This window comes from Mobula birostris, chromosome 23, assembly GCF_030028105.1.
Source record: "Mobula birostris isolate sMobBir1 chromosome 23, sMobBir1.hap1, whole genome shotgun sequence".
Classification (NCBI taxonomy): domain Eukaryota; kingdom Metazoa; phylum Chordata; class Chondrichthyes; order Myliobatiformes; family Myliobatidae; genus Mobula; species Mobula birostris.
In genome coordinates this window covers 8,503,056-8,631,086 of record NC_092392.1, presented here as the reverse complement: position 1 = coordinate 8,631,086, position 128,031 = coordinate 8,503,056, and the positions used below count along the sequence as shown (strand labels likewise).

The following is a 128,031-nucleotide window of genomic DNA, read 5'->3' as shown; positions in this document are numbered from 1 at the left end:
GGTGCCCATCATAACGTTGTCCCAAACAACACACACAAAAATGCTGGAAGAACTCAGCAGGCTAGGCAGCATCTGTGGAAAAGAGTAAACAGTCGGCATTTACTGATTGTTAAACAGTATCCATTTTCCATAGATACTGCCTAACCTGCTGTGTTCCTCCAGCATTTTGTCTGTGTTGCTTTGGATCTCCAGCACCTGCAGACTTTCTCGTGTTTGTAACCTTTTCCCATTTCGCTCATAACCCTCAAAACCTTTCCTAACTTATTCAAATATAAGCATCCGTTAGTCTCGTGAGACCATGGATTTGCACCTTGGAAGGTTTCCAGGGCGCAGGCCTGGGCAAGGTTGTATGGAAGACCAGCAGTTGCCCAATGCTGCAAGTCTCCCCTCTCCATGCCACCAATGTTGTCCAAGGGAAGGGCATTAGGACCCATACAGCTTGGCACCGGTGTCGTCGCAGAGCAATGTGTGGTTAAGTACCTTGCTCAAGGGTACACACGCTGCCTCAGCCAAGGCTCAAACTAGCAACCTTCAGATCAGTATACCGACGCCTCAACCACTTGGCCACGCGCCTTATTCAGATATCTTTCAGAAAACAAACAATAGTTTGACATTGCTAAAGAATGTGGAGTGGTTGATCTAAGGATAAGTCCTTAAGTAGTTTATCTGGTTGTAGCTCCATGGAAGATTGTATGGCCTGACAGACTGGCATTTGTTAGAGGTAAAAAGGAAAAGAAAATATAAAACTGATTTGGTAAGTGCATTTAACTGTAATGTGATGGAAAAGTATAGTGAATATACTCAGGTTTATACGGATGGTGCTAAGGAACCTGAAACAGGAGTGACAGGGTTTGGGGTGGCTATACCAGCAAAAGGAATTGGAATCAGCAGAAGAACATCTAATAAGTTAGGGGTGTATACAGTGGAGATGCTGGCGGTGTTGGTTGCGTTGCCATGGGTGGACAAAGCTAGACAAGTCAAAGTGTTAATATGCTCAGATTCATCCTAGTTCTAGCAAATTTAAGATCTTTTCACTCAAACAGTCGGCAAGATGTACTTTATGAAGTCCTTCAGTCAGTCACAAGAATTGCAAATCAGGGAGGTCAGGTAAAATTTCTATGGGTTCCAGCACATGTAGGGGTGAAGGGGAATGAGAGGGTGGATGAGTTGGCAAAGAGGGAGTTAAAGGAAGAAAATATAGAAATGCACATTAGTATCAGTAAAGCAGAGGTTAAGTGTGTAATCTGGGAAAAAATCAACCAAATGTGGCAAGAAAGATGGGACGGAGGGGAAAGGGAGGCATTTATATCAAATGCAAAAGAGTGTTGCAGGTACTAGGGTAGGTAGTGGATACAGAAGAGAGGAAACTGTGTGGACTAGGTTAAGGCTAGGGCACTGTGCATGAAACAAAACATTGGAAATGATAGGGAAACACCAGACAGGATTGTGTGAGGAATGTCAGGAAGAGGAGTCAGTAGAACATGTAGTTCTGAGTTGCAGGAAGTATGGGATACAGAGAGAGATAATGAGAATTAATCTAATGGGGGTGCAGGAATTCACATTAAAAGCGTTGCTGGGCATGGGTGAGAGAGCATAGGTCAGGGTATTTTTAGCTTTCTTAAGGGATACAGGGTTTTTTTTATGGATATGGTGGATAAGCAGGAGTAGGGTACTAGGATGGCCAAAGATGGGAGGATAAAGTGTAGGTTGGGGGGTGTGTGTGTGTGTGTGTGTGAGAGAGATTGAGATTGAGATTGAGATTGATTGGGTGAAGGGATTTAGAACGTAAGTCTAAGGCACACTCCAGAGCAGAAGGTGGCGATAATGCACCATTAAGCTGGGTGCCAACCGCTGTAAAACAAGAAGAAGAAGAACAATAGTTTGTATTGATCATATTCATAGATACAATTGTGGGGCTTAAAGACCAATTAATGTTATATTAGGGCTTCAGATATTCACTTTCTTTGAAGAGGAGTGTAGTGGCAAAAACTAATCCAAAATCAAACAAAACAATTGTTGCAAATCTGCGTCCACTATGGGGTTGTAATACTTTGATGGCCCCCCCCCCAGCTCTAATGAAATTATTATTCCATAAAGCTCAATTGCTCATTTCGATCCTTTATTAGCAATTAGCAAACATACAAACTTGAAGCGATACTAAGTGGTCAGTGAAGATATAACCTCTGCTGGTCCCAAGACACAACTGCCATGAAGTAAGCATGCAACTTAATGTGGGGGAGTGGGGGAGATTCAAACAAGAGGACATGAGTTGAGAGTTAAAGGGCAAAAGTTTAGGGGTAACATGAGGGGGAATTTCTTTACTCAGAGAGTGGTAGCTGTGTGGAACAAGCTTCCAGCAGAAGTGGTTGAGGCAGGTTCGATGTTGTCATTTATATACTTTATACTTTATTGTCGCCAAACAATTGATACTAGAACGTACAGTCATCACAGCGATATTTGATTCTGCGCTTCCCGTTCCCTGGATTACAAATCGATAGTAAATATTAAAAATTTAAATTATAAATCATAAATAGAAAATAGAAAAATGGAAAGTAATGTAGTGCAAAAAAACTGAGAGGCAGGCCCGGATATTTGGAGGGTACGGCCCAGATCCGAGTCAGGATCCAGTCAGCAGTCTTATCACAGATGGAAAGAAGCTGTCCCCAAATCTGGCCGTATGAGTCTTCAAGCTCCTGGGCCTTCTCCCGGAGGGAAGAGGGATGAAAAGTGTGTTGGCTGGGTGGGCCACGTCCTTGATTATCCTGGCAGCCCTGCTCCGACAGCGTGCGGTGTAAAGTGAGTCCAAGGACGGAAGATTGGTTTCTGTGATGTGCTGCGCCGTGTTCACGATCTTCTGCAGCTTCTTTCAGTCTTGGACAGGACAACTTCCATACCAGGATGTGATGCACCCTAGAAGAATGCTTTCTACAGTGCATCTATAAAAATTAGTGAGGGTTTTAGGGGACAGGCCAAATTTCTTTAGTTTTCTCAGGAAGTAAAGGCGCTGGTGGGCCTTCTTGGCAGTGGACTCTGCTTGGTTGGACCAATTCAGGTCATTTGTGATATTGACCCTGAGGAACTTAAAGCTTTTGATCTGTTCCACTTGTGCACCACCGATGTAAATTGGGTCGTGCGGTCCGCTACTCCTTCTGAAGTCAACAACCAATTCCTTTGTCTTGCTGACGTTGAGGGATAGGTTATTGTCCCCCTCATACCCCATCCGTTATATATTTACATGCACACATTCTTTTTCTCTCTCTCCTTTTTCTCCCTCTGTCCCTCTGACCATACCGCTTGCCCATCCTCTGGGTCCCCCCCCCCCCCCTTTTCTTTCTCCCTGGGCCTCCTGTCCCATGATCCTCTCATATCCCTTTTGCCAATCACCTGTCCAGCTCTTGGCTCCATCCCTCACCCTCCTATCATTTTGGATCTCCCCCTCCCCCTCCCACTTTCAAATCTCTTACTAGCTCTTCCTTCAGTTAGTCCTGACGAAGGGTCTCGGCCCGAAACGTCGACTGTACCTCTTCCTAGAGATGCTGCCTGGCCTGCTGCGTTCACCAGCAACTTTGATGTGTGTTGCAAATATTAGTGTCTGTTGGTTATTTAATTCTTTATTTAGAGAGCATCAAGTCCACACCCTGCTCAAAGACATCAAACGTTCAGTATTTGCATATTCATTGTCTACAGAGGCTTACTCAGTGACTACGTACAGCTGTTGTGAATGCTGGAATTATGCAAAGTAGGTTTTCACAAAGGTACCACTTTGAAGCTTGCAGACACGCAAGCCTTGCCCTATCTATAATCTATTTGCAAATATCATTGACAATGGACTAACACTGACAGGACTGCTTTGAATCGGTAGACTAGACCATACTCAGAGATTTCAAAGCTCAAAGTAAATTTATTATCAAAGTCACTGTATACAACCCTGAGATTCATTTTCTTGCAGGCATACTCAATAATCACAAATATCGCTGTGATGATTGTACGTTCTAGTATCAATTGTTTGGCGACAATGAAGTATAAGGTATAGATCCGTAATAGAATCAATGAACAACTGCACCAAGCAACACACATAAAAATTGCTGGTGAACGCAGCAGGCCAGGCAGTATTTATAGGAAGAGGTACATACGACGTTTCGGGTCGAGACCCTTTGTCAGGACGTCCTGACGAGGTTTCTTCGTGTTACGACTGCACCAACTTGGTTGTAGACCGGTGTGCAAAATACAACAAGCTGTGTAAATACAAAAAGAAAGAAAGAATAATAAATAAATAAATAGAAATCTACAGCACATTACAGGCCCTTTGGCCCACAACGTTGTGCCGAGCATGTAACCTACTGTAGAATCTGCGTAGAATTTCCCTACCGCATAGCCCTCTATTTTTCTAGGCTGCGGGTACCTATCTAAGAGTCTCTTAAAAGACCATATTGTATCCCCCTCTACCGCTGTCATTCCATGCACCCACCACTCTCTGGATAAAAAACTTACCTCTTCCATGCACCTTAAAACTATGCCCCTTCGTGTTAACCATTTCAGCCCTGGGAAAAAGCCTCTGGCTGTCCACACAATCAATACCTCTCATCATCTTATATACCTCTGTCTGGTCACCTCCCGTCTTCCGTCACTCCAAGGAGAAAAGGTCAGGTTCACTCAACCTAATTTCATAAGGCATGCTGTCCAATCCAGGAAACATCCTTGTAAATCTCCTCTGCACTCTCTCTATAGCATCCACATCCTTCCTGTAGTGAGGTGACCAGAACTGAACACAGTACTCCAAGTGGGGTCTGACCAAGGTCTTGTATAGCTGTAACATTACCTCTTAGCTCTTGAATTCAATCCCATGGTTGATGAAGGCCAACACACCATACACCTTCTTAACTACACCGTCAACCTGCGCAGCAGCTTTGAGTGTCTCACTGATCTTCCACACTGCCAAGAGTCTTATTAATATTATATTCTGTCTTCAAATTTAACCCACCAAAATGAACCACTTAACTGGGTTGAAGTCCATCTGCCACTTCTCAACCCAGTTCTGCATCCTATTGATGTCACACTATAATGTCTGACAACCCTCCAGACTATCCACAGCACCCCCTACTTTTTTATCATCAGCAGACTTACTAACTCCCCCTGTACTTCCTCATCCAGGTCATTTATGAAAATCACAAAGAGGAGGGGTCCAAGAACAGATCCCTGTGGAACACCACTGGTTACCATCCTCCATGCAGAATACGAACCATCTATGACCTTTGCCTTCTGTGGGCAAGCTAATTCTGGATCCACAAAGCAAGGTCTCCTTGGATCCCATGCCTTATTACTTTCTGAATGAGCCTTGCATGGGGAACCTTATCAAATGCCTTATTGAAATCCATATACACTACGTTCACTAATCGATAAATATTGAGAACGTAAGATGAAGAGTCCTTGAAAGTGAGTCCATCAGTTGTGGAAACATTTCAATGATGGGGCAAGTTAAGATGAGTGAAGTTAACACGAGGAATTCTGCAGATGCTGGAAATTCAAGCAACACACATCAAAGTTGCTGGTGAATGCAGCAGGCCAGGCAGCATCTGTAGGAAGGGGTACAGTCGATGTTTCGGGCCGGTCCTGACGAAAGGTCTCGGCCCGAAACGTCAACTGTACCCCTTCCTAGAGATGCTGTCTGGCCTGCTGCGTTCACCAGCAAATTTGATGAGTGAAGTTATCTACTTTGGTTGAAGAGCCTTATGGTTGAGGGGTAATAGCTGTTCCTGAACCTGGTGATGTGAGTCCTGAGGCTCCTGTGCCTTCCTGATGGCAGCAACTAGAAGAGAGCATGGCTTGGGTGGTGGGGGTCCCTGATGATGGATGCTGTTTTCCTGTGACAATACATCGTAGTGGGGAGGGCTTTATCCATGATGGACTGGGCCGTATGTATCCTACTCTTTTTGTAGCATTTCATCTTTGGATCTGAATGAATATATCTTGGCAGTCACTAACTTCATGATGACCCACATGGATAAGTGACTGACTTTGGGAACATACTGAGTCTTTGCAAACTAGAAGCCCCGAATGAACCAGGAGATCCACATTCTGCTGGGCGCTAGATCTGTAGCATTCAGGACTGGTGACACAGAGCCCTACGAGAATTCTGGGTACAGCCTGCAGAAATACAAGAGATTCTGCAGATGCTGGCTATCCAGAGGAATTCAGCAGGTCCGGCAACTTCTATGGAAATCAATAAACTGTCGACGTTTCAGGCTGAGACCCTTCTTCAGAACCGAAAAGGAAGGGAGAAGCCACCAGAATAAACAGGTCGGGGTAAGGAGAAGGATGTTTAGTTAGAAGGTGACAGGTGAAGCCAGGTGAGTCGGAAAGGTAAAGGGCTGGAGAGGAAGGAATCTGAGTGTGGACTATAGGGGAAAGGGACCAGGAGGAAATGATAGGCAGGTGAGGAGAAAAGGTAAGATACCAGAGTGGAGAATAGAAGAAGTGAGAAGGGGAAAGGGAAAATTGACCAGAAAGAGAAATCAATATTCATGCAGTCAGGTTTGCTTGCAGAAGGCCATCGTGAGAGTGAAGAGGCAATTCCGTGAGAAACCAGACACATCAGATGCATGACAGCTGTGGCAGAATTTGCATGCAGTTACTTCCTATAAAGCAAAACCTAACGTTATCAATGGCTGTGATGCTTTGTAAAGGAGAATAACACCATGCCTTTGCAAATCCCTGCAACATCTGGCAACCCTGTGATCTCTGACTTGAAGGCTGATGTCAGGACATCCTTCATGAGGGTAAATCTTTGCAAGGTGTGAGGCGTGTGGATCAGTAATGATGTCTCCTCTTCGCTGACAGACATCACATGTACACCTCAAGGATGCATGCTTAGCCCACTGTTCTACTCTCTCTATATTCATGAATGAGTGACTAGGCACAGCTCAAACACAATCTATAAATTCACCCAAAACACCACAGTTTTTGACAATACCTCAGACAGTGTTGAGCAGCGTACATGAGTAAGGTAAGTCAGCTGGTTGAGTGGTGTCGAAAGTACACACATCGGTGTTCACTGAGGAATCAGTAGTGGAACAGGTGACCAGCTTCAAGTTCTTGGCCATCAACATCTCAGAGGATCTGTCTTGAGCCCAGCACACTGATGGAATCAGAAGAAAGGTACGCCAGCAGCTCTACTTCATTAGGACTTCGAGGAGGTTTGGTATGCCATCAAAGGCTTGCTAATTTCTACAGATGTACAGTGGAGAGCACGCTAACTGTTTGCATCACAGCCTTGTATTGAGCTTCCAATGCAGAGTATTGCAAGGGACTGCAGAGCGTTGTGGACTCAGTCAGCTCCATCATGGGCACAACTGTCTCTGCCATTAAGGGCATCCTCCAAACGCCGTATCTCAAGAAAGTGACCTCCATCATTAAAGATGCTCACCATCCAGGAGGTGCCCTCTTTGTGTTACTAGCTTCAATGAGGAGATACAGATTTCTTAATGGTACTTGATCCCATGAACATAACCTCATTTATTTGTCGTTTACACTTAGTTTATTTTTTGTGTCACTTATAGTAATTTTTAGGTCTTGCCCTGTACCGCTATCACAAAGCAACATGTTTCACAACTTACGGCAATGGTAATAAACTTGATTCTGAGGTTGAAGCCAAGTGCCTGAACCACAGAACTGGTCATAAGGAACATATTTAGTGAAGTTCTACATATAACCTAGACTTGTACAACAGTCGCCTCCAATTATACCAAAGTAAAGAAATTGTTTATAGAACTGGTCATAAGGAACATATTTAGTGAAGTTCTACATATAACCTAGACTTGTACAACAGTCGCCTCCAATTATACCAAAGTAAAGAAATTGTTTATAAGAAAAAAAAAATGATTGTGTCACAAACACATAGGAAAAGGAAGATGGTTAATTTGTTGTGGTGACTGAAAGACCAAGAGAGCTGGAACATGCTGAGGAAGATGTGGTATGTCAGTTATGCAGAATCTTGGTCCTACTCCTCAGCAATGCATATTGATCACTTAACCTCATAAATGATAATACTGGTATTTAATAGCAATAAAACAATGATTAAATGGAATAATAGAGAGGTTAAAAGGTTAAATCATGATCACTTGTATTTCTTCCTGTTAAACAGTTTAGGAGATGACCTGATACAAGCCATTCAGCCCAATTGACCTAGGCTGAAATTTATGCTCTACAAGCAATTTACACTTTCTTTCATTCTTTTTGTTAACTACATTTAAAAGTGTTGAAATTCTGATTTCTATTTCCAAAACATTTACTCGTTTATCTTTCAAATTCATTATTGTGCATACATAATGATATGCATACATAAGTGGGCACATGGCCAAGTGGTTAAGGCATTCGACTTGTGATCTGAAGGTCGTGAGTTCGAGCCCCAGCCGAGGGAACGTGTTGTGTCCTTGAGCAAGGCACTTAATCACACATTGCTCTGCGACGACACTGGTGCCAAGCTGCATGGGTCCTAATGCCCTTCCCTTGGACAACATTGGTGTCGTGGAGAGGGGAGAGTTGCAGCATGGGCAATTGCCGGTCTTCCATACAACCTTGCCCAGGCCCAGGAGTGAAGACTTTCCAGGCGCAGATCCATGGTCTCGCAAGACTAACGGATGCCTTAAATACATAATGATTCTCCTATTTCTTTCCTAGCTTCGTATATGCATAAAAGCAATCCTTTTGGAACTAGTTGTTTGATAATTTACTCAATCATCAACCCCTCCCTGTCAAAGTGACATTATCAGATTTAATTTTTTTTACTATCATAGCCTCTCTGTTGATCTGTGTGGTGAATACAGATGTAAATAAACTACCCATTCTTCTAGCCTCTTACACTTCCGGGCATCATTAACAGCTGTGCCTTCAACAGTCTAATCTCCTTCTTAAACCTCTCTGCTGCTCTGTCTCTTTCTCTCATATCCTCTAAGAGGCTCCTCAAGACTGACTTTTTGACAAAGCTTTATGAATGTAAATGATTCTGTGAAGAACCCTGGAATGTTTTGCAATGATAACGGTGCTAAATAAATGGTTATTTTGACCATTTTGCTGTCACTACCTGTGACCTTTTTGTTTTGCGTCACATCATGATTTATCCATATCCCCTTACTAATTCAGCTGCTTATCTGTCGTTAGGATACTTCGCTATTTCTTTTAATATTTTACAATATTTTTCATCATTCTCTGAATTCCAAATTGTTCATTTTATTTTTCTACCCTCTTCACATTCTCTATATCATCCAATCTTTTTCTTTTTGTGCATTTTCCCTTCATTTCAAATTTCCTCTTAGATTTTAATTGATCTCTGATACGTTATAGGCTAAGTCTACAGAGAAGTGCATTTCTCCTAAACTACTGAACAACAGTGTAGCAGTCACCTAAGTTAATAATTACTTTACAAAATGGTGAAACAGGATTCAGATTGACGAAGGACCTATATCTCTAACACTAGGCTGCAGACCATATGCTTACAAGGAGCAGTGGAGTTCTCCCCATTGTTAGGTAAGTATTTATACTCTCAACCAACATTAAAAACAGGATTTAATATGAGCTTTTATTACAACACTGTTTAGGTATAAAAACAGAGAGATCTCACTCCAATTATTGAGACTGTTGATAATATTATGCACAGATCTGATCTCACAACCATAAGAAAGTTATAGTTACAATTGAGAGAATGCATTTGATGGTGTCACAACATGCACCCAACCGTCACAGCCTCCAGGGTTTAGGTGCTCTAACTCTCTGGAATATGGATAGCTGGCAGGGCCCATTTATAGTCTCAGGCCCATCCCGCTAATTGGCAGCCATGTTTTGGCACCATAGTTTTACTATTTAAAGAGTACCTGAACTAAGGTTCGATGCTCAATCATTAGCTCTGAACCGTATAGCCTACATTATAATAAGGGACTACTTTATGTTTTATTAACACATCGTTGCATGTGCTATTAGGAACATATTGATCTGTATGTGTGTGTCAAGTTCGGACTCTACCAGTATAGAACCATGAAACTTAGTTCCCGTCTCCAGCGTTTTTATTAATAACATAGTTGTGTAAATAGGCCACATACACCGGGGTCCCCAACCTTTTTTGTACTGCGGACCGGTTTAATATTGACAATATTCTTGCGGACTGTCTGACCCGGGGGGGAGGGGGGGGAGAGTTGCCAACAGACAAGAGTAGCAGTCAAATACGTTGAGTTTACCCCGAGAAAGACTACAATGACCATGAAGCCATGCACAGGCACCAGTGTGCATGCATGTACCTGTGGATTTTTTTCCCTTGCAAATGGTTTTTGGCGATTCTGTTCGGGGTGTTAATCATGACCTGAATATAGGTGATAAGTGGCTAATACACTCAATTTTGTTTCTAAAAGGGTTTATTTAACAAATTTAATATTAAACACGCAGCGTATATTTTCCTCGCATGAATATAGTGATGTCAATTATCAGGGGACGACAGGGGAGCTTGAAGTAAGTGTTGAACGAACTTCCAGTAGAAGTGGTAGAGGCAGGTTCGATATTATCATTTAAAGAAAAATTGGATAGGTATATGGACAGGAAAGGAATGGAGGGTTATGGGCTGAGTGCAGGTCGGTGGGACTAGGTGAGAGTAGCGTTTGGCACGGACTAGAAGGGCTGAGATGGCCTGTTTCTGTGCTGTAATTGTTATATGGTTATATAAGTCACATAATTCAATAGCATCATAACATTTTAAGTAATGTTTGCATATTAAATACACAGTACATATTTTCCCTGTATGAATATATAAAATCATTGCAACACACCAATATCGCTGAATCAGTGGGAGCCCTGGGCTTGTTCCCTGCAACAAGACGGTCCTATCAAGGGGTGATGGGAGACAGCGATACTCGAAATGGGTTCCTTATATCCAGTCTATTCCGCAATTTAGTTTTCGTTGCATTGATTGCAGAGATACGTTGGAAATGGAAGCAACCTTTTCAGTGCTTTCGTGGCTATCTCAGGATATTCAGCCCTGACTTTGATCCAGAGTGCTGACAGAGATGTTATGTCAAACATACTTTTCAGTTCACCGTCATTTGCAAGCTCGAGGAGTTGAACAACTTCCCGCGCTGACATGGATGATGCACGGGTAATGACCTCGTGTGCATTCAAGCTCAACAGTGCGTGACAGGGAATGAGGGAAGGTGCAGCTGACTCATATCGCCAAATCATATAGTTTCTTCACGGCCCGGTAGCACATGCTTTGCGGCCCGGCACCAGTCCGCAGCCCGGTGGTTGGGGACTGCTGACATACACAACAAATTGGCAACGAGAATTATGAACCTATATCTTATCGGAAGGCTATGTTTTAGTTGATAACGACACTCAGAGGAGAAGGGAGATGAAAAGGAGCAACACATGCATCTAGATGGAGTGTACTCCTTGCGCTAGCAAAAAGGACACGTGAGTCAAGTGGAACATGCAGTGGCTGCAAGGAGCTAGCTAAAAAGAAAACAAGGAAAAACGGGACTAAATTAACATAACAAAGATGGCGATGATTGGAACCATTACAGCATTTGATAGTGGGGCACTGAAAACGGGGTAATTTACATTGAAAGAGTGGAGTTATATTGTGATGTTAATGATATTAATGGTGAAAAGAAAGCCAGCGTCTTACTCAGTGTATGGGAGCAAGAACATATGGAGCTTGTTAACCCCTGAAAAGCCAGCTGACAAAACGTTCAAGCAAATAATAGACACTCTCCAACAGCATTTAAACCCCAAACCACTGGTCATTGCCGAAAGATTTATATTTCACAAACAGAATCAAGCAAAAATGAAAGCATTTCTGAATACTGTGCTGAATTGCACAAATTATCAGAACATTGTCAATTTGGAGCTGGTCTATCGGATGCATTGAGGGACAGGTTAGTGTGTGGCATGTACTGTGAAACCACACAGAAAAAGCTCCTGTGTGAAAAAGACCTTACATTAGAGAAGGCACTGAACATTGCAATATCAATGGAAACAGTAGCACAGGGTGCTTCAGAGATACAACAAAAATCTCTGGAATATGCTACAAATAAAATGTCACTGAGCAGAAATGAAGGAAAGAAATGTTACCGTTGTGGGAACATGTCACAAGACCCTGAGGACTGTTGGTTTAAAGACAAAGAATGCAGAAACTGTGGCAAACAGGGCCACATTGGCAGAGTATGCAAAGCTAGTAAACAGCAGAAAAAGGACAAAATACAAAGAAACAAGAAACCCCAGAAAGGAAAGTACAACATTGTAGACAAAATGAAAGAAAGTGGTTCTGATGAAAATGAATCAGATGAAAGTGAATTTTCTTGTCTGCAACTTCACAGTATGAAAGAGACAGATTATCGAAGAGTAATAGGGATCACTCCACGAGTGGCAGGCCTGAGACTGAAAATGGAGTTGGACACAGGCTCAGCTTTAACAGTGATCTCTGTACACGACTACAAACGACTGTTTTCTCACATACCTCTGAAACAAACTAAACTACTGCTAAAGACTTACACAGGACAGAGAGTGCGCCCCAAAGGTGAAATTAAAGTGACAGTGACCTAGAGAGACAAAACACAGCAGCTGAACCTCTATGTACTGAAAAATAGAGGACCATCATTGCTGGGACGTAAATGGCTCAGGAAGATCAAGTTGAATTGGCACACCATCAAGGCACTAGATGTGTCAGCAAAGGAGGGCAGCAAGGCTACATCTGAGAGACTGTCACAAATACTTACTGACTCTGAGGAAGTGTTCATGAAAGGAATAGGAACACTTCAGGGCATGAAGGCAAAGATTGAGATTGAGGAAAATACATGTCCAAAATTTCACAAAGCCAGACCAGTGCCATATGCAATCCATCCTACAGTAGAGGCAGAGCTGAAAAAACTGGAGCAGACTGGGATCCTGTCAAAGGTGGATTGGAGTGAATGGGCCACGCCTGTTTTTCCAGTGATGAAGTAAACCTCCAGCACAAAACCAGGAAAACCAAGCAAGGTGCATATATGCGGAGACTTTAAAGTGACTGTTAACCCAGTTCTCCGTACAGTACAGTATCCTCTACCTTGTATTAAGGACATCCTTGCTTCCCTGTCGGGAGGGGAAAATGTCACAAAAATCGATTTGGCCCAGGCTTATCTCCAAATGGAAGTCGATGAAGCATCCAAGAAATACCTGACAATAAATACACACAAAGGACTTTACCAGTACAACAGGTTGGTGTTTGGGATAGCATCAGCTCCTGCAATCTGGCAAAGGGCAATGGACCAGGTCCTGCAGGGGATTCCAGGGACTCAGTGTTACCTGGATGACATCATTGTCACCGGCAAAGATGACAACGAACATCTTTCTAACGTTGAACAAGTGTTCACCAGGTTATGAGAATATGGGCTCAGAGCTAATCGACAGAAATGTGAGTTTTTCGAAAAGGAAATCTCATACTGTGGGCATGTGATCAACAAGGATGGCTTACACATGTCTCAAGACAAGATAGAAGCGGTGCTTAAGACACCACCACCTGAAAATGTGTCTCAGCTGAGAGCGTATCTTGGACTAGTGAACTACTATCACTAGTTCTTGCCTAACCTATCCACAATCCTACACCGACTAAATGCATTATTACAGACAGGGACGCAATGGAGGTGGACTGAGAGCTGTGAGAAAGTGTTTCAAGAAACTAAAAGACTCATAACTTTGGAAGGGGTGCTTGTGCACTTTGACCCCTCCTTACCAATCTGACTGGCTTGTGATGCCTCACCCCATGGGATAGGAGCTATGTCATCCCACAAGTTTCCAGATGGCTCCGAAAGACCAATAGCCTTTGCCTCAAGAATGCTAACTTCAGCTGAACGCAACAACATACAGATTGACAGAGAGGCCCCAAGCCTCGTGTGGGGAGTCAAGAAATTCAGTCACTACCTGTATGGTCAAAAGTTTACCCTGTTGACTAACCATCAGCCTCTCATGTCAACCTTCAACCCAAGGAAAAGCGTTCCAGTGATGACAGCATGAAGGCTGCAGTGATGGTCTCTTTTCTTAGGAGGTCACAGGTATGACATTGAACACAAGGGGACCAAGCAACATGGCAACGCAGATGGGTTGTCACGTTTACCACTGCTGACTTCAGAGCCAACTACACAAATGGATTCAGCAGAGGTCTTTCACACAACAATAATTAAACAATTACCAGTAATGAACAGCCTCTTTGAAAGGAAAACACTCAATGACTCTATGTTGTCAAAAGTGTATGACATCATGGTAAAGGGATGGCCAGCGCAGGGTAACACACTGTTTCCAGCCTTCTCAGCGAGGAAGGAGCAGTTGTCGGTGTGTCTGGGAACTCTAATGTGTGGTTCACGAGTTGTGATTCCTCCCAAGCTATGCATCAGAGTGCTGGAGGAACTGCACAAGGGGCACTCGGGTGCCATGAAGATGAAAAGTCTTGCCCGTGCCTATGTGTGATGGCCAGGAATCGATAAACAGATTGAGGACTTGACCAAGAACTGCTTTGGATGCCAAAAGATCCGGAACACACCACCACAAGCCCCCCTCCATCCATGGGAGTGGCCCTCATCACCATGGCAACGAGTGCACATCAACTTTGCTGGACCATTCATGGACTCTATCTTTTTAATCGCTGTCGAGGCATATTCCAAATGGCCAGCGGTCATCAAAATGAAGATAACCACACTGGAAAAGACCATTACTGTTCTGAGGGCCATGTTTGCCAGGAATGGCATACCAGAACAAATCTGCACAGACAATGGACAACAATTTGTTACTGAAGAATTCCAGGTCTCTCGTCACAGAAGGTCCACTAAATTACTTTCTAGGCTAATGTTAGAATGGGAGATGAGTTAATTGAAATATACACAGTTATTGTGAACTTGAAAGTATAGATGTGGGGATGATATCTCTTTGCCTCAATTGTCTAGAACACTGTCAAAATAAAGGGTGGCCATTCAGAAGACAAACGAGAAGATGTTTTTTCACTAGAGGACAATGTATTAGGAAATGTAGAGGAGGCTTGACACAAATGCAGAGCAGTGGAGATGATTTAGCGGTGAGCAATAACTTTAATAATAAACCGCAAAATAACAAGACACGAGGGCCCACAAAACAAGACAGAATAGATACTTAACGTGACAAGGCAACAAGGGAGCTGAAGACTAGGAACAACTGGTTGATGCTGCTGGTTTTGATAGGTGCACTAGGACTGCGGATGAGAGCTGGGTTTAAATAGGCTGCAGGTGACGAGTGGGAAACGATTGGCAGGAGACTCCTGTTAGCCAGGTGGAGACAGGGAGGTGCCTGCCTGGGCAGCCCTGACACAATCAGAATGTGTCTACTCAATAGATCTGTAGAAGCCCAGCTCCTGAGTACATTCGAGAAAGAGATTAATCATATTTTGGATATTAAGTAATCACAGAATCTGAGGTTAATGCAGGAAGATGGCACTGAGGTAAGAAATCATCTTTAGTTTTATTGAGTGATGGAGTGCCAATGAGGGGTTGAACAATCAATTCCTGTTGATCTATTTCTTATGTTCTTACTGAGCATGAACAATGTTTGCTTTCTGTGCTGAATAACCTGAGAATATCCAAGCTAATTGGGGCAGCAAAAGTAAAATTACACAGAAAAGAAACTTTATGAAATAAAGTTATATCAGGGAGCATTATAATTTTCATTTAACCTATAAGATGGATGAAAAAACAGGGCTCGTCCGGGATTTGAACCCGGGACCTCTCGCATTTTCAGGCTTAATAGATCCCTAAGCGAGAATCATGCCCCTAGACCAACGAGCCCTTCACCAGATGTTGAGCTACATTTTTCTCATTAAAAACATACACATGTCTGTGGTTTCTATTGAAGGAGCAGCTTTAAAGGGGTAAGTTCAATTTACAGAACACAGAACCAGCAAGGATGGTACTCTCACCAAGAAAGGTAATCCCCTCAACTCCTCTCACAGAATAATCCAGACACTTTCCTACATAATGTTCAGGGTGGCACTATAATTTGTGTTGCTCTGAATTTTCAGCATCTGCAAAATCCCTTGTGGCTGTAACTGTAAATGGCTGTGTTTCTGTGTGTTTATATAGTTAAGTTAGCTGTGTTATTCTTTGTGTTCTAGAGTGCAGGATAGCTCTTTATTTCTGTGTATGAATATAGTGAAGAGAAGATATGTGCCTCCTGACTCTGGCCTCTTACCTCTTCTCACCTACCTATCACCTCCCCCTGAGTCTCCTCCTCCTCCTCCCCTTTCTCCCGTGGTCCGCTCTCCTCTCCTATTTGATTCTTTCCTCTCCAGCCCGTGAGCTTTCCTACCCACCATGCTTCACCTATCACCTTCTAGCTTGTCCTCCTTCCCCTCCCCCCCACCATTTTATTCTGGTATCTTCCCTTTCCTCTCCAGTCCTGGGGAAGGGTCTCAGCCTGAAACGTCGACTGTTTATTCATTTCCATAGACGGTGCCTGACTTGTTGAGTTGCTCCAACATTTTGCGTGTGTCACTCTGGATTTCTAGTTTCTGCAGATTGTCCCATGTTTATGATGTACTGCCCTGCTAGGAGAGCTAACAGCACTCGGGAACAATAGTCATTGTTGATTTATATGGTTGGGACACATTTTAAGAACCTAACTATCAACTGGTTTTAATCACCAACCTATTTTAACTAAAGTTTGTTCTTTCCTGGTTTCCCTCTAATATATCTTGCCTCGCTAATGAGAAACATATGTCTGCTTCTGAGAGGGATGCCTGTGTAATTTGAGCCTCATCGTCACCATAAAGCAGAAGAGACGTGGCAGTTCTGAAAGTTATATTAAAAATCCACTGATATTTGGTGGTAGTTGGCTTGCTGGCTTAGAGGTATGACTTTCACCTAGAGGGAAATACGTGATCCTGTTTTTTAGGAAGTCTGAAGTTCAAATCCCTGTTCAGGCATTTGCTTTTAGTTTGCTGAAAGATACATTAATATTTTAAATTATTTCATACTAACATTTATCAGAACAGTATCAGGTTTAATATCACTGGCATATGTTATGAATTTTTTAAACTTTGTGGCAGAAGTACAATGCAATACATTATAATAGAGGAAAAAACTATATAAAATAGTTCAAAGCAGTGCAAAAACAGAAGGAAAAAAGTAGTGAGGTAGTGTTCACGGGTTTAATGTCCATTTAGAAATTGGATGGCAGAGGGAAAAAAGCTGTTCCTGAATCATTGAGTGTGTGCCTTTAGGCTTCTGTACCTCTTTCCTGGTGGTAAGAATGTATGTCCTGGGTGGTGGGGGTCCTTAATCATGGACACCACCTTTATGAGGCATCACTCCTTGGATGTCTATGGAGGCTAGTACCCATGAGAAAGGTGACTAATTTTACAACTTTCAGCAGCTGACTTCAATCCTGTGCAGTACTACCCCCCCCACACACACACACATATACACACACACATCACCACCAGCACCAAACTGTGATGCAGCCAGTTAGAATTCTCTCTGTGACACATCTGTAGAAATTTGCAAGTGTTTCTGGTGACATACCAAATCTTCTCAAACTCTTAATGAAATATTGCCTCTGTGTTGCCTTCTATATGGCTGCATTGATGTGTTGGGTGCAGGTTAGGTTTTCAGAGATGCTAACACCCAGGAAGCTGAAATTGCTCACTCTCTCCACTTATGATCACTCAATAAGGATTGGTTTATGTTCCCTTTCTGAAGTCCATAATCAGTTCTTTGGTCTTACTGACATTGAGTGCAAGGCTGTGGCTGGGACACCACTCAACTAGCTGGTATGTCTCGCTCTTGTACGCCCTCATGTCACCATCTGAGATTTTACCGGCAATGGATGTATCATCAGCAAATTTACAGTTAGCATTTGACCTGTGCCTAGAAGAGCTGGACAGTTAGTCCTGACGAAGGGTCTCGGCCTGAAACGTCGACTGCACCTCTTCCTAGAGATGACCTGTCCAACTCTTGGCTCCATCCCTCCCCCTCCTGTCTTCTCCTATCATTTTGGATCTCCCCCTCCCCCTCCAACTTTCAAATCCCTTTCTCACTCTTCCTTCAGTTAGTCCTGACGAAGGGTCTCGGCCTGAAACGTCGACTGCACCTCTTCCTAGAGATGCTGCCTGGCCTGCTGCGTTCTCCAGCAACTTTGATGTGTGTTGCTTGAATTTCCAGCATCTGCAGAATTCCTGTTGTTTACACTGTGGTGATAGGGGATTCGTTGGTTCGGGGAATGGACAGGAGGTTCTGTGGGAAAGAACTAGATTTCCAAATGGTATGTTGCCTCCCGGGTGCCAGGGTCTGGGATATCTCAGATCGAGTCCTCAGCATTCGTAAGTGGGAAGGTCAACAGCCATGTAGGTACTAATGACATGGGTAGGGTAAGTGGCAAGGCTCTGCATACGGAGTTCAGGGATTTAGGTGATAAGATAAATGCAAGGACCTCCAGGGTTATGATCTCAGGATTGTTATCCGTGCCACGTGCTAGTGAGGCCAGAACTAGGAAGATTATATGGTTTAATATGTGGCTAAGATGTTGGTGTAGGAGGGAGGGCATAAGATATTTTCTCTTCCAGGGAAGGTGGTACCTGCACAGAAGGGATTGTATGCACCTGAACTGGAGAGAGACTAATATTCTTGTGGGAAGGTTTGTTAATGCTGAACAGTGGAATTTAATCTAGAGTTGCAGGAGGATGGAAACCAAAACGCCAGAACAGTTAGATGTTCTAGGAGAGGGAATTTCTAGAGTGCCTTCGAGATGGTTTTTTTGAGAGCAGCTCATGGTTGAGCCCACTGGAGGATCAGCCATTCTGGATTGGGTCTTGTGCAATGAACCAGAATTGATTAGGGAGCTTAAGGTAAAAGAACCCTGAAGGCCAAGTGGTTATAATTTGAAAAGGAGAAGCTGAAGTCAGGTGTATCAGAATCACAGTGGAATAAAGGAAATTACAGTGGTATGAAAGAGGAGTTGACCAGAATTGATTGGAAAAGAACACTGGCAGGGATGACAGCACAGCAGCAATGGCTGGAATTTCTGGAAGTGATTCCGAAGGCACAGAATATTTACATTCCAAAGCAGAAGTACTGCTAATGGCACGATGACACAACAAGAGAAGTCAAAGTCAACATAAAAGCCAAAGGGAAAGCATATAATAGAGAAAATAATCAGTGGGAAGTTAGAAGATTGGGAAGCTTTTAAAAACCAACAGAAGGCAACTAAAATGTCATTAAGAAGGTAAGGATGGAATATGAAAGTAAGCTAGCCAATAATAATAATGAAGGTACGTAAAGGGTACAAGAGAGGTGAGACGGGATATTGGACCACTGGAAAATAATGCTGCAGAGGAAGTACTGGGAGACGAGCAGATGATGGATGACCTGAATAAGTATTTTGCATCAGTCTTCACGTTGGAAGACATTAGCAGGATGGTGGAAGTTCCAGGTGTCAGAGGGCATGAAGTGTGCGAAGTTTCCTTTACTGGAGAGAAGGTTCTTGGAAAACTGAAAGGTCTGAAGGTAGACAAGTCACCTGGACCAGATTGTTTATGCTCCAGGGTTCTGAAAGGGGTGGCTGAAGAGATCGTGGAGGTATTAGTAATGATCTTTACGGAATCACTAGATTCTGGAAAGGTTCGGATAGACAGGAAAATTGCAAATGTCACTCCACTCTTCAAGAAAGGACAGAGGCAGAAGGAAGGAAACTGTAGGCCGGTTAGTCTGACCTCAGTGGTTGGGAAGATGTTGGAGTCAATTATTAAGGATGAGGTCTCAGGGTACTTGGAGGCACATGATAAAATAGGCCATAGTCAGCATGGTTTCCTCCAGGGAAAATCTTACCTGACAAATCTGTTGGAATTCTTGAAGAAATAACAAGCAGGATAAACAAAGGAGAATCAGTGGATGTTGTGTTCTTGGATTTTCAGAAGGCCTTTGACAAGATGCCACGCATGAGGCTGCTTAACAAGATACGAGCCCATGGTATTACAGTAAAGATTCTATCATGGATAAAGCAGTAGTTGATTGGTAGGAGGGAAAGAATGGGAATAAAGTGAGCCTATTCTGGTTGGCTGTCAGTGACTAGTGGTGTTCCATGGGGGTCTGTGTTGGGACCAATTCTGTTTACATTATACGTCAATGATTTGGATGATGGAACTGATGGCTTTGTTGCAAAGTTTGCAGATAAGTTGAAGATAGGTGGAGGGGCAGGTCGTTTTGAGGAAGTAGAGAGGCTACATAAATACTCAAGACAGATTAGGAGAAGGGGCAAAGAAGTGACAGATGAAATATGGGTCAGGAAGTGTATGGTTATGCACCTTGATAGAAGAACTAAAGAGGTTAACTACTTTCTAAATGGAGAGAAAATACAAAAAACTGAGGTGCGATGGGAGTCCTTGTGCGGGATTCCCTAAGGATTAATTTGCAGGTTAAGTCAGTGGTGAGGAAGGCAAATACAATGTTAGTATTATTTTCAAGAAGACTAGAGTATAAAAGCAAGGATAGAATGTTGAAACTTCATAAAGCACTGGTGAGGCCTCACTGAAAATATTGTAAGCAGGTTTGGACCCATTATCTTAGAAGGGATGTGCTGAAGCTGGAGAGGGTTCAAAGGAGGTTCATGAAAATGATTCCAGGATTGAATAGCTTGTCATTGGAGGAGTGTCTGATGGCTCTGGGTCTGTGTTCACTGGAATTCAGAAGAATGAGGGGTGACCTCATTGAAACTTCGTCTGGTGGAAGGGCTTGATAACGTGGATGAGGAAAGGACATTTCCTATGTTGGGAGAGTCTAGGGCCAGAGGATATAGCCTCAGAATAGAGGGGTGTATGTTTAGAACAGATATGAGGAGGAATTTCTTTAGCCGGAGAGTGGTGAATCTGTGGAATTATTTGCCACAGGCAGCTGTGGAGGCCAAGTCTTTATGCATACTTACCGCAGAGGTTGATAGATTCTTTATTGATCAGGGCATGAAGGGATATAGGGTGAAGACAGATTGGGGCTGAGAGGAAAGTTGAATCAGCCGTGATGAAATGGCAGAGCAGATTTCATAGGCCAAATAGCCTAATTCTGTTCTTATGTCTTATGTCTTACAGTCTTACGGTCTAATTTGACCAGGTATTCCCGACGAGGTGAGAGTTTACAGAACATGGTCCTGCAAACAGCTGCAGGATAATGGTCATCTTATTCACAGTGGACTTTACAGGGCTTATGCTATGAAGTATTTTCCCATGATATGGAAGCCTTCTGCTAAATGCTGTAGTTTGATGAGGAGGAATTTAGACAGATGAGGAGCAGTTCCTGCTCTCAGAAATTTGTGTTTCTATATCTGAGAGTGCTGTTAGTACTGAGTTAATAACTACATCCAAAACTGAGATAAGTTCATTTTTGAATTACAGGGAATTTTTTCCGGGATTGGGCTGGAAAACGGAGCTGATAACAAGATCAGATCAGCCATGATGTTATTGAATGGTGGAGCAAACTCAAAGAACTGTTTGACCTGCTCCTTCTTTTTTACATTCTTCTGCTCCATATCTTGATCCTAAACAGCAGAGATACCTCTGCTACTCTAAGAATAGTACATGGAATCTTTGAGAAGATAGAAGATACCTTCAGTTTAATATTTAATCAAGAACACCCACAGAACCATACCTTAAAGGTAACGTGCCAGATTGGTCATTTTCCTAGAGGCCCCATGGCCACAAAAATTACTAGTTAACGAGATCTTTTTCCCAAAATTTGTTCCTCAACATACTGATTTATCAAACCATCTTACATGAATTTCACAAATTCATCTTCCACCTTTTTGTAATAAATTTGATTTTCCTGCCTTTATGTAGTTTGAAGTGTCCCTGAATTTCTGTATTGCTCATGTGATGTGGAGTTCTAACTTCCTGATCTATGACATGTGGATCTATGTAAAACTGGGACGTATGTATCAGCCCCACTTGCTGTGACCTATGAATAACTCCTACCAGACCTTTACTGTTTCTTAGCTTGATCCAAATTGAATCTAATTTTACTTTATCTGCACAGCTAAAATCATTTTACACTACTGTTGTGACACCCTTTCTGACCAATAAATCAACACCACCCCCTTTTCTGTTTTACATGTCTTTCCAAAAGGATGAAAATACTGGAATTTTGGATCCCACTTCGCTCACCCTGCAGTCGCATTTCCATAACAGCAATATTATGCTTCTTTCTAGTTGTTCCATTAACTGATTCATTGTGTCACATACAGAACCTTTAATTTTGTATTAACTTTTCTCTGTACCTTGACTCCTTGACCTTATTTATTTTATGCACTGTTTTCTAACATCAAATTTTATTTCTCTCCTTCCCAACTTCCTTTAAGATCAATAGTCAAGTTTATTGTTATTTAACTATGTACATGTATATAATGTATATAGCCATGTAATGTACATAGAAACGAGACGACGTTTCTTCGAACTAAGGTGTGAAGCTAACGCACATAACACACAATAATTTATGAAGGTAAGGATATAATCTACAGATGAATCACACATAAATAACAAACGAAAGTGCATTAATATTAAGTATTGTACTGGATTAACCCTTCGAATATGATGCAGCAGAGAGTTCAGAAGCCTAATGGCCTAAGGGAAGAAACTGTTTCTCATCCTGACCATTCTAGCTTTTATGCATCGTAGTCTCCTGCCTGATGGTAGGAAGTTAAAGAAGATGCTAGATGAACGGGTGGGATCCTTAATAATACTGAGGTCCCTGTGTACACGGCTCTCCTGATAAATGTCCCTGATGGATGGTAGGGAGACCCTTATGATCCTCTCAGCTGTTCTCACAATACTTTGTTGGAACTTCTGGTCTGATACTTGACTGCTCCCATACCAGATGGAGGTGCAACTTGTCAGGATGCTCTCAATGGTGCTCTAGTAAAATGTAGTTAAGATAGAGGATGGGAGCCTTGCTTGCCTCAATCTCCTCAGGAAGTAGAGGCGGTGCTGTGCCTTCATGTTCAGGGAGATGATATTGAAGGACCAGGTGAGGTCATCCGTGATGTGAACTCCGAGGAACTTGGAGCACTTAGCTCTCTATGGAGGAGCCACGTATTTGCAGAGGTGCCCATCCCCTGTAAAACTGCCTTTTCTATCCCCAGTACCACTAGTAAGGACATTCGTTCCATCCTCCCCAAGGTATATTCCTCTGATTTGTACAGGCTCTACTTGCCTTAGGAACAGTTCAAATAACACAGAATTAAAAAACCCCTCCTGTATTCGTTCTCCAGCTGCAGGTACAGTACATTGTCTCTATTTTTCAATCTATCATTGCTGTCAAGCCAAGAGAGTAATGCTGATTCAGAGTGGTGTTGAAGGGCATTTCTGAAAGTGAAGAAGTGTAGAGTGGTAGAGCTACGGCAGAGCATTCTCTATGTGCCATAGGACAGAAGCAGCATATTTATGGACAGGTCTAAGCAATCTCATAACTAATAATTCAGATGAAAGCTCTGCCGTCCTAACATATCCAGCAGTAGTAAATAATAGAACAACTAATAGGAAGACACCCTCGTCACAAACAATAGCAGGCCCCTGCCTATGAGTGTTAAAGCAAAGGCTGAAGTAATAAAATCCAGGTTCATCCAGGAGGTCTGAATGCATGATGCAACTTCTCTTCCTCCTGAGATCTCCACCATTACAGAAGTAACTCTCTGGCCACTGTGGTTCCCCCAAATGATAAGACCATAAGACATAGGAGCAGAATTAGGCCATTTGGCCCATTGAGTCTGCTCTGCCATTCAATCATGGCTGATCTTTTTTCCTCCTTCTCAGCCCACTCCCCGGCCTTCTCCCTGTAACCCTGATGCCATGTCCAATCAAGAATCTATCAATCTCTGCCTTAAATACCCCCAATGACCTGGCCTCCACAGCTGCCAATGGTAATAAATTCCACAAATTTACCACCCTCTAGTTAAAGAAATTTCTCCACATCTGTTTTAAATGGATGCCCCTCTATCCTGAGGCTATGCCCTTTTGTCCTAGACTCCCTCACCATGGGAAACATCCTTTCCACATCTACTCGGTCTAGGCCTTTCAACATTCAGAAGGCTTCATTGAGATCACCCCCATCCTTCTAAATTCCAGTGAGCAGAGACCCAGAGCTATTAAATGTTCCTCACATGATAACCCTTTCAGTCCCAGAATCGTCCTTGTGAACCTCCTCAGGATCTTCTCCAATGCTAGCATGTCTTTTCTTAGATAAGGAACACATAACTGTTCACAATACTCAAGGTGAGGCCTCACCAATGCCTTATAAAGCCTCAGCATCACATCCCTGCTGTTATATTCTAGACCTCTTGAAATGAATGCTAACATTGCATTTGCCTTCCTCACCACTGACTCAACCAGCAAGTTAAGAGCTTTGCCATTCAATCATGGCTGATCTTTTTTTTCTCTCCTCCTCAACCCCAGTTCCCGGCCCTCTCCCTGTAACCTTTGATGCCATATCCAATCAAGAACCTATCAATCTCTGCCTAAAATACACCCAACGACTTGCCCTCCACAACTGCATGTGGTAACAAATTCCACAAATTTACCACCCTCTGGCTAAAAAAGTTTCTTGGCATCTTTGTTTTGAAAAGGTGCCCCTCTATCCTGAGGCTGTGCCCTTTTGTCCTAGACTCCCTCACCATGAGAAACATCCTTTCCACATCTACTGTCTAGGCCTTTCAACATTCAAAAGGCTTCATTGAGATCGCCCCCATCCTTCTAAATTCCAGCAAGCACAGACCCAGAGCTATTAAACATTCCTCACATGATAACTCTTTCAGTCCCAGCATCATCCTTGTGAACCTCAAGACCCTCTCCAATGCCAGCACGTCTTAGATAGGAGCTCAAAACTGTTCACAATACTCAAGGTGAGGCCTCACCAGTGCCTTATAAAGCCTTAGTATTTACCTCCTTGCTCTTTTATTCTAGAGCTATTGAAATGAATGCCAACATGGCATTTGCCTTTCAGCTTTTTGAGCACCTTCTCTCTTGTAACAGTAACTGCACCCATTTCTCTTCCTTCACACACTACATCAGGCATACTGCTAGTGTCTTCCACAGTGAAGACTGAGGCAAAATACTCATTGAGTTCATCAGCCATCTCCTTGTCCCCGGTTATTATTTCTCCAGCCTCATTTTCTAGCAGTCCTATATCCACTCTCATTTCTCTTTTATTTTTAACATACTTGAGAAAACTTTTACTATCCACTGTCATAATATTTGCCAGCTTGCTTTCATATTTCATCTCTTTCCTTCTAATAATTTTTTTAGTTACTCTGTAGGCTTTTAAAAACTTCCCAATCTTCTATCTTCCCACTAATTTTTGCTTTGTTGTATGCCCTTTCTTTTGCTTTTACAATAGCTTCGACTTCCCTTGCAAGCCATGGTTGTACTATTTTACCATTTGAGTATTTCTTCAATTTTGGAATACACATGTCCTGCATCTTCCTCCTTTTTCCCAGAAACACACACCATTGCTGCTCTGCTGACATCCCTGCCAGCAGCTCCTTCCAATTTACTTTGGCCAACTACTCTCCCATACCACTGCAATTTCCCTTACTCCACTGAACTACTGCTACATCAGACTTTACTTTCTCCCTGTCAGATTTCAAGTTGAACAATCATATTGTGATGACTGGTTCTTTTATTTTAAGCTCCCTAATTGCCTCTGGTTCATGGGAAATAGCTTCTTCCCCCAGGCCATGAGACCACTTAACTCCCTGCCACCACCTAGATCTCATCATCTATGAAGCACCAGTAGTGTTATACTGTTCACTTTTAAATCTTGTATCATATATACAGTACATGTTATGGTCATTGACAATCTTCTGAAATGTTTTATTTAGACCACAAGACAAAGGAGCAGAGGTCAGCCATTCGGCCCATCAAGTCTGCTCCGCTTGTTAATTTATTTGTGGTAATATTACTTTGGTGCGTGTGAAGTTATATGTACTGCGTTATGCAGCTTGGTCCAGAAGAACTTTGTTTCATTTGATGGTATACAGAAATACAGCTGAATGACTATATATATATATAAAAAAACAATTTGTTAACTGGTAGCCAAGTGCATAGGGAAAAAAAATGTGGTAATAAAGACCAATAATATACTAATTGCAGCTGTAAGTGATTTGCCATAACTTCCAAATCTACAAAGTTACCAGCAGCAAAAATTAAGACAAACTTAAAAGTCAACAAGTCTTATTTAAAATTTTTTTATTGAAGATCAGAATTCAACTTGAAGCAAACATCTTACATTGAAATGTACTCATGTTCATATTGTAAATTCAAGAACAAAAACAACTCAGGTCAAGGGTCACAGGGCATAAATTTTAAGTGGATTGGTGAAATGTACTAGACATGCTGAATATCCCACTGATATACTGCATCCTTCTCCTACCAGAAGGTTATTCTTGTCACATGATTCTAGTAGTCTAATTTACAAAAAAAAAATGCATTATTTCCTATTAAGAACTGATGGGCAAATTATGCACTCTGTACACTTAATACATTTCAGATTGTTTAGAACCAAAGCAATTTTCTAGTGATGTGATTCTTCAGGTAATTGCTTATTGCCATACCTTGTCCATGTAACGCTGAGGTATTAGTTTTTGCTTACTTCTCAATAAAATAGCATCAAATCACTTATTTTAATAAATGGGCCATTGTTTTTCCCCATGTAGATCCCTTATTCAAAATACAGTGGGTTAATAACGGAATATGGGACACTCAGAATCTTGAGGCAAAATATTTTCCAAGAATTCCCAGCTCATTTTGACATATGACTTATTACATTTTCACAAAAATGTCAGCACCAATCACACATTGTTAGTACATCTTATATCTACTGAAACACTGAATAAGTGAACTCTAATACTAGAAAACAGAAAACTTGGTTTGTCTAAATTTTGCACAAAATTTTCTTTATAAATGTACGCATCCTGCTTAAAGATAAAGCCAGTATTAACAAACCTACCACAAACTGAAATGGTTTCATCCAAGTGCTTTACACTGCAGTTGCAAACAGCTGGCCTTTTCAATGTATGCACAACTCATGTTCCCAGAATGTGATTCACTTTTGTCACTCGTGAGGATATCTGCTTTGGGTTGTGACAAGGTTAATGGAATGTACCCAATTCTTAACCGTCATCTTAATGCCTTACCAAGCCCGTCAGTTCAATCGTTAATTTAGAAATAAAGAAATTCCCCACAATCCCTAAAAAGAATAAAATTCAAACACATTGGACAATTCAATACAGCATTAGCTTAAAATTTCTGGCAGTGTTAAGCAAGGAATGGTCACATTGGGAAGGACTGACAACACTGATTAGATTAAGCAGCATTTCCTCTACAAGTCTTAAGAGACGTCTGGATAGGTACATGGAGCTTAGAAAAATAGAGGGCTATGGGTAACCCCAGTAATTTCTAAGATAGGGACATGTTTGGCACAACTTTGTGGGCCGAAGGCCCTGTATTGTGCTGTAGGTTTTCTATATTTCTGTGTTTCTAAAACCAAGTGTTGGTAATGAACCCAAAGTCCAATTAATAATGAGGCAATAATCTGTTCTTTCAACTTTGCTAACAAGCACAAATCTAAATTTAAACTTAATATTTAAATGGAAATATTATAAATAACCAAATTCACTTCCAACAAGGCTAGCTAAGTGACTGGAATCAGGATCCTGGGGAGGAAGGGCAATAGGGCAAAAGGAGTTAGTAAAAACCTTCAGTCTCAGGCCAACTGGGCAGCATCGGTAACCACAATTCCAAACATTCACATCATCTGCCTGCAACCCTCTCGAAACTATTTTTGAAGAATCCAATCAACACACACACAAAATGCTGGAGGAACTCAGCAGGCCAGGCAACATCTATGGAAAAGAGTACACTGTCAACGTTTCAGGATGAAACCCTTTGGCAGGACTGGAGAAAAAAGGCTGAGGATTTAAATCTACTCCTCAGCTTTTTACTCCAGTCTTGCTAAAGGGTTTCAGCCTGAAACGTTGACTGTTCACTCTTTTCCATAGATGCTGTCTGACCTGCTGAGTTCCTCCAGCATTTTGTGTGTGTTGCTCGGATTTCCAACATCTGCAAAAACATCAAACACTCTGCAAAGACCATTATCCCATTTTCACTGTTTTGAACTGGATGTGTTATTTGAGGGATAGCAATCAAAAGGAAGCCGAAATAGAGGGTACGGCAAAATGCTGCCCAACTGTAAATTTTTGTAAGACTCTTCTACAATTTCGCAACCCACGCGACTCAATTGAGATAAATAATGACCCATATGGTGATATCATCTTGCTTTACTAAGATGCCATCATTATTCTGATTCAAGAATTGAGCAGAACATGGAAGAAAGGCCAAGCCTTAAATACTAAATGAAGAAATACTTCTATTAAATGTAACCTGCACAGGCTTTTAAAGCAAAGTGCAAGGAATCAAGCAAAATTAAATACAGAAATGTAAGCTTACAATTCAATGAGAAAGTTGTTAATGTTTAGGCAGGAAGAATATTGATAAAGATGTTAAAGCTTCTTTCAAATACTGGTTGGAGTATCGCTGGTGGCTTAGGGACAAGGAGAGAAAAATCATAATCATGGATATTGAGCTTGCTTGGATAACAGAGTGAGAGTCAGGCTACATTTTGCATTTTTAACTGTAATAACACTACTGCATCCGAGAATAACATTGTACTTACACTGCATGACTGGTGCAAATTAGACTTCGTTCATCACAAAATAAAAACACACTATTCAACACTGAGGTCATCACATTTCCTTCCCACTTCACTTGTGAAATTTATTATAATGATTCTTCACATCCAAACTATTCATGGCAATGAAGCCCATATTACTGCACATCAGAATAGTCAAATGCAAAGAATACATATCATACTGTCACTGAAAAAATAACTATCTAGTTAGTTGTCTTTTGTTTTCCAGTTCCATGAAGATGATCAAAAATTGATTGTTCCACCAAAGCAGATAGTGATGCTAATCCTAGAAATCTGTTTTTGATTCAAGTGGACCTAACAAGATGTACAGTCCATTTATACACACAATGTAATAATACCTATAGAAACAACTACATACACTTCATTGTATGTACAAATATAAAACTGAATTTACTTAGTGAATGACTGCAAGGATCTTATTGAAGTATATTATTTATACATTTTGGCAGTAAATAAGGAATAATGCAGTTGCACATTACCTGTTTGAACAAATTTAAATTGAGCGATATGCCTTCAAAGCTTGTGATCAGCAGAACAGGGCACCCATCCTTAGAGATAAAACTTTTAATTCTAGACTTGTACTTTTAAACTACATTGACCACACAGGGCCACTGAAAAGCTCAAGGATAAATAAAGTGATTGCTATTGTGTGATCAGTACTATATAGATTTATATCTACTTTGAGGGATAAGATGTCACATCATTGAAAACAGCCGGTCCTAGAGATTTTAGGACTCACCATATCTGGAGGTCCTGGAGAAAACTTTGCCAAAGTACTTCTCCCCTTCCCTCATTCAATCAGCACATTTAGTGAATCAGCTGGTCTTCTTCCCATTCATTTCACATAATGCAATATTTTAGCAGTACGTATTACAAGAACCCACTCTGAAAGGCAACAAAGGTAGCTTACAGAGTATGCATTTTGTTCTCCATTGTGTGCATTCCAGCAATATTGCCTTAAGCAACAACAAAATGGCAATGGTACTCTCTTCAGGCAAGAAAAAAAAACAATCTGAAAACACACTTCATTGTTTTTGACTGCAAAGCCAGGTGGGTTTCCTGGAAGTTACACGAATTTTGCTTTAGAAGTTCTACAATATTTGATCAAATGAGGGGAAAGTACATCATACAAAGTTTCTTTTTTCAGACACATATCAAGTAAACATCTAATTACATGTTAACCTCTAGGTTTAGGATGGCTGTTTCATTGGAACCACCTCCCTTCCTCCCCATCCCTAACCGTTCTTTCTTCCCACCCCTCCCTTCCCGCCAACTTTCTCTGCTTCCAAGTCAAACTCTATGGCAGCTAGAGAATGTAATGAGTGAAAACTGCACATTGTAAAAAATAAATTATCCTTTATGGAATGGATTCTTGTTCTCTCTGAAGTGGTTATCTGTGTACTTAGAACTCGTCGTGCCTTACTAAGGCCTCCCCGAAGTCTGTAGCCTGGCTTCCCACAAATAGATCGTATTTTTTCACTATTTCTTCTTTTGTGAGTTTTCCATCCTGCAGAAGATTTTGGGGTGGGGGCGATGGAAGAAATGGTACAAGGAAACCAAGTAACTCAATAGCACAATGTCAGTAAACCTACAATCCCGTCCCTAATAGAAGCCCATCCATTATGTCCAAGTCTTCTATCCCTGCAAATCTATTTTTTTCAACTGAAACTGTCTATTTTATACATTTTATTCCATGACCTTTTTCCATTGAGGAAGATTGCAACCTATCACTCAAGTTTTGTGACTTCACTATTTTTGAATTAACCTCTGTTGGTCCTGAACACTTGAACAAAAGGTGGTCATTGCTTGTTAATCACATCCAATCTATCTGGATGAATGCAAACAGAGGTGGATGGCAAAGCCTACTTTTTTTCTCCCTACATTTCCAGAACAGCCAGATGCACATCATAGTAGTTTCAAGAAATCTGAAATAAAAAAAAATGTTGGCAATAGCCAACAGATCAGACAGAATCTGTGGAAAGAGAAAAACTGAATTACTGTTACTGGTAGATGACTTTGCAATAGAATTGACCTATTTTGACACCAACAGGAAAGACTGCCAAGTAGAAGATTGGTTATTTTTGTGCAGATTTCAAAAAGTCTACTCGGATTACATTTGGCTTCCTCAATAGTGAGACCTCCCCACTGAATGAACCAAATACAATGCAATATTGGAAAAAGTACAAGTGCTAGTCTTTGGATGGTGAGAGGAATATGGTAGGAATGGAGTAATATTAGAGAAAGCAAACCCAGATGGGGAAACCGTTTTGAAAAAAATGTCTATTCTGTCCACAAGGATGGCCAAGCTTCCAATGTGCATCACTTCAGTTCTCAATCTTGGCCTGCTACCATCAAAACCTAAGTTCAAGGAACAGCACCTCATTCACCTCAGCTGCTTTTGATCCACAAATGCTGCCTTATCTACCAAGTTTTACCAACTATCTAATTGATTTCAGATTTCCAACACCGTTGTATTGGCCATCTCATTTCTTGCATTCTTTTTCTTTACAACACACACAAAATGCTGGCGGAACTCAGCAGGCCAAGCAGCATCTATGGAAAAGAGTAAACAGTCGATGTTTTGGGCTGAAACACATCATCAGGACCCAAGAAAAGGTTGGAGGAAGGGAGGAAGTAGTACAAGGTAGTAGGTGAAAGGTGAAACTGGGAGTGGGGAGGGGTGAAGTAAAGAGCTGGGAAGTTGACTGGAGAAGCGGGAATCTGATAGAACAGGATAAAAGACCATGGAAGAAAGGGAAGGGGGGGGGAAGCACCAGAGGGAGGTGATGGACAGGTAAGGAGATAAGGTGAGAAGGGGAAAGGAAATGGTGAAGGGGTGAGGGCAATTACCAGAAATCGATGTTCATGCCATCAGACCTCATTTACTGCCCTATTCATCCACCCCTCCCCCTCAAATCACACTATTCCCGGCAGTTGAGTTATGGTTAACAAGAATTCACAAACTTCTTAGATGCTGCCAAATGCAAGCGTTAGCTAGACAATCTTGGACTCTACCCTAACTAAAATCATGCTCTCCACCTCCCAACTACTCCAACTTAAAAAAACACACACCATTCAACTTTACCAGTTCTGAAAAGGTCCTTGATTTGAAACAGCAACTATTTCTTTTCAAAGATACTGCGTGACTTACTAAGAATTTCCAGCTTTGCTAATTTTTGAAAATGCTTTTCTCAAGACACTTCTTAAAAATACCTCCACAAGGCACACATTTGCTCACCTGTCAGACTACTTGTTTTCAATATCCAATTTTGTCAGAATTTATTATACACCATAATCTTATCTAAACGCTGATACTTTTTTTTTTAATAATTAAGCCACAAAAGGAGCTCCACAGGATATTTTTCAGACGACAGTATGAGCAGCCTGCATATATAAAGCCATTGGTATATTAAGGAGAGACTCAAATGGTTATTCTCAATGGTGTAGAAAGTACATGGCCCCTGACAACTGCAGTCTTCAGAGCTGTGATGAAAGTAGTAAGTTAATTATCAGACTGCATTCACAGCTCACCTTGTTTTCATCAGATTCGTAGACAAGATGGCGAGCTTCAGCCTCAGCGTGGTCGTAGTCAGCTGGCAGGATCCAGTCTTTGGTTTCGTCCTTGTCCATTTTGCCATCTTTGTTACGGTCTCTGAACTCTGTGAACTGCTCGCGTTCGGTTTTCACCCAGTCAGGCTCATGGCCATCACTGTCTGCAGTGTACATATCACCTGAAATCAGCAAAAGAGATCATGAACATTTTTTGACTTGCAAGTCCATTCGTGCTTAGCAAAAGTGTTTTGGTTCTATGCACACCTATCAGTTAAACTTACAAAAGCCATAAGGATCTATTTCTAATGTTTTATCTATTCAAAATCCACATGTTTCCCTGGCTCTAAAAATGCATGACAAAAAAAAACAGAAAATGTTGAAAGAACTTATTGCGCGAGGAGGTATTAGTGGTGAGAGGAGAAGGTAAAGAAAAAGGAGGTCACATCAAGGACCCTTCATCTGAATGGGAAACAAGAAAGATTGTGTTATAAATTGCAAAATGGGAGGAGTGGAGAGTACAGAGCAAATGCCCATGATAAGATGCAGGAAGGCCAAAGCGGACATGGTAACAAATACTACAGCAGTTAAAGACAAGAAACCAAAATAGAAAGATATAGCCATACTTGTGGAGAGGAAAATAAAAACTATTTACCCAAAATTGTTAAATTCAATATTACGCTTCTAAGCCTGCAAGGTTAAAACAGAACAAAGGTGAGGAATACAAAAATCAGAGAACAGAACGGGTGTGGAAAGGAGGATTAAGGTGACAGGCAAGTGGAAACTCAAGGTTATCCTTAAATACCTTATATCAAGTTCAAGTTTAACTGTCATTCAGCCATGCACGAATACCGCCAAATGACACAGCATTCCTTGAGACCAAAGTGCAAAACACATCACAAGGCATAGAGAGCACATACAAAATGGCAGTAAACAGTCACACAAAGAAAATAGTCCAAGTCCCCCAGTCCATGGATGTTGGTGACAAGAACAAGCCTGCAGCAGTCTGCAGATAAATACCATCCAATAAGTGGCTGCAACAGGCAACACCATGGCATGAGGCCTAATCCACAAAGATCCCCTGCTGATGGTCCCACCAATAAACCAATGAACTGTACTTGCAGTATTCCACATTACCAATACCCAACAGGATCTTGCAATTGCAAGAAAAACCAACCAAGACGATCACCGCTGTTGGACCCCACAATGCCTTTGTGCACAGACTCCAACGACCCTTTGTAGCAGGCAGCAACATGGTCCACACCAAGTTCAGCTCCTCCACCAATGAGCAATTTGCTGATGAGGTAGACCCACAGTACTTGAAGTTCTTAGTGTCCGGCAGTGTCTTACGATATAAAAAAGACAACATCTGTGGTTGGCCCCATACAAGGTGCTGCATCCCAGCTTGCCGCTATCTTACCAGAGTTCTACTATGGAGTTCATAGACAATAGGTGCAGGAGTAGGCCATTCAGCCCTTCAAACCAGCACCACCATTCACTGTGATCATGGCTGATCATCCACAATCAGTATCCAGTGTTCAGTGTTGAATACTTAGTGTCAAATTGTGCAAAGCTTCATGTAAGTTTAATTCAAACCCCATGGTACTTCTGGCACTATTGCATCATCCTATTTCAACAATGAATGGATTGGCCATCTGAGGAAATTCAATCAGCACCACAACTAAATGATTTTCATTAACATTCTTACATAATTTAGCTTTCAATAATTGTTACTTCATCTGACCTAACAAGTCAAAATCCTTTGCTCAAGCATGATTTCGGCTCCAGGTAAATATCTCAATTTACATCAACACGAGGAATTCTGCAATTTACATCAACTTGCCTTTTTGATCATTATGTTGTTGAGAAGCTAGGCTTCCCCCCCAAAAAAAAACAAACACCATACAAGGTGACATTGGTGACAAACTTCACCATTAACTTTATTTCTGCAGTGGATCATTCCTCCTATAATTGGGATCTACTTACCAATATATTCCTCCAAGTCAATGAAGCCATCTCCATTTTTATCAATATCTTCCATGGTTTCCTGTCAGAATAAAGGTTATTTGTAAATCTAGTTGAAAAGAGATGGAAATAACTTGATATCTGTTCCCATTAGGAGTTTTAATCTAGTCAGAGTCAATGTGAATATACAATCAAAAAAGTTGACTGTAATACAGGCCTTCCGTAATATACAAAAACATCCATTACATCACCCTAACTAATGAAGTTTCAGAAAAATAAATAATAGAATAATAAAGGAAAATATCCAAGAGAAGTCCTTACTACAAGTGTTGAAACGAGGGAAACTTTTAGAAGAAAACCCACTAAGGTTTAATAATGCAGGTTGATGACTGCATTCCACAGGATGCTTGGGGACAAGATAATAGCAAATACAGTTTTAAAGATCATTCAGGAAACAGGTTAATATAACCAATCCAAATACCAATTTTTTTTTAATATATAGGCACCCGTTAGTCTCATGATGCCATGGATTTGCACCTTGGAAGGTTTCCAGGGCGCAGGCCTGGGCAAGGTTGTATGGAAGGCCAGCAGTTGCCCATGCTGCAAGTCTCCCCTCTCCATGCCACGGATGTTGTCCAAGGAAAGGGCATTAGGACCCATACAGCTTGGCACTGCAAAGTTCATTGCCTGCAAGGTTCATTTTGAAACAACAAAATAGGCCACAGTGGTTTTTTCTAGCTCAGATTTTAAAACATCAGTAATTCCCATTTAACGTTTTCAAAATGATTTCATGAAGCAAAAAAATAGTCAAGTGTTACTGTAAAGAAGTTAGCTTCTGCAAAGCTCAAAGCATCAAGATAGAGTGGCATAAACTACAAAGTTCAAAGGTATTGTGGGGGGGACAATGGGAAATGAAAAATAGGTCAAGACAAGGTAGTACTAACCAACACAACAATGTCCTTCATGTGGTCATATTCCTCTGGATGTAGGAAAGCAGTGAATTCCTCCTTTGTGGCAAACAAGTCTCCATTCTGGTCAGCCTTTTTAAACCGACGCTCATCTCTTGCCATCATTTGCTTGTAGTTGTAACCATCATCAGCCTCTCCATCTTCTGTGGAAATCAAACCATTTTTTAAAATTTAGAAGTATGTTGTGTCAGGGTGGTGAAAGAGAGAGAGAGGGAAGGAAGAAGTGTTATCAAGCCCAAGGAAAGAGATAGTTCAACATTAGGGAAGTGAAAAACATGAGCTAAGACATTGATCAGATAGGAGACAGGTAACTGGGTGACCTTCACAAGAGGATGGGAAATGCACAATCAGTGCAAAATATACCTGAGGTCATTCCCCTTACTAATAAGTATACAACTTTAGATACTATTGAGAGGGACAACCTACGGGAGGTGGGCCACAGTTACGAGGTCTCTGGCACTGAGACTGGTTGCTGTGGCTCAGAAGAGCGGAGGTGAGAACTGCAGTGTTGAGATATTAATCAGAGGAACCGAGACGAGGTTCTGTGGGCGTGATAAAGACACCTAGATGGTATTTTGCCTCATGGCGACAGGATCAGGGATGTCCTGGATCATGTCCATGGCATTCTCAAGGGCAAGGGTGAGCAGCCAGAGGTCTTGGTACATATTGACACCACTGACATAGGGTAGACAAGGTGAGGAGGTCCTGAAGGGCGATTTTAGGGAGCTAGGTAGAAAGCTGAGAAACAGGACCTCCAGAGTAGTAATGTCTGGATTGCTGCATGTGCCAGTGAGGGTAAGAATAGGATGATTTGGCAGGTGAATGCGTGGCTGAGGAACTGGTGCAGGAGATAGGAGTTCAGATTTATGGATTACTGGAATCTCTCCTGGGGAAGGTATGACCTGTACAAAAGGGACAGGTTACAACTGAACCCAAGGGGGTCCAATATCCTTGTGGGTAGGTTGGCTAGAATTGTTCGAGTAGGTTTAAACTAATTGGTGGGGAGGGGTGGTTAGGAATTGGAGTGAGAGTGCTGAAGACCAAGTAGTTGGTTCACAAACAGAGGAAATGTGTAGTGAGACTCCACGCAAGGAGAGGCCGATGAAAGGGCAAAATTGCAGTCAACAGGATGAGTTGCCACGGAAAAGGAGGACAAAATTGAAAAGGGCGAATATAGGACTGAGGGCGTTATATTTGTGCGCAGTATGTGGAATAAGGTCAATGAACTTGTAGCACAGTTACAGATTGGCAAATATGATGTTATAGGCATCACTTAATCATGGCTGAAATAAGACTATAGCTGGGAGCTAATGTCCAAGGATACACATTGGATCAAAAGGACAGGAAGGCAGAGGGGCACTGTTGCTGTCAGTAATAAAAAAAGAAATCAAATCATCAGAAAGCGGTGATATAGGATCAGAAGGTGTTGAATCATTGTGCATAGAGCTAAGGAACTGCAGGAGTATAAAGACCATGACGCGAGTTATATACAGATCCTCAAACAGTTGGAAGGATGCGGTCTACAAGTTACAATGGGAGTTAGAAAATGCTTGCCAAAAGGACAATGTTACAATAGTCACAGGAGATTTCAATATGCAAACAGAACAGGAAAATCAGGTTGGTGCTGGATTCCAAGAATGGGACTAGAATACCTACGAATTGGCTTTTTAGAGCAGCTCATGGTTGAACCAACTAGGGGATCAGCTAATCTTGGATCAGATGTTGTGCAATGAACCAGAATTCATTAGAGAGATTAAGGTAAAAGAACCCTTAGTGGTAAGTGATCAGAGTATGATCAAATTCACCCCGAAATTTGAGAAGGAGAAGCTAATGTTACAGTGGAGTGAAGGGAATTACAGAAGCACGAGAAAGGAGTTGGCTAGAATTGATCGGAAAAGAACACTGACAGGGATGACAGCAGAGCAGCAATGGCTGGAATTTCTGGAAGTAATTCGGAAGGCACAGGATATACACATCTCAAAGAGAAAGAAATATTCTAAAGGAAAGATGACAACCTTGGCAAACAAGAAGTCAAAGCCAACATAAAAGCCAAAAAGAGAGCATATAATAGAACAAAAGTTTTTTGTGAAGTTAGAGGACTGGGAAGCTTTTAAATACCAACAGAAGGCAACTAAAAGGTTATTAATGTAAAGGTGGAATATGAAAGTAGCTAGCCAATAATATTAAAGAGGATACCAGAAATTTTTTCAAGTGCTTAAAGTGTAAAAGAGGCGAGAGTGGATATGGGACCACTGGAAAACAACGCTAGAGGTAGTAATGGGAGTCAAGGAAATGGTGAACAAACTGAATAAATATTTTGCATCGGTCTTCACTGTGGAAGACACTAGCGGTATGGTGGAAGTTCCAGGTGTTGGGGGCATGAAGTGTGTGAAGTTACCATTACTAGAGAGGAGATTTTTGGGAAACTGAAAGGTCTGATAGTTGATAAGTCACCTGGACCAGATGGTGTACTACCAGGGTTCTGAAAGAGGTGGCTGAAGAGACTGTGGAGGCATCAATAATAATCTTTAAAGAATTACTAAATTCTGGAATGGTTCCAGAAGATTGGAAAATTGCAAATGTCACTCCACTCTTCAAGAAGGGAGAGAGGCAGAAGAAAGGAAATTATAGGTCAGTTAGTCTAACTTCAGTGGTTGAGAAGACGTTGGGAGTTGATAGCTAAGGATGTGGTTTCGAGGTACTTGGAAGCACATGATAAAAAAAGGTCACAGTCAGCATGGTTTCCCAGGGAAAATATTGCCTGACAAATCTGTTAGAATTCTTTGAAGAAATAACAACCAGGACAGACAAAGGAGAATTGGTTGATGTTGTGTACTATGATTTTCAAAAAGCCTTTGACAAGGTGCCACATGAGGCTGCTTAACAAGCTATGAACCCATGGTATTACAGGAAAGATTCTAGCATGGATAAAGCAGTGGCTGATTGGCAGGAGGCACAGAGTGGGAATAAAGGGAGCCTTTTCTGATTGGCAGCCATTGAGTAGTGGTGTTCCACAGGGGTCTGTGTTGAAACAGATTCTTTTTACATTACATGTTAATGATTTGGATGATGGATTTGATAGTTTTGTTGCAAAGTTTGTAGATAATATGAAGATAGGTGGTGGGGCAGGTAGTTTTGAGGAAGTAGAGGGGCTACAGAAGGACTCAGATTAGGAGAATGGGCAAAGTAGCAGATGGAATACAGTGTCAGGAAGTGTATGGTCATGCACTTTGGTGAAAGAAATTAAAGAGTTGACTATTTTCTAAATGCAGAGAATATACAAAAAACTGAGGCACAAAGGGATTGGGAGTAACTTGTGCAGGATTCCTTGAAGGCTAATTTGCAGGTTGTGTCTGTGGTGAGGATGGAAAATGCAATGTTAGCATTCATTTCAAGAGGACTAGAATATAAAGGCAAGGATGTAATGTTGAGGCTTTATAAAGCAGTGGCGAGACCTCATTTGGAGTACTGGGAATAGTTTTTGGCCCCTTATCTTAAAAAGGACGTGCTGAACATAAATAGCAGGAGTAGGCCACCTGGCCCGTTCAGCCTGCTCTGACCATGGACTTATCTCCGCTGACCTGCCTTTTTCCCCATAACCCTTAGTTCCCCTACTATGCAAAAATCTATCCAACCTTGTCTTAAATATTTATTTACTGAGGCAGCCTCCAATGCTACATTAGACAGAGAATTCCACAAATTCACCACTCTTTGGGAAAAGCAGTTCCTCCTTGTCTCCGTCCTAAATTTACTCCTCCGAATCTTGAGGCTATGTTTCCTAGTTCTAGTCTCATCTACCAGTGGAAACAATTTTCCTGCCTCTACCTTATTTATCTCTTTCATAATTTTATGGAAGGGTTCAGAAGTGGTTCACAGAAATGATTCCAGGATTGAAAGGCTTGTCAATATGGCTTTGGGCCTTAATTCACTGGAATTCAGAAAAATGAGGGGTGTCCTAATTGAAACCTATTGAGTGATGAAAGACCTTGATAGAGTGGACCTGGAGAGAATGTTTCCTATGGTGGGAGAGTTTAAGACCAGAGGACTCAGCCTCAGTATAAAGGGGTGAACTTTTAGAATGAAGATGATGAGGAGAAATTGCTTTAGCCAGAGAGTGGTGAATCTGTGAAATTCATTGCCACTGGCAGCTGTGGAGCCCAAGTCCACATTAGGTATATTTAAGGCAGAAGTTGACAGATTCTTGATTGGTTAGGGCATGAAGGTTACGGGGGGAAAGGCAGGAGTTTGAGGCTGAGGGGAAAAATGGATCAGCCATGAAGAAATGGCAGAGCAGTCTCGATAGGCCAAATGGTCTTATGGTAAGTGAACAAAATTTCAGAACAAATGTTAGATACCAGATAAAGTTTCTTAATCTCTACTGTCTGTCAAAGCAACTTTTAAACTACTTCTTTGCCTTTGGTCCCACGTAATCATTAGATAAGGTTATTTCCTCAGCTATCTTGTACAGAGAACACCAGATCACCCTTAAAAGAGACCATATAGTGCATTTTCACCCTTATTTGTGTCCTGTTATGATTCATGCATTCGAAGTTTTCCCTATGTGAAATGTACCTTCAAACTTTACTTACAGGAAGATGCTGGAATCAACTTGGCTCTCTTTAAATCAAGACTAAAAATTGGCTTTGCTTATCAATCAGGGAAATGGGAAAACAGTGCAATAAACATCCAGATCATCTCTGAGTGCATATGCTAACAATCCTACAATAAATACACATAGTACAGAATAAAATTTTTACTTCAGTGCAGTGTTAGTAATTTAATTTGTTTAGCAAACTAAAGTGTTCAAATATTTTTAGTATCTTCAATAAGTGATGAGTAAAGGGAAATGTTTGTCAGAGATCTAATCCTACAAGAGGTATAGAGAAAAATGCCTTTTCATCTGCTCCAAAAGGTGCTTGATTCTCACATTTTGTTTTATGCTAGATGCCAACCACAACATCTACTGTATGATGAACTGTTTAACACAGTAGCTGAGTAATACAGCACATCAAATTCCACAAACATGAGGCTCTACATCACTTTCAGGAGATAGTCACTGACAAGTGAATATCAAGTTGGCAAAAAAACATGTGAATAAACATTTGAAGCATCTACTCACCACTCTTACATATTGACGTCATACTCAAAGGTGCTTCAAAAAAACTCCACATCCAAAAATAAGCAAATTCAGAGCAGCATGTTCACAAGCCCTTACTTGCTTCATGTGTTACTATCTACACGTCCCTACATGTCCATAAGCTGGTACATTTTTACAAAAGCAAAGCACACTGATGCAGAGTCAGTCACAGGGCCAGAACTCTCCACTTGTCAAAAGATTTCCCTACCTTTCCTGCCCCCCCCCCCAATTGAAACCAGATGTACTAAAAATGATTATTCATTTAACATAACATCCCAACCAAGGGGTTTCAAGCAACTAAGATACAAGACAAATGGTTTATAACATCCAATTATAATATGCACAATATTAACCAAATACATGTAATTGGATCCAAAACAATGAGGTGGGAAAAATTTGTCCCATTACAGCCAAACAGTATCAATATCAAGCACTGACCAAAATGAATACTCCCTCAACTTGATCCAGCCTTAACAGCATGAGACACCAGCTTCTCCTTTATCATTTTGTAATTACTGCAGGAAGTTAGAATTAGCTTAATGTATTGGAAATCCGCTTCTGGCCAATCGATTAGGGTGGTCATTCGGAAGGACTCTTCAACAACAAAATAATGTTCTAAAATGCGTCTACTTACCTGGTGAATGTCTGAGTAGTACAGTGACCTAAAGAGATGTGTGAAAATGCTGCATGGAACCAACCTGAAAAATTGGCAATGATTGATTGCACCAAGGATGTAACATTGAGGTCTCACTTGGAGTACTGTGAGTAGGTTTGGGCCCCTCATCTTAGAAAGGATGTGCTGAAATTGGACAGGATTCAAAGGCGGCTACTGAAAATGATTCCAGGATTGAAAGGCCTGTCATATGAGAAGTGTATGATGGTACTGGGCCTCTACTCACTAGAGTTCAGAAGAATGAGAGGGGATCTCAATGAAACCTATCAAATGTTGAGGAGCCTTGATGGAGTGGATGTCTCCCCTGGTGGGGGAGTCTAAGGACTAAAGGACACAGCCTCAGAAGAGAGGGATGTCCATTTAGAATGGAGATGCGGAGAATTTCTTTAGCCAGAGAATGGTGAATCTGTCGAATTTGATGCCACAGGCAGCGGTGGAGGCGAAGTTGTTGGATATATTTAAGATGAAAGTTGATAAGACTCTTGACTAATCAAGGCACGAAGGGACACAGGGAAAAGGGAAGAGATTGGGGCTGAGAGGGAAATGGATCAACCGTGATGAAATGGTGCAGCAGACTCAATGGGCAACATGGCCTACTTCTTGATCCTGTATCTTAAGAAACCAAATTCTCTCCATTTAGATTTTTATCCAGCACTTCTGAATGCTGCTTTTGAATCTGTCTTTGCAGCTAATCTTAGCAGTGCAGCTGGAACCAATCCATTTGCTGCATAAGAATGTTTCTCCTCTTGTCACTTAATTCTTTTGCCAATTAACATCATTCTACGTCCCCTAGCTTCTGACCTCTGACAATATGAGTGGGTTATCTGCCACTTTCAACAAACGATGCACACAAACCCTCAAGGTGTTATTATTCTTCAGTACCTCTTTTAGAATTGTTTCCTAGTTTACAGTTGCTTGTCACTCTTCCTACCAAGATATAAAACATTGCATTTCACAGCTTTAAAATATCATGTCACGTATCCACCCATTCTCCCTAAAGTCTATGAATATCTGCCACACACTTTATTACACTTTTATGTTGAGTGCCCCATACGCCAACACACTACTAAAGTTGCTGCAAGGACAGATTCAAAGCAGCATTCAGAAGTGCTGAAAGGGGGGAAATTTCTAATTTGGGGAGAGGGCAATTACTTAAAGTATGGACTTGACAGGGTGAATGGCTTCTTACCCTGTAATTGTTCCTTCACACCATCTCCTACATACATGTTTTACATACAGTTCTCCAATATCTACAAAAATTCATCTGTTTATTTGGACATTAGAGAAGAATAACATTAGTCAGCCTAACAAAGGTCAGGAATGAACTGTCTCTCCCTCACTCCCAATATGAATGCAATCTGAAACTCAATCCTTCCAAAAGATAATGAACACTGCAGCATCGTATCTGAGGAGGATACTCGGCACAAGCTCCAATAGTTAGTGAATGGAAGCAAGGTATGGATCAGCCATAATCTAAATGGATGGTGGAACAGGATCAACAACCTACTTATTCCTATGCCCATAGTCAAGCATCCAACTAAATCGAAGAACTTGTATACAAGTAAAATAGCCACTTGGTTTAGGTAGAGGAGGGAATAAAGATAAAAGAAACCCAAGGATAAAGCTGTACATTTAAAGAGCAGTACAGGTTCAAGTGTGACTATAATTCTAATGTATATTAACTTTTACTGCCAAACTACCCACTTCTGTCAGAATTAGTGAAGCCGAAGTCTCTAATATGCAAAGAGCAAAGGAATTCTTACTGAACCATTTGTTCAGTATGGTAGGTCAACACCAGAATTCCACCATCCGTTTTAAAGCCATCGATCCTCTTCCCGCAATTATTTGCATGCTGCTCATTGTCCTGCCTGCTGCTCCTTACCCAGGTAGTAGCCGTATGTTACATTTCTGTACTCCTCCCAGGAAACAAGCCCATCCTGGTTAGTGTCGAAATCTGGCCACTGGCGCCCAACATTCTCGAAGATGTACCTCTTCTGAGCCCGCTTTATCCAGGCCTTCAGCTCTGCCTCCGTGACAAATCCGTCCTTATCCTCATCTATTTTATCTACTATCATTCTATAAATAGAGAGACAAAAAATGTGTAGATGACAGGGTCAGACTCTGGACCTTGAAGGGTTTTCAAAATTAACCTACCCAACAGGGACCCATAGGTCGCATTTTTGTACTCTTCCCAGCTCACGAGACCATCGTTGTCTAGATCATGACCCTTCAACTGGCGTTCGGCATCATCATAAATCCAACGCTTTTGAGAAAGTTTAATCCATTTCTTAAGTTCCTCCTCTGTAACAAACCCATCCTTGTCGCCATCGATTTTATCTACAATTTTTCTGTTGGGAGAGTCAGAAAACCCGGTAGAATTAGGATAGAAGCTTGGAGAAGCTGATCAAGAGGCACTTTTACAGGGAATGCCAGAAAAAAAGCATCAGATTTGTATGCCCCTCTCTCCATTTTATCTTGTTCTTAGAGACCTCAAATAACAGGTAAACAGTAATAGAAAATCCATTCATGAATTTGAGGACCACATTGTGGTATTGTGCATCTAGTAGACCAACAGTTTTATACTTAGAGTGCTACCAAAAGCAGTTCTCCTACATTTCGGAGCACTAGTGTAAAACTAATATAAAAGTGCCTTTGATGAAAGCAATTAGTTTTTTTTTCCATATTAAGTGGCCATTTAGGAAACAACTGGTATCATAGGGAAAACAATAACTTCAATTGCAAAGGTTGTTAGTACCATTAGATTTCTAAACCAATCCTCTCTCCCTACCAACCGCCTTCTGTCCCAAAATGGCCTAATCCTGCATCCGAAGGATTCCTGTGAAGCAGACGTTCATTACAAGTCTAACAACTTGAGCACAGTGGGAAAAGAAAGGTGGGCCAAAAATAGGTGCAATCCAAATCTTATTCAAAACAGCTTCCAGTGTACTTTTACACTAAATAAACTGCATAGGAACTAATCTCAACACACAGATCATCTGGATATACAAGTTCCTCAACTTGGCATTAATTAATGAGTGCAAACCAGAGACCAACTAAATCTTCCTAATATTTATATTTGATTGAAGTAAGGGAACCTCTGGGCTACCTAATGTACTGTTATTCCTTCATACATAGAACCAAAGTTCAAATCTAACCATTCTATTGAAAAAAATCTGATCATCAAATGTGAGGGATGGAACTGCTTTAATTTGCATCAAAATAAACAGATTTTTCACCAACTAAAGTAAGCCCTTGTTAATACAAGGAAAATACGCCTTAGGGTTAGGGTAGGATAGGAAGGTCAGAAATGGACATTATGTTAGTATGTTAGCTAACAAAAACACAAAGAGGATGTCCCAGGGTTTCGAACAAACATGGAGACTAGAAAGCTATCTACTGAATTAACATGCAGATTAGATTTGCTTCCAGACTCACCAGCGAAGAAATTCCACTCCACCCCCAGTCACAAACACTCAATTCAGATGCAGCAAAATATTTTGTATGCTCACCCCCAATATCCAAGTAGCTTTTCTGTATATTGTACAATGAATATTTAAATTGTTTTCATAGCCATGCTGCAATATACCTTTAACCAAAAGAGCAGGATTAGCACGTTTAGTAAATAGAGGAAGCAATTGAAGAAAGGACACTCTGGGCCTTGAACAGTAGTGAAGAAAAAATGACGAGAGGGAAAGAAATTAATTAAATCTTGAAGACAATACATCACATTAAGCAAAGTCATTCCACAGAATTACAGAAGTTTGTAAAGACATCATAACTCTTTAACCTCCAAACTACAGCTTCCTATTGGGAAGAAATGACAAAGAAAGCATCATCCTGCAGTTGATTAATCATTAAAAAGTGGTTGTGTGTTGAGTACCCACCTAGCTGCCGTTTGATCAAAAAATAAACACATTTAGTCTGGGATCACAGCATTGTTTATAAAATTTCTTCTACCAATTTTCTTTTTATGAATTATAGTAAATGGTTTCATATTAAAGCTGTCAAATCTCCATCATAATTCAGCATATTTTGTACTTTGATCAAATTTCCAATGCATCACATATCTCAGGAAAAGAAAGCCTGTGCTGGCAGGAGTGCTAAATGGGCCAGAGAATGTGGCTTAAGGAGACAAACACTTCAGAGAACAGTAGCATCAGCAATCAAAATCACCTGAAATTAAAGGCTGCAGCCATCTTACCTAGAGAGAAAAAAAAGTTGGTAATCAAAATGACAGTGCCACAGTTAGGATTCATCCCAATTTTCGTAAGACTATAAGACATAGGAGCAGAATTAGGCTATTCGGCCCATCGAGTCTGCTCCTCCATTCCATCATGGCTGATCCTGGATCCCACTCAACTCTAAACATCTGCCTTCTCGCCACATCCTTTGGTGCCCTGACCAATCAGTAAATGATCAACTTCCACATTAAATACACCCACAGACTTGGCCTCCACCACAGTCTGTGGCAGAGCATTCCACAGATTCACTACTCTCTGGCTAAAAAAATTCCTCCTGACCTCTGTTCTAAAAGATTGCCCCTCAATTTTGAGGCTGTTCCCTCCAGTTCTGGATACCCCCATCATAGGAAACATCCTCTCCACATCCACCCTATCTAGTCCTTTCCACATTCAGTAGGTTCCAATGAGATCCACCCCACCCCCCACATTCTTTTAAATTCCGGTGAGTACAGGCCCATAGCTGCCAAATGCTCTGCATATGTTAACCCCTTCGTTCCCAGAATCATTCCTCGTGAACCTCCTCTGGACTCTCCAATGACAACACATCCTTTCTGAGATAGGAGGTCCAAAACTGTTGACAATACTCTCAGTGCAGCTTGACTACGGTCTTATAAAGACTTAGCATTATCTCCTTACTTTCATATTCTAGTCCCCTCAAAATGCTAACATTGCATTTGCCACAGGCTCAACCTGTAAATTACCCTTCTAGGAGTCGCGCACAAGGACTCCTGAGCGCCTGATGTTTGAGCATTCTCCTCATTTCGATAATAGTTTGCACTATTGTTCCTTTTAACAAAATGCATCATCATACATTTTCCAACAGTCTATTTCATCTACCACTTTTTTTTGCTCATTCTTCCAATTTGTCTACGTCTTGCTGCAATCACATTGCTTCCTCAGCACTACCTACCCCTCCCCTATCTTCATATCATCCGCAAACTTTGCCACAAAGCCATTATCCAAATCATTGACAAACAATGTGAAAATTACCAGTCCAACACCGGCCTCTGGGGAACACCACTAGTCACTGTCAGCCAACCAGAAAAGGCCCCCTGCCTATTAGTCATTCCACTATCCATGCTAGTATCTTTCCTGTAATGCCATAGGATTTTATCTTGTTAAGCAGTCTCATAGCAAACACCTTCTGAAAATCCAAATAAATGACATCCACTGCCTCTCCTTTGTCTACCCTGCTTGTTACTTCCTCGAAGAACTCAGTCAGATTTGTCAGGCAAGATTTCCCTTTACAGAAACCATGCTTTGAGTTATTTCTTTACTAATAGTGCCCAAGTACCCCAAAACTTCATCCTTAATAATAGATTACAACACTTTCCCAACCACTGGGGTTAGGCTAACTGGCCTATAATTTCCTTTCTTTTGCCTTCCTCCCTTCTTAAAAAGTGGAGCGACATTTGCAATTCAGCAACCTCACTCAGTACTCTGTGATGAAGTCCACATGGTCCAGGTGACTTATCCAACTCTGCAGAGCACCTTTTCCTTTATAATAGCAATGGTACTAATTCCTACTTCCTGACAGTCACAGCCTTCCAGCACACTGCTAGTGTCTTCCACAGTGAAGATAGATGCAAAGCACCCATTAAGTTCATCTTCCATTTTTTTGTCCTCCATTACTACCCCACCAACATCATTTTCCAATGGTTCAATATCAACTCTCACCTCTCTTTTACTCTTTATATCCTGTTTTATATTATTGGCTAGTCTGCCCTCATATTTCATTTATTCCCCTTCTTATAACTTTTTTAGTTGCCTTTTGTTGGATTTTAAGAGCTTCCCACTCACTTTTGATACCTTGTATGCGCTTTCCTTGGCTTTTATGCAGTCTTTAACTTCCTTTGTCAGCCATGGTTGCCTTTTGAGAATTACTTCCTCTGCGAGCCATCTCTGCTCTGCCATCACTCCCACCAGTATCCTCATAGAAACATAGAAAGCCTACAGCACAATACAGGCCAAACATGTACTTTAGAAATTACCAGGGGTTACCCATTGCCCTCTATTTTTCTAAGTTCCAAGTACCCTTTCAGGAGTCTCTTAAGACCCTATCATATCTGCCTCCACCACCGTCACCAGCAGCCCATTCCATGCACTCACCATTCTCTGCATAAAAAACTTACCCCTGACATCTCCTCTGCACCTTCTTCCAAGCACCTTAAAACTGTGCCCTCTCATGCTAGCCATTTCATACCTGGGAAATAGCCTCTGAGTATTCACACGATCAATGCCTCCTTCATAATTATAAACATTTAGGCAATACTTGTAACCATCTAATTTGAAGGCCCCTCTGGTGTATAATTCTCAAAACTCAGAGTTAACAATTTTGCCAGGAATGGTAATGGTTAAGCACTTAATTGCATCATTTAATGATTTACCAAACCTTAATGTTATGGTATACAACTTCCATAAGGGGTGGGAGGGGGGAGAAATACATGGCATTAACTGATGGTTATAGAATGGAACTCACGTCCTATATCCCCAAATATTGAGCTACACAGATACTAATTCAGTATCGGCATCTAGGGTTTCAAATCTTGTATCCTTTCAAATGATGTAAAATAGTTTTGATCAGTAACATAGAAACACATTCAGCTCCACCATTTCTAACATAAACCATTAAAGCCGAGCATTTTTTGACTGGTTCTTACACCCACCCAAGCCTCTCTTTGCTCTCCTCAGGAGTGAGCTGGTCAAATGTCTTTGCCTCTTCAGCTCCAAGGAAAGCATCATGGTCATAGTCGAAGTTCTCTGTGTCATCATGTACTTTGTCACTCAGTTCCTTCTCATGGAAGGTTCGATCCTTCTTCTCAGTGGGTTTACTCAGAGCATAAATGCCGCACATGGTAAGGTACAAAACCAGCTTTGTCAAACCCATCATGACTATAGTCTTTCTAAAAGAAGAAAGGAAACAAAAAACAATTAGTTTTAAAAAGATTAAGTATGAGAATAATGTCCAACTGAGAGATATTTTATCACAGTGTAATCTGATTAATTGGGCTGTTGGTTAATCGTGGCAGCCGCTTATTTGGGTCAACTCAAAGAACAAAAATGAACTGAGAAAATAGCTAGGATTCCTTTCATTTATTTGGGGCGCTATGCTACTTAATTGGAGCAGGAGACTAACGCTGATCAATTTCTAACTAGCGTCAGTTGCATGCACTTGCATGGCTGTTAAATGTGCTTCAAGCGAACAGTTGCTTTTTTAAAAAGTGTCAGTTGCATGTTTATGTTTTAAAAAAACAGCAATTTTATGTCACTGATAATTGGCAATAACTAAGCAGCAAGACAATTCAGAAGTGTTTTTTCCACACTGCAGGTTCAAGCATTCAGGTTTGGAGATGCCACAAATGGCCTTGAGTGAAAATGAAATCATTTCACTACTTCAATGTTAGGAAACGCGAAGAATTTGAAGAATGTAGTCATCGACCATATTGTATGAAGGTAGTCCATAAGCTGCACTAGGTTTTGTTCATTTACAGTCAAAAGAACGAGATAGATAAATTCCTCCCTTGACAAGAATTAGGAACTAATACAGTTTTTTAGTACTGTAGTAGTATTCGGTTGTGTTTTAATTTGTTCTGTATTTTATTTAAATACATATAATTTGTTACTTAATGTCTTTTTAATACATTTTTAGCTCTTTGCAGGAAACTTCAGATAATTGGGGCTGCAGCTTAATTGGGCCAAAAGGCTCTGGTCTCAATGTTTTCCAATTAAATGGAAACCACTACATTGTAAAAGATCATAGTATGTTTGAAATTCAAAGCCAAGCAGCAAGCTTAGTTCAACTGTCTTTTATCTTTCTATTTTAATTCCCTTCTCCATGCTTGTTCATTTGCTAGTCATGTGGTCAGACATCCCATTCCAGTCAGTGGTCTTCTAGCTAACTACAAGCATACACAGAAAATAATTGTGACTCATCGTTCTCACCTAGAAACGAACACTTACTGGTCAGAGTGTGATAAATGAAAGACAGGAAGTCCTGTTGCAGCTTAAAAAAGTTCTTGACCACATTTGGAGAAGAGCGCAGTTTTTGTTGCAACATTATAGGAAGGACACGAAAGCTTTGGAGAGGGTGCAGATGAGGTTCATCAGGACATTGCTTGGATTTTCATTTATTAGCAATTAAGGAGAGGTTGGATAAATTTGGATTGATTTCTCTGGAGTGCTGGAGACTGAGAGGTGGTTTGAGAGAAAGACAGACAGGATAGTCTTTGCCCCCAGAGTGGAAGTGTAAACCCTAGAGGGTATAGATTTATGTTGAGGGGGGATGCTTCAAGGAAATTCATGTTGGCTGTTTTTATTTAAAGCCAAAGAATAGTAGGTGCTTGGAATATACTCAGCAAAACGGAGGAAGCAGACATGACAGCAATGTTTAAACAGACACGTGAATAGGCAGGAAATTAGAGGACACAGGCAGACAAATGTTTAAATTGGCGTCATGTCTGGCACAAAGATCTTCCAAGGCCTTTTCTAGAACTGAACTGTTGCATGTTCTATGAAGCCAATTGAAACATCTATTGCAAACACTCAATGCTTATTCATTAATGAAGGTGGTCACTAGGATAGTAAGGTTTTGTGGTACATCACCATAGGTTCCAAATACTGTAGACAAATTTCAAATGATCAGAGGCTGAGGGAGCAAAGAGAAGGCCCCTTGGAGGACAAGAAGGAGGAATTGATATTGGGTAATGACAAAATGGCAGAAGCTTTGAATGACTATTTTGTGTCAGTCTTCAAGGTGGAGGGCACGTCGAACATGCCAAAGAGATGTTGTAAATGTGATGGGAGGTGAGGACCTTAATACAATAGCTATCACTAAAAAGGTAGTACTGAGCAAATTTGTGGACCTGGAGATAAACAGGTCCCCTGGTTCTGACTGAATGCATCCCAGGGTACTGAAAGAAATGGCAGAAGTTATAGAGAGGCTTTGGTGATAATTTAACAAAATTCTCTGGACTCTGGGCAGGTCCCAGCAGATTAGAAGACAGCAAATGTCAAGCCAATGTTCAAAAAAGGATGTAGGCAAAAGGCAGGTAACTATAGGCCAGTTAGTTTAACATCTATTGTTAGAAAAATGCTTGAAGCTATCAGTAAAGAAGAAAAAGCGAGGCACCTGGAAAGAAATGGATCCATCAGGCAAATGCACCATGGATTCAACAAAGGCAGGTCCTGTTTGACAAACTTACTGGAGTTCTTTGAGGATATAACAAGTGCAGTGGATAGAGGGAACAGATGGACGTTATTTACTTTGATTTCCAGAAAGCCCTCGATAAGGTGCCACATAAAAGACTTAAACATAAGATAAGGATGCATAGAGTTGGGAGTGATGTATTAGCATGGATAGAGGATTAGTTAACTAATAGAAAGCAGAGAGTTGGGATACATGGGTGTTACTCTGGTTAGCATTCAGTGGTGAGTGGTGGGCCACAGGAGTCGGGGCTGGGCCTGCAATTGTTCCAGATTATTAATGTATATGGTGAAGAGGGGACTGAGTGTAGTGTATCTAAGTTTGCTGATGACGCTAAATTGAGTGGAAAAGCAAGTTGTGCAGAAGATACAGAGAGTCTGCAGAGAGATTATAGATAGGCTAAGTGAATGGGCAAGGGTCTGGCAGATGGAGTACAATGTTGGTAAATGCGAGGTCATCCACTTTGGAAGGAAAAATGGAAGAGCAGATTATTACTAAAATGGTAAAAAATTGCAGCATGCTGCTATGCAGAGGAAGTTGGGAGTGCTTGGCCTTCATTGCTAGAGGGATTGAATTTACGCGCAGGGAGGTTATGCTGCAACTGTACAGGGTACTGGTGAGGCAGCACCTCGAGTACTGCATGTGGTTCTGGTCTCCTTACTTGAGGAAGGATACACTGGCTTTGGAGCTAGTGCAGATGAGGTTCACCAGGTTGATTCCAGAGATGAGGGAGTTAAGACTATGAGGAGAGATTGAGTCGCCTGGGACTGTACTCGCTGGAGTTCAGAAGAATGAGAGGAGATCTTATAGAAACATATACAATTATGAAAGGGATAGATAAGACAGAGGCAAAAAAGTTGTTTCCACTGATCGGTGAGACTAGAACTTGGGAACATAGCCTCAAGATTCAGAGGAGTAGATTTAGGATGGAGGTGAGGAGGAACTGCTTTTCCCAGAGGGCACTGAATCTGTGGAATTCTCTGCCTAATGAAGCAGTGGAGGCTACCTCAGTAAATATATCTAACACAAGGTTGGTTAGATTTTTGCATAGTCATGGTATTAAGGGTTATGGGGAAAAGGCAGGTAGTTGGAAATGAGTTCATGGCCAGATTGGCCACAATCTTATTGAATGGCAGAGCAGGATCAACGGGCCAGATGGCCTACTCTTGCTCCCATTTCTTTTGATCTTATTTCATATCAAATCTCAATCAGCCAACTGTACAGGTGCAAAATTAGATGTCCCATCTTTTAGAAGAGAAGCAGAGATCTGTCTGCTCTGATGTTTTTTTAAGACCAGGTAGCACTGCTGTGAGTTAGGCAGGTGGGGCTAGGCGAAGATTTTCCAGATTCAAATTCAAGTTTCTTGTGATACGAAAGGCTCCAAATCTTTTCTTGCTAATCTTGAGAGATGCATTCTAAGTTTCTTAATTAAATTGGTTTAAAAAAATCTCACTAACCACAGTAATCTATATGTAAAACTTAATTTTACAGTTAAAAATAAAAATTACACCTCCATAAATGGTAACATAACCAGACCAAAAAGATGTTTCCTCATTGCCCTAGTTCCTCATTAAGTGATGAAAGTTGAAGTACTAACCATTAAGTTTCTCAACTTGATAGTTGTAGGAGACAATATTCAAATAGTCATATCCCAAAAAGAAACTTTCACCTGTAAAAATTCCTCAATTATAGAGTGCAGCAAAAGCTGTACTTAACTGCAGATCAACTTTGCCAGCAACTCAACACAAGAATGTACACCATTATTGCCAAATATAGGCATGCATTCAAATCTTTCCAGTCAATTTAATCTCAGTTATTGCAGATTAATACACCAATCTTTGTAAACAAAATTTGTTTGTTCATTATCAATCTCCACCTTTTTTCGTAAACCTGCATCATCTCAGCCTCACGCAGATCTGTTTCTAACATGAAGAAACTATTTCCTCAGTTTGCATCATCCAGGTTTCCAGGATCCCTGCCAGTTACATACAACACTTACTTTACTCCTCACAATAAGGTTCTCAAAGATATTTGTTTACTCCACTGCACTCTATAAAGCAAGTATGCACGTTGCTCTTGACGCCTTAAAAACATCCTTAACATAACTGCTCTAAACTGTAACAAACATCCCACTGGTTTTAGGGTTATACAGAGCAACTTATATAAAACTGTTCTATTTATTATAAATTACTATGATTGCACAATTAGAGATGTAATGCAAAGATTTTTACTCATCTTATGTGAAGGATGCAAGAAATAAAGTCGATTCAATTGCTCACTAATAAGCTGAGCAAAAGATTACCACACACATCTCAGCTCTCCTGAATAAGAATTTGATACCAAAAGGCAAAATTGACATAACTAAAGTCTCTATACCTTTAATAAGTACAAATGAGTCTCGAACTACCAATTTTTCCCAAACATCACTTCATTCTGAAAAGTACTGCAGCATTTGTTTAGATTTACTGAACGATCATCAAAAAATAAATTAATCCCCAGGGATGAGAGTGCAACGTTTAATTCTTAATGCGTGCTGGAGGTCCTTAATATGGATACTGCCTTTCTGAGACACCACTCCCTGGTGCTTCTATCCACCTTTAGACACAATAAAGTATTAAAATAAAAACCGAAGTATTAAGTTCTCCCCACAATAATGAAAAAAGGAAGAGCACATTCTTTGGTATAAACCCAAATTAGTAACAAAAATAAACTCCCTGTCGAATATGCCTTAGCTTCTATTTCACCTGGAACGAAGGGGACCAAATGAGAACATATTCAACAGATAATGGTTGCCCAGTGACTTCATAGAAGATGGTCTATTAACCTAACATATATTAAATAAACTGGGTTGATATGACAACCTTTCATCGTTCAAAAACAAATCACCGCTAGGCAAATTAACATCTCTCTTCTCTCCCATTGTAAAAGAATACTAAATTCAAGTTTGCAAAGACCTAACCCTCCCTCCACTATTTTGAATTTAATAAAACGATAACTATACTAATTCAGAAACAGTAAAGTCATAACGACTACCACATTAAAGATTATCAATACCCACCTCCTTCCACTTCTGAAGCCGCCTCCACTCACTACCGGAAATGGCCCACTCCTGCATCCAGACGGAAATAGCTCCGCCGTTGCAACCAATCACCGGTCGCTTCCAGAATTCCCGCCTCATCGTCGCCTTCACATTTGCCGTTTCTCATTGGTTCGTTAGTGCGCGAGATGTCATTGGTCCCAAACCGCCACGTCGCGCGCCCCGTTGTCGTGTTCTCACTGGCTGCGCTGGCCGGTCGGACGTGATGACGTCGACGCGTTGGATCTGCGTGTACTGTATAGCGGCTTCTTCATCCTCGATCCTCCAGAATATTCCGCATGGAATTCAAACTGGAGCTGGCGGAGGGTGGGTTTAAGAAGGAGAGTTTTGAAGAAGAAAGGCTGCCTTAGATTTAATTGAGTTTGGTTGTGTGACTGTGGTAGGATGAAGATTATTACATGCTTTAATTGAGCGGGGGAGAAATGAGTTGCTGTACACGTCTGTCAGAATTTCAAATTGAGTTGAGTGCTCTCGTCTGCTCCTAATAGGTGGGATTGGTAGGCTAAATCGAGCTGACCATTTAACATTTTGTAAAAACAGGTCAGGCGGTGTGCTTCACGTCTGTCTTGGAGAGAGTTCCACTTCAGTGAATTTAAAAGTTGAGTAACACTCGCTTCTCCCTCATAGGTATTTGTGACAAGTCGGGCTGCCTGTCTTTGGACTCGCTCGATGGTGTTTGTTTGTGTATGGGTCCCATGCAGCAACTGCATATTCCAAATGTGGCCTAACAAACAATTTCTCCTTAACTGAAGCTGAACAACGATGAAAATTGCATCTGAAAAAAATTTAGGACTCCTGTTGCATGATGCATCTGACTATTCCAGCGCAGATCATTCTGGATTTTGATACCAAGATACTTGATAGATTTGGTTTCTTCAAGGGTGACACCTAGGATTTTATATAATGTTTTGCCAGGTTTTCTCTGCCTGGTGACACGCATGGTTTCACATTTGGAAGGTTTGGACTGCACGCCCTATTGTTGAGACCACTCAACCAAGATCTTTTTGAAGAGCATCGTCATCATCAGTTGACTTAATTGGCCAGTATATCAAACAATCATCAGCAAAAAGTCTGGTGGTGCTTGTGACTTTTTCATGGATGTCATTAATGTAAAGTAAAAACAAATGCGGGCCCAGCACTGTACCCTGGAGTGTACCACTTAACACTGGAAGCCATTTAGGACTTTTTCCATTCACGCACACACGTTCAAGACGTTTTGTCAAGAAACTGGAAATCCATCTTTTAGTATTGGAGCGAACACCATAGAAGTCGAGCTTCCTAAGTAATCTTTGGTGGGGAATAACATCAAATGCTTTGGAGAAGTCAAGCACTACTAAGTCATTGATGACATTGTTATCAAAATTCTTGGCCAGGTCATTTATTGTCAGGATAAACTGAGACTCGCATGGTCTATGCTTCCTCAAAGCATGCTGGTTGTCAGCAAGAATATTGTGTCTACTAAGGTACCTCATCAGATTGCTGTCAATTATATGCTCCAAGAGTTTACAGCAAGTGCTTGTAAAGAAATAGGACGATAATTTGCGGGGTTGGTGGTTTGACCCTTCTTAAAGAGAGGAGTGATGTCTGCCTTTCTCCAATCCAGGGGAAGATCACCTGAGTCGAGCGACTGCTGGAAGATAAAATGCAGAACAGGAGCTAGTTCTTCAGCTGTGATCTTAAGGGCTTGATTCTGAATCTGGTCTGGCCCAATAGCTTTTGTCGTATTGATGTTGGGCAGTAACTTTTTGACATCTTCAACCTCAGTTTCGATAGGAGGCATATCAGTATATGGGCTGGGCGGTAGATCAGGAAAAGATGAAGGTTCCGTATCTTCCCGGGTAAAAACATTTTGAAAGTGGTTTGCAAGAGCTTCTGCTTTCTCCTAGTCCTCAGTGATCGGACAGTTGTTCACCTTTAGCATCTGGACACCAGTGTTGTCTGTCCGTCTGGATTTCACATATCTCCAGAAATCCTTAGGATGCTCTCCCTCAAGAATTGAAAAAAACATGTTGTTTATGAGCACTCCTAATGGTATGGTCAACTTGCTTTCGCATGCTGGTGAATTTGTCCCAATCCAGTCTTGTACCACTTTGTTTTTTGGCACGGATGTAAAATTTCTCTTTCTTACTACAAAGGTGTTTTAATTTAGCTGAAAACCAAGGAGAATGCATACGGCCCTTAATAAATTTATGAGGAACATGATTCAAAACAATATCATTTAGTGAGTCTCTCAGCCACACCCAGTTGTATTCAACAGATCTTTTGTCTGGTTGTAAATTAAAAAAGTCTCTCCCAAGTTGTTTTGCTAAGTCCTTGAATTCCCCTCTGTTTACCTTTCTCCAAAGCGGAATTTTACGAGTTGGTTTAGGGGGAACTTTAATCTTTGCGTGCAGTTTTGCTTGAATAATAAAATGATCACATTCCAGCACTGGGTGATGCCTCCGAAATTAAATCTGGATGCGAAGTCAGCAATAAATCTAAGGTGTTTATGGTGCCACCTGTATCATCACATCTGGTAGGAAAAGTGACTTTCAGAGACAGATGAATTTTCAGAATCAAATCAGCCAGGGCTTCCTGAAGAGCACCTTTTGGTTCACGTTGTGTGCCGTCAGTCCAATCTACACCTGGGACATTAAAATCACCCCCCAGACTTTGGGTTGGTATAGGAGAAACCGCTTATTCGCCCATCCTGATATATAACTTTATCTAATCCCGTTAGTATTCTTTTATTTAACGTCTGCTTACTTTTCCTGAGTAGTTTATTTATCCTGTCCAAAATTCTGCTGCTATCATTTAGCGCAACATCTTATCCACTCGCGGTTTCCGGCTTTTCCTCTTCTGCGTCCATGCCTTATTCATCCTATTTTGACAACTGCAAATACTAACCCATCTCAATTTTATCTGAAGAAATCTCCAAACAATTCTCAACAATTCATTTTCCATTTCATTTAATCAATGTTTTCTCAGGGGGGCTGTCTTAGAAAATTAGGAAATATGAGCATAATTGAGCTGTCCTATTGCTCAAGCGTGGTTTGCTAATCAATGAGATTATAGTAGTTCTGTAAGAATGTCAATTTCTCCTTCTGGTAAACAACATCCCCCCCCACCACCACCACCAGTTCCCCACTCTGGCAATTCACTTCTTCCCACCTGCCTATCACCTCTCCCTGGTCCCCTCCCCCGTTCTTTTCTCCTATGATCCACTCTCCTCTCCTATTAGATTCCTTCTTCTCCAGCCCTTTACCTTTCCTACCCACCTGACTTCACCTATCACCTGCTAGCTAGTCTCCTTTCCCTCCCCCCAACTTATTTATTCAGCCATCTCCTCCCTTCCCTCTCAGTCCTGAAGACTCCAAATGTTGACTGTTTTTTCCTTTCCATAGATGCTACCTGATCTGCTGAGTTTCTCCAGCATTTTGTGTGTGTGGTTTTGGGTTTTCAGCATCTGTAGATTTGTGTTTGTGATTGTCTACCTGATGCAATTTTTTCCCTATCCTACATATTTGGAGAAAGACTTCAAAGGAGTAAAATTCAGAAGGGCTTTTGTCTAATGTATGAATCATAAAAAACAGCAGGTAGGTCCAGTTAAGTAGCTAAGAAAGCAAATGGTATGTTGACTTTTATAGTGAGAGGGTTGGAATTTAAGAACAAGGAGGTTTTGTTACAGGTGTAAAAGTGTTAGTGAGACCACAGTTGGACCAACAGGCTCCTGGACAGCTTCTTCCACCAGGCCATCAGACTGATGAACTCAGTGGTTTAAGTGTACTCTATATTACATTGACTGTTCTATTTATTATAAATTACTATGATTGCACATTCAGATGGAGACATAACAAAGATTTTTACTCCTCATGTATGTGAAGGTTGTAAGAAATAAAGTCAATTCATTCATACTCTGCATAGTCCTGATGAAGCGTATTGGTCTGAAATGTTAACTGTTTATTCCCCTCTGTAGATGCTGCCTGGCCTGCTGAGTTCCTTCAGCATTTTGTGTGTGTTGCTTAACATTTCCAATAGCTGCTGAATCTCGTGTGTCTCTCCATAGTTTTGGTCACCTTATCGTAAAAGACCTGTTAGCATTAGAGGCAGTACAAAAGAGATATGCCAGGCTAATTCCTGGAATGATAGGTTTGTCCTGTTAGTAGAGGACAAGATTATACAAAATATCCAAAAATGGTGGTGTCCCCTTTTCTAATAGTAAGAAATCTTCATTCAAACCCTCTAGCAATAAAGACCAACTTGCATTCCCAACTCTCAACTTCACCTGCAAGTTAGATTTCAGTGACTTAGGTTCCTGGGGCATCAACACTTACCAATTTCTCACATTTAGAAAATGCCCAAGCGTTTATTTTTTTTTCCTACCAAAATGGATAACGTCATAGGAGTTTACCGAAGTGCTGACCTGTTGGAGGTATTTGACAAGTTCTTTTATTACACAGGTATTTCCTGGGCAACTTTCACTTTTTTCCTGCATCCTGTGCTGGAGCTGACTCATTAACATGAATGGTACGGTGCAGAAGTAGCGTTAATTGGTTTGGTTTCACTTGTGCAACATGTGACCTGAAAGAGCTTGATGGGGAAGTTTAGGAATTTTAGCATTTTCATTTGAGATTCAGGCATTGTTGGCTTGTCATACCAACATTTGATTATTTATTTCTTTTTAGAGAAACAGCATAAAATAGGCCCTTCTGGCCCTTGGAGCCACACTACACAGCAACCCACCAATTTAACCCTAGCCTAATCATGGGACAATTTACAATGACCAGTTAACCTACCAACAGGTATGTCATGGGACTGTGGGAGAAAACTAGAGCACCCGGAGAAAACTCACATAGGAAGGAGTGTACAAATCTGCTCACAGGTGATGCTGGAATTGAACTCCAAAGTCCCAATCTGTCATAACGTTGCACTAGCTGCTATGTTACCATGGCACCCTTGCCCATCTCTAATTGCCCTAGGGTTGGTAGTGGTCAGTTTTCCAAACTATTCCAGTACAAGGATTAGATCCAATAAAGAAAAAGGAATAACAATATTCCCTCATGTCAAGATGGTGTGTAACTATCTTGATAGGGGAAAGAATTAATTGTGGACTTCAGGATAGGGAAGTCAAAAGAATACACCTCTCCTCATTGAGGGATCAACAGTGGAAAGTGAGAGGAGTTTCGAGTTCCTTGGTATCAACATCTCTGAAGATCTAGCTGGGTCCAACATCTTGACAAAGAATTCATGACAGCAGCTATATTTCACGAGGAGACTTGGTATGTCACCAAAGACTCTAGCACATTTCTACAGATGTACCATGGAGAGCATTCTAACTTGTTGCATCACGATCTGGTATGGAGGGTTCACTACACAGGATCAAGAAAAGCTGCAGAAATTGGTAAACTCAGCCAGCTTCATCGTGCGCACTAGCCTCCCCTGCATCGAGGGCGTCTTCAAGAGGCATTGCCTCAAAAAGGCAGCATCCATCATTAAGAGCCCCCATCACCCAGGACATAGAAAATAGGTGCAGGAGTAGGCCATTCAGCCCTTCGAGCCTGAACCGCCATTCCGTATGATCAGGGCTGATCATCCAACTCAGAACCCTGTACCAGCCTTCCCTCCATACCCCCTGATCCCTTTAGCCACAAGGGCCATATCTAACTCCCTCTTAAATATAGCCAATGAACTGGCCTCAACTGTTTCCTGTGGCAGAGAATTCCACAGATTCACCACTCTCTGTGTGAAGAAGTTTTTCCTAATCTCAGTCCTAAAAGGCTTCCCCTTTATCCTCAAACTGTGACCCCTCGTTCTCGACTTCCCCAACATCGGGAACATCTTCCTGCATCTAACTTGTTCAATCCCTTTAGGATTTTATACGTTTCAATAAGATCCTCCCTCAATCTTCTAAATTTCAGAGAGTATAAGCCTAGTCGATCCAATCTTTCATCATATGAAAGTCCTGCCATCCCAGGAATCAATCTGGTGAACCTTCTTTGTACTCCCTCTATGGCAAGAATGTCTTTCCTCAGATTAGGGGACCAAAACTGCACACAATACTCCAGGTGTGGTCTCACCAAGGCCTTATACAACTGCAGTAGTACCTCCCTGCTCCTGTACTCGAATCCTCTTGCTATGAATGCCAGCATACCATTCGCCTTTTTCCACTGCCTGCTGTACCTGCATGCCCACTTTCAATGACTGGTGTATAATGACACCCAGGTCTCGTTGCACCTCCCCTTTTCCTAATTGGCCACCATTCGGATAATAATCTGTTTTCCTGTTTTTGCCACCAAAGTGGATAACCTCACATTTATCCACATTAAATTGCATCTGCCATGAATTTGCCCACTCACCTAACCTATCCAAGTCACCCTGCATCCTCTTAGCATCCTCCTCACAGCTAACACTGCCACCCAGCTTCGTGTCATCCGCAAACTTGGAGATGCTGCATTTAATTGCCTCATCCAAGTCATTAATATATATTGTAAACAGCTGGGGTCCCAGCACTGAGCCTTGCGGTACCCCACTAGTCACCGCCTGCCATTCTGAAAAGGTCCCTTTTATTCCCACTCTTTGCTTCCTCGTAACGCCTCTTAAACTATGATCTCTATTTCCTATAGGAATAAAGAGGATTAGGTTCATGGGAATAACACCACCTTCCAAGACACATTCAACCATAAATAAGAATGGGAATACATTTCCTCCTGCAAAGGGGGAGAAGATGGTGGCGCGACGGCAGCACGCGTGGCCACTTCGGTGGTGATGTCTGTTATCTGACATGCCTTCTTCTCGTTGCTACCATCAAGGTGGAGGTATAGGTGCCTATAGACACACACTCAACATTTCAGGAACAACAACAACTTCTCCACCATCAGCTTTCTGAATGGACAATGAGCCCATGAACACTACCTTACATTTTTACTTTCTTTTTGCAGTACCTATTTCATTTATTTTTTTCTTATTGTAATTTATAGTTTTTTTTATTATTAAGTATTACACTGTACTACTGCCGGAAAACAAATTTTACAACATATGCTAGAGGTATTAAACCTGATTCTGATTTTGATTTTGAACTTGGATTTAGTTTGCCTTTTACCAGTCCTGTATCTGCTTTGAATTGGAATCCGGTTTATTATCACTGTCGTATGTTGTGAAGTTTGCTGTCTTATGGCAGCAGTACAACGAAAGACATTTAAAAAAATTACTACAGGTTACAAAATAAATAAAATAGTGCAAAAGATAAATAACAAGGTAGGACAAGTAATGAAAATTTATTGCATTTCTGTGACATATTGTACTAGCCCTAGACATATTTGATGGGATTGTGTAGAAAGAGTTTTGCTGGGAATTTCTTTGCATGTTCTTGCATGTGGCAGTTGTAACTTCAGTGACATCCTGGATACAGTACATTAGCGCTGGCTGGATTTTCACGAAAGCTATGGGGACCCATCGTGGTGCCTTGAGGAAATTTGTATTGCACATTGAACAATGGCTGTGTCCTGATCTGGGAATGTTTGATGGGACATTTTGGAGTCATTTCTCAGCTCTCTGAGATAGCCTCTTCCTTGTCCAAAAACTATTTGATGGGTTTTTGTTAACAGCTATATTTTAATCTGATTTATGTGACATTTAACTGCATTTAGCCTATGTAAAGTGCAGACAACCTTATTCTCAAATCATATTATAGTGTAGGTTTATGTAAGTAAAAACAACGGAGGCCTTTTATGTTTAAGAAAAGCCATAACAACTCATTTATTGTACTCCAAACACTGAACACAAAGCACGGTAAAATACGTAGTTACATCATCATGTCAGACCAGCCTTTTAAAGTGAAACACCAACTCAATGTAGGTGGTTGTGAATTATGTACATTTCCACTGATTACATTACCCTACAATAGTAATATGGAATTGCTTGATAAATTAGGAAAAATTGTCTAATGCAGAAGTTGTTCAAGGAGGCAAAAAGTAATTCAATGGGTACATTCATGTTAAATATATATTTTAATATTAAACAAAACATGCTTTCCAGTAAAAAAGTAAATTCAGACTATCTCAGTCCAACAGCAATGAGGCTACTCAGCCTGGAGAGTGGCATCAATGTTGGTCTGTCACGTTCCCAGAGTCCAAAGTATGTGCGGTCTTCATCTTCTGCCTCAAAGGTGTTGGTCTCCCCTCCTCCTCCTCCTCCTCCTCCTCCTCCTTCTCCTCCTCCTCTTTCCCCTCCACCTCCTTCTCCTTCCTCCTCACCATTTTGTCGTTCAATCCCACTTTGCTTGGGTTTACATGGTGGGATATGTAGCGTCAAAACTTGATTATTTCTTTTCCAAACTCCTATTTTAGAATTTGATGTAGTGTTGCTCCTGATGGGAATGTTCTGGCAGGATTTCTGAGAACTAATGGTGGATGTTGAGGAGCTCCTTGAATCACACAAGGAGGTCTTGGGAAGATTGACATTGGGATCTTTGAATGTTGTAGAGAGTCCAACATGAAGTATGCAGATAAGTACTTCCCAGAGCTTAAAGACTTGGGGAGGGTGCTTGTCCTGGAGCTGGAGGTAATAGGTGCTTTGATTAGCCAGGGTCAGCTTTAAACAGCGACTGACATTCTTGTGTATGCTCAGTCTGACTAACTTCATGGGAAGCAGCCTTTCAAATCAAACAAAGACAAAAACAAATCAAGGATTCATCATAAAATCTTTCCTGATACTTTATTGTTGATATATTTTGAATATAGAGGTTTTTAAATAAATCTAACAGAAGGCTTGGCCCTCGGTGCATTATCACCAGATTAGAAGAGGAAATGAGGGAAATCAGGAGCCTCAGGGATAGTGCCTTAGGAGCACTTGGAGGATATCTTCATCACCTTTGGAATCTTGTTCAGTTTCCCCATGACTGAGAGCAAATGAATAATTTATTATCAATAGGGAGTGGCACTTTGATTCTTTATTCAGTGGACAAAATCAGACCATCGTGCAGAGAAAGAGCATATAATGAAAACTTTTTGTTACAACTGTCCATGTCTCTGACTGAGTGCCGTTTCAGATATATGGCGGCAATGCTGATAAAGACACTCTATTGTACCCTATACTCTTTGATTCTATCATTTAAACAGCTCTATCATTGGGTTCTGGGACAGGGCCACCGCCAATAAAAAGTACAGCATAAATGTTCTCCCTTTGATGGTACTGGATGATTTCTGAAAGTTATTTGTTAGATAATCTTAATTTTCATAGAGGTATTAACCTATTTGAAAGGGAAGTAAAAATTTGGACATTTAGAAATCGTTGCAGCTCCGCAATAGAGAATGTAATATCTCCAATTTTCCAAAAATATAGACTTTATTTGTTTCCTATTTTCATTTATTGCCTCCCCTCTTCATTTTTCATCTTAAAACTTATTACATCTTTAAGATAGATATATATGACTTTTGCACAGTACTGTATCTAATTGTTTAACAATATTAACAAAAACTTAAGACTTGCGAATATTGCTGTTTCAGGGCAAGTAGAGAGAGGATGGGGATTGATGTCTTTCCACTGTGTTCTTCAAGTCAAATCAAAATTAACCCACGTAGGAAATGGATGATATTAGAAAACAGCTTGCAGTACTGTGCAAATGTCTTGGGCACCTAGCTACTGTGTTTAAGAGAGGAGACATTTGAAGGAGAAGCAAGGGATATGTTTTTCCTACACAAAGGACGGTGAATATCTGGAATGAGCCACGCCAGAGCAGGTGGTGAGGGTAGACACAATTACAACATTTAAAAGACATTTGGACAGCATAGGTATAGAAGGATATTAACAAAATGTGGGCAAATGGGAGTAATATTGATTGGCATCAACAAGGTGGGCTGAAGGAAACTTGACCCTATGGCTTGGCAACCCTGGAACTATTTAGCATCTCTGTTCCTGCAAAGTTAGGACTGGAGCTTTGCTAATTCACAGAAATCTGTTCTGAGTAACCAACAGACATTAAAAGATCCAATTAGCAATTTAGAAAAGTTATCACTATTACCTGGTTATTTTCATGAATCCTTCTCCCTCTGTTCTCTTGGATTCATTGTCTCTGCTGGCAATGATCAAGATATTTGGAAGAGGTAACAATGGAACAGATGCAGTTACTCCCAAAGTCAGAAGTGTCGGGATGTTGTAGATGTCCACAAGGTTTCCACGTCTACTCACCTGCATATGAGTCAAATTTAAAATGGTCAAAATGTCACCTTTCTGGCAGAGCTTTCCCACCCCCCCCCATCTCTTTGTGCAGCATGTTCAAGCAGTTGAGAGAGATCTGTTAAGAGCTGCTGCAAACCCTGGTGAACCTCAAAAATAAATTGTCATTGAAACAGCATGAATGAGCAAATGAGCACCCAGAAATGACATTACACAATTATGATTTCTGAACTGGAAGCATCTTATAAATGTAACAATATTGGCATTTGAACACTAGTTGCAATTGGCATAGATTATTTGGATCCAACCACCATCACTAAAATGATATCTAGTCATTTACCACATTTGAAATCCAGGCACAGGCAAGCATAAACGCTAAGTCAATTTGCACAGCTCACTTAAGTTTGCTGATGACACTACTGTCGTTTTCAGAATCAGTTAACCTAGCATCAGCAGTTCAATGCAATACATAATATAGAAGTGAAAAGAAAATAATACAATAAAAATAATAATAAATAAATAGGTAAATCAATTACAGTGTACATATATTGAATAGATTAAAAACATGCAAAAACAAATATATATTTAAAAAAGTGAGGTAGTGTCCAAGGGTTCAACGTCCATTTAGGAATCGGATGGCAGAGGGGAAGAGGCTGTTCCTGAATCATTGAGTGTGTGCCTTCAGGCTTCTGTATTTCCAACCTGATGGTAACAGTGAGAAAAGGGCATGCCCTGGGTGCTGGAGGTCCTTAATAATGGACGTTGCCTTTCTGAGACACTGCTTCTTGAAGATGTCCTGGGTACTTTGTAGGCTAGTACCCAAGCTGAAGCTGACTAAATTTATGACCCTCTGCAGCTTCTTTCAGTCCTGTGCAGTAGCCACCCCATACCAGACAGTGATGCAGCCTGTCAGAATGCTCTCCACAGTACAATTATAGAAGTTTTTGAGTGTATTTGTTGACATGCCAAATCTCTTCAAACTCCTAATGAAGTATAGCTGCTGCCTTGCCTTCTTTATAACTACATCGATATGTTGGGACCAAGTTAGATCCTCAGAGATCTTGACACCCAGGAACATGAAACTGCTTACTGTCTCTGCTTCTGATCCCTCAATGAATCAAAGGTGTGATGAATCAGTATATAGGATGGAGATTAAAAATCTTGCCGAGTGGTAGCACAACAACCTCTCACTCAATATCAGCAAGTCCTTTTTTTTTAATTTTATTTTTATTTGGATAAGGAATTCACAAATATCATGTACTTTTTTCACACATATAACCTTTTGCATTTTTTATATGCATAAAACTATAATTATTTATACATTCTTAAGTACACATTGAGATGATATAAAAGGAAATTAGACACTTAAATAGATAATTATGTACTGTGGTAATTCTAATCTATTAGGCTAAGTAATGGTATTAGTTGTTAAGAAAAATAGTAATAATAGTTTCCATATAACTCTTCTGGACCATTTCCACTGGTCCAAAATGTGGTATGTAAGCCTATGTAACAACCATTGTAGGTGTTTATATCCTAATTTGTTCATGCTTGCTCCTGCCCGCAGACATAATTATCCAATCCGTATGTACTTATTTACTTAATTTTTTCATTTTTTATCCCTTTCCCAAATCTTTCCCTTTACTTGTGTTAATTCTCTATTTTCCAAAAGAAAACAAAAAAAAAGACATTTAGACTAGGGGTGCTTACGTTAGCAATATTACTGTGTTGATGAGAAGAGCAGTATAAATCATTAGGAGAGTCATCTAAAGTCTGCTCGCATTGGGGTTATATATTCAATCCATTTATTCCAGATTTGATAAAATTTTTCTTTTTGAATTCTCAGGGAGTAAGTCAACTTTTCCATTTTAAATATTTCCAAGACAATTTTGTACCAATCTTCTAATGTAGGTGGTATTGGATTTAGCCACTTTCTAGTGATTGATTTCTTACTTGCCGCTAAGAGGGCCTGCAGCAACTTTATATCTTCCTTCTGTTCAAGAAACAATACATGCCCCAAATAGAGCGTCTCAAAGTTCAGAGGTATCTGGGACCTAAGTACCTTAACTAATGTTCTATGAATACCTTCCCAAAATAGACTTAATTTAGGGCAATCCCAGAAAATATGAAAATGACTTGCCTCCTTGGAACCGCACTTTCTCCAACACGTCACGTTTGTATCTTTATATTTTTCCTGATATGGGGTCTTGAAGTATCTTATAATGTTTTTCCAACAATATTCTCTCCAAGTCAAAGAATTAGTTGAGGACCATTGAAAGCTGCAGATTTTCCCCCAAGCCTCCTCTGAAAGTACCAACCCCGCTTCTTTCTCCCACTTCTCTTTAATATACAGTGTATTTACATTTTTAGCATGGGAGAGTGCATTATATAATCCAGAAACTGATTTACTAGGTATTGAATTGCAAGCCGAATTCAGAACCTTGAAAAATTCTAATTCTACTGTTGATAGGTCTATATATCTACAACTCTGGTTAACATAGTTTCGTACTTGAAGGTACCTAAAAAAGTCATTGTGTTCTAGGCCATGTTTGTCCTGCAGGATTTGGAAACTTGTAATACTCTTTTATCTATAAATGAGAGGTAGGTTGTAAGACCTTTCTTTATCCATAGCTCAAATCTTTTATCTCCTCTGTTGGGAAGGAATTCGGTATCATATGCACACCATCTAAAGAGTTTTAACATGTTATTAATTCCACATGAATTAACCACCTTCTGCCATACTTTTAATGTAAGATTTATCCAACTGTTTTTAAATTTTTCCAACTGGGCCATCCTTTGTCTGCTATTGAGGCCTGTAGAGGAAAACTGTCAACTAATCCAAATTCTATTTCCTTCCATCTAGCCTTATATTCCCTATTACGCCAATATAACAGAGGGGTTATCTGTGAGGCATAAAAATAATTTCTCAGGCAAGAAAGAACCATACCTCCTCCTTCCTTCCCTAACTGTAAGGTGTTATATCGAATTCTAGGTTTCTTTCCTTGCCAAATGAAGCAGGAAATCCATTTGTCCCATTCCCTGAATTGATTATCATCCACCTCCACCGGTAAAGTACGGAAAAGATACAATAACCGAGGAAGAATATTCATTTTTATAGTATTTATCCTTGAATTTAAACTTAAAAAGGGGATAAGATTCCATCTATGCATATCTGCTTTTATCTCTGAGATTAATGGCCCATAATTTACCTGTGACAGTGTTGAAAGATCCTTCGGCAGGGCTATTCCTAAATATTTTAATGATTTAGCTTCCCACTTAAGATCGTATGTATCCTGCAATTTTTTGGATGGTGTATAATTTAGGGACATAACCTGCGTTTTCTTTACATTTATTTTATAACCTGATATTTTCCCAAAGTCATCCAACAGTGTAAACAATCCTATAAATGATTTTTCTGGTTCACTCAGATAGACCAAAACATCATCTGCGAATAACGCCACTTTCTGTTCAATCCCTGCCACCTTGATACCTTTTACAATTTCGCTCTGTCTTATTAGTTGGGCAAGCGCAATATCAGCGAGTCCAAGGAGATGAATAACTTCAGGAGGAGGAAATCTGTGGACACGAACCAATCCTCATCAGGGAGTCAGAGGTGGAGAAGATCAGCAACTTTCAATTCCTTGGTGGTATCATTTCAGAAGGTCTGTTATCATTTCAGCACGAAAGTGTCCATTATGAAGAAAGCAAGGCTGCACCTTTACTTTCTTAGAAGTTAGCAAAGATTCAGCATGCCATCTAGAATTTTGAGAAACTTAAGTGGATGTGTGGTGGACAGTATATTGACTGGTTGTATCATGGCCTGGTATAGAAATACCAATGCTTTTGTACAGAAAAACCTACAAAAAGTAATCTATATGGTGCAGTCCATCTCGAGTAAAGCCCTCCCACCGCCTCCCCAACCTACACGGAGTGCTGTTGCAGGAAAGCAGAATCCATCATAAAGGAGCCACCATTCAGGCCATGCCCTCCTCTCAGTGCTGCCATTAGGAAGAAGGTACAGGAGTCCCAAGACCCGCACCACAGATTCAGCAACAGTTATTACCTCTCAATCATCAGGCTGTTGAACCAGAGGGGATAACCTCACTCAATTTTATCACCACAGCACTGACATGTTCCCATAACATATGGACTCATTTTCAAGGACTCTTCATCTCATGTTCCAGATATTTGTTGCTTATTTATTATTATTAGTTTCTCTTTCTTTTTGTATTTACACAGTTTTGTTTTTTAGTACATTGGTTGTCCATCTTGTTGGGTGCAGTATTTCACTGATTCTATTGTGTTTCTTGTATTTACTGTAATCACCTGCAAGAAAACTAATCTCAGGGTTGTATATGATGATATATATGTACTTTGATAATAAATTTACTTTGAACTTTGATAGTCATTGAAGACTACTTTGTGATGTCATGAGGAAAACTGTTTCAAACCAGATCATGTTGTTGTGACATGATCAACATTGATGAGCTGGTGGACCATCCAGTGTTATCTCAAAGTGCTTTGTGAAACAAAGTACATTGAAACTGAAGTATCAGATCAATTAACTTAATTACAGTTACTTTGGATGACATTTAGTTGATAAAATAAAAAATTCCCTGGACATAATGTATATATAAATATGGTTTGTAACAAATATAATCCCCTTCCCTCACCATGGACCACTGACCTTCTGGCTGAGGAGGTACATTCCCTTCTGCTGGTGTACATGCCCAAGTTAAGCCTATTCTTGGTGATGAGTTAGGTCAGGGGTTCCCAACCTGGAGTCCATGGACCCCTTGCTTAATGGTATTGGTCCATGGCATTAAAAATACTGCGAACCCTTGAGCGAGGTGATCCAAATCATGCACTAACAAGTGTGCCAGCAGGGACAATGGAGAAATCGGGTTGCTTTCCATTGACAGCCATCACTGATCTGGGCTCTGCTCTCAGTAAGGACTTTGTGTGCTCTCTATCTGACCTCATGGGTGTCTGGTTTCCTCCCACATTCCAAAGAGGTATGGTTAGGATTACTGAATTGTGGACCTCCAAGTCATCTGTCACTTTCAGCTGATGCAGAACTAATCCTGCTTTTTACAAAAGGAGAATTTACATATCCGGACTTGTGCTTTATCTGCTATTGTGATTCCAAATCATAGTTCATGCCTATCATTCAGCCATTGCACATTCAGGCCCTGAGTCACTGCATTCTCTTTGCAAAAGTTTCCAGACATTATTTTCCAGAACTTCCCAATTACACAGAGTTCAGAAGACAACCTCTGCCTCACTTCACAAGCTCAAATCCCTTTAGGAAATATGATTTTGATGTGGAACTATAACTTATTGACTTGATTTAAAGTCTAACAAAAATTTAATGGATTTGGAATTGTTAATAATGTTAACTATAAAACTGCAAGATTATCATTAAAAGCATATCTTGGTCATTGCAAACACGAGGAAATCTGCAGATGCTGGAATTTCAGGCAACACACATAAAAGTTGCTGGTGAACGCAGCAGGCCAGGCAGCATCTCTAGGAAGAGGTACAGTCGAAGTTTCGGGCTGAGACCCTTCGTCAGGACTCTAGGTCATTGCTGATTTTTGGGAGTGAAAATGAAAATCTGACCAGACCCACCAACATGCTTAATACTTAGCTACCTATTTGGCTGGGAAATAGTAAGGGACATTGAACAAATAATGGTATTGCTAACAATATCCACAAACAAATCAGTGAATTTGCTATTATAGGAAACATGGATTATTGATCAAGGAGACATAAGATTCACTTCAACAAAGGCAGCCTGAAAATTTAAATACAAATGCTTGAATTTGATTAAAAGGTTGTTTATTGATATACAGCACGGAACAGGCCCGTCCAGCCCTTCGAGCCATGCTGTCCAGCGGTCCCCAATTTAACCTGCACCAGTAATGGTGATCACAGGGGATATTGATAATATTGAATTGTCATTGAATTCATGAATGAGCTTCTGGCAAGAAAATTGCCTGGGGCATCATGGTGGCATAGTGGTTAGTGTAATGCTTTACAGTACCAGCGACCTGGGTTCAATTCCCACTGCTGTTTGTACGTTCTCCCTGTGACTGCATGGTTTCCTCCCACAGTGTAAAGATGTACCAGTTAGTAGGTTAATTAGTCATTGTAAATTGTCCCCTGTTTTGGCTAGGATTAATTCCGAGGATTGCTGGGTGGTGTGGCTCGATGGGTCAGAAGCGCCTATTCTGCACTGTATCTCAATAAATGAATAAAGAGCTATATGCGACTCCAGAGCCTGTAATGTTATTTACACTTAACTTCCAACTATGATGCTCAAGCAAGCGGCTTCTTTCAAAGGGCATTGAGGAATGGAAATTAATGTTGTCTTTGAGAATGATGATCTGGCCACAAGTCCCTTCAAAGGATCGTGAAGACTGCTGAGAGGATCATCAGGATCTCTCTTCCACCCATCAGAGATATTTATCAGGACCCTTAGCATTGTCAGTGATCCCTTCCATCCATCCAACAATCTCTTGGAGGGGTGGGAATGTAAAGATATGTTTAGTGGTAAGGTCCCTTTGGAGATGGTGGAAGTTGCAGAGGATAATGTGTTAGATGTGGAGGCTGATAGCGTGGTAGGTAGGGACAAGCTGAATTATCACTATTGCGATGGCAAGAAAATGGGGTGAGTGTAGACGTACTGGGAATGCAGAAAGTATGGGTAAGAGCAGCATCAGCAGTAGAGAGAGGGAATCCCTGTTCTTTAAAGAAAGCAAACATCTCTGATCACAATTACGTTTTTGTAGGAGATAGGGTAGGAAGAGGTATAGTCCAGATAACTATGGGAATCAGTAGGTTTATAAAAGATGATGGTTGACAGTTTGTCTCCAGAGATGGAGACAGTGAGATAAGAAAACCGATGGAGGTATTAGAGGTAGTCCGTGAACTTAAAGGCAGGGTGGAAGTTAGAGGCAAAATTGATGAGCTCAGGAAGCAGCACCAATACAATCATCAATGTAGCAAAGGAAGAGTTGGGGAGCATAACTAGGGCAGACTTTGAACATAGTTGATGAAGAGGCAGGCATTGCTTGTGCCCATGTAAGTGCCCATGGCTGCCCAACAGGTTTGGAGAAGGTATGAGGAAATTTCACCTGATACCATAGATGTTACAAAGAATGCCTCAGGCTCCAAAACCCGATATATCTGAGACTTCCTATTTATTAATGTTATAATATTATACAACATAATTATAAGATATCTCCCTAAATTTATTATTAACCATGAATTTTATTACATAGTAATGTTAGAAGTTTGAATATTTAACTAGGTGACAGTAGCAACAACTTGATGGACAAACAATTTATTCAGGAGATTTTAGTTCAGTTTAGTTCATTATTCAGGACAGGGAAACAAATTATCTGTTCTTTTTTCAAAATAATGTTGTGGGATCTGTTTTAATGTGTACTGGATAGAACTAGTGGAATTTGGGTTGGAATCATTTTGAAAACACTGGACTATCTAATAGAGTGGTCTTTTCTCAGAAGTACTTAGGGTTGTCGGCCCAATTTTTATGCCAAACTTGACCATGAACTCAAAAACCATAATAGATTCTGGTCTTTGTACCTGTATAAAATCGCTTTCAAAGACAGCAGACTGAGGAAAGAGGTTATATTCCACAGATCGAAGGAGCTTGTGCAGAGATCCCCCCTCCACTCCAAGCTCTGCAAGGCTGGGTCCTGAATGTCCAGTGGCAAAATTGACAACTTTTGTACCTGTGAAGAAATCACCTCTATGTGAAGTTGACTGATCCATTTTCACTCTGCCCCCTTGCGATTCTCACACCAGTTCTGTTGTGCATCCAGTGGACAGTTTCCTTTTCAACTCTCCATCACTCCTGTAATTTACAGCTGATATTCACACACAGAAGGATTGAAGTTACTGGTATTAAACACTAATAGATCAGGATATATTCAACTGGGACAATACCAATTTATCATCAAATGTTACCCAGATCGGGTTAATTAATGAGATGACAGCAGCTGGACGTGTCATAATGGATGTCAGGGTGCATCACATTTCTATTGTGATTGTAGACCCATAGTGGAGTGGGAAAGCAGAAACACAACATATTTCATATGTCAGTTATCAGACGTATTCAGTTTTTATTGCTAGTTACCCCCTGGTCAAATCTTTGGTGGCTCAACTTTAAAAATGCCCTGGAGATGTGTTTCCTGCCACGGGCCACCGATGTGTCAAACCAATCTACTTTCCTTGGATCTCATACAGAAATACGTTTCTGATCAATCTGCCAAGCTGAACCATGCTAAACCTTTTTATTGTAACCTATAAAAATGACTACCTTCTTTGACCATCCTCCTTTCTCAGACATCATCCTTTCCTTAAGTATCCATACTGACCAATTTGTGTCTTTCCACACAGTTCCTGTCCTAATCAACCTGCTGAGCTCCCCTTGCAGATCACTCCAGATTTCAGTATTTGCAGATTCCTGTGACTCCAGTCTAATATCCATTGATACCTTAAGGCTATTGAAACTAGCCATTGGATGGAAGGGGTGGGGAGCATCTTTGCTTCTATACAGGAAAAGGCAATAAATACACTTCATTTTGCCGTGTAACTAATAACGTGGACACTGAGTTTATGTCAGTGGTATTCTGCTGCTGTAGCCCATCCACTTCAAGGTTTAACATCTTGTGCATTCAGACACCACTGATGTAACACATGGTTATTTGAGTTACTGTCAGTTTGAACCAGTCTGCCCATTCTCCTCTGACCTCTCTCATTAACAAGCTGTTTTCACCCACAGAACTGTCACTCAATGGATGTGTTTTGTTTCTCCTGCACAATTCTCTGTAAATTCTGGAGATAGTTGCATGTAAAAATCTCAGGAGATCAGCAGTTTCTGAAATACTCAAACTACCCCATCTGGCACCAACAATCATTTCACTGTCAAAGGGTGATTGGGGTCATTAATGACGGGTGCTGCCTTTTTGAGGCATCACCTTTCAAAGGTATCCTGGATGCTGGGGTTGTTAGTGCCCATGATGGAGCTGGCTGAGTTTACAGCTTTCTGCAGCCTTTTCCGATCCTGTGCAGTGGCAACTCCAAACCAGATGGAGATGCAACCAGTTAGTATGCTCTCTGTGATACATCTGTAGAAATTTCTGAGTGTCTTTAGCGACATACCAGTTCTCAGATTCCTAATAAGTATAGCCACTGTCATGCTTTCTTTATAATTGCACTAATAGATCAAGGATAGATCCTTAGACATGTTGTCACCCGGGAACTTTATACTACTCACCCTCTTCTCCTCTGATCCCTCAATGAGTACTGGTGTGTGTTCCCTCGATTTCCCCTTCTAAAAGTGACTATTGATTCCTTGTTCTTACTGACAATGAATGTAGGTTTATTGCTGTGACACTACTCAAACTACTGATCTTGCTTGCTCCTGTATACCTCCTCCTCCCTATCTGAAATTCTGCCAGCAACAGTTGTGTCGTCGACAAATTTATACATGGTGTTTGAGCTGTACCTAGCCACACAATGGTGGATGTAGAGAGGAAGAGCAGGGGCCAAGCATGAATCCTTGAGATGCAACAGTGTTGATTGTCAGTGAGGAAGAGATGTTACTTCCAATCCACACAAACTGTGATTTCTCAGTGAGGAAGTTAAAGATCCAGTTGCAGAGGGAAGTTAGGTTAACTTCCTGCAGTTAGTACAGAGGTTAGCATAGAGCTTGTTAGAACTGGGGGCTTTAATCAACAAGACAGGCAGTGAGGTTAGGTTTGAATCTGTGTCACTGGAGCAGTGAAGTAGCAACTCTTTTAGTTGCACCTCAAACCTGCCCATAAATATCACTTATTGGGATTTATGGGATACATTTCTGCTGTAAGTAAACAATATTAGATTCAATTGAAATTCAATGTAAATTTTCTGCTTGCCATAGGTTTGACAAAAGAAATAATAATCTTCGTGCTGGTTATTAGTGAGAAATCTTCCACTTAATATTATGTTAAAAATAATTTATTTGAGATCTACTTAAACGTGTGAAAGAAAACGAACGTTTCTTTCTTCACCCGCAAACACGAGGAATTCTGCAGATGCTGGAAATTCAAGCAACACACATCAATGTGTCTTTCTTTACCCGGTCTGTTTGGTGCAGCTGTTTTGTTCTGGTCGGAACAGTTGTTTAGGGGCACCGCAAAAGATGGCCGCGTCCGTGGAGGAGGCTCATACCGCCGTTCGGAGCGGGTTGACAACGGTCTTCGTGAGGAATTTGCCGACTTCGGCTAACAACGAGCGACTAGAGGAGATTTACAGCGAACTAGGGCCGGTGAAACGCTGTTTCGTGGTGAAAGAGAAAGGTCAGGGATGAGAGCGCGGTGCACACGTTGGGAGCAACAACTACAACGTGGTAGTAAAGTTCGTGGTGACGGCAAAGCTAGGGGTAATTGCTTTAGTGGGGCTGGGGTGATGATTGCGGAGTAGTCGTAGAAGGGAGTGGTATGAGGGTAGGGAGCAGAGGAGCGGCGGTCGGGCAGGTGTTGGGGATGGTAGAGGGAATGTAATAGTAGAGGTGGGGTTGGGGGAAACTGCATTTAACCAGCCGGTGTTTGGTTTTGGGGTGAAAGATGATCGGAGTGTTGGAGATTGTTGTTGAGAGTGATGCTTACTTCGATCTGTGGCTCAGGTAGTTGGACTTCCACTATCTTTTGGAATTATCCTTCTCAGAACCAAACTTCAGCCCCTTAGTGTGACTAACATCACTTCAGATTTCATTAATTAAAGAGGTAAATATAAATTTAACGAAGTTTACTGGAGTTGTGGGTAGTGTGGGTTGCAATGGACATTGACAATATGCGTATTTGGACTCCGGCTTGGAGATGGGGTTCAACCAGGAAAAATTTGAAGTGATTCACTTTGGAAAGTCGAGATTGAAGGCAGAATACAGGGTTAATGGGAGCATTCTTAACACATGTGCAAAATCAGAAATACTGTAATTTAAAAAAAGTGTGGTAGTGTCTAAAGATTCAATGTCCATTTAGGAATCGGATGGCAGAGTGGAAGAAGCCGTTCCTGAATTGCTGAATGTGTGCCTTCAGGCTTCTGTACCTCCTACCTGATAACAGTGAGAAAAGGGCATGTCCTGGATGCTGGAGGTCCTTAGTAATGGACGCTGTCTTGCTGAGACACCGCTCCTTGATGGTGTCCTGGTACTTTGTAGGCTAGTACCCAAGATGGACACGACAAAATTTAAGAGCCTCTGCAGCTTCTTTTGATTCTGCGCTGTAGCACCCCCCCCCCCACCCCGCCAGACCAGACAGTGAGGCAGCCTGTCAGAATGCTCTCCATGGTAAATGTAGAAGTTTTTGAGCGTATTTGTTGACATGCCCAATCTGTTCAATCTCCTAATAAAGTATAGCTGCTGTCTTGCCTCCTTTATAACTACATCGATATGTTGGGACCAAGTTAGATGCTCAGAGATCTTGACACCCAGGAACTTGAAGCTGCTCACTCTCTCTACTTTCTGATCCCTCTGAGGACTGGTATGTGTTCCTTCGTCTTACCCTTCCTGAAGTCCACAATCAGCTCTTTCATCTTACTGACTTTGAGTGCCAAGTTGTTGCTGCAGCACCATTCCACTAGTTGGCATATCTCACTTCTGTATGCCTATGTTCAAAATGCCTATGATGTGCTGGCCTTCATTAGTTGGGGGATTGAGTTCAAGAGCCATGAGGTAACATTGCAGCTTTATAAAGCCCTGGTTAGATTGCACTTGAAATATTGTGTTCTGTTCTGGTTACCTCATAATAGGAAACATGCAAGCGCTTTAAAGAAGTTGCAGAAGAGATTTACCACAGTGCTAACCTGGATTAGAGAGTATGTTTTATGCAGGTAGGCTGAGTGAGCTAGGACTTTTCTCTTTGAAGCAAAGGAGGATGAGAGGTGACTTGATAGAGGTGTCCAAGATGACGAGGCATAGATCAGGTGGAGAGCCATGACTTTTTCCCAGGGTGGAAGTGGCTAATCCCAGGTTTCTCATCACTCACATATATAGCTATATGTGCCTAAGACTGTTGCCCAGTACTGCATACATACTTAGGAAATACTGATGTTTGAGTGAAATTGACACTATGCAATTTAAAGTGGATTCTTTAATTTGCAGTGTAGGTTGTCGTGTTATGATTGGCATGGAATGATGCCGAGTGCAGTCATTTTACATTATGTGGATATCCAGTATGTGGGTGGTGTCCAGTGTTGGAGTGTTGTAATTTATTTGAGCAGAGGCTGATGCCGTGCAGTGAATTAATATCTTTTTTCCCTCCAGGTAGTCAGACTTGTCGTGGTTTTGGATACGTGACTTTTGCTCTCCCTGACGATGCCAAGAAAGCTCTCAAAGAAGTCAAGTTCTATGATGGCCAGAAACTCTTTGCATCTCTTGCTAAGAAGAAACTTCTAGGCAAGAAAGAGGGTGAGTGCTGCTGCTTTCAGAACAGATAGAGCTATCTGTTCCCTCTTTTTAAGCAGTTTCACAATCGAGAACTCAAACCACAGGTATCTATGGACTGTAAGACATAGGGGCAGAATTAGGCCATTCAGCCCATCGAGTCCACTCCACCATTGCATCGTGTTTGATCCTGGATCTCATCCAACCCCATACACCTGCCTACTCACAATATCTGTGGATGCCCTGACCAATCAGGAATCTTATCAAATTCCGCTTTAAATATACCCACAGACTTGGCCACCACTGCAATCTGTGGCAGAACATTCCACAGATTCACCACTCTTATGCTAAAAAAAATTCCTTACTTCTGTTCTGAAAGGTCACTCTCAACTTTGAGGCTGTGTCCTCTAGTTCTGGATACCCTCACCAGAGGAAACATCCTCTCCACCTCCACCCTGTCTAGTCCTTTCAGCATTCAGTAGGTTTCATTGAAGTTCCCCTGCATTCTTCTAAATTCTAGTGAGTAATGCTCCGAAGCTGCCAAACGCTTCTCATATTTTAACCCCTTCTTTCCTGGGATTAACCTCACGAACCTCTTCTGGACTCTCTCCAATGATAACACATTCTCTCTGAGACATGGGACCCAAAACTGTTGACGATAATCCAAGTGCGGCCTGACTAGTGTCTTGTAATGTTTTAGCATTATTTCATTGTTTTTTGTATTCTATTCCCCTTGAAATGAATGCCAACATTGCATTTGCCTTCTTTACCATTGACTCAACCTGTGAGTTAACATTCTGGGAGTTTGGCATGAAGACTCCTAAGTCCCTTTGCACCTTTGATGTTTGAATTTTCTCCCCATTTAGATAATAATCTGCACGATTGTTCCTTTTACCAAAATGCATTATCATATATTTCCCATAAGAACGTAAGAACCAGGAGCAGGAATGGCCATCTGGCCCATCGAGCCTTCTCTGCCCTTCAGTAAGATCATGGCTGATCTGGCCATGGACTCATCTCCACCTACCTGCTTTTTCCCCTTCTATGCAAAAATCTATCCAACCTTGTCTTAAATATATTTACTGAGGTAGCCTCCACTGCTTCATTGGACAGAGAATTCCACAGATTCACCTCCCTGTGGGAAAAGCAGTTCCTCCTCATCTTTGTCCTAAATAATCGCCCCCGAATCTTGAGGGTATGTCCCCTAGTTCTAGTCTCACCTATCAGTGGAAACAACTTTCCTGCCTCTATCTTATCTATCCCTTTCTTAAATGTGTATGTTTCTATAAAACCTCCTCTCATTCTTCTGAAACCCAGCGAGTGCGGTCCCAGACGACTCAATCTCTCCTCATAGTCTTAAATCCCTCATCTCTGGAGTCAACCTGGTGAACCTCCTCTGCACTAGCTCCAAAGCCAGTATATCCTTCCTCGAGTAAGGAGACCAGAACCACATGCAGTACTCGAGGTGCTGCCTCACCAGTACCCTGTACAGTTGCAGCATAACCTCCCTGCGTGTAAATTCAATCCCTCTAGCAATGAAGGCCAAGCACTCCCAACTTCCTCTGCATAGCAGCATGCTGCAATTTTTTTACCATTTAAGTGATAATCTTCTCTTCCACTTTTCCTTCCAAAGTGGATGACCTCGCATTTACCAACATTGTACTCCATCTGCCAGTAGGGTTGCCAACTTTCTCACTCACAAATAAGGGACAAAAGTAGCAGTCAAATCCCGGGATACTTGTGTTTACCCCGAGAAAGACTACCATGACCAGGAAGCCTTGCACGGGCACCTGTGTGCGCATGCGTGACGTGTGTATACATGCCATGCGCATGCCTGTACGTGCCGATTTTTTTCTACAAATCGGTTTTGGCTTAATCATCTCGATTCCGATACACTGTACATACGTTATTTCTACTTTATATAGGCTGTGTATTTATCATATCATTCCTGCTTTTACTATATGTTAGTGTTATTTTAGGTTTTATGTGTTATTGGTATGATTTGGTAGGTTATTTTTTGGGTCTGGGAATGCTCAAGAATTTTTCCTATATAAGTTAATGGTAATTGCTTCTGCACTTTACGCCATTTCGGTTTGCAAACAGTTTCAAAGGAATGCTCTATCTTAGCGGAGGAAATATGAGACAAGGGCGGTCCCATATGGGACAAATCAGTTTAGCCCAATATACAGGATGTCCCAGCTAATACAGGACAGTTGGCAACCCTATCTGCCAGACCCTGCCCATTCACTTAGCTTATCTATATCTCTCTGTAGACTCTGTATCTTCTGCACAATTTGCTTTTCCACTCAATTTAGTATCACCAGCAAACTTTGATACACTACACTCTGTTCCCTCTTCCAGATTGTTAATGTATATGGTGAACATTTGCAGGCCTAGCACTGACCCCTGTGGCCCATCACTCACCACTAATTGCCAACCAGAGTAACACCAATGTATCCCAACTCTCTGCTTTCTATTAGTTAACCAATCCTCTATCCATGCTAATACATCACTGCCAATTCTATGCATTCTTATCTTGTGGATAAGTCTTTTATGTGGCACCTTATCGAACGCTTTCTGGAAATTGAAGTAAATAACATCCAACTGTTCCCCTCTATCCACTGCACTTGTTATATCCTCAAAGAACTCCAGTAAGTTTGTCAAACAGGACCTGCCTTTGCTGAATCTATGGTGCGTTTGCCTGATGGATCCATTTCTTTCCAGGTGCCTTGCTTTTTCTTCTTTAATGATAGCTTCAAGCATTTTAACAACAACAGATGTTAAACTAACTGGCCTATAGTTACCTACCTTTTGCCTACATCCTTTTTTGAACAGTGGCTTGACATTTGCTGTCTTCTAATCTGCTGGGACCTGCCCAGAGTCCAGAGAATTTTTCTAAATTATCACCAAAGTCTCTCTATAACTTCTGCCATTTCTTTCAGTACCCTGGGATGCATTCAGTCAGAACTAGGGGACCTGTTTATCTCCAGGTCCACAAATTTGCTCAGCACTACCTTTTTAGTGATAGCTACTGTATTGAGGTCCTCACCTCCCATCACATTTACAACATCTCTCTTTGGCATGTTAGATGTGCCCTCCACCTTGAAGACTGACACAAAATAGTCATTCAAAGCTTCTGCCATTTTGTCATTACCCAATATCAATTCCCCCTTTTTGTCCCCCAAGGGAGCTCCTCTCATTCGTGTGAATTCCAGCAAGTACAGTCGCAAGCAACTTAGTCTGTCTTCATAAACTAACCCTCTCATCTCTGAAATGAACTTGGTGAACCTCCTCTGCCCCGCCTCCAAAGCCAGTATATCCTTCTTCAAGTAAGGAGATCAGAGCTGCACACAGTACTGCAGATACAGTCTCACCCTTTACAGTCCCCTGTACAGTCGCAGCATAACCTCCTGGTTCTTAAATTCAGTCACTCTAGCAATGAAGGCCAACATCCCATTTGCCTTCTTGATAGCCTGCTGCACTTGCAAACCAACCTTTTGTGATTCATGCACAAGCCCAAGTCCCTCTGCACAGCAGCACGCTGCAATTTTGTACAATTTAAGCAATGATCTGCTCTTCCATATTTTTCTTCCAAAGTGGATGACCTGACATTTACCTACATTGTATTCTATCTGCCAGATCCTTACCCACTCATTTAACCTATCTATATTTCTCTACAGACTCTCCATATCTTCTGCACAATTTATTTTTCCAATCAATTTAGTATCATCAGCCGACTTGGGTACACTACCCTTGGTCCCCTCTTGCAGATTGTTAACCTGTATGGTGAACAGTTGCAGGCCCAGCACTGACCCATGCGGCACACCACTTACCACTGATTGCCAACCAGAGTAACACCCATGTATCCTAACTCTCTGCTTTCTGTTAGATAACCAATCCTCTGTCCATGTCAATGCACCAACCCAACTCTATGCATCCTTATGGATATGCAGCACTTAACGCCTTCTGGAAATCCAAGTAGATAACATCCATCTCTTCCCCTCTATCCATTGCACTCGGCATTTCCTCAAAGAAATTCCCAACACTGTATTTCATGGATGTTGTTGGTAAAACATTAAACTTCAGCAAAAGAGACTTGGACAACTGAACTGAAATTTATAGTTTCTGTTGGCTGCAGCAATCTCAGATGAAATGTATTTGGATATTTACAATCCATTTTGTAGTTAGGTTGATCTTGACTGTACCACTGATCAAGGTCTTTGTGGGAAATGAAGACTTATGAAATATCACTAGTGAAAGCCCTTTTACTCTGTTGGATTTTAATCGGTTGTACCCATGTGTAAATGATATTAATTCACAGTGTTCGGCAGGGGTGAAAAGAACTTTGCAGGTTCTTAAACCTGCACTTTGTCAAATGTTCCGAAATGAATACGTCGTGATCATGGAGTAGACTTCCAGCACAAAACATGAGAAAAAGATGCTGGCTTCCTAATAACCTGCGTACAAATATATTTTCTAGTGCAGTGATGAGCCGTCTGGATAGATCGGGAAATTATATATTTCACTTCTTTTATGTCTTTTACGTTTGTTTCCCATCTTGGATGTGATTCTGGAACTGTTGGTGCGTGTAACTTGCTGTTTGGAGATCACTTGGGTGTCCCAGTTTCTGTTAGTATTCTGGGAGACAGAGGTAGTGTGCGTGAACCTCACGGCAGACAGTTTGTGGGATGTGGCGCGAGCTGATGTTTGACTCCATTTCGCCAATCAAAACTTCCGTTGTTTGGCGATTAAAGCAATGAGGGAGATTGCTGATTAAAGCCATGAGGGAAATTGTTTGGCGATTAAAGCAATGAGGGAGATTGTTTGCTGATTAAAGCAATGAGGGAGATTGTTTGGTGATTAAAGCAATGAGAGAGATTGTTTGGTGATTAAAGCAATGAGGGAGATTGTTTGCTGACTGAAGCGATGTGGGAGATTGAAATATCAAAGCGAGTGAAGATGGTGAGCGCCAGCTGCCTGCTTTTTGATCACTCTTTCTACCGGAGAAGGGAGATCCTGACACTGCGCTTGGAGAATGTGACCCAGGTTGTCTGCGGCTTGGAGGTATTTAGGGGTTGAGGAGCCTTTCCTGTTTTTTGTTGGTTTTTTGGGGTGTGGGAGGAAGGATTTGGGAGCTGGTCATTGTGCTACCTTTCTTGGTTTCATGGCTCCCTGGAGATAGGGTCTTTTAAGAGACTCCTGGAGCGTAGAAAAATAGAGGGCTATGGGTAGGTTTTGCTGTGGGTTTTCTATGTTTCTAAAGCTGCCAAACACTCCTTCATTCCCAGAATAATTCTCGTGAACCTGCTCTGGACTCGCTTCAATGACAACACATCCTTTCTGAGATATGCAATGCAAAATTATTGACAGTACTCTCAAGTGTGGCCTGTTTCTGTGCTGCAGTTTTCTATGACTCTAAACATTGAAGATGATTTGTGGATTTACAGAGGGACTGTACTCAATATTTAAACCCATGCCATCTTTAGTTTAAGTATTGAGTCCTGTCTAAATTCACAGATAATGAATACTGAAATGACAGTCCATTGTGAAACTATTTTAATTAATTTAAGATGTAAATAATTTCACTTTAATTTTACAGCCCCTAAGGAAGCTTATAAAGTAAATACAGAACAGAAAACGCAGAAGAAATTGCAGAGAAAAGCAAGATTGATTGTTCGAAACCTGAGCTTTAAGGTACTGGGGAACTGGGAACTGAGAATCAATTTGTAGTCTAATATCAACTGTAGTGATTGTCATTCAGTTTGTCTATTACTGAACTCCTCTTGTTTACCCCTTATTTGTGTGATGAGCAAGTCTCTTACTTCCTAAAAAAAAATCAAAAATAATCCCTCAACAGGTCAGGCAGGCGAGGAAAATGGATCGATAGAACAACTAAGGTTCAGGCAAAGATTGCTGTGGGCATAAGTTTCTGAACAGTGAGGAGAAAGATAGCAGAACTGATGAAGAGTGATAGCAATCACTGAGCCTGTGGGTGATGAGTGATGAAACAAAATCGACAATGTGAGCTATCAGGAATGAGGGAATTCAGTACTGAGTCTGGAACGCTGCAAGGTTGTCACGTGGGAAATAAGTTGCTGTTCCTCTAGCTTGTGTTGGGCCTCGCTGTAACAGGTTCGGAAGCCTCAGACTAAAAGGCTCTGATAAACAGTCCTTTTGCTGTAAGTCACCTTTCTGTGATATTAGTTCAGCTCTTTCTTCCCCTTCCATTAGTACTCTTTGACTTGATTTTTTTGCATTAAATCGGATTTTCTGTTAACCCTCAAACTGTCCAATTAACATCCCCACAGCAACCCCAACACAAACCTGTCACAGGTCCCTTTGTCTTGTCCATACCCCAACACCCACTCTCCTCTGCTGCATATACTAACTTACTTTCTCAGTTCTAATGAAAGATCCTAAGACTGAAATATTAAACTGTTCCTCCATCCACATATGTTGCCTGACCAGCGGAGTTTTTCCAGTAGTTTCTGTTTTGTATTTCAGATTTTCATAGTCATAGTCATACTTTATTAATCCCTGGGGAAATTGGTTTTCGTTACAGTTGCTCCATAAATAATAAATAGTAATAGAACCATTAATAGTTAAATAGTAATATGTAAATTATGCCAGTAAATTATGAAGTAAGTCCAGGACCAGCCTATTGGCTCAGCTGCAGTTTATTTTTTGGTTAACACTTCTGAATGCTGCAGTTCCTAACTGTGAATAAATCCCACCACAATTGTGAGTTCTAATCGGTGAGAAACGATGAATCGCACCCTGAGTGTGGGCTCCGTGTAATAAGTGCTGCTTTCCTGTTCCTAACTATATTTGCTGATTCTTGCTGGAATACAATCCTGCCAGTTGCAGTTTTGATTGCAACTACAGACAGCAATCAGCAGGAATGAATTTGTTATTTTTAAACTGATCAATGGTAACTAATGGGGTACCATAGGAATTAGTACTGGGACTTAAGCTATTTACAATTTATTTTGAATGCTTGGAAGAGAAACTGAGTAAATGTGTCACAGTTTGTTGATGGTATAAAGATAAGATTCAGTATAGAGAATTGTGCAGTGTCATTTCCAGTGCACACGTGTAAAGAAGAACAAAATAATAGTTATTTTGAATCCAATGCAACACAAAAAAACAAAGATAAAGAACACAATAATAAAAAACACAATAAATATAAATACATAGTATAGCATATATGTATTGATAGTACAGCTGTGTCTCTACTTTGACAGGAAATGATGAAGAAGTGTTGGGGTATGTGGTGGTGTGGCTTAGTGGGTGGATGTGTTGATCAGACTTGCTTCTTGGAGAAATTAACTGGTTCTGCTGTGGATGGTATGTAGCCTCCTCCCTAATGGGAGTGGGACAAACAGTCCAAGCGCACTTTTCTGTACATATGTCCTTGATAGTGGATAGGCTGTTGCCAGTGATGCACTGGGCAGTTGTGACTATCTGTTATAGAGCCGTCCTCTCCTCTGCAATACAGTTTCAATACCATGCTGTGAGGTGGCATGTTGGGATGCTCTGCTGCGCATCCGTAGGAGGGTGTGAGTATCCTCAGAAAGTAGAGGCGCTGTTGAGCTTTCTTGATTGATGATTGGGGAAATAGGTTGTGGGTAGGACACAAAGTATGCTAAGTGATTATGGATCAGTTATGTGAAAAGGGGAGAAATTAACATGCAGGTGGAGTAGGTAACTTATTGCAAAAGGAAGCAAAGATTTGATATAGCTGTAGAGGATATTGGTGAGGAGCATTGAGTGCAATGTACAGTTTTGGTCTCTTTCAGGAAGAAGACAATGCAGAGAAAGTTCACTTGGTTGATCCTAGAGTGAAGGAGTTGTTTTAGGAGGTGAAGGAAAAGTCCTCAGTTTGCAGCCCCAACTTTCTGTCCACTCTGACTATTCTCTTCATGATTTTAGGTAGCTCCATCTTCAGAACTCCCGGAGAACAATTCTGTTGTCTCCAATCTATTCACTTTACTAAAGTTCCTCACCCCAGGATTCCATTTGTTAGAGATCTGTTTTCCACCGTCTCCAGGTTTCATACAGTGTGGCACCCAGAGCAGAACAGGACACTCCGTTTGTGGCAGATGCAGTGTTTTATAAGAGTTCATAGTGAACTTCCAGTTCTTGTATTCCGTGCCTGAGAGCTTGGCGTAAAGAGATTGTGACATTGCAGCGGTAAATAAGCCAAATTCTTATCCCACAATGTCAGCTGTAACAGTTGATTTTGGTTAATTATCAGGAATTTCAAATTAAAAGCTGGCCAAAACTAAGATTTACTTTAATAGTCAACAATTGAGTAAATTTCTAATTTGGGTTTTCACTGAATTTTTTTTAACCTGTCCTGCCAGTTTTAATGAATTATCCACATAACTCCAACTCCAGATCTCTCTCTAAAATCCTTTTAGAATGTTGCTGTTTGGTTAATATTGTATCTTTTCATTTTTCCTGCCAGGAAGTAACATAGCGTTTCTCTTAGTGTGGATTTTTTCGACTATCTTGTCCACCTGTTTAGCTCACTGTGTCTATATTCTTGAGGCCTCTTTTTCTTAACGTCTGTTACTTTGTTCATGGATTGTCATGACTCCAAATTTTGTAGTTTTCCTCTGTCCAGCCAAATCAAGATGTTGTGAAAAGCAGGATAGTTAGGTATGGAATGGAGTTATGCACCAGGGTATGGAGAAAAACATGATAATTGGCTTTTGGAATGCTGTTGTGGACCCATGTAAGGAGTTTATTGACAGTGAAAATAATGGTTTTGGTCGTAATGTTTTTGGGGCAGATGGGGCTTGTCAACCATGGTTAGCACCTTGTCTAGGAGAAGGAAAACTCTGATCTCAAACCTCTGCTGTCTTGTGGCCACACCCACTCATGGGACAGGCTTTGAGAGTAAACCCTGAGAAAACCCAGAGCTAGAGTCTCTAAGGCAATCCTACAATGAGTTCAGTACTGGCGGGCAACTCCTGTGATGCCACAGGTGCCAAACTGTATCAGTCTCTGCCATTCCTTTGGATTCATGAGCTACATAGTCTTAGTCTTCATTGATCCTGGGGGAAATTGGTTTTTGTTACAGTTGCACCATAAATAATTAAATAGTAATAAAATCATAATTAGTTAAATAGTAATATGTAAATTATGCCAGGAAATTATGAAATAAGTCCAAGACCAGCCTATTGGCTCAGGGTGTCTGACCCTCCAAGGGAGGAGTTGTAAAGTTTGATGGCCACAGGCAGGAATGACCTCCAATGACGCTCTGTGTTGCATCTCAGTGGAATGAGTCTCTGGCTGAATATACTCCTGTTCCCAACCAGTACATTATGTAGTGGATGGGAGACATTGTCCAAGATGGCATGCAACTTGGACAGCATCCTCTTTTCAGACACCACGTGAGAGAGTCCAGTTCCATCCCCACAACATCACTGGCCTTACGAAAGAGTTTGTTGATTCTGTTGGTGTCTCAGCCTGCTGCCCCGGGACACAACAGCAAACATGATCGCACTAGCCACCACAGACTCGTAGAACATCCTCAGCATCGTCCGGCAGATGTTAAAGGACCTCGGTCTCCTCAGGAAATAGAGACGGCTCTGACCCTTCTTGTAGATAGAGGGGGTGAGCCAGCTGTACGAGCAACAGCTTGCTCTCCATGTTGTACTGGCCTGACTTGCTTATACAATGTAGACAACTAGGACACAACATTTATTGTCAATCCCAACCAACAAACCGAATGCTTAGCAGACAGAATTATTTTTTTAATTCAAGACTGGACATCTGAGAGACAGTGTACCAACACGTGGCCTGTTGAAGAGGCAAGTGCCAAGATGGGGTGGGGAGTGGTAGGGGAATGGTATGGGCAGTAGTACCAAATATTATAAGCAAGGTGATCCAAGACAATGCAACATGGGCACAGTCACAGAGGATGTCATCTGACCAATTCAGCAGTGAACCTGAAAGAGATTCAAATATGGATGTGTGAGGAATGATAAGTACAGATTTGACAAATAACATCTTTTCAAAGAGAATTACATTGGGAAGGGGTTGGAAAGGAAGCACTAATTTACAAGACCTGCGTGACAGAGAATGTGATGATTTTTTTGGATAAGTTTGATAGTTGCATTTTGCAGGGAGCATCAGAGATAAAAATATTGATCATCCCCAAAATCTGTGGCTTGTATTTTCTCCATTTAAATATTAACTCTTCCTCTTGTCCTCCATGTAGTAACTTGGTTTCATGGAATTTTATTTTTCTCCTTTCAGTGTTCAGAAGATGATCTGAAAGGTATTTTCTCACAATATGGTGCTGTGCTGGAAGTCAACATCCCTACTAAAGGTTAGTTTTGGACAAGGAAAACCAGGGTTAGTTATCGACTTTTTGCTTTGGTATTCAGCCTGTGTGTCTTTTCGGATATTGGTGAAAGGTTCCTGAGCTGAAGCATTAACTATTTCTCTTTCTGCGGATACTGTATAATCTGCTGAATGTTTCCAGTGTTTCCTGTTTTTATTTCAGTTTTCTTATACTTCCATTTTTTTGAAATTTTCATTTACTGATATATTTGAAGAACATGAGACACCAGTGCAGAATTAGGCCATTTGGCCCATTAAGTCTGTTCCATTGTACAATCATGTCTGATTTATGATGCCTGTCAACACCATTCTCCTACCTTCTCCCTGTAACCTTTGATACACTGACCAATCAAGAACCTATCAACCTCTGCTTTAAATATCAACCACAGCCATCTGTAGCAATGAATTCTACAGATTCACCGCTGTCTGGCTGCAGAAATTCCTCATCTCTGTTCTAAAGCGATGTTCCAACATATCTATGGAATCACTATTTTCAATGGAAGGATGATTAAATGAATGTGCATGGGAGACAAAATATTTTACCTTATTTTTATTTAGAGATACAGGGTGGAACTGGCTCAACGGTCCACACTACCAGCAACCCACTTATTTAACACTAGTCAAATCACAGGACAATTTACAATGACCAATTAACTACTAACCAGTATACCTTTGGACTGTGGGAGGAAACCAGAGCACCCGGGGGAAAACTCGTGCAGTTCACAGAGAGAGTGTACAAACTCTTGACAGGCAGCTCTGGAATTGAACCCCAGAACACCCCAAGCTGTAGTAGTGCATACTAACTGCTACACTACGCTAGCCGGACATTACTTTCAAAGAACTAGTTGAGTTATGATGGCTCAGCTGTCTCCTCCTTTTGCGATATCTTAGATACTGTACAATAGGAAGTAGTATTCTTTTGCCATGTGTGCGGTCAGTGGGACTAGGCAGAAAATGGTTCAGCACAGCCAAGAAGGGCCAAAAGGCCTGTTTCTGTGCTGTAGTTTCTATGGTTTCTATGCGGGGACCATGCTTTTGAGGACACAAAGTATAATTCCTGTGCAATACATAAGGGTGACTATAGTTGACGTGATTCAACAGCAGGCCAGTTCTTGTGTCAAGATAGCCAGTGGTGTACTTTTGAAGTGGGTTAGAGAGATTGCATCAGTTCCCATTATTATCATGATGAGCTGTTAAGCAGGGTTGGCAGTGGGGATTTGGCAAGCTAGCAGATAGACAGATAAAGGAGAGACAGGGCAGGTGAGGCCCTCCGTGAAATCAGAGGATCAATTTGTGTGTGTGGTGAGTTTTCTCTCCCAGTAAGTGACTTGGTAATAGTAGTCAAAACTACGCAATACATCACCAGCACCAGCCCTACCCACCATCAGAGACATGCATACAGAAAAGTGCTAGAAAAAAGGCCAGTAACACCATTCACTTGTCCATCCATTGAGATATTCCCACAACTAGTGATCTCACATCAACGACTCTTTATCTGGTTATTTCATGTTCTCGCTATATTTGCATTTGCACAGTTTGTTGTCTTCCACACTCTATTTGATCATTCATTGATCCTGTTGTAGTTACTATTCTATAAATTTGCTGAGTACACCCGCAGGAAAATAGATCTAAGGATTGTATGTGGTGACACATATGTACTCTGATAATGAAAATTACTTTTAACTTTGAATGATCTCACACGCCCTGCTCATGGACTGTTTGTCCCTCTATCCTCAGGGAAGGAGGCTACGTAGCATCCACACCAGGACCACCAGACTCAAAGACAGTTTTTTTCCCTCAGCAGTAAGGCTGATCAACACCTCCACTGATTAGCTCCGCTACTACTTTATTATTTCCTGTCCGTCACCATATGTATAGTCTAGCATCAATTTATGGACATACAATCACTATATATATAAAGAGAGAGAGCTATCTGATGTATTCATATTTATTGTGTTCTTTTTCTTAGTGTGTGTTTTTTTTTGTGCTGCCTTGAATCCAGACAAATATTTCATTCTGCTTTACACTTAAACTTTCTGAATCTTATTGGTTAATTAACCAGTGTTCAGCTACTTCAGGACCAGTATAAGTTAAAGCAGAAAATACTTGAAACTCAACAGATCAAATAGCATCAATCAAAAGAGAAACAAGTTAATATTTTAGATCCATTCACTGTTTATTTGACTGGAGCTGGACTTAGTAGCTTTAATAGACATAATTTCCACAGAATGGGAATAGTGAGTCTTTCCAGCATTTTCAGTTTATGTTTCAGATTTTAAGACTCTGTAGATTTTTTTTGATTTTTCAGTAATGCATTGATGAAACCAGTAAAGCATGTAGAGAAGCGAGAGAGAACCATGTACATTTTTAAGTCCACTTAATTTTTTTTGCAAATCAACTCTAGGTTACTGAATGTTTTGGAAACTTCTACTCTGTCTTTCAGATGGGAAGATGCGAGGGTTTGCATTTGTTCAGTTCAAGAATGTCCTGGAAGCTGGGAAGGCCTTAAAGGGAATGAACTTGAAAAAAATTAAAGGTAATGAGAACATCTGAGAAGTGCAGTGAGATGGGGAAGTTGGGTGGTGGGATGGAAATTTGAGGGGTATGGTGTCTCTGTGATTTGGGCGTAAAGAAGAGGAGGGGTTATGAGGTGGAGAGTGGGGAAGAGGGGGCAAAGTGCACAGTGATGTTTTGAGGATAGGGATGGAGGAGGTGAAGAGGAGCAGGAGTGGTGAGTGGAAGTGGAGGAAGGGTTAGTGGGAGGACAAAGGAGAAGTAGGGAAGAAGTATTGGGAGGGAGGAAGAAGCAAAGTAAGACTGAGGGATAGTTAGGGGTGACAGTGAGCTGAGAAGACTTGCTGACTGCTTGAGTTTGGGAGGTTACTAATGAGATGATGAGCAGATGGAATTAGTAGAATCAGTTGAGGAAAGTGGGCAACCCTGGGACAGGAGTAGCAGTTGGTGGGCAGAAATGGCATGAGGAGCTGATTGTATCTTATCTTGTGTTGTCTTTCCAGGTCGTCCTATAGCAGTGGACTGGGCAGTGGCAAAAGACAAGTACAGAGTGATTGTGGGTACTGCCAATACAGGTAATATGACACCTTATTTCAGGCTGTAGATATCCTGGTAGTTTCCAATTGATTGATTTAAAGTTACGTTTATGTAGCTTCCCCAATGTATCTCAAGGTCTTTTGTAAGGTTTTTAGAGATCTTAGAAACTAAATGAGTAAGAGGGTGAAGTTTAGGGAGGGTTTTTCTGATGTGAGCCGAGGCAAATGAAGGCATGACTAACAGAGCTGAGGTGTCATACAGCTCAGAGACAGGTGCTTTCGACCAACTAGTCCCATTTGCCTGTGTTCCCTCAAAACATTTCTTATCCACGTCCCTAACCAAGTGCCTTTTAAATGGTGTTCATGTACCTGCATTCAAGTGATTTAGTTTCCGTATGCCCAAGAGGCCAAAACTGAAGGGATGTAGTGATATACAAGGGTTGTAGGCTGGGCAGGCAATGGAAACTAGAAGGGCAAGGTTATGGGGGTATTTGAAATCAACAGTGAGCTTTTTAAATTAGGCTTTGCTGAACTGTATACCAGTGTTGCGAGTCAGGAAATCATTTCCCTCAAATGGTGGGTGCCATTGGAATTCTGAGCACTGTATATGGTTGTTATTGGCAGGAGCTAATAATAAAGAAACCCATACAGATGTATTTCATGAAGAGAGCAAAGAAGAGGATGATGAGTGCTCAGGCAGCCACAAAGACACAGAACCCACCAAGCAGCAGAAAGCAGCACCCAGGAAAAGGTAAAGAGGATAAATATTTAATTGTCCAAAGACTGATGCCTTGTCCATTCCTCTGAGCTCAAACAGCTGCTCTCTCTCTTGAATAGATTGTCCAGTGATTGGTGTTGCAGGTATACAAGCCTAAGAAGGTGAACAGTTAAGTTGTTTTCATAGTAAACTTTACGTTAAAAGCAGGAGCCATGATTGGTTTCCCATCACTCCTTCCTCTCCACCCAAAATCGAATAGATTGCCCTGCACAGGATACTGAGAAGATCCATCAGGTTGTTGCCAGGGAGGGAGTGTTTGAGCAATGGAGTGATTAGATTGGCTAGGTTTGATTTCCTTTGGACTGGAAAAGGCTGATTGAGGTACACATTATTATGACCATAAGACGAAGGAACAGAAGTCGGCCATTCAGCCCATTGAGTCTGCTCCACCATTTAGTCATGAGCTGATCCATTCTTCCATTTAGTCCCACTCCCCCGCCTTCTCACCATAACCTTTGATGCCCTGGCTACTCAGGTACCCATCAATCTCTGCCTAAATACACCCAATGACTTGGCCTCCACTGCTGCCCGTGGCAACAAATTCCACAGATCCACCACCCTCTGGCTAAAAAAATTTCTTTGCATCTCTGTTCAGAATGGGTGCCCTTCAGTCCTTAAGTCATGCCCTCTTGTACTAGACTCCCCCATCATGGGAAACAACTTTGCCACATCCACTCTGTCCATGCCTTTCAACATTCAAAATGTTTCTAAGAGGTTCCCTCTCATTCTTCTAAACTCCAAGAAACACAGTCCAAGAGCGGACAAATGTTCCTCATATGTTAACCCTCTCATTCCCGGAATCATTATAGTGAATCTTCTTTGTACCCTCTCCAACGTCAGCACATCCTTTCTGAAATAAGGAGCCCAAAATTGCCCACAGTACTCCAAGTGAGGTCTTACCAGCGCCTTATAGAGCCTCAATATCACATCCCTGCTCCTATACTCTATTCCTCTAGAAATGAACACCAACATTGCATTCGCCTTTTTCACCACCGACTCAGCCTGGAGGTTAACCTTAAGGGTATCCTGTACGAGGACTCCCAAGTCCCGTTGCATCTCAGAAATTTGAATTCTCTCTCCATTTAAATAATAGTCTGCCCGTTTATTTCTTCTGCCAAAGTGCATAACCATACATTTTCCAACATTGTATTTCATTTGCCACTTCTTTGCCCATTCTTCCAATCTATCCAAGTCTCTCTGCAGACTCTGTTTCCTCAGCACTACTGGCCCCTCCACCTATCTTTGTATCATCAGCAAACTTAGCCACAAAGCCATCTATTCCATAATCCAAATCGTTGATGTACAACGTAAAAAGAGGCGGCCCCAACACAGACCCCTGTGGAACACCACTGGTAACTGGCAGCCAACCAAAATAGGATCCCTTTATTCCCACTCTCTGTTTCCTGCCAATCAGCCAATACCCTATGTAACTTTCCCGTAATTCCATGGGTTCTTGTTAAGCAGCCTCATGTGTGGCACCTTGTCAAAGGCCTTCTGAAAATCCAAATATACAACATCCACTGCATCTCCCTTGTCTAGCCTACTTGTAATTTCCTCAAAAAATTGCAATCGGTTTGTCAGGCAGGATTTTCCTTTAAGGAAACCATGTTGAGTTCTGCCTATCTTGTCATATGCCTCCAGGTACTCCGTAACCTCATCCTTGACAATCGACTCCAACAACCTCCCAACCACTGATGTCAAGCCAACAGGTCTATAATTTCCTTTTTGCTTCCTTGCCCCCTTCTTAAATAGCGGAGTGACATTTGCAATCTTCCAGTCCTCCGGAACCATGCCAGAATCTATCGACTTTTGAAAGATCATTGCTAATCCCTCCGCAATCTCCACAGCTACTTCCTTTAGAACACGAGGGTGCATTCCATCTGGTCCGGGAGATTTATCTACCCTTACACTATTCAGCTTCCTGAGTACTTTCTCTGTCGTAATTGTGACTGCGCACACTTCTCTTCCCTGCCACACGTGAGTGTCCGGTATACTGCTGATGTCTTCCTCAGTGAAGACTGATGCAAAATACTCGTACAGTTCCTCCACCATCTCCTTATCTCCCATTACAATTTCTCCAGCATCATTTTCTATCGGTCCTATATCTACTCTCACCTGTCTTTTACTCTTTATATACCTGAAAAAGCTTTTAGTATCCTCTTTGATATTACTTGCTAGCTTCCTTTCATAGTTCATCTTTTCCCTCTTAATGACCTTCTTAGTTTCCTTTTGTAAGCTTTTAAAAACTTCCCAATCCCCTGTCTTCCCACTAATTTTTGCTTCCTTGTATGCCCTCTCCTCTGCTTTAACTTTGGCTTTGACTTCTCTTGTCAGCCACGGTTGCATCCTTTTTCCATTCGAAAATTTCTTCTTTTTTGGAATATATGTCTTGTACCTTCCTCACTTCTCACATAAACTCCAGCCACTGCTGCTCTGCTGTCCTTCCCGCTAGTGTCCCTTTCCAGTCAACTTTGACCAGCTCCTCTCTCATGCCACTGTAATTTCCTTTACTCCACTGAAAAACTGACACATCGGATTTCGGCTTCTCTTTTTCAAATTTCACAGTGAACTGAATTGTGTTATGATCACTGTCTCCTAAGGGTTCCTTCACCTCAATCTCTCTAATCACCTTCGGTTCATTACACAATACCCAATCCAGTACAGCCGATCTCCTAGTGGGCTCAACAACAAGCTGTTCTAAAAAGCCATCTCGCAGACATTCTACAAATTCTCTCTGAGATCCAGTGCCGACCTGATTTTCCCAATCCACTCGCATGTTAAAATCCCCCACAATTATCATAACACTGCCCTTCTGACAAGCCTTTTCTATTTTCTTTTGTAATTTGTAGTCCACATCACTGCAGCTGTTTGGAGGCCTGTATATAACTGCCATCAGGGTCCTTTTACCCCTGCTATTTCTTAGCTCAACCCATAAAGATTCTGCACCTTCTGATCCTATGTCACCTCTTTCTAATGATTTAATATCATTTCTTACCAATAAAGCCACGCCACCCCCTCTGCCTACCTGCCTATCCTTCCGATACACCGTGTATCCTTGGACGTTCAGCTCCCAGAGACATGCATCCTTTAGCCACGTCTCAGTGATAGCCACAATATCATACCTGCCAATCTGTAGCTTCACGACAAGATCATCCACCTTATTCCTTATGCTGTGTGCATTTAAGTATAACACCTTAAGACCAGTGTTTGGTACTTTTTGCTTTGATTGCACTGCAACTCATCCCAATGGCTGCAAATTTGCCCCATCACCTGCCTGTCTTTCCTGACATCTTTACTGCTCACTATCTTAGATTTATTTCTGTTTTCCCCTTCCTCCACTCTATCATTCTGGTTCCCATCCCCCTGCCAAATTAGTTTAAACCCTCCCTAACAGCTCTATTAAACCTTTCTGCCAAGATATTGGTCCCCTTCGGGTTCAGGTGTAACCCGTCCTTTTTGAACAAGTCATACTTCCCCCAGAAGAGATCCCAATGATCCAAGAATCTGAAGCCCTGCCCCCTGCACCAGTCTCTCAGCCACACATTCATCTGCCAGATCCTGCTATTCTTGCCCTCGCTAGCACGTGGCACAGGTAACAATCCCGAGATTACTACCTGGAGGTCCTGCTTCTCAGCTTCCTTCCTAACTCCCAGAAATCTCTCTTCAGAACCTCCTTCCTTTTCCTATCTATGTCATTGGTACCAACATGTACCAAGAGAACTGGCTGCCCGCCCTCTCCCTTCAGAATATTCTGGACCCGATCCGAGACATCCCGTACCCTGGCACCTGGGAGGCAACACGCCATGCGGGTATCTCTATCAGGCTCACAGAACCTCCTGTCTGTTCCCCTGACTATGGAATCCCCTATGACTACCGCATTCCTCCTCTCTCTCCTTCCCTCCTGCACAACAGCACCAGGCTCAGTGCCAGAGACCCGGTCACTGTGGGCGTCCCCTGTCAGGTCATCCCCTTCAACAGCATCCAGAACAAGATATTTGTTGCTGAGGGGGGCAGCCACAGGGCTGCTCTCCACTGTCCGGGCATTTTCCTTCCCTCTCCTGACAGTCACCCAGTTTTCTGACCCCTTTAGCCTAGGGATGACTACCTCTGTGTAGCTTCTATCTATCACCTCTTCACTTTCCTTAATAAGCAGTAGGTCATCAAACTGCAGCTGCAGATCCCTAACACTGTCTCTGAGGAGCTGCATTTCGGTGCACCTGGTGCAGATGTGGCCATCAGGGAGGCTGGAGGTCTCCCAGGCTTCCCATATCTGACACCCTGAACAAAGCACTAACCCTGCAGGCATGCTATCGAATTCTACAGGAATGAACCAGGAATAATAAGTCTACTCACCCACTTACCTCGACAAACAGATGAACTTTTTAAACTGTTAGCTCGTACCGTTAGCTGTGTGAGCCCTGTTGTTCCTGTTTGTTTGGGCCGATTCGCCAAGGGGGAAAAAGAGTTGGTGCCTCGCTCTGGCCTCTTCCCATTACCGCCGAAACCCGTTGAACCAAAGCACTACATTCTGCTACCACTCACTCCGCTGCCCGCTGTATAGGGTGGTCTCCTTTTTAAACTCTCCACGCTGTCCTGTCTACGTCACGCACCTGCGCAGTCTCGTCCTTCATGCACTCGAAGAAGTTTTTAAAAAAACTGCCTTCCTTCAGAATTCAGCTCTCACGCCGCTCTTCTTGTCCCGATCCAAAAGACATCCAAAAAGGCCTTTTAGTTTTTCCTTGTGTATCGATGGGATTAATCCAGAAATCACTACTTCTGAAGTTTTACTTTTTAACCTTAACATCTGTAAATACCTCAGTTGTTATCTTCCCAATATCATTACCGCTGATCCGTTTTATCTATTTTGTCCATGATCAAAATATATTATGTTTCAGATCAGTGGTGGAGGAAGTGGATGAGGAAGTCATGGCATCAGATGATGAAACGGGAAGTTCAGACGCCGAACACGATAGTGATCATGATGACAATGACGGTGATGATTATGATGATGATGATGACGATGATACAAATTCAGAGGATAGTGATTTGGAGTCAGAAGAAGAAAATAGTGAGTTATGTGCTCAAACCTCTATAAGCCATATATTTAAACATTGGTGAAATGTGGGACCTTTGCATAAGGTGGAGTGGATGGAGTTTATGTATTATTTTTACCTTTAAGGGATATGTAGTTTTCATACTTCTATCTTCGTACTTCAGGTAAAAAGCCTGGGAAGAAAAAGAAGTCGAGCAAGTCCAGTCTTCCAGTGGATGTTCATGAAGGACGGACAGTTTTCATCAGGTCAGGATAGAACCCTGTTGTATGAGAGTGGAGGGGAAATCCAGAAGTAATTTATTGCCTTTGAACTGTAATCTTCCTGCTGATGAGATGCAGTGAAGCCAGTGGTCAAACACTGAACACAGTTCAAGGAGCAGACAGCTTTTGAAGGAGGATTTGTGCAGCATCTGTTGTTCTCCAGGCCATTAATACCTGTGATCTCAGGCATAGGTCATCTGTCAGTGTCAGAGATCTTTCTTCAGGATGTTTGATTCCTCTCTCTTGAGCTCTGATTCTTTATGATTTTCAGAAACTAATTGTCAGGCATGGTGTTATTCTTTCATGGATTCAAGTCTCTCTGATTATTCAAGGGTTGTGCCCATAGTGCTTGACAGATAAAGTACTTCGCAAAAATCGTAGGCACATGTTAACAAAAATCTAAAGCGGAGATGCTTTCAAAAATAATGAAATTAAAAGTTTCTAAAATTTTCCCAAAAAATTACTATGAAGAGTAGTAAAATGTAAAGAACTAGATCAAACAACAGGAATTCTGCAGATGCTGGAAATTCAAGCAACACACATCAAAGTTGCTGGTGAACGCAGCAGGGCAGGCAGCATCTCTAGGAAGAGGTGCAGTCGACGTTTCAGGCCGAGACCCTTCATCAGGACTAGATCAAATCAGTTTGGTGTGACCTCCTCTAGCTTTTAAAACTTCTATCAGTTTCCTTAAACTGTTGTACCGTTTTGTAAGAAAATTGACTGGTATGTGGTTCAAGCATATTGGAGAACTTGGCATTGTTCTTCTGTGGACTTCAGCTGCCTCGCCTGTGTCTGTCTCTCCAGGTAATCACAGACAGTCTGTATGATGCTGCGATCCGGGCTCTGTGGGAGCCGTACTACCTGAAACCAAGTAAAATAGTTCTCAAGTGCCTAAGACTCCATTTCAGTCTCCATTCTACCAGGATGGATGGACATAGTCTGCATAGGGACCTCTGTTCCTTTAACACATTGCAACAGCACCATCAGGAGACCATTCTGTATCCAACCATGTCCTTTGTGTGGATTTAATTCTTTCTGCACTGGTTCGTGAGTTTATCCTCTTGGATTTGATTCTTTCCATAAGACCATAAGATACAGGAGCAGAAGTAGGCTATTCGGCCCATTGAATCTGCTCCACCATTCAATCATGGGCTGATCCAATTCTTCCAGTCATCCCCACTCCCCTGCCTTCTCCCCAGACCCTTTGATGCCCTGACTAACCAAGGAACTGTCTTTCTCTGCCTTAAATGCACCCAGGGACTTGGCCTCTACAGCCGCTCATGGCAACAAATTCCACAGATTTATCACCCTCTGACTAAAGTAATTTCTCCGCATCTCTGTTCTAAATGGACGTCCTACAATCCTGAAGTCGTGCCCTCTTGTCCTAGACTCACCAACCATGGGAAATAACTTTGCCATATCTAATCTGCTCAGGCCTTTTAACATTTGGAATGTTTCAATGAGATACCAGAGTTCATTCTCTTGAACTCCAGGAAATACAGTTCGAGCTGCCAAAAGTTGCTCATACGGTAACCCTTACATTCCTGGAATCATTCGCGTGAATCTTCTCTGAACCCTCTCCAATGTCAGTATATCCTTTCTAAAATAAGGAGCCCAAAACTGCACACAATACTCCAAGTTTGGCCTCACGAGTGCCTCATAGAGCCTTAACATCACATCCCTGCTTCTATACTTCTAGAAATGAATGCAACATTACATTTGCCTTCTGCACCACCAACTTGACCTGGAGGTTAATCGTTAGGGTATCCTGCACTAGAACTCCCATGTCCCTTTGCATCTCTGCATTTTGAAGTCTCTCCCTATCTAAATAATAGTCTGCCCATTTGTTTCTTCCACCAAAGTGCATGACCATACACTTTCCAACATTGTATTTCATTTGCCACTTCTTTGCCCATTCCCCTAAACTATCTAAGTCTCTCTGCAGGCTCTCTGTTTCCTCAACACTACCTGCTCCTCCACCTATCTTTGTATCATTGGCAAATTTAGCCACAAATCCATTAATCCCATAGTCCAAGTCATTGGTATACATAGTAAAAAGCAGCAGGCCCAACACCAGCCCCTGTGGAACTCCCGCAGTCAGCCAGAATAGAATCCTTCGATTCCCACTCTGTGCTTTCTGTCGATCAACCAATGTTCCACCCATGCTAGTAACTTCCCTGTAATTCCATGGGCTCTTATCTCACTGAGCAGCCTCATGTGTGGCACCTTGTCAAAGGCTTTGTGAAAATCTAAATACACTGGTTCACCAGTATATCCTTTTGGATTTAATTCTTTCTGAGCTGGTTCGTGAGTTTATCCTTTCTGATTTAATTCTTTCTGTGCTGATTTGTGAGTTTATCCTTTTGGTTCAAACTGGTTGGTTGATCTTGCGATTTAAAATCTTGTTCTTTTTTCTCTTGCAGGAACCTGTCTTTCGACACTGAGGAAGATTCATTGGGAGAGCTATTGGAGCAGTTTGGAGATCTGAAATATGTTCGTATTGTCATGCATCATGACACAGAGCACTCCAAGGGTGAGGCAAGAAGTGTAGAACGTTGGTGACGTCAGTGAATAATGTGCAATGTGGTGTTTAGAAACAGTGAAGACTGCAACGATTTAAGGAATAGTGAGATAGTGGGTAGTGGTGGACATTGAATCTAATGGTCGATGCTGGAAATCAAGAAAGGACTTAAGATGCTGTGACTAGGAAGGCCTTTGTCTTCAAACCCAGAGTAGTATTGTATTCAGTTGATCATTAGTTTAAGAGGGTTCTTGAATGTAGCCATTATATTAATGATGACATAAATAACTAAATTAGCAGTCCATGTATCAGAGATAAGCAATAGTCATGGGGAGCTGTCTATGTGTGGAATGATTGGTGGTAACAGTGTGGAGAATGAAGTCAGAATGTATAATGAATTATAGTCCAGACCAATATAGAAACAGAAAACCTACAGCACAATACAGGCCCTTCAGCCCACAAAGCTGTACCAAACATGTACATACTTTAGAAATTACCTAGGGTTACCCATAGCCCTCTATTTTTCTAAGCTCCATGTACCTATCCAAAAGCCTCTATGGGTCCTAGCTATGCCTGCCTTTTTGTTGGCTTTGTGGAACAATCTATGTTCCGTGCCTATTCTGGTATCTGTCCCCCACTTTTCCTTCGCTACATCGACGACTGCATTGGCGCTGCTTCCTGCACGCATGCAGAACTCGTTGACTTTATTAACTTTGCCTCCAACTTTCACCCTGCCCTCAAGTTTACCTGGTCCATTTCCGACACCTCCCTCCCCTTTCTAGATCTTTCTGTCTCTGTCTCTGGAGACAGCTTATCCACTGATGTCTACTATAAGCCTACTGACTCTCACAGCTATCTGGACTATTCCTCTTCTCACCTGTCTCTTGCAAAAACACCATCCCCTTCTCGCAATTCCTCCGTCTCCGCCGCATCTGCTCTCAGGATGAGGCTTTTCATTCTAGGATGAGGGAGATGTCTTCCTTTTTTAAAGAAAGGGGCTTCCCTTCATCCACTATCAACTCTGCTCTTAAACGCATCTCCCCCATTTCACGTACATCTGCTCTCACTCCATCCTCCCGCCACCCCACTAGGAATAGGGTTCCCCTGGTCCTCACCTACCACCCCACCAGCCTCCGGGTCCAACATACTATTCTCCGTAACTTCCGCCACCTCCAACGGGATCCCACCACTAAGCATATCTTTCCCTCTCCCCCTCTCTCTGCATTCCGCAGGGATCGCTCCCTACGCAACTCCCTTGTCCATTCGTCCCCCCCCCCCATCCCTCCCCACTGATATCCCTCCTGGCACTTATCTGTGTAAGCGGAACAAGTGCTACACATGCCCTTACACTTCCTCCCTTACCACCATTCAGGGCCCCAAACAGTCCTTCCAGGTGAGGCAACACTTCACCTGTGAGTCGACTGGGGTGATATACTGTGTCCGGTGCTCCCGATGTGGCCTTTTATATATTGGCAAGACCCGACGCAGACTGGGAGACCACTTTGCCACACTCAGGTTGGAGGAATAACACCTTATATTCCGTCTGGGTAGCCTCCAACCTGATGGCATGAACATCGACTTCTCTAACCTCCGTTAATGCCCCACCTCACCCTCGTACCCCATCTGTTACTTATTTTTATGCATACATTCTTTCTCTCACTCTCCTTTTTCTCCCTCTGTCCCTCTGAATATACCTCTTGCCCATCCTCTGGGTCCCCCCCTCCCCCCCGTCTTTCTTCCCGGACCTCCTGTCCCATGACCCTCTCGTATCCCCTTTTGCCTATCACCTGTCCAGCTCTTGGCTCTATCCCTCCCCCTCCAGTCTTCTCCTATCATTTTGGATCTCCCCCTCCCCCTCCAACTTTCAAATCCCTTACTCACTCTTCCTTCAGTTAGTCCTGACGAAGGGTCTGGGCCTGAAACGTCGACTGCACCTCTTTCTGCAGATGCTGCCTGGCCTGCTGCGTTCACCAGCAACTTTGATGTGTGTTGCTTAAAAGGCCCTATTGTATCTGCCTCTACTACAGTTGCCAGCAAGCCCATTCCACACACTCACCACTCTCTGCGTAAAAAAAACTTACCCTTGACATCCCCTCGAGACCGACTTACAAGAACCTTAAAACTCTCCCCTCTTGTGTTAGCCATTTCAGCCCTGGGGAAAAAGCCCCTGACTATCCACACGATCAATGCCTCTCATCATCATATGCTGAGGAACAAGTTATGGAGAAAGCTATTTTACATCTTGTAGTGTGCAATAAGAATTTGTAATTAATTATTCTAAAACTATATTAAAAGTACCTTTAGAAAAGTGTAGCTATAATATGATTAAAATTTTTACTTTGATTTTGAAGCTGATGTAGTTTAGTTCAACATGAAGATCTTAAATACAAACAAACCAAACTGATAGTTTGAGTGGCAAGTTATTGTGGTTTATTAAAAAGTGTGGTGGTGTATGACAAATGTAAATGTTTCACATTTAAAGAAGTAATGCATGGTCTGCATGAAGTTTTTTTTTTAATCAGGCACAAACATCACAGTAAGAATAGAGTTCGTTCCATGGCTGAGAGGAAAAAATTAAAATAGTACTATATCAAGGAAGAACCCTATAAAATTGCTGGAAGTAACAGTAAGTCTGGATTAGGAACATTCCACAGCAAAGGGGGACCAGAATTAATAAAAAGTATATAATATAAAAACTGATGAGAAAGAAACCGGACGGGAAGAGCTTTATTAGCTGGCATAGACTGGATGTGCCGACATGGCTACTTCTATGGGGAAATATGGAAAAGCAGAGTTGATTTGTCTTGTTTGTTCCTTTATTTCTCACAAGTTGATTTCTGCTTGTTGCAGGTTGTGCCTTTGCCCAGTTTGTGGCAAAAGAATCAGCACAGAAGTGTGTGGAGGCAGCAGACAACCAGAGTGAGGTGAGCAACGTGTGTGTTTACCTGCACTAGGATGGCACTTCCCCACTCACCTGCTTCCTAAACATGCAATTATTTATCCTCGTCCCATCTCTGATTCTATCTGCTTTACAGGAAATCGTCGGGTGCTGTACACCTATCATTCTTCTTTCTCTATCCTTTAATGGTCTTTGAAACAAACATTTGTTTGATTCCCAACACTTGATTCATAGGATCTTTTTCTTACTCATTGCTGACAGCAGGTAGTAGTTGTTCACTCTTTACTTTCCATTGGCCAGGATGAGGGAAGTCCAACAGCAGGCACATCCCACTCAACTATGGTCATTCTGTTGATAAGACAAGTCAGGATTGCTGAGAAGGAGATGAACTTGGGAAACTTAGTGAACAAGTCTTCGTTTTTCAGATTTCATTTGTTGGCTATGAGCATCTCTGGCAAATCCTGTGTTCATCAGTCACCTTTCTTTGCCTGTCATAAAGTGGTTAGGAGAGTTCAAAGATTTTTTAAAAATCTGCTGTGTATCTGAAGTCAATTGGAAGGGTAACAAATATTTTTTTTCTGAAGGACAATAGTGTACCAAGTAAGTTTTAATGGTTTTGTGATCATTACAGATTTCTTTTGTTTTCTGAAGTGGAATTTAAATTTGGTTCTCTGAGTTGTTAGTCTGGTCCTCTTGTTTACTCATCCTGCTGTTCAGCCACAGCAACATCACTGCGTTAAAAATGTAAAAACGAGGAATTCTGCAGATGCTGGAAATTCAAGCAACACCCATCAAAGTTGCTGGTGAACACAGCAGGCCAGGCAGCATCTCTAGGAAGAGGGACAGTCAATGTTTCGGGCCGAGACCCTGATGAAGTCCTGACGAAGGGACTGCTTCAAAAATTGCTTCTGAGACTATCTCTGTTTGTTGTCTTCAAGGGCTTTTTTTGGTTGTGCTCATGGGCGTCTGACATAAGCTAGATGTGTTTGGTTTTCAGAACGGAGGTCTCAGGCTGGATGGGCGGAAGCTCAATGTGAGCGTTGCAGTCAGTCGCGAAGAGGCAAAGAAGCTGTGCCAGAAGAAATCAGACAAGCCATCTGGAACTCGTAATTTATACCTGGCTCGAGAGGGCTGTAAGTAATCGGAGGCGGGTTTAGTTAGTAGGATTCCATCGCACAGTCCTTGCACAATTTAGACAAGGTGTGTTAGTCAGATGCAAGCCCTGCCTCAGGGAGCATCATTCTTATTTCTGAACCGTAAGGTTATGGGCAAATCAAATTCATCACTGGAAACCTTAGTCAGAGCTGATACCCTTGCTGCAAGTCTGAGAGTGTGTTTTAGAAACATAGAAAATAGGTGCAGGAGTAGGCCATTCGGCCCTTCGAGCCTGCACCGCCATTCAGTATGATCATGGCTGATCATCCAACTCAGAACCCTGTACCTGCCTTCTCTCCATACCCCCTGATCCCTTTAGCCACAAGGGCCTTATCCAACTCCCTCTTAAATATAGCCAATGAACTGGCCTCAACTGTTTCCTGTGGCAGAGAATTCCACAGATTCACCACTCTCTGTGTGAAGAAGTTTTTCCTCATCTCGGTCCTAAAAGGCTTCCCCTTTATCCTCAAACTGTGACCCCTCGTTCTGGACTTACTCAACATCGGGAACAATCTTCCTACATCTAGCCTGTCCAATCCCTTTAGAATTTTATACATTTCAATAAGATCCCCCCTCAATCTTCTAAATTCCAGAGAGTATAAGCCTAGTCGATCCAGTCTTTCATCATGTGATAGTCCTGCCATCCCAGGAATCAACCTTCCTTGTACTCCCTCTATGGCAAGAATATCTTTCCTCAGATTAGGGGACCAAAATTGCACACAGTACTCTAGGTGTGGTCTCATCAAGGCCTTGTACAACTGCAGTAATACCTCCTCGCTCCTGTACTCAAATCATTGTTTTGTTGGATGTACATATGTGCTCTCTTGGATGGATATGAAAGATCCCCTGAAACATTTTCAAAGAGAATTGCAGTTCTCCAGGTGTGTTTATTTTGTGGCCAGCATCAGTATAACTCAAGCTCTGATCATGATCCTCGGGAACTTGGGAAGCCAGATTTCCTATGCAGTAACAGTGACTATGTTTTAATAAAAAACTTCATGGACTGCAGAATATCTTTTAGTATTCTAAGCTTCAGAAAAGCACTAAATAATTTCAAGTCCTTTCTTTAACAGCTAAAATGTTCCAGCTTTGACAGCTAAAAGACCATAAACATAGGAGCAGAATTAGGCCTTCAGCCCATCGTGTCTGCTGTGCCATTCGGTCTTGGCTGATTTATTATCCCTCTCAACCCCATTCTCTTGCCTTCTCCCCATAGCCTTTGATGCCCTTCCTAATCAAAAACCTATCAACCTCTGCTTTAAGTATGCCCAATGACTTGGCCTCCAATGCGGTCCATAACAATGAATTCCTCAGAGTCACCACCCTCTGGCTAAAGAAATTCCTCCTCATCTCTGTTAGGAGGCTGTGCCTTCTGGTTCTAGACTCAGCCACTACAGGAAATATCCTCTCCACCTCCATGTCCCCTCTATCTAAGCCTTTCAATATTCAATAGGTATTTGGACAGGTTAATGGATGGGAAGGGTTTAGCCGGATTTGAATGCAATGCAGGAAAATAAGATTAGCTCAGGAAGAGCCGGTTTCTGTGCTTTGAAACACTCGGACCAGTATGCATCCTGAAGAGCTGGTTTCTGTGCTAAATAACTTTGACCAGTAGATTTCCTGAAGAACCAGTTTCTGTGCTAAATAACTCTGACCAGTATGCATCCTGAAAATTGCATTTAGCAGTGTTGCCAGGGATGAATTGAAATTGGATATCAGAATCAGAACGCATTGGTGTTGCAGCTAAATTATTTTTCTTAAAAATTCATTTGAAAACCAAGTGCTGAAGCGATTAGAGAAAAAATTATTATTTTGGTACATAATAGGTCTCAGCTGCGCATGATGATGGCTTCTGATTTTGCCCACCCTGCCCCCTGGGATCTAAGAATCATATTCCTTGTTCTTTTCAGTGATTCGAGCTGGAATGAAGGCAGCCGAGGGCATGAGTGCCTCAGATATGTCCAAGAGAACACGGGTGAGCTATCTGACCATCCTTCACTGTGGATTGAATTAAAGCTTCTATACAAATGTAAATACAGGTGCCCCCCGCTTTTCGAACGTTTGCTTTACGAAACCTTACTGTTACGAAAGACCTACATTAGTACCCTGTTTTCGCTTTCAGAAGGTGCTTTCACTGTTACGAAGAAAGGCAGCGCGCACACCGAGCAGCCACTTTCCCCCGGATTTGGAACGGCATTGCTTAAACACGTTGCATTGAGCAGCCGTTAGCAAGATGAGTTCTAAGGTGTCGGAAAAGCCTGAAAGAACTCGTAAGGGTGTTACACTTAGCGTAAAACTAGACATAATTAAGCGTTTCGATCGTGGTGAACAAAACAAGGACAAAATGAGTTTGGCTTGTGAAAGCTGACGAAGATGATGTTGAAGAGGTTTTGGTATCCCATGACCAAGAGCTGATAGATGAAGAGCTGATGCAATTGGAAGGGGAAAGGATAACAATCGAAACCGAATGCAGTAGCGAAAGTGAAGTCGTCCAGGAACTGAATGTGAAGCAACTGCGTGAGATTTTTGCTGCAATGATAAAGTACGACTTTAATTTTGAAAGGGTACATAGGTTTAGGGGATATTTGCAAGATGGTTTGAGTCCTTACAAAGTACTGTATGATAGAAAAACGCGCGAGGCTCAGCAGTCAAGCAAGCCTTTCACATCAGCCACAGCAGACGACAAACCTCGACCTTCGACATCGAGGCAGGCAGTCATAGGAGAAGATGAGCTGCCTGCCCTGATTGACGATGAGATGACACCCCCGTGTCCCACCACCCCAACACCCAGGCCCTGGACAGATACTGTACCGATTCGCGGAGAATGCAGCAGTAGCCGGGAGGCACACAGCACATCTTTAAGAAAAAAGCAGAAATAAACATGCTAATTAATTAGGTGCTGCCTAGCATGTAATTGTCGGCCCAGATCAGTGCTGATGCAATCGGCAATCACCTCTGATCTGCGCCAACATTTACATGCTAGGCAGCACCTAATTAATTAGCATGTTTATTTCGGCTTTTTTCTTAAAGATGTGCTGTGTGCCTCCCGGCTACCCCTGCGTGCTTCGCGGCAATGTATCAGTCAGCGGCCTGGAGGGTGGGGGCCACTGCACCACCCCAACCTGCAACAACTCAGTCTAACACACCATCATCAGTGTGCTCGATGTCTTCCCAATTCCCGTAAGTGATACTACACTGTACATACCATTATTTCTACTTTATATAGGCTGTGTATTTTTACGTGTTATTTAGTAGATTTGGCAGCTTCATAGTTTAAAGGTTACTGGAGAACACATTTATGCCAACAGCGCTTGCGTGAGATTTTCTGCTGAGAGCGCTTGCGTGAGATTTTCGCTACTGAGATCTGTGCAGGCAATCGTTGTAGAGAAGTATTTCTTCTTTATATAGGCCGTGTATTTATCATATCATTCCTGCTTTTACTATATGTTACTGTTATTTTAGGTTTTATGTGTTATTTGGCATGATTTGGTAGGTTATTTTTGGGTCTGCGAACGCTCACAAAATTTTCCCATATAAGTAAATGGTAATTGCTTCTTCGCTTTACGACATTTCGACTTACAAACCGTTTCATAGGAACGCTCTACCTTCAGATGGCGGGGGAAACCTGTATCTACCTTTTCTCCTTTTCTTACCCAGTCTTTTTCTTCAAATTGAGTGAAATGCTTTCAAACAGCGTTCTTAGCAAAGGTTCTGAGCAGGGAAAGTTATTTAAAGAATATCATATGTCCCAGAATATTTGGGACCATCTTCTCAATGAGCATAGCATACCCGTTGGGTTAATTCAGAAGATATGAGTTGAGCAAGTAATATTAGGTGTAATGACTTCATGCTGAGAGTGTGACTAGCAGGCTGTATGTGGGAGCGGACAGGCCAGCCGATTCAAGAAGGAGCTTGATGAACTGTGGACAAACAGATAAAGTAAGGTGTCTGTTGTAGCTCCAGCACCAGCAGTCCTGCTTATAGCCACAGCTCTCTGATGACCTTTCCTTCATAAATAATGACTCTTGTTCACAGTATGATGCAAAGCTGACCCTCACCTTTGTTTTATGTCTAGTTTGAGGAGCTGAAGCGGCAGAAGCTGAAGGACGTGAATATCTTTGTCTCGCCCACCAGGCTGTGCATCCACAACATTCCAAAGTCGGTGACCGACGAGCAGCTTCGGAAACTTTGTTTGCAGGCTGTTGGTGCGAAGGAAGCACGGATAAAGGAGGTAAGAGCTGGTAGTGTTTACGTTAATGGTGTGGTGGAGGGAGCAATGTGCTGACGTGAGAACCCACTCTATATGGGAGAGCAAACTTGCTAGGGGGAGGCTATGACTGTTGATCAATATTTTGCTCTTGCAGGGCTAATGCTTGAGACAATGAGCTCAGGACAGTGCTGTTGAATGTTGGAGTAGTTAATTTTATTAAATGTCAATAAAATACAGAGAAGCAATTTTGTTTGAAAAACTGACAGTTGTATTCAGGTACACAATAATCACAACATGATCTATGCAAGGAACTTCAGCCAGAGGATCTGAGGAGATGATGCATCTTCACCAAACCTGGGCTGCCTTACTGTCTTAGAACCTGATCCTTAACCAGTCTGATTCACTCCATATGGTGCAAGAGATAGCTGAAGACACTGGAAATAGCGGCAGCAATAATCTACAGTAGCATCTACTGAATAAGAGAAGTGTATTTTAGAGCAAAATGTTTTCCTAATTAAGTTATTTTAATATAGTTGCAACACTTGCACCTACTTGACAGACTGAAAAGACAAGATGATCTGACCACTGAAAGGCAAAAGAAGCAGGTTTTTTAAGGCATTGCCTTTTGAAGGTGTCCCACATGCTGGGGAGGCTAGTGGCCTTGATGAAGCTGGCTGAGTTTATAACTTTCTGCAGCCTTTTCCAATCCTCTGCAGTGGCCCCTTCATATCAGGTGGTGATCAACCAGTTAGACTGTTGTAACTGATAAAATATAAATACATAAGATAGCTTATATACATTGATTATATGTCCATAAATAGTGACAATGATTATTTAATGTAGAACCTTTAACATAATGAAATATCATTCAACTTGTTTCACAGGATGGTGAAATTTTCCTCTTTTCTTTCCTTCAGTGTCGTATAATGCGGGACCTGCAGATGGCAAAAACAAAGAAGGACGGACGGTCTCTGGGCTATGGATTTGTAGAATTTATGGAGCACAGCCACTCTTTGGCAACCCTGCGCTACCTGAACAACAACCCAGAAATCTTTGGGGCAGAGAAAGTGAGTGAAGTGCAATTTGGTGTGACCGTCTCAACTTGGATTTTGGGTAGAGATGGCACTAGGTTTCGGTCAGTGGCCTAGTTCCAAGCTTCGATCCAGGGATATGGTGGAACATATATCATGAAAGATTACATTAGCTGTTCGCCTTCAAAACACTGGACATGTGTTTAGATGTAACACAGATGGGCAGCATGCAAGTGTGTACTAATTGTAAAATGGATTTGGACAAGATTGTTGATCAAAATTTCAGTTTCAATTATCTGCAAAACAAAGACATATTGACATAGTGGTCAGTCCCATGCATCCTGTTCCCCTCAGCAATTAATAGTCAGCACTGGTGTTTCCAAGGGGCTGCTCTTGGCCACATGGTAGCACAGTAGTGGCCTGGTACCGTAATAGTTAGCACAACCCTTTACAGTACAGGCAACCCCGGTTCAATTTCTGCCGCTGTCCAAGAAAGTTTGTAGGTTCTCCCTGTGACCGTATGGGTTTCCTTTGGGTGCTCTGGTTTCCTCCCACAGTTCAATGATGGTTGATAGGTTAATTAGTCATTGTAAGTTCTCTGGTGATTAGCCTAGGATTAAGTTGGGGCATTGCTGGCCGGCGAAAGCCAGAAGGGCCTATTCTGCACTGTATCTCAATAAATAAATGATACTATACTTCTATAGCACCTTCTACACAAAGTGTAGAGAGGCGGGTGTGGCGATTGGACCACCAGAAACCAATGCTGGAGAGGTAGTAATGGGGGACAAGGAAATGGTGAACAAACTGAATAAGTATTTTCCATCAGTATTCACCATGGAAGGCACTAACAGCTTGGTGGAGGTTTCAGGTGTTGGGTCATGAAGTGTGTGAAGTTGCCATAATTAGGGAGAAGGTTCTTGGGAAACTGAAAGGTCTGAAGGTAGATAAGTCACCTGGACCAGATGGTGAACACCCCAGGGTTCTAAAAGAGGGGGCTGAAGAGACTGTGCAGGCATTAGTAATGATCTTTCAAGAATCACTAGATTCTGGAATGGTTCCAGAAAACTGGAAAATTGCAAATGTCACTCTACTTTTCAAGAAGGGAGAGAGGCAGAAGAAAGGAAATTGTAGGCCAGTTACTCTGACCTCAGTGGTTGGGGAGATGTTGGAGTCAATTATTAAAGGTGAGGTCTCAGGGTACTTGGAGACATATGATAACATAGACCGTGGTCAGCATGGTTTCCTCAAGGGAAAATCTTGTCTGACAAATCCGTTGGAATTCTTTGAAGAAATAACAAACAGGAGAGTCAGTGGATCTTGTGCACTTGGATTTTCAGGCCTTTGACGAAGTGCCACACATGAGGCTGCTTAACAAGATAAGAGCCTATGCTATTACAGGAACGATGCTGGCATGGAGAGAAGATTGGCTGACTGGCAGGAGGCAAAGAGTGAGAATAAAGAGGCCTTTTTCTGGTTGGCTGCCGGTGACCAGTGGTGTTCCACAGGGATTGGTGTTAGGATTGCTTCTTTTCGTTATATGTCAATGATTTGGATGACAGAATTGATGGCTTTGTAGCCAGGTTTGCGGACAATACAGAGAAAGGTGGAAGGGCATGTAATGTTGAGGAAGCAGCAAGTCAACTGAAGGACTGAGGCAGATTGTGAAAATGAATAAAGAAGTGGCAGATGGAATATAGTGTAGGGAAGTGTATGGTCATGCACTTTGATAGAAGGAATCAAGGCGTAGACTATGTTCTAAATGGAGAACGTTCAAATATCTGAGATGCAAAGGGACTAAGGAGTCCTTGTGCAGGATTAACAAATGTAATGTTGGTATGCATTCCCAGAGGATTAGAATATAAAAGCAAAGGTGTAATTCTAAAGCTTTGTATAGCTTTGGTCAGACAGCACTTGAGTATTCTGAGCAGTTTTGGGCCCTAATCGAAGAAAGGATGTGGATGTGCTGGCATTAGAGAAGGTTTAAAGGAGGGTCACGAGAATTATTCTGGGAATGGAAGGGTTAACGTACAGTATGAGGAGCATTTGTTAGTTCTGGACCTATAGTTGCTAGAGTTTAGAAGAATGAAGGGGATCTCATTGAAATCTATTGAATATTGAAAGGCCTAAATGGGGTAGATATGGAGTGGATGTTTCCTTTGGTGGAGGAGTCTAGAACCAGTGTGCACAGCATTAAAATAGGATGTCCCCTTTTACAGATATGAGGAGGATTTTCTTTAGCCAGAGGGTGGTGAATCTAGCATTTATTGCCACAGATGGCAGTGGAGGCCAAAGTCATTGAATATATTTAAAGTGCAGGTTAGTAGTTTCTTGATTAGTCAGGGCATGAAAGGTTACAGAGAGAAGGCTGGAGAATGGGGTTGAGAGGGATAATAAATCATCCATGACTTGATAGTGGAGCAGACTTGATGGGTTGAATGGCCTAATTCTGCTCCTAGCTAATGGTCTTATAAGCTCTGGACAACAAAGATTTTGTTTCCTGAATACTTTTGGATGTATCTTATGGATTTTGGGCTACTGATCATGAAAGTCACAGTGAAATTTCCCAATCATGCACCATTTTTTTTGAAATTACGTATATTTGTTATTTTAATCCATAGTTCAAGTCAATTTACAATTTTGCTCACAATGTAAGCTGAAGGGTTTTCTATCCTGTCCAGGCATGCCTGGATGTGCTCAGGCAGGGCGAATGCTGCATGGCATGATGGGTTTTAGAAAGATTATAAATTTCTGTGAAGGATTTCAATATTTGAAACAGATGTTTCCCAGAATAATTTATGCCAAGATTGAAGAAGACATTTTTGTTGGTCCACAAGTCGTTGGTCATCAATGACAGGCAGTTTGAAGAACTTTGAGTGGGACTGGAGAAAATCGCATGGAAGGCATTCAAGGATGTTGTTGAAATTTTTTTGGCACCATACCAAACTGGTTGACAGCGTGCTTCATTTTCTGCATTTCCATTTAGACTTCTTCCCTGCAAATCTTGTCGCTGTCAGTGACGAGCAAGGTGAAAGGTTTCACCGGGACATTGCGGTCATGGAGAAACGGTATCAGGGCAACTGGAACCATCAATGCTGGCTATTTATTGTTAGACACTTATGCAAGAAGTTTCAGATGCTGAGTACGAACAAAAATCATCCATAAAAATGTTTTAGCTTAGTTGAATTATTGCAAATCATCAGCACTGTTATGCAATTAAGCACATTGTATTCAATAAAAGTTAATTTGTGTTCAACTTCAAGTGGCCTATCGTAAACAAACAAACGTTCTGAATAAAATCTCAAGAAAAATTTGTTCAGTGTAATTGAAGAGGTGGTGGAAACAAATTCCTTAGGAACTTCATTAAAATGGAATATATTGCAAAGAAAACTGGAGCATCTTAGATTGAGCTTTGTGTGGAGCTAGGGGAAGTATGATGTGTTGAATGGCCTTCTTCAGTGCTGTAGGATCATATGATACTGTCCCAGTCGAGAGAGCAGTGGGTGACACCACATTTCACAGGCAGAACAAAAATGTGTTAAGTAAGTGGAGCTGGAGGCTTAAAGCTCATACTTCAAATGAAAGACTAAAGTAGTTTAGTTTGCTTCCATTTCATGCTTGATGTTTTGCTGACAACGTAGAACTTCCTGAGCACTGTGGAACAGAGATATCTTAAGAGTTTCATTATTGACGCTACACTACTAAGTGACTCTTTGTAAATGTGAAGGTATGATACTGAATTTGTGCAGAACCTGTAATGCAATTCTTTCTGCTTTCCTTTCTTGCCCGGAACAGAGACCAATTGTGGAATTCTCATTGGAGGATCGCAGGAAGCTGAAGGTCAAGGAGATGCGGGCACTAAACAATAAGGTAAGGGCTCAATCCAGGACATGATTTACCTGAGTCAGGGGGCACAGCCAACGTTCCATTTGAGCTTCAGTGGTTTATTTTATTTAGAGATACTGCATGGTAAAAGGCCCTTCTGGTCCAATGAGCCTGCCTTGCCAATCACACCCATGTGACCAATTAACTTACTAACCTTTACATCTTTGGAACTTGAGAGGAAACAGAGGTAACTGAAGGAAACCCATGTGATCACAGGGCGAACATACAAACTCCTTACAGACAGTGGCAGAATTGAACCTTGCTCACTAGTACTGTAATAGTGTTCTGTTGAAATCTGTTATAGCAAATAGAGTAATTTGATACAAGGGATTGATTTGGACCAAATGCCCTGTAGCTGGGTTTCTGAGATGCCTTTTGATCTGTTCTTGTAGCTGGATATCCAAAGGTGGGAGGCGGACAAATTGCCCTTTAGCTGTGTATCTGATGCAGGCACTTCCCCTGTGACATGGTTTCTGGATGAGTGCCCTGTCATACCCCTGTATCTAGGTATATGTGATGGTACTTTTATAATTTGGTGCCTAGAAACAGAAGAGATAGCAGTGATTTTTTTTAAAACATTTATTTATTTAGAGATACAGTGAGGAACTGACCCTTCCAGCTCCTCGAGCCACAATTCCCAGCAATCCCCGATTTAACTGTAGCCTAGTCACAGGTCAATTTACAATCACCAATTGACCTATGAACTGGTATGACTTTGGACTGTTGGAGGGAACCAGAGTACCCAGGGGACATACAAACTAAAATTGATAACCAATAGAGGTTGCTCTTGGTTCAATGATAAATGATAAATAGTCCAGCTGTCCTGCTGAAGGGTCTCTCTGCCTGTAATGTCAACTGTACTCTTTTCCGTAGATGCTGCCTGGCCTGAGAGTTCCTCCAGCATTTTGTGTGTGTTGCTTGGATTTGCAGCATCTGCAGATTTTCTCTTGTCAATGATAAATGGAGTTGTTTTCAAGTATAATGCAATTCAAAATGTCCTGAGGATTTGAGACAAATACCAAATATTTCTTGCGTAATCTGAAGATTCCAATGCCTGTGCCGACGGTGTTGTGTTGACTAATTGGAGCAGATACTATTTTTTGTGCATGCTGCTGTCTCCAATTCCAGCCACAAGAGTGCGCTGTTACACTGCTGCAACTCAGCTCACGGCTCCTGAAATAGCAGCTGTGAAATGCAGATAAATTAGAGGGATAGCTCCAACCCTGGCTGAAAGACTAAAAATTGAACCTTTAGAAGGAATAATTTAGCAGTTGCTGCGGTTTTTCTAATTTCTGAATGGATTGTCTTGCAGAAAGCACAGAAACTTAACGCAGGGATTCCGGCCGAGTCCAGGAAACCTACTAAATCTCCAAGTCATCAACCACAGCATGAATCCCTGGAAAGCTCCCAAGACAAGAAAAAGTGGTCTGGATTTTACACCAAGCCCGAGGTAGAGGTGGAGGAACTGGCCAATGGCAAGAAACGGAAGAAGGTGTTGCCTTTACCGTCACACCGAGGCCCCAAAATACGGTACGAGTTTATCCCAGGGAAGCTGGAGACCTTGTCATCCAGCACAGAGACTGTCCCTTTGGTGCACCATATCACTGCACAGCACAAGAGGCCAATGACTCTGTGCTTATGCACTGAAAACATTGTCTAATTTACACCCAAGTTATTTCTATACAATTCTTTTATGAAAATTCCTGCAGAATTTTCTTCCATCATCCTTTCAAGTATTGTATCTCAGACTTTAACAGCCCCATGTAGGAAAACAAAAATGTTTTTCTTTCCTTCATTTGACAGTTCTTCAAGATCTGTGACCTCTAGCTGCCTATCAAAAGATAAGTCTGAATTCTTCTGTTAGCTGTCTTGTCTTTCTTTTGCCTGGGTGGGATTGGAGATGCAGCTTGTGAAGAATGCATTTTGGTTCCTACATCACGCACATACAAAATAACAAAGGAGGGCAACATGCCCAAACTAGTATTTAAATATTTATGTGCTTCATGAAGTACATACCTTACACTATGATACTTAGAAATGAGTACACGTCACAAAAACATGCTCACCTTCCCAAAGTTAAAAGCCGCACACACAATGGTATTCCAAAGTTGTAATGAGGGGAGGGGGATACGTGCAGTATTGATCTTTGAGCAGCTTTGATCGTCTAATTCCTAACCCTCTTAACCTGGAGTCCATGGACTCCTTGCTTAATGGCATTGGTCCATGGCATAAGAAAGGTTGGGAACCCCTGATCCAGTCTTTATCCAAACAATAGATTGCTTCTTGGATCATAAAAAGAATTGATACTACCCTTCACAGCTGACAGTTTGCTCAGTGGTATGGCTTTAAAGTAAAGTTGATGAATTAGAGGATGTGTGAGACTTCTCATGTAGGTGCTAGGGATCTGGAAGAATGTTAAGAGGCAGAATCCATGATTGCATTAAATGAAGTCCAGTAGATTCCATCTAATTGGGATACATGGGGACTAGTACGTTATGGGGGAATTAGCACAGACGTGCTGGGAGAAGTTGCTTCCTGTGTTTCTACAGTTCTGTGACTTCTACGATCTGGAATGTTCAGTGGTTTAGTGGATGTCACTCTCATCCCTCAACAGGGCAGTCATGGGTTAAAACCATCTGAGATTTGAGCATGTAATGCAAGCTGACATTGCTGAGTGTGTGGCACTTGTGGTGATGAGATGAGGGATCAAACAAGGCAGTTTTCAAAGGATTCCATTGCAGAGGAACAGAATCCCCACCCCCGTGAACTCATATGTTTCCAGCAAACACCACAGGAGTAGGTTATACACATGTCATTTGTTGCTGTTTGTAGAATATTTTTGGTTACATTTGGATAGTGAATTCGTGTAGAAATTGTAACTGTAATTTTAAATAAGTTACGGCTGTCTTTCGGTAACAGAAACCTGCCTTTACAGAATGACTAATTACAACCCATAAATTTCGGGCACAATTTGGTCTCAATCTGTTTTTTAACTTGTGTTTCTTGATGCGTGCACAGATGATACAGCTGAGCAACATGGATGGTGTTCGAGGAACACAAACCCTGCGTAATGCAGGAGTCACCTCCATGTGGTTTTGGTCAGCACTTCACTGAAAGTTCTGGTAGTTCTTGAGTGGATGCAGAGGGGATTTATGCAGAAAAATTTAACTGAGTGAAAATGAACCAGGCTGGGTTTATTTTCTTTTAGATGACGAGAGGCTAAGAGGTAATTTGAGGTCGATGAAATAATGAGGGGCCTAGAAATAGCGAATGAACAGCATCAATTTTTGTTAACAGATGGGTCAAGAAATATGAGCTTTGAATTCAAGTCTTTGGATGAAACTAAGTACTTCCACGTGCGCTGTGTTTCTGTAAACAGTATTGTCTGTCCGAAAGCAGCACATGGCTGGAAATGCTCAGGCCAATTCTCAGCTGCAGTCAGCTCACGTCATTAAAACAGGTGGCACTGAACTCACACCTCAGTTAGTGCTGGGTTTATATTTATTTATTTACCGCTACAGCGTGGAGCAGACCCTTTGATCCATGCTGCCCCAGCAGCCTTCAACAAACCCAGTTAACCTGAACCTAATCAGGGAGCACTTTATAATGACCAGTTAACCTACCCAGTACATCTTTGGACAGTGGGAGGAAAATGGAGTGCCCAGCGAAAACCGCCACATCCCACGGGGACAGACTCTTTGCTGAATGGTGCCAGGATGGGACTCCACACTGAGATGCAGCAGAGTGGTGCTAACCTCTACGTACCGTGGCGCACTAGGACACACCTGTACTTACTGCTTTCTGTTTAGGGGTTGGTCCTCCTCACTTCTTGGTGGAGGATGGAAGTGTGGTGATAGTTTCCCCCCAGTGCAGGTCGGGTCGCTGCCCCCTCCCCGTCCCACCCCCAGCACCGGTCGAGCCACTGCTGCCATTACGCCTTCCCCAACCCCACTGAACGGTGGCTGATATAAACATTAAGCTCTGAGTTGTTTCTCCTTCCAGATTGCGGGATAAAGGAAAGTTAACGCAAACCAAGCCCAAGAAGGTAAAAGCGCAGCAGAGCCGAGCGAAGAAGGTGAAGGTGGCACCTGTGGCAAAGCAGGTGAGGATGGTTGTTAGTGGAAGTGATGGGGAGGCTGGGAGCCTGGGAGGGATATGAAGAGGCATGGATTAGGGTAGCGAACAAGGAACATGAAAGGGCATGGCCCCTGTCTTTACTCTGCAGTTAGTGGCTTTGTCTAGAGGTGGTTCCTTTTGCGGATGTATGGCACCCGGCTCAACTCAAGCATCTACAAAGTGACATAGGCCACGAGACATGTTGTGGCACTCACTTGTAAAGGAGGACAAGTTTGTTGATATTATTGAGATTGGGAGCTTAGGATCATGGGGTTTGTATTTGTCAGACTCCAACCTGAGTCTGGGCCTTCAGAAGGCTGCGGTAAAACTGAAATGTTTGCCCAGGGAGGGTGAGAACTGCCCCTAAACCGGAAGCTCCTGCTCTCTGATCAATACTGCCTGCTCCCTGGGCTTTTGGAGGTTTTAATTGTTCAGGCGGTTTAAGCGCTGAGCCAAATTAAGGCGTTGAGGGCAAAGGACTCACTACTCCGTGAGGTGTTTTTCCCCCAGCATTAAGCTGATTCTGCAGCCACTGGGCTCCTGGACTTGGCTCCATAGCTGTGGGCTCACTCTGCGGTTCATGTTCTGTCTGTTATTCGTTTACCTTTTTATTGTTTGTGCAACATGTTCTTTTTTGAACATTGGATGTTTGACGGTCTTTATGATGTGGGGTTTTTTTGTGAATTCTATTGTGTTTGTTTTGTGGCTGCCTGCAAGAAGACAAATCACAAGGTTCTATATGGTATGCATGCTTTGATAATCAATGGGCTTTGTACTTTCAACTTGGATTGATACCATCACTCATAAAATGTTGCTATGTGCATGTACATTCTTTCTAACTCTTTTACTGATCTTTTAAAGGTTCAAGGGACCAAGAAAAATAAACAAACGAAGGAAGACTTGAAATTTAATTCCCTGGTTGAGCAGTACAAGAAGACACTGCTGGGTGCATCCAAAGCCTGCTGCTCTGTCAAGAAAAGTAAATGGTTTCAGGACTAGAGTGGAAGACAGGAAGCCCTGGATGTGGGGTAGATCCTGACTGAGACCTTAATAAGATGCCTTTAAATACCGAGATTTAGGACCCCTCATAATATTAATCTTTGCCGACACACGACCATCAACGTGCTACTCCAGACTCTTCACGGAAGATGTTAGCTCTTTTTCAAAGGAGTTATTTCTTTCTGCTGAATACTGCCAAAGACCAAAGTCCAACTGGTGGAAAGAAAACACTGTGCTGGAGGGGCTTAACACACATTTGTTGGGGCACGTGTGTTTAACTCTAAAGTTTGCAAACTGTTGAAGGCCTTCTGAACTTTTCACCAATCAGCTATTGGATTTAGTAATAGTGCAGGAGGAATATTCCCGGAATTGAAACTTTATCTCTTAAAGTAGCAACCCCCAAGTGGTAAATTTAGGTCAAATAGTCTATGGGGGAAACGGAACAGTTGACATTTTGTGTTGGGACACTTCCTGTGTGCTGAAAGATAGAGGAGGGATAGCCAGTGTAAAAAGTTGAAGGGAAGGGGTGGAAGAAGAACAAAGACACAATAGAACAGATGGATAGCAGGTCAGGGTGAGTGTATGGCAGGAGAGCAGCAGAAATCACAGAAGGGGAACAGTGAGAGAGGATCTCACAGAACTAGCAGAGAGAGAAAACCTCAAAGTGGGAACACCTTAAAAATTCCTTGCGGTGGAGGAGCAAAGAGGAGACGCGAGACTCCAGATGCTGGAAGAACTCAGTGGGTCAGATAGTATCGATGGAGGGAAATGGACAGTCGGTATTTCAGGTTGGGACACTTCGTATCGATGATTTCCCTTCACAGCTGCTGTAAAATTGCTGACTGAAACTCTTTGATGGATTCTCCTTTGGTCATTTTTTTAACTTCTCGTTCTTGGCTTGGCCAGTTTGTAATTTACCTGAATCAAAGCAAGGTTTGCAGAATATAGACTATCTTTCCATGTGCTGAATGCTGCTCTTTCCAAAAAAAAATCCTTGGATAGGAGATAGTGATTGTTTATATTACCTTATAATCCTTCTCTTGTTTACAACCTTATAATTCTCTCACTGCTTGCCTTACTAATTTATAATCTTTCACTTCAGCTGTGTAACATTTTTGTCCTTCTGTCCCTTCTCCCTGATTGTCACATTTTATGTACCATTTATCCAATAATTCCATGCTCTGCAAAGTCTCAACCAGATAAAATGCCTCTTTAAGCTAAATGGAAAAAGAACCAGAGGTGAGCTGAGAATTGTTCTTTCACACAGCAGGAAAAGGTGGAGAAAAATTTAAAAATAAGTGAAAGGGGAACTTGATACATACTTGGAGAAAACAATTACAAAGCGCTTGGGAAAATACAGGAGATATGATGACTCTTTCAATGCATCAATGCAGATACAATGGACAAATTCCATTATTTTTATTTTGTCCAATTCAATTGATATTGGGACAAGACTGAAATACTATACCTTCCCTATTCAGAGAGAAAGATGACATAATCTGATCGTTATCGTGGTTCTGGCATTTATGGCTTTCAAAGTACTTATTAGCTATTAGCACATTGGGACATTTGAAAGCAATGTAAATTGCCATGTGCATGCACTCATTTGATATGTCATTGGAACAGTATAAATTCTCCAGGGTCACCTTTCAGGAGAGCTAGGATGCGAAGTCTAGAATTGTAATCAGCATAGTGGGATTAACAGGGGCATGGGAGATGAGAGTTGCCCAGAGCCAATATTCTCTGGGTTAAAGACAGCAGCCAAAAGAGCTCTGAAGGATTGCATGCAAGAACAATACAGATAATTAAGCCGAGGTCTGTAAAGTTGCTTCACACCCTACAGGGTAGTGACTTGGAGCCACTCCCGCAGCAGCTGGTTCGTGTGATGCGCCCTTCTCACTAACCGCAGGAGACACACCTTTTGGTTATAATCAGGCATTTCAAACATATCAAATTCATGATGTGACCTATTTACATCCCACCTACACCATTGTGGGCTCCTCAGACAGCCACTAATTAATTCAGTAGCACCAATGTTTATTATTTGATTTTTACTAAATTATTCAGTTGAGACCCCCTCTCATTGTTAGACAAGGGCTCAGTCTATATTTACTTTGGCCTAATTTTTGAGGTACTGAGCCTGTCAGAACCCTGCTCCAAGAACATGAATTCACTTTATAAAAGTTGAGCATTGAGTCTGCTAACAGAAATACTGCAAGTGGTCATGGTGCACTGGGATAGGGATAGAGGCTCAATCGGAACAAGAACTGGGGGCTTAAGTGGGATGACTTTCAGCTGTGCTGCTTTACACCTGATGAACCACCTATAAAAAGCTTAGTAAAAGTGCTTCACCTTTGACTAACTTTTTAAAAAAAAATTCTGACAATAATACATTTGGATCTGGTGGAGATGGAGTTAGACTTTAGAGGTGTGCGTAGCATAACGGTTGGTGTGACGCCTTACAGCTTGGGGCATCGAAGTTTGGATTTCAATTCCAGCTCCATCTATAAGCAGGTTTGTACATTCCTCCCTGTGTGAGCATGGGTTTCCTCTGGGTGCTCCGGTTTCTTTCCACAGTCCAAAGATATACCAGTTAATTGTTTATTGTAAATGATCCCATGACTAAGCTAGGGTTAAACTGGTCGGTTGCTGAGTGGCGTGACTCAAAGGCCATTATCAGCACTGCATCTCTAAAAATAAAAATAAAATAAAGCTGAACAGCATCAACATAATTAGATTAGAGAATAGGATTTTCAGATGCATGCATCGGCAACATCCATTCTTCCAATAATGTAGCAATGTTGTCAAGGTCGAGCCATTATATTCTTCCTGTGAAGGTGCTGGTTGGACATAAGAACTTTGGAAATTGGAGCACGAGTCGGCTATCTTGCCCATCAAGCCTGCTCTACTGTTCAATAAGACCATGGCTGATCTGGTGTTGGACTCAGCTCCACCTACCTGCCTTTTCCCCGTAAGCCTTAATTCCCTGCTTTGCAAAAAAATCTAGCAGTGTTATACATATACCTAATGTTGCCTCTACTACTTCCTTGAGCAGAGAGCAGAAAACACAGTTTCTCGTCATCTCCATCCCAAATATACTTCCCTTAATCTTGAGGCTATGTCCTCTAGTTCAGTCTCACTCACTAGTGGAAACAACTTTCCTGCCTCTATTTTATCAATCCCTTTCATAATTTTATATGTTTCGATAAGAAATCGTCATTCTTCTGAGTTCATGTGAGTATAGTCCAAAGTGACTCAATCTCTCTTCATTGGCTAACCCCTTCATGTCTGGAATCAATTTTGTGAACCTCCTCCAAAGCAAGTATATCCTTCAAGTAAGGAGACCAGCATTGTACAAAATATTCCAGGTGTGGCCTCATCCTGTACAGTTGCAGCATAATCTCATGCTCTTAAATTAATTTCCTCTAGCAAAGAAGGACAATGTTCTATTTGCCACCTTGATAACTGGCTGCACCTGCAAACCAATGTCTTGTGATTCATGCACAGGCACTCCCAAGTCCCTCTGCACAACAGAATGCTGCAATCTTTCACCGTTTAAATAATAATCTGATTGCCTATTTTTCTTTCCAAAATGGATGAGCCTGCATGTACAGATGTACTCCATCTGCCAGACCTTTATCCACTCACTTAACCTATCTATATCTCTGCAGACTTTCCATATCCTCCACTCAATTTGTGTCATCTGGAAACTTAGATACAATATACTCGGTTCCCCTCTTCCTAATTGCTAATCTATATTATGAACAGTTGTGAGTCTAGTACTGTTTCCTGCAGCAAAGATACACCTTTATCCCAAGTCCCTGCCTTCTATTGGCTAACCAATCTTCTAATCATGTTAATTCATTCACCCCCAACTCCATGCCTCCTATTGGAAAAGTCTTTTATGTGGCACCTTATTGAATGGCTTTTGGAAATCCAAGCATACAACATCCACCTGTTCCCCTTTATCCTCTGTGCTCATTACATCCTTAAAGAACTCTAGTAAGTTTATTAAACGGGACCTGCCCTTATGAGTCTCTCTTTCCCCTTTGATCAACATTTTCTCTTTTGATGAATTCACCATGCTTATTTTTCACATGTTGTGCTTAGACTTGCTAGCAAATTATAGAACCAAAGAAAGTTTTGCAATAACAGATAATCGTTCCATGTGTTGAATGATGGCCTTTCCAAAACTCCCCAGATATAAAACAGTCATTGTTTATTTCATCAATACTCTATAATTCTTTTCTCTCGCAACCTTGAGAAGCTCTGCTGCACACCTTAATCATTACTAGTTTGTAACATTTCATCTAAACTCTTTAACTTCTTTGCCCCTCTGTCTCTTCTAACCTACTGTCACTTTATAAAACAACCTTTTTCCAATAGCCTCTTCCTTTCTGAAGTCTCAAGAAGTTTTAGGTTTGAAGCCGACACCAGAATTTTGAGCAGATTATTTTAGTCGACAGCAGGTGTGCTGCTATGTTGCTGAGTCGCATTCCATCAATTCATTAATTTGAGATTCAGTCTGTCCTCTGGGTTGGATGTACTTGAAGAAGAATTAGGGAGACCTTCGAATGTCCTGCCAATATTTATACCCTTGCTAGTAACTCATTACTGCTGGCAGACCTTCTGTGCAAATTGGTTGTTGAGATTCCAACATTACAAGAGGTTGCACTTTTTTTTATTGTAACCTGTTTTGTGGTCAGAAAGTCATGAAGCTTGGTAAGTGAAAGTTATTCCTTATTACACCGACTTTTTTAACATTATTATCCTTTGTCTTTCTATTCTTTCCCAATGTTTTAAATATGCGAACTTTTCATATCTACTCTCAATCCATAGGTTGTTAGTATTCAAGTTTGACCTTCCTGAACATAATTCTCTCTTTGATATTTTGAGAGTTTGTTTGTACTTTATGTTACAATGCACTGCAATAAGTTTTAGCAAAATTTATGTCAATGGTAGGCCACAATGAGTATGTTATCAAGGGACTTTGTGTAAGTGATCAGAAAAGCTTACAGTTTGTCACAAGTGTGTAATAAATTGTCACTTTCATTTAAGTGAGAGGTAGGTTATAGAGTTGGGTTTAGGCTTAATTCAAGGATCAAGACTCTAACCTCTCTAAATTTTGGAATAAAAACTTTATATCTAACTTGTGCTGCACTTCTGTGGGAGACGTTACCTCATGAGACTTGACAGACACACTGTTCACGAGTCAGTATAGAGAGACCTTTTCATTTGGCTTGTACAGTACCTATTCTACAAGGTTTTGATGGAATTGTTTAGGCAAAACTACTCTTCATCTCACCTGCTCAGAATCTGTTTTATGGAAATGTGTAGTAGGAGATTTACTCTGTATGTAACTTGTGCTGTGGGAGAGTTTGATGTTGCTGTTGGATGCATAGAGCAGGAAAATATTTCCATTTACTCAAGAGTAGCAGCCCTCATCTTGAACAGATTCCAATTCTCATTTTTATATTTTGCTGTATCCTTGGAAACCAATGTAAGCACATTTCCAACCCCCACCCTCCAGGCTCAGAGACATCAGAGTTTTTAAAAGTCATCAGTCAATCGCTGTGTCAACGTCAAGCTGAGTATTTTAAAGGATTTTGGTTTGAAAGTAAAGCACCTAAAAGCAGTGAGTAAGGCGGACAGGAACAGGTCAAAGAGCTCTGTAACCTGCAATATGACTGCTGATGGTTTATTGATGATTCATGCTCCCCACTCATGGACCCAAATCTCTGCTCTGTGATGCAGAAGATCAAACATAAGTGATGCTGGGCCAGTGGTGAAGGATGTTCTTCCCGCAGGCAAATATTTTCAGAGTTATGCTAGTCTCTGAGACAAATTCAGTGGATGGAGGCCAGCAAACACAGGAAAAATTTAATTGCTCTAACTTTTAACTGGTTCCTCTCCAAAACATTGAGGTTAAAGTCTTGTTTAACTGCATGTCTCGTGAGTAAACTGCTTCTTGTTCAAGAAGTTTTATATGTCTGCTTACGTTATATCCTCCTGCTGTCCCTTATTTCTATATCAGTTGCATGTTCTACAATCTAAGTCGTTGTGAAAAATCCTTGCACACCTTAATATTAATTAGTTGTTCTCTAACAGCTCAGCTATATATCTCCTTATATGATAAAAATGCTCCTTGGAATATTTTACTATTTCTGGATGTCACTTAAATGCAGGCTAATTTTCGAGAATACATTCTGTGGATTATAATCCAACATTTGTTCTCTGTCAATTTTGTGTAAGACCTCAATGGCCAAAGGTTTAATTTATTTTCCATTTTCTTTAAGAAACATTATTCTAATTAATATAACAATCTACCATATGCCTAAAGAAATTCCTGAGCAGTGTTGTACTAATCCCCAAAATTCCCAACCCCAGGCTCTTCTCATGAGAAGAGCAGACTTCTGAACTAGAAATCCAGGATTAAGAACAGACAGTTTAGTCCTTGAGCCTTTCCTACCATGGCTGAGCTGTGGTCCAATTTATGCCTTTGTATTATATTCTGTACAACTTTCAATGAATAAAAATGTATCAGTGTTGAATTTTGAGAAGAATGTTTTATCTCTCATCCACTGCCATTTGCACAAGAGTGTTCATTTGAATTACAGGTCGACCTTCACTAATCCGACTACCTGTAATCCGGTTCCTTCGATAATCCGGCACTGATTATGCTTAATGTGATCCTTCTATAATTCGGCATTTTCACTAATCCGGCACTCCTCAGGTCCCAATGGTGCTGGGTTAGTGAAGGTTAGCTATTGCTTAATGTGATCCTTCTGTAATTTGGCATTTTCACTAATCCAGCACTCCTCAAGTCCCAATGGTGCCGGATTAGTGAAGGTCGACCTGTACTTCCTAACTTCACAACTGAAAGGTCCATCTCAGATCTTTAGGTTGTGTCTCTTGATTATAGAGTCCCAATCAAGAGGAGTAATGTTTTCCCAACTATATTGTTACCCTTAATATTTTCAAACTGATGTTTAAATTGCCTTTATCATTTTAAATTCCAGGGAATAAAATCTTATTTGCGTCATCACTCTTCAAAATGAATCCTTGAAGCTGAAGTGTCGTTTTGATAAACTCATGATGTGTTCTTTCCAGGACCAAAGTATCCTTCTTAATTTGTGGGGCTCAAAGTTCCTCATGGAATTCCAGATGTGGTCAAACCAGGGTATTGTGTAGATTTACTTAAGACAGTACATCATAGGAACAGGCCTTTGGCCTGCAGTGTCTGTGCAGTTCATATTGCTGTTTAAATGCTTCCTAAACAATGCCTCCACCACTTCCCCTGGCAGCATGTTTCAGCTATAGAACCATAGAACACTACAGCACAGAAAACAAGCCATTCAGCCCTTCTAGTCTGTGCCGAAACTTTATTCCGCTAGTCCCATTGACCTGCAACCAGTCCATAACCCTCCAGACCTCTCCCATCCATGTATCTATCCAATTTATTCTTAAAACTTAAGAGTGACCCCGCATTTACCACATCAGATGGCAGCTCGTTCCACACTCCCACCACTCTCTGAGTGAAGAAGTTCCCCCTTATGTTCCCACTAAACCTTTCCCCTTTCACCCTAAAGCCAGGTTCTCTCATATTTATCTCTCCTCATCCAAGTGAAAAGAGCCTACTCACATTTACTCTGTCTATGCCCCTAATAATTTTGTAAACCTCTATCAAATCTCTCCTTATTCTTCTATGTTCCAAGAATAAAGTTCTAACCTGTTCAATCTTTCCCTGTAACTCAACTCCTGAAGACCCGGCAACATCCTAGTAAATCTTCTCTGCACTCTTTCAATCTTACTGATATCTTTCCTATAGTTAGGTGACCAGAACTGCACACAATACTCCAAATTTGGCCTCACCAATGTCTATACAACCTCACCATAACACCCCATCTCCTATACTCAGTCCTTTGATTTATGAATGCCAGGATGCCAAAAGCCGCCTTTACAACCCTGTCTACCTGTGACGCCACTTTCAAGGAATTATGTATCTGAACTCCCAGACCTCTTTGTTCCTCCACACTCTTCAGTGCCCTAACATTTACTGTGTATGTCCTACCTTGATTTGTCCTTCCAAAATGCAACACCTCACACTTGTCCGCATTAAATTGCATCTGCCATTTTCTGGCCCATTTTTCCAGTTGGTCCAGATCCCTCTGCAAGCTTTGAAAGCCTTCCTTGCTGTCCACAACGCTTCCAATCTTTGTGTCATCAGCAAATTTGCTGATCCAAATTACCACATTATCATCTAGATCATTGATATAGACAACAAACAACAATGGTCCCAGCACGGATCCCTGAGGCATTACACTAGTCACAGGCCTCCATTCTGAGAAGCAATCATCCACTATCACTCTGTGTCTTCTCCCACACAGCCAATTTCGAATCCAGTTTACAACCTCTCCATGGATACCTAGTATCTGAACCTTCTGAACTAACCTCCCATGTGGGACCTTGTCAAAGGCCTTACTAAAGTCCACGTAGACAACATCCACAGCCTTTCCTTCATCTACTTTCTTGGTAACCTCCTTGAAAAACTCTACAAGATTCGTTAAACACGATCTACCATGCACAAAGCCATGCTGACTATCCCTAATCAGCCCTTGGCTGTCCAAATACTTGTATGTCTGATCTCTCAGAACACCTTCCAATAATTTACCTACTACTGATGTCAGGCTCACTGGCCTGTAATTACCTGGTTTACTTTTGGAGCCTTTTTTAAACAACGGAACACCATGAGCTACCCTCCAATCCTCCGGCACTGCACCCGTGGCTAAGGACATTTTAAATATTTCTGCCAGGGCCCCTGCAATTTCTACACTAGTCTCTCTCAAGGTCCGAGGAAGTATCATGTCAGGCTCGGGGGATTTATCTACCTTTATTCGCTGTAAGGCAGCAAGCACCTCCTCCTCTTTAATCTCCATATATTCCATGACACTACTGCTTGTTTCCCTTCCTTCCATATATGCTATGCCAGTTTCCTGAGTGAATACTGATGGAAAAAAAACTGTTTAAGATCTCCCCCATCTCATGAGGCTCCATACATAGACGACCACTCTGATCTTCTAGGGCACCTATTTTGTCCCGTACTATCCTTTTACTCTGAATATACTTGTAGAAACCCTTCGGGTTTACCTTCAGATTATCTGCCAAGGCAACCTCATGTCTTCTTTTTGCCTTCCTGATTTCCTTCTTTAGTATTTTCTTTACTCTTCAAGTACCTCATTTGTTCTTTGTTGCCTATACCTGCTATACACCTCTCTTTTTCTTAATGGGATCACCAATATCCCTTGAAAACCAAGGTTCCCTATGCCTGTTAACTTTGCCTTTAATCCTGGCAGGAACATGCAAATTCTGCACTCTCAAAATTTCGCCTTTGAAGGCCTTCCATTTACTGAACACATCCTTGCCAGAAAACAACTTATCCCAATCCACTCTTCCTAGATCCTTTCTCATTTCCACAAAATTGGCCCTTCTCCAATTTAGAACCTCAACTCGAGGACCAGACCTATTCATAATTAACTTGAAACTAATGACATTAGGGGTCTCTGGACCCAAAATGTTCGCTTACACATACTTCTGTCACCTGACCTGTCTGGTTCCCTAATAGGAGATCAAGTGTTGCATCCTCTCTCGTATACCTCTATATATTGATTTAGAAAACTTTCCTGAACACGTTTGACAAACTCCAAGCCATCTAGCCCTTTCAGTGTGGGAGTCCCAGTCAATATGTGGAAAGTTAAAATCCCCTACTATTACAACTTTCTGTTTCTTGCATTGGTCTGCTATCTCTCTACAGATTTGCTCCTCCAATTCTCTATTCTCTATTTGCTCCTCCAATTCTCTATTGGGCAGTCTATAATACAACCCTATTAGTGTGGGCACACCTTTTCTGTTCCTCAGCTCCACCCATATGGCCTCTGTAGACGAGCCCTCCAGGCTGTCCTGTCTACGCACAGCTGTGATATTTTCCCTGACTAGTAATGCCACTCCTCCCCCTTTCATCCCTTCCCCTCTATCACGTCTGAAACAACAGAACCCCGGAACATTAAGCTGCCCGTCCTGCCCCTCCTGCAACCAAGTCTCACCAATAGCAATAATGTCATAATCCCACGTGCCAATCCAAGCCCTAAACTCATCTGCCTTACCTACAATACTCCTTGCATTGAAGTAGATGCACCTGAAAACATTTCTATCACATACAAACCTTTGATTTCTGTCTGTACATGCAGTCTTTGCATGACCTTTATCCTCCTCCATCTCACTATCTGCTGTAACACTCTGGTTCCCCTCCCCCTGCAAATCTAGTTTAAACACCTTGGAGCAGCACTAGCAAATCTGCCCGTAAGGATGTTATTTCCCCTCCAGTTCAGGTGCAAACCGTCCCATCGGAACAGGTCCCACCTTCCCTGAAACAAAGCCCAATTGTCTAGAAACATGAAGCCCTCCCTCCTGCACCAAATACTTAGCCATGTATTTAGCTGCATTATCTTCCTATTTCTAGCCTCACTAGCATGTGGCACGGGTAGCAATCCTGAGATTGCAACCCTGGAGGTCCTGCCCTTCAACTTTGCACCTAACTCCCTAAACTCTCTTTGCAGGACCTCCTCCTCCTTCCTATCCACATCATTGGTCCCTACATGGACCACGACATCTGGCTGCTCACCCTCCCTCCTGAGAATATGAGAACTCGATCCGAGATATCACGGACCCTGGCACCAGGGAGGCATCCGGGATTCTCGATCTCTCCCACAGAACCCCTTATCCGTCCCCCTAACTATCGAATCCCCTATCACTACTGCTCTCCTCTTTTCCCTCCTTCCTTTCTGAGCTGAGGGGCCAGTCTCGGTGCCAGAGACATGACCACTACAACTTGTCCCTGGTATGTCTTCTACTATCTTCTACTTTGTTAAAAACAAACATGCTTTGTAGATATCCATTGAACTTCCTTCCTTGCATCTTAAAGCTGAGCCCTTTAGTGTTTGGCATTTCCAGTCTGAGAAACCTGTCTGTGCTCTCATAATTTTATATACTTCTATCAGGTTGTGCCTCAGCATACAAATCTTATGAAAAAAACAATCCACATCTTTCGTACTTACAGCTAATTCTCTCAAGTTCAGGCAGCATCCTGGTGAACCTCTTCTGCAAAGCTTCCAAATTCTGGTAAATCAGTAATCAGAATGGCACAGAATACTCCAAATGTTCAAAGTTCAAAGTCAATTTATTAAGTATACGAATGTTACCATACAAAACCTTGAAGTACATTTTCTTGCAGGCATTTGCAGGAAAACGTACAATACAATTTTATGCAAAACTATATAAAAAAAACAGACAAAGTCGGCCAACTAATGCACCAGAGAAGACTAACTAAGAACATGAGATGTAAAGAATCCTTTAAAGTTGAATGCAGTCTAAACAAAATTTTATTCAGCTGCAACATAACTTCCTTGCTTTTGTATTCAACTTCTTGACTTCTTTACCAATCTATCGAGCTATGTTG

At 41.6% G+C, this 128,031-nt stretch overlaps 3 protein-coding genes and 1 non-coding gene across 5 annotated transcripts; 1 reads left to right on the top strand and 3 right to left on the bottom strand.

Annotated features, from left to right (window-relative positions):
- Nucleotides 1–15,728: 15,728 nt before the first annotated feature.
- On the bottom strand, nt 15,729–15,818 carry trnap-agg (transfer RNA proline (anticodon AGG)). The gene is given in 2 exon segments: nt 15,729–15,764; nt 15,783–15,818. It is a non-coding gene; the product is annotated as a tRNA-Pro (tRNA).
- Nucleotides 15,819–28,060: 12,242 nt separating this feature from the next.
- On the bottom strand, nt 28,061–53,636 carry LOC140186936 (calumenin-like). Of its 2 annotated transcripts, none has more exons than XM_072241739.1 (7): nt 53,564–53,636; nt 47,969–48,205; nt 43,216–43,409; nt 35,228–35,394; nt 34,305–34,365; nt 32,301–32,500; nt 28,061–30,276 (listed from the first exon to the last, which is right to left on the bottom strand). In XM_072241739.1, the coding sequence occupies exons 2-7, from the start codon at nt 48,190–48,192 to the stop codon at nt 30,172–30,174; spliced, it is 951 nt and encodes a 316-aa protein (XP_072097840.1). In that variant the 5' UTR covers nt 48,193–48,205; nt 53,564–53,636; the 3' UTR covers nt 28,061–30,171. The 2 variants fall into 2 exon arrangements, with proteins under 2 accessions (XP_072097840.1, XP_072097839.1); XM_072241738.1 differs by lacking the exon at nt 43,216–43,409 and adding an exon at nt 42,944–43,137.
- Nucleotides 53,637–60,177: 6,541 nt separating this feature from the next.
- Nucleotides 60,178–71,554, bottom strand: LOC140186978 (Golgi-associated RAB2 interactor protein 1A-like). Its single transcript, XM_072241843.1, has 4 exons — nt 71,366–71,554; nt 63,600–63,766; nt 62,093–62,231; nt 60,178–60,198 (listed from the first exon to the last, which is right to left on the bottom strand). Exons 1-4 carry the CDS (start codon nt 71,552–71,554, stop codon nt 60,178–60,180), a joined length of 516 nt encoding a protein of 171 aa, XP_072097944.1.
- Nucleotides 71,555–73,959: 2,405 nt separating this feature from the next.
- Nucleotides 73,960–123,533, top strand: rbm28 (RNA binding motif protein 28). Its single transcript, XM_072241136.1, has 19 exons — nt 73,960–74,124; nt 76,089–76,232; nt 81,808–81,902; nt 86,478–86,550; nt 89,008–89,100; nt 89,582–89,653; nt 90,239–90,365; nt 95,288–95,460; nt 95,610–95,691; nt 98,130–98,239; nt 101,078–101,151; nt 102,124–102,259; nt 104,192–104,256; nt 106,357–106,512; nt 107,409–107,558; nt 111,315–111,389; nt 112,717–112,934; nt 115,407–115,506; nt 116,382–123,533. The coding sequence occupies exons 1-19, from the start codon at nt 73,968–73,970 to the stop codon at nt 116,517–116,519; spliced, it is 2,238 nt and encodes a 745-aa protein (XP_072097237.1). The 5' UTR covers nt 73,960–73,967; the 3' UTR covers nt 116,520–123,533.
- The last annotated feature ends 4,498 nt before the right edge of the window (nt 123,534–128,031 follow it).

Coding starts and splice junctions, on each gene's coding strand:
- LOC140186936 (XM_072241739.1), bottom strand. CDS start 48,192: ATGATGGGTTTGACAAAGCTGGTTTTGTACCTTACCATGTGCGGCATT. Junction 34,366..35,227: donor TGAAGGACATTGTTGTGTTG/GTTAGTACTACC, acceptor TTATTCTGACAG/GAAACCATGGAAGATATTGA. Junction 30,277..32,300: donor ACGAATCTGATGAAAACAAG/GTGAGCTGTGAA, acceptor AATCTTCTGCAG/GATGGAAAACTCACAAAAGA.
- LOC140186978 (XM_072241843.1), bottom strand. CDS start 71,554: ATGGATCAGTCAACTTCACATAGAGGTGATTTCTTCACAGGTACAAAA. Junction 62,232..63,599: donor GGATTCATGAAAATAACCAG/GTAATAGTGATA, acceptor TTGATTTGAAAG/GCTGCTTCCCATGAAGTTAG. Junction 60,199..62,092: donor AAGTCTTTAAGCTCTGGGAA/GTACTTATCTGC, acceptor TTATTCCTATAG/GAAATAGAGATCATAGTTTA.
- rbm28 (XM_072241136.1), top strand. CDS start 73,968: ATGGCCGCGTCCGTGGAGGAGGCTCATACCGCCGTTCGGAGCGGGTTG. Junction 106,513..107,408: donor AGGAAGCACGGATAAAGGAG/GTAAGAGCTGGT, acceptor TCTTTCCTTCAG/TGTCGTATAATGCGGGACCT. Junction 115,507..116,381: donor TGGCACCTGTGGCAAAGCAG/GTGAGGATGGTT, acceptor GATCTTTTAAAG/GTTCAAGGGACCAAGAAAAA.